The sequence below is a fragment of the Halichoerus grypus genome, chromosome 9 (genome assembly GCF_964656455.1).
Source record: "Halichoerus grypus chromosome 9, mHalGry1.hap1.1, whole genome shotgun sequence".
NCBI classification, from domain to species: domain Eukaryota; kingdom Metazoa; phylum Chordata; class Mammalia; order Carnivora; family Phocidae; genus Halichoerus; species Halichoerus grypus.
In genome coordinates, this window is record NC_135720.1 from 44652608 (window position 1) to 44790603 (window position 137996).

The 137996-nt window shown below is 37.5% G+C and overlaps 1 protein-coding gene and 1 pseudogene across 1 annotated transcript; both read right to left on the reverse strand.

Annotated features, from left to right (window-relative positions):
* Positions 1-54264: 54264 nt before the first annotated feature.
* Positions 54265-110578, reverse strand: RFX6 (regulatory factor X6). The gene is made up of 19 exons (XM_036082273.2): positions 110356-110578; positions 109893-110049; positions 107006-107129; positions 105030-105091; positions 93054-93131; positions 91792-91819; positions 75818-75925; positions 71556-71633; positions 71326-71439; positions 69773-69822; positions 67418-67577; positions 66376-66520; positions 64855-64964; positions 63789-63906; positions 61684-61806; positions 60807-61013; positions 59162-59674; positions 58101-58313; positions 54265-54440 (listed from the first exon to the last, which is right to left on the reverse strand). The coding sequence occupies exons 1-19, from the start codon at positions 110576-110578 to the stop codon at positions 54265-54267; spliced, it is 2787 nt and encodes a 928-aa protein (XP_035938166.1).
* LOC118529467 (U4 spliceosomal RNA) lies at positions 96549-96616 on the reverse strand (annotated as a pseudogene).
* Positions 110579-137996: the final 27418 nt, after the last annotated feature.

Here is a 137996-nt window from a genome sequence, read left to right on the forward strand (position 1 = left end):
TTCTGCAATAGTACAATGATGTTCAAAGGCATTGAAAATATTAATAGATTCAGAAAAGGAGCCAGTTTTAGTTGTCTCCTTTCGTGGTACATCCTCATCAGTCTGACCTCCAAATGAAGTTGCTCCCAAGACTGAGTCTAGGGCTTAGCCTATGGTGCTCTGCTCTTCTCTTTTTCCAAGTATTTCTTTGGTGACCTCATTTAGTCTCATGGCTTCAACCATCATCCATATACTGATGATGTCCTTCATTGTATTTCCAGCCTGTGCCTCTTCTCTGAGCTCCACTTGGATGTCTGTTGAGCTGTTGAGTATCTTAAACTTACTGTGTTCAAATCTAAAACCTCCACGATCCCCTTCTGTTCTGCATCTCCCACTGCCCTCTTGTTTATTGCTCCATTTTCTCTCTACCACCCTATCATCCCTATAACTGGAATAGATCCCAGAAAATTGTGGGTTATTAAAAAAATCTCTCACCACTTTTTAATTTCTTACCTATATATTACTATAGTCCTCTAGCTGACACCCCTCTCCTATTCTCTTCTCTTTCATACTATTTTCAGTTGCCTTTCTTTAAAACCTAAGCACTTTACATATGCTACCTCATTTTAATTCTCATAAAACATTCTGGCATGAACACAGTTATACCAATTTTATAGATAACCTGAAAATCAGAGAGGTTAAGGCATTTATAAGGAGCAGAACCTGACTTTAAGCCCAGCCTTCCTGATTCCTATGTTTATGTTCTTTCTATTAAACCACATCGTGTATGATATTCAGGATATTAAACACCTGTTAACTTAATGAAAACATTAGTCAGACCAGTTGTTTCCTGTCATCAGATACTGATGGAATGAATACTTCATTTTCAGGCATTGGTTTTGTTAGGAACAAACCTGTATCTAGACTTTAATAAGCCTCTTGCTTCGTGTGGGCTGGAAGCAGAGCAAGTCACTGTTCTCTGTGGAAAAAGCAATGGGAACATTGGACAGGGAGCCAAGAAAAAGCAGAGGGAAAGAGCATGACTTGGCTCTGCCAGTCAAAACTTGATCTGTGCCACGCATACTCATTCAAATGAATTTATGGGCTTTTTAAAAAGATCATCATTAGTGCCAACAGTCGAAGCCAAAGAGTCATGCCATGCTGACGGATGGGAGGGACACTACAGAACTAAGTGGTCAGGCAAGTCCTACAGTTTTATCCCAAGAGGCATCATACTTGGATTAATATTTAGGCAAGATGTTTTTCTTTTTGTTTCAGTTGAAAAAAGAAATAGACCCCACAAGTCATCTAATTTGTCCTCTTTAATTTAGGCCTAGATTGGTCTGTGTCCAAATGAATATCTTCTGTGTGCTTAAAGATTTCTAGACCAGAATTACCCTCCATTGCCTTATTCCACCAGAATGGCAGGGATCATTACACTGATTGTATGCTGATCTATGTACATAAATGTGATATCAGCCCAACAAAAGTAAAGATTAGAAAACATTTGCTGAGTGCTTATTATATGCAAAGTAGGTATTATTATTCCCAGTTTGCAGATGAGAAAATTAAGACTCAGATGAGTTAAATAACTGGCTAAAGTCGCAAACATTCTCTCCAGGCTCTCCACCTGCAGCCTAGTGTTCTTGATATTAAAATGAAAATCTAGGACAACAACAACAACCACAACAACAAAAGTAAACACCCTGCATTTTGATAATGACATTTTATTTATATAGAAATCCAATCATTCTACCTATGTGAACACAGGACCTCATACACAGTTGACATTATATCATAATGCCACTTCTGTGGACTCATGGCTGTGATTTTATCTATAGAGAATATATTATTCAGACAAAATAATAGTTGAATATGCTTAATTTGTTTATTTTCTGTGTTTCTATCCATTATGCTTAAAGTCCAGTTTAAGAATTGGAACCACCAGCCACTTTAATAATAGAGACATAGCAGAATGTTATAGGACCAGCCAATTCTCTAAAGAATACATCGATACCATAAGATATCTTCTTAAAACTGGTAGGTGCAAACAAAACTGCCTATCTAATTTGTTTATAATTCCTGCGTAATACATCCAATTTGACTCTAGGATGTACTAGGATTTAAGATTTATTGTGCCAAGATTACAGTGAGATTTCCTAGATATTTATCACCAATGAAAGAAACGCCTGTAATGTTTATCCCAGAAATTCACGCACAGAATTACAGTAACCTGCTGCTCATTACAGGTTAAGAGGCACGTACATGGGAAATTCAACGCCTCAGTGATAGTCAGGGTTTGGACAGGCAGTTTGACAGACATGGCTGTGTTCCTGCCAGAGGCACAGGTCTCTATTTCAAAGCAGGCAAAATGAGAAGACAAAAGTAGAGAAAGAAAAGAGTTAAGTAAGAAGTCAAATGAAAAAATGATTAATGATGTTTTGTGGATAGCAAAACCAATCACATACCAGTTCTATGATTATTCCAAGATATAATATAAATATACTAGTGGGTATCTGACTAATGTGACTATAATTGTCTACATTATTCATTATATAAATCCTTAAGTCTAGAATTTTATTCCATTCCTACACATACATATGTACACACACGTATTAACAATTAAATAAAATTCTAGATTTTAAATATAGAATTCTCACCTCCTGGTCACTCTTTAAACCTTACAAATGAGCTGATGTTTTCCATCTGAGGAACTGAAACTGTTCATGTCAAGGTCACCAATGTTCTCCATGCTGCCAATCCCAATGGACACCCCATCCTCATCTTAATTTGATTTATTAACAGTGTTCAACACAATTGACTAGTCCCTCTTACCTGAAACATTTTCTTCTCTTAACTTCTGTGAAACATATGCTTCTGATTATGGAGATGTCCTATGACAAGGCAATTGAGACTGTGATGCCAGACTGCCTGGGTTTGAATCTTAGCTCATACACTCACTGATTCCTGTGCAAATTAGCTTTCGCTGCCTATAACAATCCTCATATGCAAAATGGAATGATACTAACGTTTACCTGGTAGGGTTGTTATAAGGATTCAATGAGCTAATATTTATAAAGCATTTAGAAAATTGCCTGGCACATAGTAAGCCCTGTAAGAATGTTAGCTATTATTATTATTAGCTGTTCCTGACTACTTCCTCTTGGTCTTCTTTGCTGATTCAACTTAACCTATAAACATTGGCATTCCCTGATGCAGGATCTCTATCTATGTCCTCTTCTAGTCCCGGAGCTTCACATTTCATTTATTTGTTGATGACTCTCAAATATAATCTCTCCTCTGGACTCCAGACTCCCATATATAACTGCCTAACTCAAAGTAGCCTAAACTGTAGACAAATATAACAAGAAGTCCTAAGGCAAAGTTGTTATAAGTAACAAGTTGGATTTAGCAGCTGAAAGATACCAGTACAACCTCAGAGTCTTTACATTTTTTTCACTTTTTCATCTTTAGCACATTAGCTAATTTCCTGGTCACAAGATAGCCATCACATTTATATCCAACAATGTCTGATGCAGGGTTTCTCAACCTTGGTGATATTGACATTTGAGTCTGGATAATTCTTTGCTGTGGGTACTGTCATATGCATTGTAGGATGCTTAGCAGTATTCCTGACCTGTAATCACTAGGTATCAGTAGCATCCAGAAGTTGCCCAATGTCCCCTAGGGTACAAAATTGCTCCCAGTTGGGAATCTAGACTAGTTTAATGAAAGAAGAAACTAATTCCTTTGTGAGTCTCTTTTTATAAGTAAGGGAACCCTTCCCAGAAAACTACCCCGTAGGTCTCATTGTGTGGGTCTCTGTCACTGGCCAGATAGATTGGATTGCTATAACTGGTTTATAGAGATTAGCATTTACTCTGGGGGTAAGAGTAGACACTTGAACAGAATTGGCTGGGCCTTCCAGAGAGAAGAGGGTGTTGGTAGGAATGAACAGTGGCCAGTGTTTGTACTGAGATTAAAAGTCAGTCTATGCCTTTCTTATCTTGGCTCCCACACCTGTCCTCATCGCTCTCTATTCCAGCCACACAGTCTTCTTTCTGTTCCTCAGATACACGTTTCCAGTTCCCATTTCAATCCCTATGCTAGTTGCTCTTCTTGGAATTCTCCTTCTCCAGTGCTTTTTATTGGTGGTACTTTCTTGTCATTTAGGTCTCAGATCAAGTGTCACCTCCTCAGTGATTCCTAAACCTAAATTAGCATCCTTCTGTCCAGTTACTCTCTATTTATTTTCTACATGGTACTTGTTACTTTTTAAAATGTACTTGTTCATTGTTGGCTTCCCACCAACAAAAGGTAAACTGCTACAAGCAGGAAAATCATTCTTTTTGTCTTTCATCATATCCCAGCACTGACTACAGGACCTAGAATATTATAAGCACTCAATAAATATCTATTGTGTGAATAAGTGAATCAATGAATGAGGAACCTGAGAAATGTGTTCTGGAGCATATGGGAGGAATCACCTGAGAAACTCTCAGAAATAGTTGAGGGACAATTTAGTGTGATAATTTTCAGTACTCAGTTTGCAATGGGCCCATTCTATAGACTTTGGAATATAAAAAATATATATATAAACTGACCTCCACTTTGTGCCAAGAAGGAGTAATAAGGACAAGATTTACTATCCTACCTTAAACAACTAGAAACCAGGCAAAACATAGGAAACAATTGTTTTCAGACATTGGACACCAGGCAGCACAGGACAGCAACTCTTAATAGATGGGAAACAAACCAGAGGAGCCCTACCATGCCCAGCTTAATGCCTGGGGAGTCCCCAGGCCACCTTGCAGAGGAAGGGAGCCCAGGCAGACCCCAGTAGTTTCCCACAGTTTTAGAGACGGAGTTGGGAGTTCAGGGATACCAAGGTCAGTAGAGTTTGCAAAACAAAATACTGGAGAGGAGAATGCTGCATAGAGACAGAATTTGGGAAATCTGCAGAGTGCCTCTGCCCACCATCTATACCTGAGGACTGATCAGCACATGCATGTAAGGAGCCTGAAGCCTGGCGGGGGGCGGGGGGTGGGGAAACACCCTAAAAGAGGCAGGTAGAGCAATCCTAGGAGCTGTCATTCGGAATAGTGTATGTTCCAACAACCACAGTGTAAAACCTTGTAGTATATACGGCATCAGATAGACTACTCTGAAGGGTATTGCCGCAGTAGTGCAGAAAACCTGCTTGAGTCTGAAGGCTGCTCTAACTTGGGATGACAAAGCTCAGTGGCAAGCCTTGAAAGGACAAAATGATTTCCAAGTAACTTAAGTGCCTATCAGAATGGAAACTGAGAATGCTTAATGGAATACAAGAATATCTAACATTCAATAAGGTGAAATTCACATCTAGCATCTAATAAAAAATACTAGGCATGCAAAGAAGTAAAAATGTGACTCATAAGAAAAGCCATCAAAAAGAATGAAATCTTGCCATTTGCAATGCCGTGGATGGAAGTAGACAGTATGCTAAATGAAAAAAGTCAGAGAAAGACAAATACCATACGATTTCACTCATGGGTATAATTTAGGAAACAAAACAGATGAACACAGGGGAAGGGAAGGAAAAATAAGATAAAAACAGAGAGGGAGGCAAGCCATAAGAGACTCTTAACTATAGGGGACAAACTGAGGGTTGCTGGAGGGGAGGTGGGTGGGGTATGGGGTAAATGGGATGGGCATCAAGGAGGGCACTTGTGATGAGTACAGGGTGTTATATGTAAGTGATGAATAACTAAATTCTACTCCTGAAACCATTACTACACTATGTGTTAGTTAACTTGAATTTAAATAAAAACTTGGAGAAAAGAAAAAAGAAAGAAAAGCCAGTGAATACAAATAGATTTAGAAATGTCACAGATGGTAGGATTAATAAGTAAGAGCACTACATTTGTTATTACTATAGTCCACATGTCCCAAAAGGAAGAGGAAAGCTAAGGATGTTAAGAGAGACCTAGAAGATATTTTTTAAAGGCAAAACTGGAATTTTTTAATGAACACTATAATGTCTAAGATGAAAAATACAATGAATGGGACTATTAACAGATTAGAAACTGCATAAGATTAGTAAATTTGAAGAGATAATAAAAAAATAATTATTAAGAAGGGAAAAATTCCTGAAAAAACTCTACAGCTTTAGTGATCTTTGGAGCAACTTTCAACAGCCTTACATACATATAATTAGCATGCCCAAAATGGAGGGGGCGGGGTAACAGGAGAAAAAGTTGTGAGCAAATAATGCATGAAAATTTAAAAATTTGATGATGAAAGTAATAAACCCACATATCCCAGAATTACAATGAAATGTAAACACAGGAAACATGAAAAACTGTACCAAAGTACAATACAATCAGATTGCTTCATACCAACCAAAAAAAAGACAGTCAGCGTTTTCTTAAAAAAAGACACATTTGCATTCAGAAAATAAAAATAAGACAGTGCACTTGTGATGAGCACTGGGTGATGTACGGTACTGTTGAATCACTATATTGTACACCTGAAATAATTAATATAAACTGTATGTTAACTATACTGGAATTAAAATAAAAAATAAAAAAGACAGTGGAACAATATTTTTAAAGAAACTTTAAAAAAATTATGATATAATTCACATACCATAAAATTCATCCTTTTAAATTGTGAAATTCAGCGATTTTTAGTATAGACACAATTCCTTGCAACCATCACTACTATCTAATTCCAGAACACTATTATCACCCCAAAAACAGTCAGTCTCTGTTCCTCATTAGCAGTCAGTCCCCCATTCTCCACCCCCAGCCATAGCAACTACTAATCAACTTCCTGTCTGTGGATTTGCCTGTTCTGGGCGCTTCATAGGAATGGGAACATACAATATGTGACTTCTTTCACTTAGCATAATGTTTTCACAGTTCACCCATGTTGTAACATTTATTAGTACTTCATTTCTTTTTATGGCTGAATAATATTATTGTATTGATATACCATATTCCATTTCTCCATTCGTCAGTTGATAGACATTTGGATTGTTTCCACTCTTTGGCCACTATGAATAATTATTCACACTTGGTTCTACTTTTTGTGTGGATATATATTTTCATTTCTTTTAGGTAAATACCTAAGAGTGGAATTGTTAGATCATTATGGTAGTTCTGTTTAATTTTTTAAGGAAGTTCCAAATTGTTTTCCACAACGGCTACATCATTTTATGTTCCCACAAACAAGTATGACGGTTCCTATTTCTCCACATCTTTACCAACATGTGTTACTGTTTATCTTACTGATTATAGCCATCCTTATGCTGTGCAATGGTACTTGTGGTTTTGAGTTTCATTTCCCTAATGGTCAGTGATGTATGTGCATATTTGCCATTGCTAGAAATTCTTGGGAAAATTACCTATTCAAATGCTTTGCACAATTTTTAAATTGTGTTGTCTTTTTATTGTTAAGTTGTAAGAGTTCCTTCTATATTCTGGATACAAGTCCCTTATCAGATATATGATTTTCTCTGAATATTTTCTCCCATTCTGTGCTTTATATACAAAATTTTTGATGTTGTCCTTTGAAGCACTAAAGTTTTAAGTTCAATTTATCTATTATTTTTCTTTTGACACTTCTGCTTTAGGTCATATTTAAAAACCATTACCAGGGTGCCTGGGTGGCTCAGTCAGTGTCCGACTCTTGATTTCAGCTCAGGTCATGATCTCCAGGTTGTGGAATTAGGTCCCACATGGGGCTCTGCACTGGGCGTGGAGCCTGCTTAAGATTCTCTTTCTGTCCCTCCCCACCAGCCTGCCACTAAAAAAAAAAAAAAAGGAGAGAGAGAGAGAAAACAAAAAACGACAACATCACCTAATCCAAGGTAATGATCATTTACACCTATGTTTTCTTCTAAGAGTTTTAAAATTTTAACCACTATGTCTGATCCATTTTTAAATTGTGGTAAAATACACATAACATAAAATCTACTACCTTAACCACTTTAAATCTACAGTTTAGTGGCATTAAGTACAACAACATTGTTGTGTAGCTATCACCATCATCCATCTCCAGAATTATTTTCATCTTGCACAATCAAAACTCAGTACCCATTAAACCATAACTCCTCATTTCCCACTCTCCTAGGCCTTGACAATCACTGTTCTACTTTCTGTCTCTATGGATTTGCTTACTCTAGATACCTCATATAAATGGAATCACATAATATTTGTACTTCTTATGACTGGTTTATTTCACTTAGCATAATGTCCTCAAGGTTCCTCCATGTTGTAGCATGTGCCAGAATTTCCTTCCTTTTTAAGGCAGAATGGTACTGTGTGTGTGTGTGTGTGTGTGTGTGTGTGTACCACATTGCATTTGTCCATTCATCTGCTGATGGACACTTGAATTGCTTTCATCTTTTGGCTATTATAAATATTGATGCTATGAACGTGGGTGTACAAATACATACTTTAGTGTCTGGTTTCAATTCTTTTGCTTGCTCATATGGTAATTCAATTAATTTTTTTGAAGAACACCGTACTGTTTTCCATAGCAGCTGTATCATTCTACATTCCCAACAACAGTGCACAAGAGTTCTAATTTCTCCACAACCCTGTCCACGCTTGTTATTTTATTGTTGTTGTTTTTTGTAATACTCTGCACTACATTACCGAGCACGTTCTCCAGGGGAATATCTTCTTTTTTGATTAGGTACTAATGAAAATTGAAAACATGGCTTATAATTTTACACATCAGATAAGAGGAAAAGTTTTCTAAAAACCTAGCTTCTACCTCAATATGGTTAAGACTCCATTTCTCCTCTACTGCACATTCTTTGGGTATTGGGGTTATAGGACACTATCAGAGAATTTTCTCTGCCAGCAGGTTATTTTGTTTAATATTTCCTCTGTTCCTGGTCTTTTGTGTCACAATACTGTGTGAGTTGCCCCAACAGGCAGAAGGAGTATTCCCAGGACTTCGCTACACTCAAAAATGACTTCAAATCCCATAACTGTATCTCAGTAGACCACAGCTAATTGCATCTTCAATTCAACTTTCTGTTAGCCAGGTTCCAAAAAGGATCACATCTACGCTATAATGCCACCCCCAACATGAAGGTCAGAGTGACCGAGGGAAAGTCAGAGTGGAAAAGGATAGTAGTCTTATCTATTGTTGTTAAATTACCTTTCTTTTGATGATTTTACAAAAAGAGATGACACATATACACATTGCTAGGGCCTTCCAGGATCTTGGAAGGAGACCTGCACAAAAGTGAGGGACCTGAAATTTAAGCTTATGTAGCTTGTTGTAAATCCACCTCTGGTCCCAATTCAAGAAGCTTTGTAATAAAAACTGTCATTCACACATAAAAGCCATTCCACTGCTGAATGTTAGTGCTCTTCTTCAAACTACCACCCGAAATTCTTTTCTCTTACACCCTATTTTGTTAACCATATTTACTGAGCACCTACTATACACTATTGTTCTGTACTCAGCCCTGGACATGCAATGATGTGTAAGATATACATGCTGTTTCCACTCAAAGAGCTTAGAATCAAAGGCAATACCTATCCCTCCCTAGCTAGAACACTTCAGGTTTGCAATCAGCCGTCTGCCTTCTTAGGCCTTGTCCCGCTGTGACTAATTCTTTAGGCTACATTCAGGCTAAGCCTGGCCTGGATCACCACACCACAGCCCAGTTCACAGAACCAACGTGGCTTCCCATCACACTGCACTTTAGGGTCAGATTCCTTATCCTCAGTTACAAGGCTCCTATTGCACTCCCCTGAACAATTCAGTGAGCTCATTTCACTGTGTTCCCTATCCCATTACCCCCCTTCAGCTCATGAGAGCTTCCTTCTGCCATTTGCCCTTTCCATCCAGATATTCCTCTTTTGGATCTTCATTGCCTCACTTGCAGAATTACCTCACTCTGTGCAGAATGCTCCTCACACCGGGTGACTATCTCACTCAAAGCTGCCCATCGCATGACCTAAATCCTACTTGGATCAAGTGAGATAGTTTATCTTCATCACTTACCATACACTTTTGGGGAAAAATTATAAATTCACTTTCTACATAAAATCAAATTACTAATTATCATTTAGTCCTGAACAGGAGCATGATACAATGCAATTAGTAATCATTTTTTAAATATGTGGTTTTAGGTAATACTTTCAATGCTCACTTTCAGCAAGAAATCATTCTTTTCTAAGTGGAATTTTGGAGGAAAAAGACTTAGAATGATAAAAACTGGTCGCATTCATACACAACAGCAATCTTTATTCTATGATTCAGAGCTAGAGTTCATTGAGGTGGTGTTTGGCTGGCTTAGTTAGGCTGTCTCCCCAAATTAGCTTTGCTTTCCAATCCAGATGTAGAAGTGTGAAATGGTCACCAGCCCAATGCAGAAGGACACACAATCTGGCTGCAAAACATGGAGACCTATCTAGCAGAAACATGAAACTCAACACAGACCTGGAGATGGGCTCACACTCCACGCCAGGTGCTTAAGAATCTGGTAAGAAGCACCTTTAAACCTTGAGGGGAAATGGTGAACTTGAAAATGTACTAGCTGAAAGGTGCAAAAGGCTCAGCCCAACCTTCTTTGGGAAGGCAGTGTCTGTCCTTGAGGATTTCATAGAGTAGATCTATTATCACTACCATGGCCTTGCTAATGATAATCGGGGCTCATGCAGACTGAGCCAAAATCAATTACACGCAAATCAAATACTCCAAGTGCATAAACAGTCTCTGTGAATCGATGGAGGCATGTGTGGCCCGGAGGATGAGGGGATAACAGGTGTATGGTCGTTGTTTTCTCAGGGCTGGTCACATGAAAGGAGAAAGCAATGATGCGTGCAGCTGTATTTATATCCTGTATTCAATCATGGAAAATGCAGCATTCAATTTCATTGTCCACCCATTGAAAGTAAGTCTGGAATAATTCTTTTAGGAATCTCACAAGTTATCTGGACACAGAATTTAGCCCTTAATTATTCAGCTCTGTTGGCTTTTAAAATGTAATCCTGGTCAGTAAATAAATACTCTGAAATCTGTGAAGTGGAGGAAGTTAAGACACATATATTTTGTGAGAGTCTCTTAGAAATAGTGGCACCATCCCATCTGAGCAGGCACAATGCCTCTCTTAACAGATGGCTGGGAGAGAAGGCAGCCAAAAGACCATGTATGAACAACAAATGTGCTTGCTAAGGGCGGAAGTCCAAGTGGCGAGTGTCGAAATTGTTTTCCATCCTAAGCTTGCAGTCTGTGGCAAAGGGAGTGGGGAGTCAGTTGACTCTTGTACGTTAAAGTAAAATGACCAAACAGCTCCCATGAGTATAGGGAAGGAGACCAGCAGACTTGGGAGTGGCAGAGTGTTTTGAACATGGCATTATAAATGCTTATCGTCTTTGTACCCTTATGTGGAAGTTCCTCTTGCTCTCTGTTAGCATAATATTTTATCTGGTTTTCATTTATATAAGCTAAAATATAAGTGTCACATGTACACAGAAAGGCAATTTGGCATCTCTAGAGATGAAAAGTATTTCCACTAGAGGGATTGGGTACAAAGTTACGTTGCTCAAAAGAGAGAGATTATTCATAGGAGGGGAGTTGTCTTTGAGGGTTTCTACCTTTCTTAATGCGCTCTAAGCAAACTTCCCACCAAATAAATGTGGGTATGACTAGTTTATTATCTTCTGTCTTCTTCGGGTGCTATAAGGATGTAGTGAAACGTCTTAAGTTTTGCTTGCATATGTCAAGACCTCTGGATTAAAAAAGGTGCAATTTATGTGAATTTTAAGGTTATGTTGTTGAATGATAAGTTTTACATGAATGAGAGTTTTTCAATATAGTCTATGGTTGGAACCAAAATTGTAATAGAAACACCACTTTATTGAAGTCCAGTGTCAATGGGTGAAGGGTGTGTAAGATGTACATGTGTATGTATGAGGATGGGCACTATATGCAAATGACTATCTATGTACATATATGAATAGGAGAAAGTGTTAATTTTGCTGAATTTAGTTATGTTAATTCTTCAAACAACTAGATTGATTGATTGATTTTCAGTATTCACCCGAAATGGTACCAAAACGTGACAAAATACAGAGCAATGAGATAGATAACAGGTCCCATTATAAAATGACACCCTTTATTTTTAGGCTTCTGTTGTGAGACTTTTTAGTTCTTAGAAGTGGTCCTGCTTTTTTACATTATTATATATTCACAATGAGTGAAGGTAAAAGGGAAGGAAGATCCATTTGGTGCCATCTGTGTAAGTCTGGTATAAATAAGCCTAGTACTGCTTCTCTTAGAGTAACCCTCCCAGCTGATGCCTACACCCCATCCTCCTCAAGAGCATTTAGGGAATAATCAGTTTCAACCTATTCTTTATCAGATTAAGTACACTCTCTATTATATTGTTATCCATTCATGTTACATACAGTGTAGAGATAAAGGCATTTATAAAATATCGTGAACTTTCCTGTGTTTTAAATAAATGAGAATCTTTACATAATACAGGACTGTTATCAGCTCAAGAATTCTCCCATCTGCTGACTCTAAATAATGCAGCAGACACTTCTTGATTATCCTAAGATACTGGGGCAGTTTTGTGAAATACTTTCACAGGAATTCTTTCCTGATCTTATTGCCGCATTTCGTACTTCTAGGATTGAAAATCAATCATACTGACAACTCATGTTATTTAAAAATATTTGATATAATTTACCCAATCCAGATATTTTCTCTAACTTCTATCAAAACCTAAATGTTATTTATTATGGTAACATTATTGAGCTGCTCATCTCTGGTTTAAAATAATGTGGCTTTAAACAATGCAGTTTAAAATGACCTCTCAGTCATTGTTGAAATTGCTAACTTCTGTTCAGAATCTAGATTAGAAGTTTACATTTTTAGTTACTTTAAATTTTATAGAACTATAAAATAGAGTTAAAGCTTACGTAGTTCTGGAATAAGAATAGTAGTTTAATAAAAGTAGAATATGTAATTTAAAATGCTGAAAAAATCTGTTTAATACAATGAGACATCAACGACCATAGTTTGAATTATTTAATTATTGAGGCAGTGCTGCCCCCTACTGATAGTATTAGAAAACTTGATTTATTTGTTAGATTATTACGGTCATTACCTAGCACAAAGCCAGTTATATAGGCTCAAGTTCTCAATCCTGCTTGCACATTAGAATCACCTGGGAAGCGTTTTAAACAATCCCCATTCCCAAACCCTAAAAAATACTCTTATTTATTCACGTATGGCCTGGCATCAGTCACTTTTGGGAGCTCCCCTGAGATTCGAATATGCATCATATTAAGAAATGTTAGTTACGGCACTGAGATCAAGTATTCACAGTTGTACCCCTGCCCCGAGAGCGTTTAACACAGCCATGAGTGCTAGACTCTGTCACCTGTTCTGCACTGTCATTTTCAGAGACATAATTTCTGGTCCCCAAATCTCCTGATGAACCATCGGCCAGGTCAGCACACACGCACAGCAGTATCTGCAAACACACAAGCAGAAACACCTCTACATTCACAGTGGCTTATCCTTCAGCTTCTTCTGCACCTCCTCTCACTGCCAACTTCCAACCAGAACACGGCTTTATTACTGCAACTCAGAGGGCTCCAAAACGGATGCCGGTCCTGCTGGGAAGAAGAGGGAACAAAAATAGGAGGATGGTATTGAAATTGAAAACAGGAGGAGGTGTTTTTTATCTTGAGGTGTGTGTGTGTGTGTGTGTGTGTGTGTGTGCATGCCCGCACGCACACATCTGTGTGTGTCCACTTCTGTGTGTGCATTTCTGTGTCTGTGTTTCCTGTTTTCTTCACTGGAAGGTAATTCCAAGAAAAAAGGGATTTTTATGTGTTTTAGGACAAATCTTGGCTTGCAGTTGTCACTTAACAGGCATTGTTTTATAGTCAAAAAAATAAATGAATGCATGACTGAATAGGCTTATGAGTGAGATGGGGTGAGACACAGTCGGATTATAAATAAATGTCCAAGGTTGTGCAAGAAGGAAGAGGGAAACCCAAGCTGAAGGAAAGAAAACACCTATCCAACTGAAAGATTGAAAATACATATTGCTGTTTGAAGAAAATGATAGAATGAAAAGAACAAATCTATAATTAATTTGTGGAACTCTGTGAATTATGTCAAAACCCAACCATTCCAAGACTGGCCTTAGAGGTTATTTAAGAAAGCATGGCATGGGGCGCCTGGGTGGCTCAGTCGGTTAAGCGTCTGCCTTCGGCTCAGGTCATGATCCCGGGGTCCTGGGATCGAGTCCCACATCAGGCTCCTTGCTCAGCAGGGAGCCTGCTTCTCCCTCTCCCTCTGCCTGCCGCTCCCCCTGCTCATTCTCTCTCTTTCTCTCTGTCAAATAAGTAAATAAATAAATCTTAAAAAAAACCTGCATGAATAGGAAGAAAACTAATGGGTCACCCCTGGAGGATTCTAGAGAACCAACACGTTATTTTGATAACTGGTATTAAGAGAGAAATAATCAGTCATTTATCTTGCCTTTCTTATCCAAACTCTATCACTGGGTAACCAAACACTAGCATACTTCTACAGAACTATCCCAATTAATAAATGAATAAGAAGTTATAGAATTAAAATATCATTATTTTTCTACCCACAATGAATGAATGGTTTAAGCACTAAGCTTCGACAGCTGGTAACAGGACAAAAGCGTGATAATCAGATATTAGATGCCTCTAGATGGAAGAACACACCATTACTTATGAAGCAGTCTTGCTAAAAAGAATTGAGCCTAAGTCTGCCAACCTCTGCATTTTTTTTCCAAAAATGCAGTATTTTATTTTTACCACAGTCACACAATATACAGAAGTACAGAGGAACAAAAGCCCCCCTAAACCTATTAAACTATACCACCAAGATGCAATCAACAAAATCCTATCCTAATTGAAGGAAACTCTGTAGGGCAAAAACCTGGTTTCATAAAAAATAAATTACAAAAGAAAAGGAGAGTCAGTGGAGAAATCTATACATTAAAATCTCTTTAAAAACATATCAGCCAAGCACAAGTGTGTGCACCTTATTTGGAACTTAACTCAAACAAACTGTAAAAAAGTAAGGACATTTATAGGCAATTGGGATTTAAACACTTACTGGATACTTATAGTAAGGAGTTATTAATTTTTAGGTTTAATAATGGTATAGTTATGTTAAAAAATCCTCACCTTTTAAAATAAATACTGAAATATTTATGGCTGAAATAATATGTATGAAAGTTATTTGAAAATAGTGCAACTGAGGGAAGCTAGTGGGGGTGTAGACACTTTGGATTGGCCCCAACTGTTGAAGTTGGATGGTGAGTATATGGAAGGGAGTACTATCTTTTAATTTTTGTGCAGGTCTGAAATTATCCATAATAATATTTTAAAAAATTATCTCATGAAAAAAGTGCTTCCTCACGATGATAGGAGAGACTGGGGAGGGATGTTCATCCCAAAACTATTTTAGAAATGGAGAAGAAAGAAAGAAAGAAGGTAGAAAGAAGGAAATATTTTTAATAGATTATACTGTGTCCATGGTGGGCTATTTATTCTTATTGTTTTTCTCTGAAAGTCCATTTAAGTAATGTAATATTGCCATTGACGTCAGCATGCCAAGAGCATTTTCATTTGCACTGAGGGAGGAAGAAGCACTATCCTTGCTGGGGGGTCTGGGAAAGAAAAAGAGGAGTGGAAGTTGCAGAAGTGTTGCTTCACTAGCACGTGGAGAATATTTATTCATTCTTTCCGGGAATATTTTGATACGGTTGCTATTTAGAAGGTGTTCCTACTTGAGACCCTTATATTTTTCTTTCCGGGAAAATGACTCAGGCTGTTGTGCTTTTTCGTCCTATCCTGTGACATGAACTGTCAGCAAGATGCAAGAAGGCTCCGCCCTCCACATCGCATCAAAATGCGGATTTGTACTTCAGAGCAGGTGCCTGGTTCATAGAGGACCACATAAAATGGCTGAGCTGCAAATTAGCAAGCCGGTCATCTACTCGGGTGGATCCAGCAGAGGGAGCAGTGAGCATGGATTTGCAGCCTCCGGAGAGGATGCGGCTGCTTCCGTCGGGTGGATTGTAGTTAGACGCACTGTTCCTGCCGGTTTCCTGCCTCACCTCTATTCTGCAGACCCCGGAGCTCGGGCTTGGTAAGTGAGTTATCCACAAGCAGATTCTGTTCCGTCTTTACCCCACAGTCGTGTAAGATTCTTGTGCTAGGGGGAGCCAGGGGTCATAAATCCAAGATTCTCTCTTTGTGTGTGATTTTAATTCTTCTTCAGAGCTAGAAACTTCAATTCTCTCCCTTTATTTAATTCTCCCATACCCTTTTCCTCTTTTCTATTTCCGTTTCCTCACAGCCTGGCCGACAGTGAAGCAGGTACTTATTTTTGTACTGCCCACTTTAGGTTAAGGACAAAGGCTCTGATGGGAAATAGGCTCTGTTGTGTCCAAGCAGGTGTCCCTTTACAGGCCCCCATGATAAAGATTGGGGGTATAAACCTTTCCCAGAGAAGCCCGAGGACAAGTGGGGCAGCTGCTTCTCCATTTACATTCAGTCAGCAAAGGTAAAGCCATAATGGGTGCTTTCTGTGCAAAGCTGTGGGGTGATTAGCTCCGGTGGACAGGCTGAGACACTTGGCACCTTTTCCACTCCCTGCCTTTGAAAATGAACCAAGCCACAGAAAGAAAGGCTTAAAGGGACCATGCTAGCAGCTGATCCACTTTGGCCTCGCTGTAACACTCTAAGAACACACCAGTCCAGCTCTGTCAAATCCTCATTCTATAAAAAGCAAGGGAGACCGGCACCAGCTTAGCTGCTTCGGTGACAATGCATGTGGTTTAACTCCCGGGCATCAGCTGCCTCCTCCATTGACCATTCTTCCCACAGAACCCAGGGAGAAGAAGACTCGAGACAATGTGCCCCATTAAAATCATTTTGTTGTTGTTTAGGGCAATGTAAATTAGTCCTCATAATGTCTCTAAAGAAAGAGTTTTCCCTCTTGCACCAGAAAATCTGTATTCTAGGTTAGTGCTGCTCAGACTTCAGTCAGTGTACACCGGAATCACTTGGCTATCTTGTTGGACTGTGGTTCTGGAGGAGGACCCAAGATTCGGAAAGGGTCCTACCTGGCTTCTCACTGTGTGGTCCAGAGACCAGTCCCACTGGCATCATCTAGGAGCTTGTTAGAAATGCAAAAGTGAAGACGTGCAACCATTTTCTCCTCTGTATGTTCAAAGATCTCTGACGCTGAGATGCTGCTGCTGATGATAATGATAAATAATAATAATAATTTAAAAGTAGCTCTCATTGGGTGCATATTGCATGCTAGCAACTATATACATATTTACTCTAATGCAAATAACATTGTCTTTATTTTACATACGAAAAACTAGAGAAACTAGAGTTGGGGTGTCTGGGTGGCTCAGTCTGTTGAGCCTTCGACTCTCGGTTTCCCCTCAGGTCACGATCTCAGGGTCGAGGGATGGAGCCCTGAGTTGGGCGCCATGCTCAGCGCAGAGTCTGCTTGAGAGTTTCTCGCCCTCTGCCCTTCCCCCCACTTGCACACACGTGCACACTCTCTCACAAATAAATAAACCTTAAAAACAACAACAACAACAACCAGAGCTCAAGGAGGATAAATAATTTCTCCAAAGTCACATGGCTGATAAGTGCCCCCATCCAAGTCTATCAGTGCCAAAGCTAGAGCTGTCTTTACCACTCCATTCTGCAATAACTGAGATCCTTTACCTACCCCCACCACTGACCCCCGTAAGGTTCCCTGACTGCTTGCCTCCCCAGCCTCACCCATTGCTTGATCTTCCCACTAATGTTTTCTGTTACACTGGCTTTGTCTGCAGCATCTGCCCATGACCTTGTGCACCACAGCTGGTTAAGAGCAGTCATTCATTCTTGGGGCGGTCTTTGTACTTGGTTCAGTTGGGAGAGATCACTGTGTCCCCGTGAGCAGCTGACCAATACTCTAAGCTTAATTTTAGAGGGAACAAGTTTCTTTCCCTAGAGTTTTACTTTTTTTATTTTTTATTTTATAATTTTATTTCCTTCACATTCTGAGTAATTCCCTCTATATGTATTCTCCCTTATATATGCAAATTCTCATGTTGCAATGTCTGATTCAAGACAATTTTCCTATAATCTATTTGCTGAGGAGGTGTTTTGATTTTCTTGTAGAAAAAGAAAATCATTTGACTGAAGACTTACAGATTCTTATGGGCTAGCTGCAACACTTCTCCCTAGTCTCTCCCCAAATGCCTACATGCATTCATCCAATAAATATTTTTTGAGCGCCCAGTCTATGCCAGACTTTGTGCTAGGCCTGAGGATATAGTTTTTTGTGTGTGTGTGTTTTTAAGATTTTATTTATCTATTTGAGAAAGAGAGAGTGAGAGAGCACAAGAGGGGGGAGGGAGAAGCAATGAGAGAGAGAGCACAAGAGGGTCAGAGGGAGAAGCAGACTCTCCGCTGAGCAGGGAGCCCAACATGGGGCTTAATGTGGGGCTCGATCCTGGGACTCCAGGATCATGACCCCAGCCGAAGGCAGACGCTTAACTGACTGAGCCACCCAGGCGCCCCCTGAGGATATAGTTTTAGTAAAATATACATGGTCTTTGCCTCCATGGAGTTTTGTTCAGTTATGATTTCCTGGTAAGTTGGCTTCTATTCTGGTGGGTCTTTCTGTATAACAGTGAAATTAAAATCTCAAGTGTAAAACCTGAAAAAAATGGGACATTTTAAGTTTTGGATGGAGTATAGTATAGTAACAAGAATAGAATCATGGAACACTACATCAAAAACTAATGAGGTAATGTATGGTGACTAACATAACAATAAAAAAATTTTAAAAAAAAGAATAGATTGGGAGTTTACCCACCTGACCTCTCTCTCTTTTCTTCTCTTCCTTTCCTCCTTCTCTCCTCCCTCCTTCCTTTCTCCTTCCTTCTTTCTATTCATCTCATTCTTCTGCCCTTCCCTTACGCCTCCTCTCTTTATCATTAAATATGTGCCCAGCACTGTGGACACAGCAGGAATCAGGTATAAGGGATTCCGGTCTTCACAAAGCTCTGAGCCCAGTGGGGAAGGCAGACATGGCCCTGGGCTGGATAAAGGAGAAGCATAAGATGCTATAGGCACAGGTCGTAAGCAGAGCTGACTTAGTTTGGGTCTCATATGTAGGAAAGGTAGGTCCTGATTAAGCTACCAGAAAGTTGTGACAAGTCATTCAATTTCTCTAAGGCCTTGTTTGTCTGTCTGTTTTTAATTGTAAACAGTGTGTGTGTGTGATGGAGTTGAATTTAAAAGTCCTTTTAACCCTTAAAGTTCTAATATTCTATACAAAAGCTTTACCACAAAATAGATATATTGTTCATTATAGAGAAAAATTGTGTTTTTCATTCATATATAAAAATTCAATTAATGTATAACATTATAAATAGGAATGCTTGTAGTTTAGAACTCTTCAGAGTTGAGAGAAGACACAATGACCCAAGATAATCTCCCCTTCAAATTCAGAAATTTTATTTTTTTTTTATTTGAGAGAGAGATTGAGAGCAGGGGGAAGGGCAGAGGAGGAGGAAGAGAGAATCTCAAACAGACTCCTTGCTGAGCACAGAGCCCAATTCAGAACTCGATCTCACAACCCTGAGATCATGACCTGAGCTGAGACCAAGAGTCAGAGACTCAACAGACTGAGCAGCCCAGGCGCCCCCAGCAATGTTTTGATACCACAATTTTCTAAGTAGTCCCACTTTCCCTTCCTTCTCACTTACATGACTAGAATGTAATCACCTGTGTGATGAGGATAGCAGTCAAATAAAACAGTAGAGTTGCCCTTCTGAAACTTGAATTATAAATAAAAGTTATTCTTAGGGACTCCCTCCCCAGTGCTAACTTAAATCGATTTTTTATATCATAACATGAGTTATGCGTGTCAAGCCACAATACTAGATAGAAATCTTAATAAACAAAATGAAATTTCAAATCATATATAAATAAAATTACAAAACCAACATGATTCATAGTAACATTTAATTTAATGCGACAGATGGTTTTGTTTTGCTGAAACCTAGTGTCTACTTGACAAATGAAATGACGCTGGCGGCTGGGCCGTGGGTTCTTGCCCTGGGCTTGCTGCCACTGCTGAGCGCAATGGGAAGACTCGGTTCCCCACGGCTTTTGGATTTTGATCAACTGTGATACTGTCATTCATACAGCAGGCACATCGTTTGGCCTTCACTTGGCATGAATGAATCATTTAGGCCTCCTTTTATTCTTTTCTCATTAAGACATAAACCATGGAATCATATGCATAAACTCAGCCATAGGCACCAAAATCCAATGACTATTAGATTAGACAATCTTGGTTAGAAAGTGAGTATCCAGATGACTCAATAATTTTCTATTATATTTGAAAGATATTTATAAAATCATATAATTTTATTATATATTATGTATTTAAAATTTCATATAGTATAGTTACATATATGTATACATATACATATAATTAATATGTATGATTTATAATTTATATAATTATGTTTGTAGATGTATTATTTTTATATATAACATGGTATGATTTTATATACGTGAACATAAATAGTATGTATTATAGTATATATGTATAGATTACATGTGTTTAACTTATATGTGTATATAATTATGTCTATATGTGTATACTGTATGTGTTTATAATTATATTATGATTTTAAATATGTAAATATGAATATAGAAGTATATATAAATTTTATATTTATGCATTTATATAAAACAGAGAGCTTATTGATACTTGAACCCATGTCTGAAATTGTCAGTGTAAAAATAAGCAGCAATAGAAAGCACTGGAAGATGTTAGTCAGTGAGTGGTTCATAAAAGCCAACCTGAAGAGTGAGATCAAATTTACAAATTTTATCTTTGGAAAAATTAGAAAAATGAGGACCATGAAGATAGATTTCTGTTGAAATGATTTGCTATACTTTCTGGGCAGGGAAGGCCTTTTATTCTGAAATCATTTGCTTCCTAACTTTTTTGGCAATGACACATCCTTTCAGTTGTAAGATGGGAGCACAGAGTAGTTTCTTTAAAGAAGCATCATCACTGCTTTAAAGAGTTTGAAGCCCACTCTGAATTGTTCCAGTTCAGCCTGACAGCTCGGTCTCACTTCAGTGAAGTTAAAGAACCTGGACAACTGTAGGATTTTCACCAAATCTAACATTGATTCCTAGCGCACTGCTGCCAATCCTAAATTACTTCCTCTCCCTAGGTCTGGGGTTCCTTACCGGTAAAGTGGAACCCCTTGAGCAACCTCGTGGGATTGCGGTAGGATTCAGTGAGAGGGCATGTGGTATTAACGTCTCTACATGGAGCAGCAACTCAAAGAGTTTGGGCGGTCCTCCTCTCCATGTTTTTAAATAAGCACAAAAAAAAAATCTGGTTAAAAATTGGTCACTGAACTTCACCTTGACAAATCCCGGATCTAGAAGATTGTATCTGTGACTGTACTGGAACTCTCACCTTCTGGTCCAAGTTCAAGTACTCTCAGGTTCCCCATCTGAACACCTCAATGCTTCTGCCCCCCTCCCCCTTTCTTCCACCTACATTCCAGATGCTTTCTGAAATGTGATTACTCTTTTCAGTTCTGGTGATTTTCTTAGCTGATCTAAGTCAAGAATTGTGTTAAGAAGGTCGGTTGGTAGTACTAATTTACAGGTGTGAATGGTTACTCCACAGTACTTAGTGCTTGATAGAGTAGATTTTCAACATTATTTTTGTTAAATGAATTACCAATTTAATGAATTGAGCCATTATGAGAGGGAGAGCTGTTTAAAAAAAAAAAGAAGAAGGAAGAATTTTAATCAATGTTGATCTCTATCTTGGGACATTTTGGACATTAAAATTAAATACAGATCTTCAGGGGCACCTGGGTGGCTCAGTCGTTAAGCGTCTGCCTTTGGCTCAGGTCATGATCCCGGGGTCCTGGGATCGAGCCCCACGTCGGGCTCCCTGCTCCGCGGGAGGCCTGCTTCTCCCTCTCCCTCTCCCCCTGCTTGTGTTCCCTCTCTCACTGTGTCTCTCTCTGTCAAATAAATAAATAAAATCTTTAAAAAAAAAAAAATTAAATACAGATCTTCAGACATAGGTGAGTGAAATAATTTGAAGTCGAGGATTCTCTCACGGTCCCTACCAAGAAGTAGGGAATCAGAGAACCTGAGTCTCCCCCGGGTACCTGGGACATTTTTCACACATTTCTGCACAGCCACTTCCTCTTCCTCACTTGTTGGATCACAGAAGTGTTCATACATGGGTTTCTGTACAAGTTCCTCTGTTCTTGCAACAAACCTAGCCCTTGTCTTGATTGCTCTTCTCCACAAATCCCATCATGACCTCCAGGCTCAGAATCCCTTGGTGGCTCTTGATTGTTCTTGTGATGAAGTCTGAGCCCCTCCGTGTGGTACATAAGACCCTTCAACATCTAGTTTTCTGCCCATCTCTCTATCCCCTGTCTTGTTCCACACCCTTCCCACACATAAGGACGTCCCAGTATTCCAGCTATCTGGAATGAATGGCAAGAATTTTGTAATTCTCTGACTGGTTTTCTTTTCCCCCTTGCCAGCAATGTCCTTCACACTTTGTCTAATGAACTCCCAATTAATCTGAAAGACTTAGCTTAGGCACCTCCTCCACCATAGGCAGAGGAAGTGCCTAAACTCTTCCCTCAAAGATGTCCATGCCCTAAACCCTGGTACCTGTGAATATGTTACCTGCCAAGAGGGACTTTGCAGATATAATTTACATTACAGACTGTAAAATAGGGGTATTGACCAGCATTATCCGGGGGGGGGGGGCCCACTGTAATCACAAGGACTCTTAAAAGCAGATAACTTTCTCTGACTGGAGGCAGAAGAGAGATGCAGCAGAGGGGAGTTGCGGAGACTCCAAGCATGAGAGAGACTTGAGCTCCCAATCCTGCTGGCAGGCTACAGGAAATCTTGAGAAGAAATGGAGTACTGTCTGGAAACAAAGACCAGATCCTGGTTGCCAGCCAGCAAAAGAGGGCCATCTTCAGTCTGATAACCACAAAAAACTGAATTTGGCCAACAATTGGATTGAATTTAAAAGCGATTCATCCCCAAAACTTCCAGAAAAGAACACTGCCCTGCTGACACCTTGATTTTGGCCTCTGAGACTCTAAGATGAGAACCAGCTGAGCCCAGGGGGACTTTCAAGCTACAGAACTGGAAGATAATAAATGGATGTTGTTTTAAGATGATAAATTTGAGGTAATCTGTGATGACAGCAATAAAAACATAATAAATCTTCTTCCAGAAAGTCTTTCCCCAAATCTCCTATAGCTACCCCAAGTCTATGTTACATGTCTCACCTAGGTTTCTGTGGTTTCCATGTGTTCCTCTTCAAGAACCTGGCCCACCCTGCTGCATTTTTCTGTTTACTTGGTTGTCTCTTCCACTACATTTTTGAGTGGCCTGAAAGCAGGGGCCATATTTTTCAGATTTACATCATTAGCACATACACAATGGCTGCTCAATGATTGTTTGCCAAGTGAATAAATAAAGTAGATGTTCAATTCGTTCAACAGATATTTGTTGAGCACCTACTATGGGCCAGGAATTATTTAACCAACTGAGCCACCCAGGCGCCCTGGGCCAGGAATTATTTAAATGCCAGAGTTACAAAAACAAACAAGAAAAGAAAAATCAAAGAGTGATTAGAGGAGGCAAACAATAAATGTGAAAATGAAGAAATGAATAATTCCTGACAGTGATCATTTCTAATAAGAATATAAAATAAAATAATGGGATAGAGTTATAGGGTGGGAGACAGGCTACCTTAGCTAGAATGATCAGGGAAGGTCTCTATGAAGGGACCTTGTGCTGAGGTATGAGTGACAAGGAAGCAGCATGTGATGGTCTGAAGGAAGGAGTGTCCCAGGCAGCTAATACTGAGAACACCCTGTGGGAGCAAAGTCTTTCAGGAAGAAAGCACAGAAGATGAGCCAAGAGACTTAGATGGAGTCCAGAGCTTTGCAAACCATAAGGGAAAGGTTTTAGACCATATTCTAATCCAATGGGAAGCCTTTGGAGGAGTTTAATTTACATGATCAAACTTATGATTTTAATATGAAGAGTGTGGGGAAAGGCGGGAGCTAGAAGACCCCTCCATCCAAGTAAGAGCTGGAGGAGGCTTGGGCTAGCATTGTAGCCATGGGGATGGAGAGAAGGGGTCAGACAGGAAGTATGTTTGCTGATGGATTAAATGAGGATATGAAGATTGAGAAGTACGAAAGATGACCTCTAGATTTTTGGCCTAATCAACCAGGGGCGGGGGGTAGGGATGGGGAGACTAACCAGATTTGGGAAGGAATGGAAGAGAATCAAGAATTTTTCACCGGACATGGTTGAGAATGACAATTGGTCATCCTAGGGGAAATCTCAAAGACAAATGGATATATTAGTCCAGAATTCATTGGTCAGAATTCACTTTGAGCTGGAGATATAAACATGGGATTAATAGCATATCCATGGTGTTTAATGCCATCAGATAGGAGGATATCATCTAGGCAGTGTTAGTAGAGGGGGTAGGAGTTAAGGACTGAGGTCTGGGATGTTATAGCATCTAGAATAGAAGAAGGGGAGAAATGTAGACATAAGATGGAGAAATAATAAAGTGAAAGGAAAGGGAGAGTGTGATGTCCCCAAAACCTACAGAAAAAAAGTGCTTCACAAAATAAAGTGATCAGTTGTATTATATACTGTACCATCAAGAAGTCCTAAATATGAAAAATTAAAGAGAATCGGCCACAGAACTTGGGAAGAGATAAAAAAGTATCTTTTGATTTTAATGTAATAATGTTCTGATCCAGGTCTCTTCACTAGCCCCATTCAATTAATTCAGTTCAATTCAAGAAACTTTAGTTTTTTAAAATACTGTGCTAGGCAGTGTGGGGGATGAAAAGGTGACCAAAACAGAACTTTTTTCCTCAAAGAACTTACAGATCAATTGAAGATACAGACTTATCAGAAGCTAACAGTGTGATATAAAACATGGTAATTAAGCAATTAATTCTGAAAGAGAGGAACAGAGAGAATAGGGAAGTCTTTAGGGAGAAAAACATTTCAGCTGAGTCTTAATTAGTAGTAGTATTTCAGCCAGCTGAAAGAAAGGAGAGGGTTTTTGTTGGGGTTTTTTGGTTTTTTTGCTTGTTTGTTTGTTTTGTGTTTTCTAATCGACAAAATAGAGATAATGTAGATAAGGCATAAAAGTTTCTAAGCTAGAGTGATGACATTGGGAACAGGAAGGAGGAAGAACGTGAGAGATGATGCCATCGATGGCCGTTGTTTATATCCACACTTCGATGGGGCATCATCTTCCCCATTTTACAGAGAAGGAAACTAAAGCACAAATTATCCAAGAAAAACAGTCTGAAAATGAACACAGTAACTAGATTGAATTGTCAAAGAATGTCAAAGACTTCAACATCACCACAATACACACCATCAGTGCACACTAAGAATGGAAAGTAGATGCCTCTGATATGATTGCAACTGGGAAACTCTTCCAACTACCTCAAACTGAGGTCCAAGACACTTCTTTGAGTCATAATATTGAAGCTGTTGTTCAACCAGAGCTCTACAGTATCTAATGGATAATATTGAGGACCTCCATAAGGAACAGGTGGAAGACTTTTTTTTTTTTTTTGGAGTTGAGGAGAACAATTTCAAGGCACATCGCGTATCTATGGCATGTGGTATTACAGAAGTAGTTGCACAAAACAATTTAGCCTGAGTGAGGATGGCCCAGGGTGATCTCTTTTAAAACTCAAGTGCATCACTGACCATCCATTCCATAAACATGGATAGACTGAGGCCTTGAATTTCAAATGGCCATGCTGGGAGACGAGGCATTTAATAGAGGAGCTAGAAAATGAAAGTCTGGTCTCTTATGTCCCTGGAGGCACCTCTGCAAACGGTAAATCTCTTTGTTAGAGAACAACATGGTAATATTTGGAAGGAGTTGAGATAGCAGCAAACAGGAAGCCTGGTTCAGCCTCACAAGGGCCTTATAGACCTTATTTTATAGAAGATTAGGGATGAGTGGTTTTAAATCAGGCAAGTCAATGGTCCTTTTAGCAGAGAATTTTTATGCCATTTTTGGACTTCATAAATGATGAGACTTCAAAACAAGCATTTGTTCACATGCCTTTTCCAAATAAGAACAATCAGTTTAGGCTTAACATCTGGGGAAGATGGAGACTTTTTTGTGTGTGTGTGTGAGATCCTATTTAATTTAACTCTCTGTCCGTGATAAATCTGACGCTGCGCTTGAAAATAACCCATAGAAGTGATAGAGGAAGGAGCTGAAATTCTCCTACCTGAATAACATGATTATACAACGCTATCTCCATCACCTCCATGTGCTGTTTTAAAGACTTCCTCTTGTACAGACAGCAACACAGCCAGCTTGAGATGCTAAGTGATATTTAACCCTTGGCATTTTCTTATTGGTATTTGATTTTTGTGATAAGTAGGTCTTTTTTCTCTCAACGAGAACTGATTGACACTTATGTTCCCCCTAATGCAGTAGTAAAAGATTTAATAGAAGTGGAACATGGTTGCTACAGTATATTTTCAGGCACTAAAGTTCAAGCAAAATGGAATAAGGGCCAGGTGGTGGTGTCTACAAACTGTGCCGATATCTCCATCAACAGATGTTTAATGTACTTAGAGTTATTCTCCACATCCTACTGTTGCTAATACATTTCCTCCCATACCTCCTCTCAACACAAAAATTTTGAGAGGAAAGGAAACATTAATAACCCCAAAGTGTTTAATTTTAAGGGATATTTAAATCTTAATACTGGTCATAAGGTGACCTATTTGACCACCGGATGGCTTATTGCAGGCTCCAATAATTTTGTTGCCATCATTAGTAGAAGTTGTTAACCAAGGGAAAGCTTAAAAATGTATAGGTCTTCTCCTTTATTTACCCTTGGGTTGCACACTGCTTTGAAGTTATTTTTTGATGGATCAGAAATGTAGAGGTGTTACAGAGTGATGTTTTAGCCTCGGATGCAGGTGAGGCCAGCCACCTGCTTCACCATGTGTGAGGAGGGTGCTGGCCTGCCAGGGAGAACCCCTGCTTTTTGTCCGGAGTTTTCAGTTCTATGATCAGTCCATCAAGTCAGGTAACCAAGATGGAGTAGACAATTTTAGAGAGTCCCAAGTCAATTATCAGGGCATGCATTTATTCTTTTACTACAGTGGGAAAAAAAGAATGAAGAGGTGACTCCCAGCTGGTGCAGCACCGTCCGTGAATACCTTGGGAGGTTTATTTATGTGATTATCCAGGCTCCAGGTTGCTAGACACAGAGAACAGGGGCCTGCAGGGACGGGGGAGGAGGGGGCTGATGAGCTAAAGGGACAGAAGAGATGCTGTGAGAGAGGAAGGTAAGCAGGCAGGATAGTTTGGGAGCATGTGGGGGTGGCCTTATAAAAGGTTCCTAGAGCAATTTGAAGGGAATGTGGCAAGGGAGGGAGTGGACAAATGTGAGCCAGCCCACAGAGGAGTCCTCTACCCAGGCAGCTGCGTGGACAGATCCTCGTTGTCATGTACCCCATCCTTGTTTCTCCATTTCATCTCCTTTATTTCTTTTCCTCACCTGATCAGATTGTCAAGATTTTCCATTTTTAGTATTTTTATATGGAGGAAGAGGCCTAAACATAATACCTCAGGCTCATGAAAGTCATGGTGCAGCCGTGCTTGAGCATTCCCATTTGACAAATTTTAATCTGTTCTATAATTTAAAGTCTTCTCAAGGTAGGTTAGATATAATTTGGTTCATTGGTAAATGAGCACAAGAAGAGAAAAGGCATCTTAAAACAAAATGATAGCATCTGGGTTTTCTATAACATTTGTTTTAAGTTAGATGTCAACAACAATAGAAAGAATAACTTCCTCTCTAAAATTAGACTGAAAAGGAAGCACCATAGGGTGGTTGAAAGAGCTTTGGAAAGGAAGCCAAGATGCCATCTCTGGTTTGTTACTGATGAGGCCTTAAACAGTTATGAAAGATTGGGAAGGTCACCCCAACCTATGTGGTCATCGGTGCAATTCAATGACCACTGCTGTCCTTTCTAAAGTGGAAAATGTCTCCCGATCTTAATCATTAGGTTTTGTTTCTGCTTGAAGGAATGCCCACTGACATTTCTGCTTATAACCAAGAACAAAGGACAGGTTAAAGTAGAAGCAAAATTGAGTAACATGAATTCTTGTTCTAATGCAGATTAAAATTATAGAAGGGCTCTGTTTTATGTGAGATCCTATTTCTATTTAGTAACTACATTAGCAATTATAATTTAAAATATTTTCAATGTAGTCTAGACATGATTTGTCTAATTAAGGCATGAACTTGAGAAAAGACATCTTAAAATGAAGCAACAGGATTTGGTCTTTCCATAATAATTTAATTCCACAATATGAAAAATATCAACAATTGGCTTGGCAGGAGAGGCTGTTCCCTTGAGAAGCGAGGGATGTGCTGACTCCGAATAATGAATTTTTCTAATGACGAAAGGCGCAGAGCAGAAGTAGAAGACCAAACAGAGTGGAAGACAAAGATATTAAAACAAAGTAGTATTTGAAGAGATTACAATATGATTTAGCTCAAACCATATATAATAGTTCTAAAACCAGTGATGTGGCAATAGCCAAAGTGTGGAAGGAGCCAAGATGTCCATCGATAGATGAATGGATAAAGAAGATGTGATATATATATACAATGGAATATTATGCAGCCATCAAAAGGAATGAGATCTTGCCATTTGCAATGACGTGGTTGGAACTGGAGGGTGTTATGCTGAGCGAAATAAGTCAATCAGAGAAAGACATGTATCATATGACCTCACTGATATGAGGAATTCTTAATCTCAGGAAACAAACTGAGGGTTGCTGGAGTGGGGGGTGGGGTGGGAGGGATGGGGTGGCTGGGTGATAGACACTGGGGAGGGTATGTGCTATGGTGAGCGCTGTGAATTGTGCAAGACTGTTGAATCACAGATCTGTACCTCTGAAACAAATAATGCAATATATGTTAAGAAAAAAAAAAAAGAAGAAGAAGAAGATAGCAGGAGGGGAAGAATGAAGGGGGGGAAACCAGAGGGGGAGACGAACCATGAGAGACGATGGACTCTGAAAAACCAACTGAAGGTTCTAGAGGTGAGGGGGGTGGGGAGATGGGTTAGCCTGGTGATGGGTATTAAAGAGGGCACGTTCTGCATGGAGCACTGGGTGTTATGCACAAACAATGAATCATGGAACATTCCTACATCAAAAACTAATGATGTAATGTATGGTGATTAACATAACAATAAAAAATAAGAAAAATAAAAACAGTGATGTGAAATATAATGGGAAAACACGATTGAAATATAAAAAAAGAATCTTTTCTAACACTTTTAACTCATGTCAATGAGACAGAATTCATAGGTTACATATTCTCTTTTTTCACTTACCTTTTTCTGATTGTAATATCCTTGAAAAATACAGAAAATATAAAGAAAAAACACCCTAAACCCAAATCATAGTAACAGTATTTACATCTGGTGTATTTCTTTTCAGATATAACATTTAAAAATAAAATTTGGGTCATGCTTTATAAATGGTTTTATATACTTCTTTTCCTTATTGGTTTTCATGACTATTTCCCCACAAGATCAAACAGTATTTAAAAACCTGGTTTTAAGTGGGCCTACAGCATTTGTTGTCTGGATGAAATCATTCCCCTATTGTTGTAAAAATGTCACTATTTGGGGCACCTGGCTGGCTCGGTCACGGTCACGGTCTCCGGGTTGTGAGATCGAGCCCCGCATCAGGCTCCATGCTCAGCATGAAGTCTGCTTGAGACTGTCTCTCCCTCTCTCTCTGCCTCCCCCCCCCAGCTCGTGTGCTCCCTCTCTCTCTAAAATAAATTAATAAATCTTTAAAAAATAAAAGTCACTACTCATCACCACATGGTATTGGGCAGTTAGAAGCAACAGACTCAATATTCACATAGCAGCATGAACAGATCTTAATCCTAAGTGGGAAAAAAGTAGGAAACACAGTAAGGTATATAACATAAAACCATTCATATAAGTAAAAACATGTGCATTCAAAACAACAGTGCACAGTGTACAAGATCAGGGCTCAGCACACACACTCATTCTGTAATACAGCCTCAGCCGCACTGACTAACGGTGAACATATTGTACCCACTGTGACTTACGGTTCCACTCCTGGGCAAAGACCTGACAGAGCTGTGGACATATGTTCACCAAAAGATGAACCAGAAGGTTCTCAGCAACACCATCAGCAAGTGCAAAACCAGAACCTACACAAATCCCAACAACAGAATGGAAATGAACAGTGAATAGTCACAAACTGGGATGTTATAGAGCAGTAAGAATAAACAACCTTCACTTGCACACAAAAACATGAATGAATCTTAAAAACACAATGTTGAGCTAAAGAAGCCAGATATGCAGGAGTGCAAATGGTATGGTCCTGTTTATAGAATGTACAAAACAAGCAAAAGTAATCTCTCCTGCTATGTCAGGAGAGAGGCTCCCCTTGGCCGACAGTGACTAGAAGGTGCCCAAGAAATGCTTGTGGGGTGCTGGCCACATCTGCCCCTTGATCCCGGGGCCGATGGCACAGCTGTGTTCAGACTGTGAAAAATCGACAAGCTACACACTGAGGATAAGTGGAACTGTCTATACTTTCATGATATTGCAGTACAGAAGTTTTTTTTTTAAGTTCTACATTAAATACATTAGAGTGGTTGCCTATCGAGGAGGAAACGAAAGAATGAATGAATCAACTTTTTTTTTAATCAACTTTAAATGTATGGTTTTCAAGAACTTATTGCTGAGGAATAACAAAGAATTTCTTAGTTTTATTATGGGTTTTAGAAGAGTAGGTTGTTCACTTTTTGCTTCAGGGCTTTTTAGAAAACAAAGTCTTGTTACTAATAATTTGGGTAATTAAATCTTAACACTTCTCCAAAAGTGAAATTAAAAGTGGTAATTATGATTCAGAAAGCAACTTCCTTTGCCTTAATGTAATGTTTTAAAAATTGCACCTTTTTAGTCATTTTCATTTTTAGAACATAGTATTTATTTCCCTTTACCTTTTCTTTTCTCCACATTTTAACCTCAACACCAACCTTTCCAAATGTTATTGAACATCATCACAGGCACTTCCTGCTGGAATGGGGCATTTTTCCTTCCCGAACAACCTAAACAGATTAGAAATCACAAAATGCTTCTGATTTTAATTCCCTGAAGAGAGTTGCTAGAAGAGTTGTTTCAGGTTATCCTGGTGACATTTATTAAAATCAGAAGGTGCAGAGATAAGACCATCAGAAATGTTTATCTTATTTAACTATTTAGATCCTCCCACACCTGCTTAGCTCAGTGACCCTAACTAGCCTATAACTGCCTATATTAAATGTTTAGTGGGTATGAGGCAAGAACATATCAGCTGAAGCAAAATGCATGTGGTTTTCTTTTACATCAGTTTTTTGTGGATGGTTCTAATTCTGTTTCATGGATAAAATGAAAAGAATTTCACTAATTGAGTCACTTATTATATGAGTGTATTGCTAGGCATGTAGGAAAGCTTTCGCCAGGCACTCTAATTTTTTTTTTCAGTAGTATAACTGTAATTGGAATCAAAATTTAATCCACAAGTAATTTTTTGTCTCCTCCAACTCTTTCAGTTTTGGAAAAAAGATGATAACTTTTATAAAGAAGGTCAACTTAAATTTTGCCCTCTCATGTGACTTTTTTAAAAAGCAACTTTACAAAATTTATCTAGCAATTGAATCATTTCTTAGCATGTGATTGCTTTTTCTTTTAGTTTTAAGCAAAACTGACAATTTAATGTTGGACATGTGACTTACGAACATATAATTTCAGAATGACGTCCTTTTTTAATGAACTGCAAACTCATCCCTGCTACAAACTCCTTCGCTGCATCCTTATTTTTTTCTAATTGCTCATTTTTGCTAAAATTGCACACTGTGTCATGACATTGGGTTGCAGTAGACCTCCTCAGGTCTTGTGTATGTGCATCTATCGCATAGGGAAATAGACACACATGTATATAACTCTTCGTTCTTGAGGACATGCAAGGAGTAGGAACACAGAATCATGTGCTGTGTGGTTTACTGAAGCCCCATGGAAAACCCTACTGCAGTAGCTATGCAAAGTTCTGGTTAAACATTGTCCTAGCGTTTGCACTGCTCCGTCTGTTGTTTTTACGCCAGACTCAGCCCAGGTCGGAGGCAGTATTGACTTTGTAATTAAACCATTTTACCTTCAGAATTTTGTAATCACTGCATTTAAAGCCATCTGTTGTGGTAAGAGGGTAAACTCTTTTTCCTTTCTACCTTGAAAGAAAAAAATCTACAGTCGCCTTTTTTTTTTTTTAACTTTCAGAGTCCTGATTTTAGGGCCTTAATCTGGTAACATATCCTTAGAAAAAAATGGAAGAAATCCTCTCTGAGTGATAGAAAAGGAAGCCTGTCCTAGAATTCACAGTAAATACAGACAAAATACCTGCTCATTTTTTCCAGGGGTCTATTGTTTCCTCCTGCACAGGCAGAGCTACTGTAAATTTATTAGAGGGGCCATGGGGTGATATTAAAGACAGGTTTTGACATATTTCATGGTGTTGGAACTTTTCTTCGCTAACTTGCCATGATATTGTCAGGACGGTAAGAGTGTGCCTTTGCCGTGGGTAGCGTGGTTCTTATTACAGTGAGGAAGGAGGGCTCATGACACAAGCAGAATGTTCAGGGAAGGGGAAAATACTTTTTAAGTAAGTGGCTTATGAAATGTATTGTCTTTGTAGCGATGTAGAAGCTCCAGGCCTGGCCTTTCTCTTCCCCCAAAGAAGAGGCAGAAGCGTGGCCTAGTATGCGCCTCTGTTAAACCTCTTTTTAAAGGGCCTGAAATGAATCCCATCCCTCACACCCACACGTGCGTAGTGTCTGAACTACCATAAATCGCACCTTTTGCATTGAGGAAATGTAGCAAAAAGGGTTTGAAAGTACGACCTTTAGAGTTGGAACAGGGCCCAAGTCATGGCCGTATCACTTTTTAGCTTGTGGTCGTGGGGAAGTCACTCAACCTCCCTAACCTGAGGTCCCGTCATCTATAAAATAGTGAAAATAGAAGTATTTCTGTCACGGGGTTGCTGTGGGGTTTTTATAAGACAATGTGGTAAAATGCCTCGCACAGTGCCGGCCGTGTGGAAAGCACAGAGAAAATCTGTCTGTCTCAATCAATTTCACCTCTAAGTTGCAGTGTAGCTCATCAGTCAAAATACCTGGATTTGTGGTTTAATAGTGGACCGTAAAAGCAATTTCATAGTTCTCTTTGGCTGACATCTATTATGTATGTCCACCTGGGGAGAGAAACAAAACAGGGAAATAACTGCCAACTATCATAATTCATTATTAATTGAATAGTTCTTCCCCGCCCCCAAATAATTTGGAGACTGAGCAAAAAGTCCAATTCAGAGATTCCCCTTAACTGGCCCACGGCAAGCCAGCAATTGTTGACTATCACTTGGGACTGGGGTGCGATGGGGGAAGGAACAGGGCACAGTGTCAATCCCAGGCAGAACGGTATTGTCTCAGATAAGCTTTAACCTCATGATGCCTGGCTTTAACTCAACCCTGTTGCGTACTAGATACGTGACTTTGGGGAACCCACCTAATGTCTCCAGTGTCTAGTTTCCTCATTTGTAAAGTGGAGAGAACAGAAGTACCTATCTCAAAGAGCTAATGCGCAGATTTACTAAGGTAATGCCTATAACCGGTTTAGCACCATGCGTGCCACACGGCAGACACTCAGTAGATTTATTTTGTATTTATTTTTATTACAAGAGCACCATAATAAATATGTGATGACTGCCTACTGAACATCAGTTCCTACTGACGTCATGAAGGTTTAGAAATAGTTAAGAGTATCCAATTTCTCTTATAAATTTACTCATCCTCTGCCAAACTCAAGGATTATTTTTTTCCTTTATAGAGTTATCGTGACCATATTAATAAGAGCTATTATTAAAACCATGCTGGGGCTCCTGGGTGGCTCAGTTGTTAAGCGTCTGCCTTCGGTTCAGGTCATGATCCAGGGTCCTGGGATCGAGCCCCGCATCGGGCTCCCTGCTCAGCGGGAAGGCTGCTTCTCCCTCTCCCACTCCCCCTGCTTGTGTTCCCTCTCTCGCTGTGCCTCTCTGTCAAATAAATAAATAAAATCTTAAAAAAAAAAAAATGCTTATGTCAGACAACCAATAGGTCAATGATCCTTTTTACCCTGGAATGGAAGATGAGTAATTTACCTTTAGCAACACATAAAAATTACTAGGCACATAAAAAGTACTTAAGGAGTGTGCATTCAGTTGAGTGTATCAATAACATAGTTGACCCTTGAAACCATGGATGTGAGAAAATGTTTATAGGATGGTTCTGATTACAAATGATATAAAAAGACAAGCAAAAACTTCATAAAAATGTATCCTATTGATGTTTAGGAAAACAAGATATGCATAATTTTATGATGCTCATAATACAAAACAATTCTGGTACCTATAAAAAGTACTATATAAACTGATAATCCAGTGGTACATTAGGATATGTAACTGTTCTAATTGGTAGAAAACTTTAGAAAATTTATGAAAAAAAATAAAAGTATGTACACTTCAAAAGAAACTAAAGCTAAGATGAGGAAAAGTATTTCTAAGAAATGGGAATTATTTTGGCAACTGCCGGGATTTCTAGCTGTTTGAACATTCCGTGGATTAAAAAAAAACCCTGACATTCCACAATCAGTTCATAAAGCAATAACTTCTAGAACTCTGAACATCAAAGAATTTCTATCTTCCTTAAAACTCAATCTGGTTTACAATCCCCACGAAGTAGGAAATTTCTCCTGGTTGAGAAATAGGTGCTTTCACGAACCAGTCACAGCTTAGCAACAGATCAGTGGTGCCCCCTTGAGCTGCGGACAAACTCCTTCTCTCTGAGCACAGGAGGTAGGGAGAGGTGGGATGGAAAACCTTGAAGTCTTTTGGAGGGAAAACTGTGTGTCCAACACAAATCACAGCTAAAGGATCGATTTGGCACTGCTTGGGGGAGTTACAAGTTTTCCTTCAGGCGTGTATGTGAATATATTAATAACATGCTATCATTAGCCTTTGTCCAGTTCAAATACTTTTCTTATTCTTATCAGCACAGATAAAATGAGGTAAACCAGATGTGAGAGAAAGCTCGGGAACCCATCAGCTGTGCATCAGCCACCCAATTGTTCTTCCGTGGCTGTGCTCTTCCTGCCAGTCAACCAGTCCCAAAGTCCACTGCTTTGATCTCAATCGGACTCTATTTGACAAAGCCAGTTGCAGATGCTCTTCATGGAGACAGCAGATTACAGACAATACCATGTGAAAGAAAAGCTATCTTCTAGCAGTGGATACACTGACAGCTATCTCTTTAATCAGGGATATGCTTGTTTCAAGGAGTCAGAGTAACGAAGCGGCCGTGGAATGGAAGGCATCTATTTAACCCAATTACAAAATCTCTCTGAGAAAGACCAAAGTCAGCAGCAACAACTAAGTAAAAATTGTATATGCCATAAAATCGTGGAAATTCATTTTCAAAAAGTGTCTAGAAAGACTGATGATCCCCCCAGACAGCTAAATATGCCCTACTTTGCCCCAAAACACATCCATTTTCAGCTGTTGCAAGTGAGCAACAGTAATAGAAGCAGATGATGGGGAGTTAACTTGCAGGCATGAGATATAAATCTTAAAAATCCATTTTGACCTTTACTATCCCCATGACTTAAGAGAGAGATCTTGATTTCACTTTGGCCAACAGCTACGGAAGGAAGAGTGTCACTTTAACAATTTAGTTCAAAGTAATCCTTACTACAGAATATAAGGCTTCAAGTTGTCAGAAAGTGCAAAGCCCTTTTCTTTGTAATTTGAAATTATACTATCAGAATTGAGCAAATGACTTTGTGGATGTCAAAAGAATGACCTTTGAGTTTAATCCTCCTGTTGAGGTGGGCACGTTGCACACTGCTCAAGTCCCTCCCCACCTCAGCAACGCTAGAATGTCAGATAAAATGGCATTGTGTTCATGCTAGACTTCAAAATCTTTGTCATTTTTAAGATTTTATTTATTTATTTGGCAGAGAGAGAGAGACAGCAAGAGAGGGAACACAAGCAGGGGGAGTGGGAGAAGGAAAAGCAGGCTTCCCACTGAGCAAGGTGCCCGATGTGGGGCTCCATCCCAGGACCCGGGGATCATGACCTTAGCCAAAGGCAGACGCTTAACCCACCGAGCCACCCAGGCGCCCCCAAAATCTTACTCTTTAATCTTTTAAAGTTAATGAATAAAACTGAAGCCCTTTCTCGGTTTCACTTCCCTTTAAAAACTGAAAGAAGATACACTTATCTTCAAGACACGAAATCTCATGCTCTGAGTGACGTCACTCTAGAGCTGACTTGATGCTGCTCCCCCACTCTTATCATTCCAGCCACTCCTCTTGTCATTCAAATTTGAGAGCTTCTCACATTCTAAGCTTCCTATTTATTTACCTCCACTGAACACATTCTCCAAAAACTTTTACTTGTCCAAATTAAGCAGTTACTGTTTTAATTCTGGTTTCAGCTGGAAAGGTACAAATAGTACGCTATATTTTCGTTTTCGTCTTGCCTTGGGCAATTGCAACAATATCTCTAAAATTTATTTTGTGCATATCTGTCATCAACCAATTATTCCTCTTGACTTGGGACCAATACAATGGGATAATGCAAAGAGTTTCTTTAAGAACAAGGCAAGTATTCAGGGTTTTTCTGTCTACCTATCTGGTTCATCAGGTTCAAACAGGGCTGCTCAGAGGCAGAATTGTCCAGAAAACATACTTTAGCCCCAGGCCACTAGCAAAATATTCAACATTTTTTATGAAAGCCACTGTAACTACACTTTAATTACCAACTCCTACATCTTGATAGTGTATACATTACAATACAAGATGTTTTATATTTTTTCTAATTACAAAGTAATCAACAAAATTTAATAAATATAAGAAATCATGAAACAGAAAGTCTCATATAATTTCCCCCACTCTGGAAAATCACTATCAACGAATTGAGGCCTAATTCCCTCCCCAACGTTTTCTTACTTATGGTTATACCCCCTGCCAAATGTATGCTTTCAAGAAAAGTGTGATATCGTGTATCCTAATTTGCAATCTGCTTCCCCACCCCCTACCACATGGAAAGGTTTTCATGAAGAGCACTAGGTTTTAAAACTCATTTTGGAGGGGAGGGAAAAACATCTCATTTTGTAGAGTCTTTGCTTTCAGAAATATCTAATGTCTCCAAATATCTACCAAAGGTGTTAAGCTCAAATGGACAGCAAGAAGATATTGCTCAGTGAATAGATTATCCTCCTTAAATGATAGCATTTCCAAAGGCTCAAAGAATATGGAGAATTCTAAGCATGACTTCTCATCCTTATTGCAGATGGGCAGACCGCAGCGGTGGTTGCGTGGATCCCCGGGAGAATCCGTACCCTACCAGGGATCCCTGTGAAGTCATGAGGAGTAACTGTTCTCTGGCTCTTTCCCTATTCTTTCTTTTCACCCTTCACCCTTTTCTTCTTTTTTCTATGTACATATAAGATGACATTTCTAATTTGAATTTGTTGCAGGATATTATCATTTCCATGACAGCAAGAGTAAAGGATTTATTGGGAGCCACTCTCATCCCATTTTCATGCTCTTTTTAAAAAGTGAAGAATTTGAACGCATGGAACGTGTCCTCAGAGACGATATGCAAATTCATATAAGAATATCTATCTTGTCTTACGTCTTCTTTCTGTTTCCCTTTTTTTCTTTCCTTTCTTTCTCTCACTGTGGTAACCAGGGCCTAAGGGCAACTGGAACATGTGGCCTTTTATTTGATCAAGGGTAATGATCAACCAGGCCCAGAGGAAGGTAGCCCCGCTTTCCTAGCTCACCTGTGAAATAGAATCTTCTTACGTGATCTCCAATTGTGAGTCCATCTGTGCCACCATTAAGAAGGAAAAATGTACAGAAATAAAGGGACCCGAACACAACAGGAATGAATATTTAGAGTTTATTTGAATATGCATATGTAGGGGCTGCCACTTGATGAATGGAAACGTGTCCTTTATCCCTTTCTGTGAATTAAAAGAGCCACAGATGGGTTGCTTTTGTTTTTTTCTTGCTTATTTTCATTTTCTTCTCTTGTATCATCATTTTTGTCTTGAATTTCATTTGTCTTTTTTTTTCTTTTTTAGATTTTAAGCTGAGGGCACAATTCTCAGGATTATTCCAAGAAACATTGAACCATGCAGTTATATGTTTGCTAATCATAGTTTCCAGAACAAATGGTCTTCATTTGTGAAGAAAGACAAAGTAGGGGAATTCATTCCTGGGCTTTCACAATATATGCTACCCTAATATGTTTCTTCCAGCACTTGAGGGAAATTTATACAGTATCTTGGAGTTCCTATGAATCCTATTTTTCAAATACAAGTCATTCAAAATTATGTTAATACATCAGATTTCCCAAGTTTCTGATGGAACAGCTTATTAAACACCACTGGGCTTCTAGGCCATTCTGATGCTACAAGCACCTTTCTTGCCCGTGTCTGATTCTAGATGCTATTTCTGGGGTGTAAGATTCAGATTTTAATTATTAGTACTGCTCTCTGTGCAGACAAGAACCAGAAAATAAAACGAAGCATACCTGCCAACGGGTGTTGGCTCTGGAAACCTCAGGTTACCACACCTCAGGGCAATAGTGCTTGGTGCTTAACAAGACTTGTTGATTGACATACCAATGACTTCAGAAAAGGCTTCTAGAGCTGCTAGTGGAAGGAAGTGATAGTTGGCTGTGGGATGAGGGCAGTGAATAAAGAACTGTCTTATCAGCTATGAGCTTCAGAAGGGAAAGATAGGGAAACAGAAACAAGAGAGGGTCATCGATAGAAAGTGAGATGATTAGGAATGAGAAGAAGACAAAACAAAGACATCGAGAAAAGTCATATGTCATCCTAACAAGACTGTTTTGATGGCACTATTTTCACATTATGACTATTCTAAATTTTATGTGCATTCATGAAATTAAAAAAACAAAGCATTAAATTTCCAGGTTAAAAGAACAACCACATTACAAGCATAGCAGGACACCTTCACCACACTTCTAACCCTCACTCTGTCCTCCAGGTCGCGCGTGGAGATGGAGGAGTGAGTCCGGAAGCTGGGCTGGGGGTCAGGAATGGTGTAAGGATATCTACTGTGTACTTTATAAAAAGCTGAAAGTTTAATATCCACCTCTAGATGAGCTTAAGTATGTCGATGGCATGTTATTCCTATATCAGAATTTCCTACTCCACCTAGGTACCAGGAGAACAATATATCTCTGCGTGGTCTCTGTACCTGTGTGTGTAATGCATTAGCTTAAAACCTACCCTAATTTAATTCAGGAAGTCAGAGAATCCTATGAGATGTGCCCATTAACTTGGATTTTGCAGAAATCTCCACCTCATCATAAAGCTTTGTGTCTGTGTTGCTTTGATAACTGAGCTTGTCTTTTAGATGAGGAAAACCAGATCATGTGGTCATTTTATTACTGATGTAGCAATTAAGAAAGAAAACAGAATCCAGTAGAGAAATCTTTCTGGCTAGATCCTGCTTTTCCTCACCAATCACCAGGTCCAACCCATTTTTCTTCTGCCAGGATTTTGCAGGAGAGCTTGGAAGAACAAGACTCACAAATGGCTGGGTCCTGTTGCCGGTACTGCCGATGCATGGGAATAGATAAGGAACAGCATGTGAATAGAGAATGTTATGGCACGGTAGTGAGAAGACAAACGATAACCATCAGTGCATCCTAGTGATGCAGCTAAGCCCGGATGAGAACATCTCTTCCAGTACGTCACTCCTTTGTTACCTCCACCTCTCCTATACCTTCAATGCCTTCCACTCTGCCAGTGGCTTCTCTATAATCCACTCAAAAAGAAGAAAACCAAACAGCCCTCTTTTAACTCTATAGGAAAAGTTTTTAAAGAATGTTCCATACTCACAATCTTCCGTTGCTCACTTCCCATTTACAGCTCAGTCCAAACCCATACAAGCTGACTTTTGCTCAGAACCCTCCACTCGAACTGCCCTCAAACAGCCCACCGACTTCCATCTTCCCAAACCCAACAGATATTTTCCAAACCTTTTCTTATGGGGCATCTACACTACATTTGTCCCTGCTGACCATCACGTATTCTTGAAACTCTCCCACTTTCTTGACCTCAGGTCACAGCTTTCCCCTTTCTCTGCTTCCAGCTCTGACCATCAGTCTCCTTCATGAACGTTCTCTGTATCTTCTCTTTAAACACAGGACTTTTTTCAGTCTCATAAACACAGGACTTTTCTCAGGGATCTTCTTTTAGCCCACTATTCTGCCTACCTATGATTCTCCTTGGGCAATAACTTTGTCACTTATAGTTTTAACTAACACGTTATCTTAATGACCAACAAGTGCACATTTCCAGCCTTTGTCGTTCCCCCCGAGTTTTAGAGCAGAAACAGGCCCATCCAGGCATACCTCAAAAGCACCTCAGAATTAATCTGCATAAAATGATTATGTTTCTTGTGACCCTTCACCCATATATCCCTCACGGAAACACCACACTTGCTCATATTTCCTAATTCCTTGTTGGCGTCACCACAAACCAAGTCTCAGATCAGCTCTTCTCTTTCTCATCATCCTGCCCTCCAAATCCATCCCCCACAACCAATTAGTCAAGTCTGTTTTCTCTTGTTTTGAAACCTGTTGAATTCATCACAAGAGTTGAGGCCCAAACCACCTTTTACCTGGAATATTGTAGTATCTTCCTCACTGATTATACAGGTTGTAGAAGCCCAAAGAATTCCACGTACAGCTTTTATATGACACACAGGGCTTTGTCCCATGGATTATTTGTACTCCAACAGAAGCACAGGCCCATAGACCTGCCTCAGGAAGTCCAGCTCAAGCATGAGTTGGTTTCCTCAATATAACTTAGAAAAGTCCTTAATTGTTGCATGCTATTGTTTGCACTGACCTTGGGTGGAAAATTAGATTTTATTCCTTCATGGGGATGTGTGGAAGATTTGTCCGAATCATTCCTTTTATCCAAGGGAATGTGTGATACATCTAGCCTTGAGAGCAGAAGGCAGATGAGTTGCTAGGCTAGTGAGAGGTGTGTTTGCATGGATAAATACTTTCAAGGGAGGGAGCCATGTGTTTATAACCTCATCAATGTTAACCGAACTTGAAAGAATGAATTGTGACATTGACATCGATAGGGGATCAAATCATGACTGCCTGAATTTCACTCAGCATTGTTGCTTGATTTACCCTGCTTCACTCTACTTGCTTGTGTTCTCCTTTGGGAATTGTGTTCATCATCTCTTGCCTAGACCACTAGCATATCCTCAGGGATATGTGAACATGGATATTCACGTGTTAGAAGGTCTTTTTTGACAATGAGACCAACAAGACTATTTTGTGATTGTCTATTCTAAAGGAATCATAAAGCAGTTTCTCTTTACCTTCAGCATGAATGTTAACAAAATTTGTTTAAAAAATGATTAGAGAAGACAATTTCGGTAGTACAAACAAGCTTTATTTAACACTTCATGAAACGAGAGTTTCCATTCAGAGAACTGCAAAATGGGACACAAGGCAGGAAGCTTTTATAGGATAAAGAAAAAAGAACAAAGAAGGAAGCAATAAAAGCCAGAGCTGGCCTGGCGTTTAAGGATTGGCTGACTGGTTATACTACGTTATTGGTCAAGCGTAGCATTTACAGAAACACTTAGTAATCCAAGTTTCTGTTTGCTGATGTGGCACCCTGGGCAGGAGCAGCTCCATCTTGGACCCAGAAATTTATTTCAACAAATACTTTACATAAGGTTGTTGTGAGGCTAAAAGTTCATCTCCACTATCAGGATGGAAATAATTCCCATTTAAGAATATTTAAATAATGTAGTCATCCCCTAAGAATTTTATTTTAAACACTTCCAGTGTGTCATCCCTTTTCCCCACTCCCAAAGTAGGCAGGTAAAAATCATTATGAGGATATAGTCATAGCCTAGGCATGCCAACTCCCAGACTTGCTAATAGCTGACCGAGATGTCACAGGGTCTCTTGGACATCAGACATGCCAAAACCATGGGAAATTTAGTTCATCATCTGGATGATTTCGTGTGTTTAAAACAAAAATCGAGTATATGTGTTTTCATGGTGGGATTCAGTGAAAACAATGCTGAGTTAGAAAATATTCTAAACCATATTATTTCCAGTGAATCAGAAAATTACTGTTTCTTTTCTTAAGTCTAGATGTCTTTTTTCAGTCTAAATATTCATCTGTAGGAAATTGATTAAGTAAATTATAATATATCCATCTGAAGAAATTCTAACAGCTACTAAGAATCTTCTGGCAAGGGAAACTAAAGAACAGAAAAAATGTTCATCATCTAATACTAAGTGTAAACCAAGTATGCACAGAGAGATGCTCTTAGGTTGTATATGCATAGAGGCATGGGCATGTGTGTAAAAATTACGTTTATAGATTTTATTTGTAAGAATAAGATTATATGTGGATTTTCCCTGTTATTTTGCATTTCTGAGCATCTTTTGCTTTTCGAATTAGGAAAAATATTTAAATTTCTGTAAGGAAAAACATTCTCCCCATCTTATCTAACAAACCCATTTATTACTACCTAACTGCCTCCCCCGAGATAGGAACATTTGCTAATGAGACTTAAACTGCCAATAAGATATGGTTTATTCCACTCGCTGCTGCATTGCTGAACTAACATCTCTGGGTAAAATGGTAGTTTTTTAAACCAAATAGGCTCTCCCCATTTAAAGCTCACTTTTCTCCATTGTAATTTAAGAAATAATTATGAAATATTTAAATCGATTAAAAAGTACACAGAATAACATAACACCAATGTATCCATCACCACACTTTAACAAATATATGGCATTTTGCCACATTTGCTTCACATCTTTTTTAAGAAATAAAGTGTATAAGGTAAAATTAAACCTTTACTCAGTCTTCTTATCTTGCCTCCCTCCCCAAGGTAATCCTTATACTGAAGATAATATACAGTGGACCTTTTGAACAACACAGGGGTTAGGGGCACCAGCACCTACCCCCATGCAGTAAAAAATCCACATGTAAAAAAAAAAAATCCACAAGTAAGTTTTGACTCCCCTCAAACTTAACTAGCCTACTATTGAATAGCCTACTGTTGACCAGAAGCCTTACTGAGAACATAGTCATTTAATACTATTTTGTATCTTATATGTATTATATACTATATTCTTACAATAAAGTAAGCTAGAAAAAAGAAAATATTAAGAAAATCATAAGGAAGAAAAAATACATATATAATGCCATGCTGTATTTATAGAAAAAAGTCTGCACGTAAGTGACCTGGGCAGTTCAAACCTGTATTGTTCAAGGGTTAACCATACACACCTCCCAACCATATATTTATACTTCTACCACATATGTATATCCATAAACAAGAAATACTTTGTTTTATGGTTTTTTAATTTACATAAATCTTAGATTTTTACCTATTCTCTCAAACTTGCTTTTTCTACTCAACATGATTATGTAATGATTTAGTCTTGTTAATATGTGTAGATTTAATTCATTAATTTTGCCTAAAGTATAGTATTACATTGCATGAATTTTTTTTTCTTATCCATCTATTGATGGTCATTTAAGTTCATTCTAATTTTTTTTTCTGTTACAAATAATGTTGTTAACACCCTACCATCTGTCTTGTTAAACAAAAGTGCAAGCATTTATTTAGGATGTTTAAGTGGATCTCATGACTTACAAAGGCATTTTCCAGTCAACCAATCAACCAATCAGTGAGTTAATCAATATTTACTGAGAGCCTAGACTACTAAAATAAGTAAATAGATCTTAGTTTTTAGAACCGAATTGCATTTCACCTCTATGATTCAAAATCAAATCTAAAGACAAAAAAAGTAGCACAACTTTCTTCTCCGAGGAATGTTTCAGATTGGTGACTATAGCAGGGCAAGCCCAGTCTCGATCAATGTTCCTACTTTGTGCAGTTCTGGGCCCCTGTTAGATGACAGTGATTGTTGGTTCACCCTGCCTCTGGCTTCATTGTGTTGTTTGGTACACAGCATCATGAGCAATGAACCCAAAGGTGATTATTCATTCCATGTTCAAAAGTGTTCCTTAACAAGCAATTTTAATAAAACATGTGTTTATTGTAGAAATGCGTCAGTAAACCTAACAATCACCTCAGCCATCCCAGAATTTATAGTCACGTTCAAAAGACAGAAAAATAATATGTTAAGTGTCACATTGGAGTATACTAGTCTAGGATCTAAAGGGAGCTTATAGGAGGGACACTAACCTGGACTTCGGGGTTTCCAAGGAAACTTCTCAGACAATGCAACATCTATACTGGGAGGCTGAGTAAGAATCATCCAAATACAGGAGAGGCAGACGAAGAGGAATAGAGTTTATTGTGTTTATTGAATTCCTGTGTATTAACTTGTTTTAAATCTCAACCTTGGCCTCAATTAAGCTTCTATCTGCCATACTTCATTGAGGTCTATCAAGGTCTATTTCCTCAGCCTTTCAATATCACTTTGTCACACATTAGAAAGATGGAGGATTGAGCCAAAATTTTCCATTAAATAAGGTTGCCTTCAATGTTGTTTGTGTCAAGTGCTAATGTCCTGAAGTATTTTAAAGCCATTAAAGCTATTGATTTTTATAAGCATTTTCTCTCTAGTGACCATTTATCATTCATATTCCTACACTTTCTACTCTGACCATAAAACATAAAGGAAATCCCAGGACCTACACAGTGATTACTTTTGACATCTAAAAATCCTATGAACCTTCCATCTGCAGACAAAGTCCCAAAGAGCATATGCATTATATTGATTAATATGGGTTCAAGCAGGAAGAGTGAAAAAGCTAGGCCCATGCTAATGAGTTTGGGCCTTGTTCTGAGACCTAAGAAGAGCCAGAGAATGGTCTTGAGCAGCAGTATTTAAGGAACATCTTTCTGGAAGTGATGGAGGAATGGACTGAGTTGGGGCTAATACCATCATCCTGATAAGAGATGAGAGTTTGCATTGGGATGTTGTCTATGAGTACGAGGAGGATGAGAGCTCAGAAAGATAATTAGAAGGAACAAAACGACCAGAAAAGGGGGAAAGGAGGGAGAAGTGAGGATAACTTTCTAGTTTCTGGCTTCCGGAGCACTGTAATGACAAGAGGGAAAACACTGGAAGAACACAATCTGAGAATGAAGCAAATAGCTACTACTCTGTGCATGCTGAGCCCTAGGTGCCCACACAATATCTTGGAGAAGATGCTCAATAACCAACTGTTGATATTCAGCTTAGTGGCTTGGGAGAGTGTTTTTGGCTAAGCTAAAGTTTTTCCTGATAATAATAATAAAGAGAACAGAAAGTACCTTGTCCCCAACCTTGCGGTTATGAAGGCATTAGAAATGTCCAACACTTGATAATTTTTTATTATGAATGCAAACATTTATATTTTTTTGAAATACTAATTTAATTGATTTTTAAGGGGGAATAAAATTAATCAATGAAAAATATTTTCTTCCTAATAGAAATTTCCACAGAAAAATCACAAATTTTCTTAAAGATTTTAATTTATTTATTTGAGAGAGAGAGTGGGAGAGAGTGAGAGCACAAGTGGGAGGAGGGACAGAGGGACAAGCAGACTCCCTGCTGAGCAGCAGCCTGAGTATGGAGCCCAACAGGGGGCTCAATTAAGGGTCGATTCCAGGACCCTGCGATCATGACCTGAGCCAAAGTCAGATGCTCAACTGACTGAGCCACCCAGGTGCCCCAAAATATCACATATTTTTATAGCTGTTTATTACAGGTCTGTGAAAGCAAAGACAATCAGACTGAAATAAACATTGACAACTCACTCCTAGAATTATTGATTAATCGAGAAAGAATTTACATCATTGAATGAAACCAGTAAAATACATATAAACACAAATTATTTTTCAATATTGCTTGTAATAATGTTTTCATATCTAACAATCAGACCATATTGTATCCTGTGAGTGTCACTTCTATGTAACCATATTGGAATAGTTAATGATTTACTACATTTTGCTTTTTTCCTTTACTTTTACATAATAAATTCTTATTTAATTACACCAGCTTAGGTTATCTTGCTAGACAACTCTAGCAATATAGTAGTCTACATTACACATAAAGGCACACAAGAACAGTTTGCATTGCATTCAATAACATTACTGATTCCATTGGGATTTGAAGAATAATGATAATAACAGTTACCATTTGTTTAGCCTGTGCAATATGACAGAAACTATCTTGCTAAATATATTTTAAGCAGTAGCTCAGTTAACCCTCATAAAAACTTTTTGTGGTAGATAGTATTATTAAGCCCATTTTACAGATGAGAAAAATGAGTCTCAGGGAAGTTAATTGTCACACAACTAGTGTGGTTTCAAACACAGATTTGTCTGACTTTGTAGTAAGCATTTTCAATTGCTTCATATTTTGTCTCTACTTTGAACTCATACTTTATGTTAATCCTATCTTCATATTTTAACAGAAACTTGAAAAACCACTTCAAATAAAGGCAAATTGGTGGTTCTTGGGATGGTGCCTTTCTTAGAACTCAAGATTAGGATACTTCTTAGTCCTTACTGCACCCTATATGAATCTTTAATGCTCTTATCTTTTCAAATGCAGGGAGCCCAGGAAAAACCATACAGGAGTTTCACTAGGGCAAACCACTTAGTATTGAAGCCTGTGACAAAGACAAACTATTCTTTTTGGTTTCCCTAATTCCCTTGTCCATTCTTGGCCATTCTTCCCTTATATTCCCTGGGGAGCATTAGGATGCGAGAGAACTGCTAATATGCCAAGGGGTTATCTTTCATCAAAGGATCAATGAACTCTTGGAGGGTTTTCTTTGCTAGTTTGTTGTCCAAATGCCCCAACCCTCCAGGCAACAGAAAACTCAGCTTCCTGTGAGAATACATCCGGTTCCATCTTCAGGCACATGTTCTAGGTGAAGTTTCTTTGAGGAGCAGAGCATTGAAATGAATATTATAAATTGTAGAAGTACCCAGACAATGAGTGATAAGTGAAAAACAGCATATGTGTGGGAAAAGGGAATGGCAAATAGTACAAAAATATTACCCCCAAAATTCAAAGGCAAGGAATCTTGCCTTTTTGCAATATAAAATATAGAAACAGTTTTATTTTCCACAGGGATCATGTGTAAAGCATTAATAAGCTAAAGCACACAAAGCTAAATGACAAATCTTGATTAACAAACTGCCCACGAAGCTCCTATTTGCCTCGCTGTGTTTAAAGATGCTTGAAGGCTGTAAATCTCTGACCCTCATTCTGACTATTGATTGGTAAGAACACCACCCTTGTTTTTAACTAATAAAAACAATGGTTTCTCTTTACTTTAGAACAAGTATCATATTGAGTAGTTAATTTTTCACTTTTGTAAACATGTTCCTCACCCAATTCTCACTTAAAGACACTATGACATCTATTTTAAGAGGTAAAGTCACCACATCACACTGAGAAATCTTGGTTTTGACCTTCTCTTCACCTTTAGTTCCCTTCAACTTTAGGGTCAAAATTAATCACATAGGCAATACAGAAAAATGCCATTTAAAAGCAATAAAATATTTTTTTCTTACCTGATATTTAAATACATTTTTCAAGGGAGGAAGTCTGGGATTGAATTTGTGGAAAAGGAATAGAGAATTCCATTAAACCTAGTTTTATTGGCTGAAATCATCATTTTTGAAAAGAGAACCAAATTAAGACCTTCATGAAGAAAAGCAACACCTAACACTAATACAATGTTAAATGTCAATTATATCTTAATAAAAAAAGAAAACCATGAGATTAATTTCCTTAATTATGTGTTGTCACAGAACACATAAAAGAGGCTTAAAGGCTATTTTTAGTAGTAGATTATAGGAAAGCAATGGTGTTCGTTGAAAATATTTTAGCATTTCAGAGTTTATAAAAATCTCAGCTTGACATTCTTACCAGCCTCATCTAATACTTTATATATCTTCACAATCATGTTTCTTATGTTTCATCACTAAATCACTATGATCATCATTAAAGTCTGAAAGCCTCAGGATTATCTCTCTAGATTCATTTGGGCCGCTCTTCCAAACTCTCCAGCGTCTGCCACATCTTTTTTTTTTTTTTTTTTTTTAAGATTTTATTTATTTTTTTGAGATAGAGAGAGTGAGTGAGAGAGCAGGAACAGGGGAGGAGAGGGAGAGGAAGAAGCAGGCTCCCCGCTGAGCAGGGAGCCCCATGCAGGGCTTGATCCCAGCACTCCAGGATCATGACCTGAGCCAAAGGCAGACACTTAACTGATTGAGCCACCCAGGTGCCCTCTGCTACAAATTTTTATCTTTTACTTCCAGTCATAGGTTCCTTATAGGCTGCATTCCTGTCCTGCTCAACCCTTCCCCGTCCAGCACCTCCTTTCCCAACCTCACCTGCTTCCCACTTATTCTTCCATTCTCAGTATGTCACTTCTTGCAAGCTCTCCCCACCCCATCCCTGCCCTGAACACATCTCCATGGGCTCAACTCTCATTGTTTCTCTGAGCAGCTTTTACTTCTTTTCACAATGTCAATAAATTATTTCTTGGTTGTAACCAGTTGTGTAAATGCTTAGCTTAATGTCTGCCTTATCTCATAAAATGTAAGATCTATGAAGGGAGGGGCCTTGTTCTTGTTATCAATGGGAGCAGACATCATTTGTTAAAATGTGGGGTGAAACTGAGTATCTCTTGGAACCTTCAGCATACTAACTTCTTAACAAAATTTAACTGAGCCTAAGAACATGATCAAGACATTTCATTAAAATATTCAAGCTACAAATAAATTTTAAGTCTTGACATTAAATGAAATATTTATAAATAATGAGATAAATTTTTTAATAGGAACAGGAATCTAGAAGTATTCTATATTTATATATATGTCCGAAGCTTGCCGTGCTATTGAATGGATAGAGAGAATTAGAACCTTCTAGTTATGATAGAACTTTTGGATATGACAAGTAAAATGGTCAAACTAATGAGTGGTCACTTTTATCCCCATAAACACCTGCAAGAATATGATTGAAATTATAGATAATAGAAGACAATTTTGAGGAAAAAAATCAGAGATCTCTCCAACTGGATTAGATTCTACAAAAAAACCCACAAAAACCTAAATAAATTACTTTGCTTATTCTGGACTATTCTTATAATGAGAAACATTTCTACCATAATACTATGTGCCCAAGATCAATAAAAATTAGCACTATTTATAAGATTTTGATACTAGAAAACTGAAAACTTTTTTACCAGTCAGAACAGAGATAGGACCTTATTTTGTAATGAAATATCTCAAAATTAATGAATAGATTACTCATTGCAACTACCAATCTTTTCCATCGATTGCTAACACCTATAATCAAAGAGTAACTGAAATTTATTTTCTTTTCATTTAATCGGTGTGCTTTTGGAACAGACAAGTTGTGTTCTCTGCCATTTACAAACTTGAGGATTTAATTTAGAATTCAATAATTGAATGAGATAGAACAATAACCTTTTATATAAACTCATCATTTCTTATCTTTCTCAAAGCACAAAATGTTCTGTATGCCATAATCATTACTGTTTACTTTTCTGGAAGGTTTTTGTTTAAATTTCTATAACTCACCTGGGATTATAAATCTGCCTTCAAAATATAGTACAACCAGTTTGCTACTCCAGGTCTTAGAAGAGCTCATAGCTGTTAACGTGAGACTTGTATGACAATTAATTTTGCTCCCTGTTATATAGAAATCTTAGTGCCTGTAATATCCCTTTCCAGGGAGTTCAGATATCACTCTCATTTGTCTCCTGCTTTTTTGAAAAGTTGGAACTCTGGGTTTGGGTTTCAGAAATCATTTATCTCAAAGGGTTTTTCTTTCTTTCTTTTTTTCTTCTTTCTTTCTTTCTCTCTTTTTCTTTTCTTTCTTTATTTTGGGGGGAGGGGGGAGGGTGGATGTGGGTGGGGGAGATGCACTACCTGGGCTCACTTTCAAGAATTGGCAGTCTTCTTTGTCCCATTTTTGTGGACTGCATTTGTATGAGCATAAATTCAGTAGTTGAAAAACATCACCAGTGAGCCTCTAATTTACTGTTTATCAGGTTTTTCTGAAGAAGCGGAAGCACATGCTGCTGTGGACTGGTGGTGTAGGCAGAGCAGGTGCACCTTGAATGGCTACATGGAGACCCTGCCAATAAGGGCTCTGAGGGTAAATTTGAGAGGACAGAGGAGTACTGGGCATTATGCCTCTCTGCTCAGGACGGCACAGTGTCAGCTCTGGTGTTCTAGAGATCGAGCTCTGGGCACCTGTTGTCTTGGTGTCCTGTTAGAGGGACCTACCCATTGCTGCCTGCTGGAACCCTCTCACAACTTGGCTTCTCTCTAGCTCTCCTTCTCTCTCTTTCCCCCTGCTTTTAGTCGTACTCTACTGCCTGTTTGCTTCTCTAGGCTGTGTGTACGAGTTCCATAGTCACAGTTCCTGAAGAAATCATCCAATTAGGTTAGATAGATACCATTTAATATAGAGCACCACTACTGGACAAAGTTTGGGGACATTCGCCCCACAGCCCACTGGCCTACCGCCATTTCTCCCTAGAAGTGTTATTGGCTTTTGAAGTGGGACAGTTCTTCATTGTGCAAACCTGTTCCACACATTACAGGATACTCACAACCCTGGTCGTGACACTAAATGCCAGTGCATCTGCTCTCTTTAGGCAATATGGCAATAAAAAATATTCCCCTTCCCATTTCCAAAATGGGCTCTTGACCTGGGCGACCTTGAGGGTCTCATGGACTTTTCTCTTTCAAAGTGGAAACAAAGAGAAAGATTTTACATCACAACAGTAATTGGAATTTAGCTTAAATAATTAAAAAAATCCTTTCTAAGCTGAAAGTATACTTGGGAACATATAACTAAGGAGAGCTCTAACTTTTCTGAGTGTAGCGCTACCTGGAGAGAGGAAACCAGATCTCTCCTGACCTGTAATTCTATATTAATGATATACCTGGGTTTTCGTTTTTTTTCAAGCTATTATAAAACAGGCTCTTGGTGCCTGAATTATATTAAGAATCCACTGAATTATTTGAAACATTCATTTTTCATTATACCATTTATCTATAGTAACCACTATAACACAAGACTTGAAAGGTAGTATCCCAAGAACTGAATTTATAAACCTCTAGCTTTTTTATTTCTAACCTTAATTTTGGACTTCCCATAAGCATTAGCTTGAACAGGTCACTTCTTTATAACTGATACTCCACAACTTCTAAAAATTACTTGAAGAATCATTTATTTACTTTTAAAAACAGAAACACTAAAAAGTTAGGCAAGATTCTTTAACTATATTAAAATTAACCTGAAGAATAGCAGAAAGTGCCTTGAGCCTCCAAGCTTTAGATTGATGAAAGAAACAATTCTCAAATGATCAATGTAGCTGAAGGGCAGAAAGGTATTAAATGTCTCAAGCTGCTTCTAGGTAAAATTAAAGATGCTGTCACTTTTAATTCATGCAGGACTTGTACCGCCTCTCCAGTGGCATTTGGAAATATGGAAGATGTTTTTAGTTGTCACAAGGCTGGGTGAGGGGAGTGCTTTTGTATTTAGTGTTTGAGGGCTGGAGATACTCAATCTTATGCAATATGCAGAATAGTCCTGCAAAACAGAGAACTGTCCTGCTTGAAAGCCAATAGTGGCCACACTGAGAAAATTATTATATGTCTAATAAAGATAAACTCAAGTACCACTGCTGGGGGAAAAGAGAAAATTAGTCTTCTTGATGTCAAAATTTAGCACCTTGTCATCAGCCAGATGCACATGAAGCCCAGAGACAATATTCACTTGTCTTCTGCACTTCTCCCTGCTCCAGATCGTTTTCCCTCATCTACAAAGGGGCTATCAATCTACGGTCAGCTATTTACACTGAAATGCTCTGCAAATAGGGTTAAGGAAAACTTTAGAGCCACTACTAACATATTCTTTTCAATCCCTTATATCTAGTCAGTTGCCAATCCTTCGTACTAAATGATGCTCATGCCTCTTTGAAATGATGCTTGACCTTCTTTCTCTTGTTCCTTTCACTAGGCTTCCATGTAGTCTCTGAGCTTATCTGCTGGACATCTGGATGAGAGAAACAGCTTCCAAAATAGCTATTCTTGGGCTAGTTCCTCTTCTGTCTGGTCTACCTCCCTTTCCAGCTGCTGCTGGCTGTTCCCTAAACATCACTTCTCCCATATTGCTTTTTACTCAAAAATCTTCAGTGAGCTTCTATTTCCTATCATCTCACCCCTTCATCATTACATCAGAATTTAGTAAAGGTATTGGCAGAGCTTTTTTACAGTCTTTGTATTTTCATTTTCGTCTTTTTCAACTTGTATTTTCCAATGTGTCTCCACAAAACAGATGCTGAATATATATATTTAATTACTATACAGTGGAAATTTGGTTCTTAATTTTCAAGACTTCTGTCCAAACATTTTTTAAAGCTGTTTTGTTTTTTACTTCAGTCCAAGCCCTTATTAATTTCACTCCCCTTTGTACTCTTACAATATTACTACAGCAAATAATAGAACATTTATTGCTATTTCTCATGATTTGTTACTGTTGCAAAATTTTTCTGCTCAATTAATTAGCTCATAAACTACATGCTACTAAGCATGCTACTGAGCAAATGGTAGCAACACTCTGACAAGTCCACAATTCATTGTTTATTACTTGCTGAAAACAAGTCCACAGTTTGTCTTCACCAAATTACATCATGATGTATAATGGGTATTTGGGGCTTACAAATCCTTTAAAAATGTACCTGGAGGTCACAGTATAACCCAATCCATAATACAAATAATCTAAGGTCTGTGGTGAGACTATAGGAAAAGCCTGTGAAGTTAATGGAGGTTTGCCATTACAGGCCATGAGTCTTACAACAGACCTCTCAGCTAAGACATATGATAAAGAAAAAGAAACAGAGCTAGATAGATGGTGTATCAAATTCTATTAACTCATATGGAATGAATTCCTCACTTCTGAATTCAGATGATCCCTGAACACTCATTCATTCTCAGTTTCTAAGCCAAGTACTTGATGAAAGACTGCTTCCAAATCTGTAGAAGTTCCAACAGTCTATCAGCCACAATTTCCTTATATTTAAATGCAGGGATATGATATGCAAATATTCTTGAATTATGATGTTTTGACCGACCAGCTTTAGTCTTTAATTCAATATCCAAAGGAGCTTTGCCTGCAAATCCCAAGCATTCTTCAGAAATATTAACAGCTCTGAGAGCAATCAAGCCTTAAAAATATTCATACTTTATTTCTTTCATTTCTTCTTATCTTTCTTAAATAAAGAGGGAAAGCATTTATAATCTCCATTCAGTTACATAGAATTGGAATACTGCTATGTAACAGAAATCATCACACTAATGCACAGGATTGAAAGTCAAGCAACTTTGGTCTAGGCTGAACTGAATTAAGTCTTAACCCTGTAAACATTTCCATAGGAGGTAGAACATACACATTTGACTTTTGGTCAAACAAGGGATAGTAAACAATGATTCTGAGACCCTAATAAATTAAATTAAAGTTATTTTAAGGCATTAAATATTTTTTCCTTTTATAGACCAAAGATGAAACAGCACACAGATCTTCAATAAATTAGGAAGCAAAATATTAAATCTTCATAGTTGAAATGTTTGCATCTCCAAAGCTCCACTGGTTCCACTTGATAATGTTTGAAACTATAATTGATAATGAGATCACATTTCAAACAATTTGTGTGCAAGGCAAAGTCTGCAAGTATCTCCATTCATTATGGAGTTGTCCATGGTTTTGTATCAGTGACTTGAAAACACAAGGTCCTGTCACTGTATATTCCATTTTCTTTACCCTGATGGCAATCTGAGTGAATAATATTTGAGCAGTAGAGATTGTTGGTTTCATTCCCCACCCAACACTGTTGGTTTAAGTGCCTCCGGCTGCTGTTCCCATGAACACAGTGTTAATGGGTGGTAAAGAGGACACCATTTCTCTACCATTCGCTCCGTGGGAATCCAGGGTCTCTTGAGCTGGATACTGATTGGAAGTTCCATACATACACTGAGATGTGGAGGAAGGAATTGGTGTTTGCAAGCTGGATGCTGTAAGGGAAAATATAATCAGCAATTGAATATTGACTGAAATGTGTTTTTCTTTACAAGTGCCACTCACATTAAGCCTCTGTATTTATTTTTTGCATTTATCACACATATCTGTGCTATTTTCCTAGACATTGTTTTTTCTTCTACACATTTCACAAAGAAAACTCAATTTCAAACTTAAATTAAGAGACAACTTTATCACCCAAATATATCCCAAATCTACCTCCTCGTTCCATCTACACTTCTTCCATTGTTCAAACCACCATCTTCATCACTTTCTTACACCACACACAAAAACAAACTCAAAATTAACGAAAGACCTAAATGTGAGACAGGAATCCATCAAAATCCCAGAGGAGAACACAGACAGCAACCTCTGTGACCTCGGCCACAGCAACTTCTTGTTAGACATGTCTCCAAAGGCGAGGGAAACAAAAGCAAAAATGAACTATTAAGACTTTATCAAGACGAAAAACTTTTCAACAGCAAAGGAAACAGTCCACAAAACTAAAAGACAACAGACAGAATGGCAGAAGATATTTGCAAATGACATATCAGATAAATGGCTAGTATCCAAAATCTATAAAGAACTTATCAAACTCAACACCCAAAGAACAAAAATAATCCAGTCAAGAAATGGGCAGAAGACATGAACAGACATTTCTCCAAAGAAGACACCCAAATGGCCAACAGACACATGAAAAAATGCTCAACATCACTCAGCATCAGGGAAATACAAATCAAAACCACAATGAGATACCACCTCACACCAGTCAGAATGGCTAAAACTAACAACTCAGGAAACAACCGATGTTGGAGAGGATGTGGAGAAAAGGGATCTCCCTTACACTGTTGGTGGGAATGCAAGCTGGTACAGCCACTTTGGAAAACACTATGGAAGTTCCTCTAAAAGTTAAAAATAGAGCTACCCTATGAGCCAGCAATTACACTACTAGATATTTATCCAAAGGATACAAACATAGTGATTCAAAGGGGCACCTGCACCCCAATGTTTATAGCAACAATGTCCACAAGAGCTAAACTATGGAAAGAGCCCAGAGATCCATTAACGAATGGAATAAGAAGATGTGGTACACACACACACACACACACACACACACACACACACACACACACAGGAATATTACTCAGCCATCAAAAAGAATGAAATCTTGCCATTTGTGAAAACGTGGATGGAACTAGAGGGTATTAGGCTAAGCAAAATAAGTCAGTCAGAGAAAGACAAATATTATGATTTCACTCCCATTTGGAATTTAAGAAACAAAACAGATGAACAGAGGGGAAAAGATGAAAAAATAAAATAAGACAAAATCACAGAGGGAGATAAACCATAAGAGACTCTTAACAATAGGAAACAAACTGAGGGTTGCTGGAGGGGAGGTGGGGGAGGATGGGATTACTGGGTGATGGACATTAAGGAGGGCACTTGTAATGAGCACTGGGTGTTATATGCAACTGATGAATCACTAAAATCTACCGCTGAAACTAATAATACACTATATGTTAATCAGTTTATTTTAAATACAAAAACTTAAAAAACTAAAACAAAAAACCACCATCTTCTCCTACCTGGACCAACACAGTGGTCCTCCTCACTGGTCTCATGACCCTCACCTTTGCCGTACCCTCTCATTCTGCAGGGAGCCGCCAGGATAATGTTGCTGAAGTGTACAGTACATTGTCACTCTTCTCAAATGCTACAATGACTTCCCATTATTCTTAGAACAGAATCCAAGCTCCTTGCCCTGGTTCACAGCACCTTCTGTGAACTGGTCTCTGTCCACTGATTTATTTTACTCTACTGTCTTCATTCACTATGCTCAAAACACACTGGCCTTCTTTCTGCCCACTGAATTTTCCTTGTTCCCATTTCAGAAACTATGCACTTATCATTTCTTCTGCCTAGAACTCCACCATCAGACCTCATGTCAATGCTTCCTCATCACTTTCAACTCCAATATCTCTGTCTCAGGATTCCTTTCCCAACTATCTTACCAAAAGCAGTTTCTCCATAACTATTTGTCATTTTACCCTATTTAACAGATTTCAGAGTACCCAACATTATCTTTTTAATGCATTTGTCTATTTATCTATTGCCTTATCTCTCCTTACTAGAATGTAAACTTCTTATAGGCAAGAACTCCATCCCAATCACCACTATAACCTCACGCCTAGAATGAAGTTTGGCACATAGTAGTAGGTTCTCAAGAATTTGACCAACTGGCTCTCTGACACTACTTTTCCTGCATGTATGGTTGCTGACTTCTCATTGCTGTTTTTCTCATTTTTCTAACTACCTACTCTGTCCCTGAAAACCAGTCTTTATAACTAAGGAAACAGACAGTGGGTCCTACCTTCCCTTGCACTCCTTACCCACCTACTCTAGTCCCTCTTTTCACTCAGAAGCCCTCTTTGCTATTTGCTTGTAAGCCAGCTCTGACAACTAGAGCTTAGAATCCCTCCTCCACCCAAGCTATGTTCCAGCAAAGCTTCCACTATCTCTACGAGTAAACAGAACTAATAGTTAACAATAGCAGCAAGGTACATTTTAGTCTCACGGTGAGGAAACTTCCTGAAGTGGAATTTTCTGCTTCATTAGAGTAACCTAGAAGCAATGACCATCTGCAGATAGCATGAGATGAGCTGCTAGACTCTGCTCAAGGAGCATCTGTGATGGTCACGGGAAGGGAAGAAGTGCTTCCTATTGAGTTATTGGAAAAGCACACTGAGAGGAGAGATGGAATTTATCTCATTTTCCCTATGCTCCAGTTGGGTGTCCATGCCCTTGACGTATGCTACCTTGAAATCTATTCCACTGGAAGATTTCAACCATCGCATAAAAGCATTAACACTCTGCCTTGATATTTACATGCATCTATACTTGTCCTGTGATCCCTTATTAGTAATATGGGAAACTAAATCTATCCATATATTTTTGCCCCTTTTTTTCAACTCACTGATGTATGGAGTTCCTACTATGTGGCAGACACTTGGCTGGGTAGCTGCTGATGTATCTAGTACATCACAGGATTTTCCCAGGGAGAGCAACCTGGTTGCAAGAAGATGCTAGGGGACTTCCTGGCAAACACACAGTTTTGCTAATTTTTACTTAAACTGTATGTAGCAGAACAATAAAAACAGCAACATTTTCTACAGAGCTGTCTAATTACATTTTACATATAATTGAGAAAATGACAGTAAAGTCACCACTGTTTTAAACCTGGAGTGGTTTTAGGGTACTGCTGGAGAATACGGGGTCCAAAGACACCTCTTGGCACTGCCCCCGGGGCCAACAGTGAACAAGAGAGTGTGAGAAAAAGACATCATTCCTGCCCTCATAAAACTTAGTCTTTTAGACTGCATCTGACGGGTTATATTTATTTTTTGCAAACATAAAAGATGCCAGCTATTCTTTTTGAAAGAATAACAGATTTAGCATTAGGATGCACAGTGACATATATAATGGGAACTGGGAAGACCGTTACTAATACAAAAATAAGACTTGAGATCCAAAGTGATGAATCACCCGTGGGAACATGAGTGCCCCGTTCACCTCAACAGTCACCCTCCAAAGTAAAACCACGTACTTGAGGTTAATAGCTTCTGAAAATGTTTTTAAGAACTACTAAAATAATTTACCTACTACTGGAGTTCGACACGCAACTGAAGGTGATGTGTCTGCGTAAAACGAGCTGGTCTGCTTTCTACTACCGTCATCTAAAATGTTAAGTGGGTCGTGGATGTCACTGTAAGGAGGCAGTGAGCGAACACTGCTGATGACGGAAACATGTTGATTCACCATCGATCCAAGTCTATGAGACTCTGGGTAGTTTATGTTGCTTCCATAGTATCCTATAACAGAAAATGTCAAGAATGTACCATTCACTTACTACAAAGAATATTCCAGGAAGGAAAAAAGGACAAGGTAATAGGGTACAGCCCTAAAGATCCCATGTTATAAATATGACATTCACATCTCCATTTACTATAGATTTGGATTCGTACTTGTATATGGATATGGTTCACTAGGCTGGTTTTTTGTTTTTAAAAATACAAAGCCGTTATCCTATTGTTAAGTTTCAGATATAAGACTACACCTCTCTCATGTTTTCCTCACTTAATTAACAAGATCTTCCTATAAAGAAAAAAAGCACTAAAAACCTCTCACAAAGACTACACTATTTGTCAAATACCAATTTTATCTACAGATTTATGTTTCTGGAAGAAGTCCTGGCCTACACTTAGGAGAGAGGACACAGCCTGCTTTGGAGGCTGAAGAAGTCCACAGATCTTTCCAATTCCCTAAACTTTAAGTGTTTTATCAGACTAACAGGGGGCACTGTTTGGGTCCTAAACTGTAAGATCTGCTGCTAGTTCTCCAGAAGAAACATTATTCACTAGAAATATTTTCAAAGGACAAAACATTCTTCTTTTGGGCTTATTCAGGGAGATCTCAAACATAGTTTGACATAAAATATTTTTTCATCATTTGTGGCATTTAGAAGGGCAACTTTAAAAAACCACAAGAATTAGGGATATGTTTGTATGTGGAAGAAATGAGCTCCAAGTGTCTAAGATTCCATGAGCTTTAGAAACTTTACATGGGATGACATGCTGCTCAGCAGATCTGGAGCTCAATGTCTGATTTTGCCTTATTACCATCTCAAAAACCGGGAAAAATTCTTTAAAAATTTCGATACCATTAGGTGAACTAGGAGGCAATGCTGCTCCTTGACAGTTGGTCGCCCCTGTGTTGCTCAGGAAATTGAAGCTTCCTGTATTTAAAAACTGCATACTGTGTGAATCTTGGCTGTGTGGGGATGGTCCATAGCTGGAAGGTGGTCGAGAATTATATGGAGACCCAGCACAGCTGCCAGTGAAGAAGTCTCTAGAAAGCTGCTGTTCACTCCAGGCCATGCATCGACCATGCTCGGGGCGATGAGGATAGAGTCCTGATGGGGGGTGAGGCTGTGCCCTAAACACAGTCTGATAGTTAGAGTTGGTCCCATAAAAGTCATGATTGCCTTGAGGATGGGTAGGATAAATGGACTCTGGGAATGATGAGCAGTGTGATGGCACTGACAGGACCGGGCCCACACTTGGAGGTCTCCCCGCCATTGGCCCCTGGTTAATGACGCTTCCTCGGCTTGCCATGGCTGGAGAAATGGGTGGTGTCATCAGATGACCAGTACTCTGGGAAAGCTCCATTTGACCTGGAAACAAATTCACAGAGCATTCACCAGTGGCAAATTAAAATAAATGGGCACACATCTTTAAAAATTATCCAAAAGATGTATTAATATACTTTTTTCCAATTTGGTTCATTCTCACTCTCTAAAAATAACAGAACTGGGGAACACTGAAAACCTAGGTTTAAAAGATACCATCACAATAAGTAAATAAATAAATAAATAACACGATTGCAATATATGTATATTTCACAACAGGGAAGACTTTTGGTGTCAGTAACTGTGGAAAAAAGTCTGGGATGTCTTCATGTTTCCATGGCTATGAAGATAGTTAGAGCTCAAGCTTGGGAAGGTCAAGGGATCTGCTCTTCACATTTCTCCATAATTAAAAACCAAGCTGAATGCTAAATGGTTTGATTTTTAGGGTAAAAGGAAAAGGCAATAAAGTCAAAATGACCACAGCTTCAAAGCAGCTGATTCAAACCATCATGCAAACACCACTGATGAACAATGAGTTATGAATGCCACCAACTCCCTGGATGTCTGATTTTCCATTGGTAGAATTAGGCCCCTGAACTCAAAGGCCCTTTCAGATTTAAAATTCTGTGTGTCCAATGAAGTTATATCTATGAATTTCAGAAAAGACATAAGGCAAAAGCAGACTTAAAATATTATCTAGTAGTGAGTTCTAGCCACTAAACATTCAGATTGATACAAAGGGGACTCTAGACCAGAGAGGAAAATTATTGTAATGGTTATCCTAAAGTGACCAAATCTACTTTTTAATGGAGGAGAAATAAAGTCTCCTCAAGAGCCAAAAATAAACAAGAAGCCCATTTTTTGACTCTCAAAACATCTTCAAGATTTCATATATACCAAATCTAATTTTTTCTTCCACCAAATGAAAACAACTTATTATTTGTATTTCCAACATAACTAAGCGAGCACATCACAGTGTGGTACCTATGTTAATAATGGTATTGACAAAAGTGTGAATGACAAATGCTGAAAGTCACAAAAAATATAAAGCTTTAATAAAAGTTAGTAAAGACCAGCCTTTTTTATCCTTGGAATGGCTGGATGTTACCAGGTTTGAAGAAAACAAAGGAACAGGCTCCTGAGAGACGGCGTGACGCCCAAGTGTTTCACAGCGTACCTGTGAGTGGCATGGTGTCCGTATTCCCAGCAGGGAATGGGTGCAGAGCAGAGGGTAAGCCTCCAGGATGACTGGATGACAGAGGAAGATAGGCTGTTTCCACATGGCTTTCATTCTTCACAGTGTCACTGGAAACAGTGCTCCCTTTATTACGGTTGGCCAGAAAGCATGAACTTGGAGAAGCAGTGAAGGCAGCTTTACTTGCATCTGGAAAGATTTTTTTTAATGGGAAAGCTAACATCATTCCCATATTCCTAATAAATAAGCCCAAGAAAATGAAACTGAAAATGTTTTAGGGTTGTGTCACAAATCTGGAAACTCCAGAGAAATATCTTCCATGGGAAACAAGGCCGGCAGATCTTTGGTCGTGGCAGTGGTGCTGGGGATTTTGTGGTCATGGTTATCTGTACATTTGTGAGTGTCACGTGTGTTCTGGGGGGGCACTAAGGAATCCACACTGGAGTGGACAGTCTTCAAAATGCAAGTCATCACATCCCAAATAGACATGTTCTCTTCCTTCTCCAAATTCCTATAGAACTTATTTCTACACCATTTACAAGGTGGTAATACCACAGGTGTTGTCTTCAATTATGGTTATTTTTTATTACAATCACCTCTCCACCTTCATTTCAATTCTCACAAGAACATTGATTTTATATCCTCCAGAGCTTCCAGCAAAGTCCCTTGACTACTCTATGTGCAAATGGTGGAGAGAAAAAAATAGTGCTCCGATAGTGTTCATATCCTGAGTTAGTTGTGACATGCTTGGGAAAAAACCTCTGAGACTATTACAGACCCACTACACATGTACTTACAAATTCTTAAATTTAGGTTTAAAGAAAGAAATATGCAAAGCAAGATATACATTTTAAATTACCTGAATTCTTCATATACTTGTCCAATAAATTCTGTAACTCCTGCTCTTTGTCGTTATTGAACTGGGTCTCCATGGCGAGGAGAATGTATTCATCAAGAAGCATTCGGATCAAATGGAAAGAACCTTGTTGTGGATGGGAACGGGGAGAGGACAATGTCAGATGAAAGGAGGGAGAGAAGGAGAAGGAAAGAGAGAGAGAGAAGTCGAGTTATCTTTGTGACCATCTCACAACACTTTACAAGGAGCAACTGAAATCAACAAATACTTGTTGGACTTTAAATGACCTGCTAAGACCAACATGCTTAACTTGAGTCTCTAATCTTTCTGTGTACCGCCTGCTCAGCTTACTGTGTGTACTGTCCTGCCAGCTCTTTGGCCACTAATTACATCAAAGGAAAATACGGATGAAAGTGAGACATGCTTTATGCTTTAAGAGGGCACACACTGGAGTGTGATAAGCTTTAACCTGGGGAGAATGAGCTCTACTCTGCTCTATTTCTGTTTGCTTTGTACTAAATAATTAGACAATGGCCACCATGGTCTGAAAAAAGTATCAAGTAAGATGTCTTTCTAGCCTGAAACAAAGTTCTCTTTGGTTTGGACAAAAGCAAAGAGTCATTTTCATTTGGAAGTTGTCCTGGAAAACCTTAAACTTCTTTGAACTATTCCACAGACTTCCCAACAAAAGTCTGGTTTCATCACAAAGTCAGGCTTCAATGTTGTATATGTTAAGAAACCTTACATATAAGTAAGAGATTTCAAATAAAAGGCTCAACATTTTGTTCATCCTCCAATGCAAGTTCACTGATTTTATCTAGTTCCACTGAGAATTAAATAAAAACAACCTAGTTAACCATAACCTATTTATAACGTGAAGATTTCTTGCAAAGCAACTACTAAATGCAGAAGTACTGTCCACGAGCTAGCATTATAGCTGCAAAACTAAGAATCCCAGAAATTTTAAGAAAACGAAGGTATTCAATTTTTGAAAGAGCTAACTTGACTCAGTTTATCATTTCACAAGTCAAATCGATCAGGAAAGATGTTTCAGAAACATATGAGAGCATGTCTTCTCAGCTGCTCTTTGATTCTCGCAGTGCAGCTATGTGGTTCCTGGAAAAGATGCAAAAATTTGCCATACTGCAATGAGTAGTGCCTCTTGAAAATAATGTACTAATTCTTGTTTACTTGCTTAACAAAAAAATTATCCAAGTACTGATGGCATGTAATGATAATAGCTGCTATTCATAAAATGTTCACCAGGTACTAGACTGTGCTTTTATAAATATCATCTCACTAAAGTGCCTACACAACCCAATAAGAGCAATATTCGTCCTCTTTTTTTAAGTGCTTCAAGTTTTTATTTAAACTCTAGTTAGTTAACATACAGCATAATATTGGTTTCCAGAGTAGAATTTAGTGATTCATCACTTACATATAACACCCAGGGCTCAACACAACTAGTGCCCTCCTTAATATCCATCCCCCAGTTAGCCCACCGCCACCCACCTCCCCCCCCACCCCCGCCGGCAACCCTCAGTTGCTCTATAGTTAAGAGTCTCTTATGGTTTGCTTCCCTCTCTCTCTTTTTTTCTTCCTTCCCCTATGTTCATCTGTTTTGGTTCTTAAATTCCACATATGAGTGGAATCATATGGTATTTGTCTTTCTCTGACTGACATTTCACTTAGCATAATACACTCTAGCTCCATCCACATCGTTGCAGATGGCAAAATTTCATTCTCTTTTATGGCTGAGCAATATTCCATTGTATATATACCACATCTTCCCTATCCATGCATCAGTCAATAGACATTTGGGCTCTTTCCATAGTTTGGCGATTGTTGATAATACTGTTATAAATATTCATCCTCTTCACAGTGAGCAGAACAGCTTGGGTTAAAACCAAGCCAGAGGGAAGCAGTGTTAGGATTTAACTGCATGTGGTCTGACTCCAAAACCCAGGTTCATAACTACCATTCTCTACTGGCTCAATAGTCAGATTTGAGAAGTGACAGTCCCCCATGTTTAAAAACTGACAGGAACTATGACTGGAGAGTGAATGATGTATTCAGGGAGGAAGAGCTTTATAAAGCACATGAGATACCAAAACTGGATGCATTGTTCAAGGTGAGGTTATGCATTACTCGAGCACCAAAAAAGCTCCACTTAAGCAGAAAGTCTTGAGCCCTCTTCTTTAATGATCTTCCATTTTGTTTGCTGGTCTACAAGCAAAGGAACAAAGCGAAACTATAAAATCTGTCATCTCATTACTACATGCATCCTACATAAAATCAAGAGGTTGATAAGCTGTCTGACAAATGGACAGATGGCATGACATGCAATTTATTTTATCAGATATAATGATCTGTCCAGGGATTTTAATGTTCATCTGTCTTTGTTATCATTTTTAAGGTTAATAGATCTTTATTCCGTATGGTTTTGTTACCTAACAGAATTGGACAACAAAATAAAATAATTCACAAAATAGTTTATCTCATTTTCCTTTGACAGAACTTTAAAAAGAACAGAAGGTGAAGTGTCAAAGAAGGGTTATATATTTCTGTGAATGATTAACTCTGACTTCTCTGGTCCTGAATGATAATCTGTTTTCCTTCCAGGAGAAAAAAAAGTCCCTACACTACAACTAGTTTCCTTGATATGGAATGGCTAACACCAACTAGTGATGGATCTATTTGCTCTTATTGCCTTGTTTCATGAGGGATGACTTGCATGTTAACAGAAGGAGTTGAAAAAACATAGAAAACACAAAATACTGCGCTCTCAGAAATTAAAAATGGAAATACTCAAAGCCACATTTTCTGTCAGCGTTTATGAAAATTTACTGTTTAGAAAAGGGCCAAATCCTTCCAGTTTTTATCTTTCACTATTGATGTTACTCTGCTGTAACTTCATTGACCGACAGGGAAGGCACAGTGCCTTGTAGTCCTTTGTCAAGAAATGACAAATAGAACTGAATCTATGGCCAGCACTCTCGAATCTGGCCTATTCCTAATTTGGATCTTTGGGCCACCTTAGTTGCAAGTCTTCAAAAGCTTTTCAAAGCATTGCTACACACAATCACCCCTCCTCCACCATTCAAGAAACTACAGCCAGTTTAACATTTACTATTAACAAAAATTCTATTTTGGGAATCTGTCACTGAAAAATACCTTAATAACCCTCTGCTCTACCACGGTATCCAACCATTCAATAAAAGCCTCCACTGTGGCATTCTTCTTAAGAAGATCTTTCAGTTCCTGGAACACTGTGATAGAGTCATCTACCATATTAAAACAAAACAAAACAAAACACAATATTACTCTACTTTGAGCCCAAGAGAAAACCTAAAACTAGAAATCATTAAGAATTTTATAGCATAAAAGGGAAAGACAGATGAAATTAAATATGTTAAAGGAATTATTTCATATCCTAAGAATAAATAACAAAAAATCCTTAACTTTTTACTCTTCAAAATTTTAATAATGATTGTACATATCTTGGTACATATTGAAATATAGACTTATGTATTATATAAGTATGTATATACTGGGGAAGAGTAAGTTGTCATTTATAGTTGATTATTCATTCTGAATCCAAAGCTTTCATTAAATGCAACAGATTCACTGAAAACTGATGAATGAATGCTGATTTCCTGCTTTCTGACCTATCCCTTACCTTTAGCAAAAATTAAATTCTGCACTGTGAAACTGAGCCACTTACATGAATAATCTTTTATCTTGTAAAAGTTAAAGGGACCATTTAAGGCTATCATTTATTAAAGAGTTTAAAGTTTCCTGAATCCCAAAGGGTAATATAATTTTTGCTAGGGAACAGAAAACAAGGCTGAAGTTGGACCACCCCAGGGAGCAGCCCATCATTTGTTCAACAGCCTATCGGAGGCTGCACTTGTCTTTTCAGAGAGAGGTTGGGGAAAGAGTGGGTTGCTATCCCTTGAAAACAGAGCCTGGTTGTCTAGTCATGCATATTGCCTTGGTAAATTCTGTCAGATTGTCCAAACCTGGGCAGGGAATTTCTGCTTGGAAAACAGTATCGTGTTGAGATATCATTTTGATATGCATCATATACCATATGAGGCTAAGAGTGTAAAACTCAGGAAAATGTGTATGCATGTGATGTAAAATTGGAAGAAAACTGGGACGCCTCAGTGGTTCAGCCGGTTAAGCGTCTGCCTTCAGCTCAGGTCATGATCTCAGGATCCTGGGATGGAGTCCCACATCAGGCTCCCTGTTCAGTGGGGAGTCTGCTTACTCCCTCTGCCTGCCGCTCCCCCTGCTTGTGCTCTCTCTCTCTCTCTCTGACAAATAAATAAATAAAATCAAAAAAAATTTAAACAAACAAACAAACAAAAAACCTGGAAGAAAACTCACAACACTCAAAAACATTTCCATTATTCCCAGGTTATTTCTAGGTAATGAGATTATGAATGGCTTTTATTTTCCTCTTGATATTTTCTATATTTTCCAGGTTTTCCACAATCTATAGCTACAATTGTTTTTAAGTAGAGGACAATTTTTTAATTAAAAAAGTTTCTATAAACCAAGGTTTCTCAAACAGATATTTTGTAGTCTAAGGGGACTCCCAGCCCCACCCCCAACAAAGAGTTATCCAGCCCAAAACGTCAAACAGTGCCAAGGTTGGGAGACCCAGCTCTAAACACAGAGAAGACTTACGTTCCGTGTAGATATCAGATTCAGTGTCTGTGCTGCCAGAAATGGTGAGAAGGGCCTGTGATCCAATACTATTCAAGTCAACCTTTTCAATATCAGATACCATGGAATTCACAACATGCTGGTCAAAGAGAGCTGGTCTGGCAATCTGCATGAAGAAAGTAAAAAGACACTAAACCATATTATTGATGGTCTATCTAAAGGAAAGCTTTGGCTACTAGAGAAATAGTTTCTTGAGAGAAGAGTATCATAAATGTTTTTTTTTTTATTTTAAAACTAAAAGCAATAGCTGAGACTCATGATCATTGTTAAAGCTTTGAAACTATTTTTGAAATTAGAAAATGAATTTTTTAATCCATGTTCATACAATAAGGATTTCACAATGTTATATTTCTTATCTGGAACTATCCCAACCAAGTCTTTTAAAATTTAGGGGACTAGAAACTTTCACAAAGCAAACAATCATTTGAGAGGAGGGGAAATATATTTTAACAATATACAAACATACAAACAGTAATTTAAGAATTACTTTTTTTCTCCCTATTTAGGAAAACCAAATTAGTAGGTAGTTTAACGTGTGTTGTTTGTGGATTTTACAACATCAAATATCACATGGGTGCAGTCCCCACATGTTAATTTTTATTAACTGGGTTCATGTAGCAAATAACAGTTTTGCATTTTACATTGCATTCAGAAGTTTTGTGGTTTTTTTACTTTTCATCCTGAAATAATATTAAATTTACAAAAAAGCTGCAAAGATAGTGCAGAATATTTCCATATACTCCCTATTCATCTTCTCCTAATATCCTCATCATACCTAACCATTGTTTATTGCCCAAATCAGGAAATTAACATTGCTATAATACTGATAGTAATTCAAATTTCCATCAATTTTCCCACTAATGTCCTTTTTCTGTTCTAGCATTCACTCTGGGGTCTCAGATTGCATTTAATTGTTGCCTACTTGGTCTCCAATCTCTGCAAATTTCTTACTCTGCTACCAGATAATTCATTTTTTATATTGGTGATTCAAATACCAACGTACCTGAGCAAGGTGTAAGAAAGATGTTTGTCGTTTCAGGGAAGATACAAATCTTCGCACAACAGGTATTTTCTTATCGGTTAGAGCTTCTGGCAAGTTTTCCAAGGATGAAACAACCCACTGTTCCCAATTTTTAGCAAAATTCCTTATATCTGCTAATAAGCTACACACACACACACATACACAAAAAAAACCTATGTATTAAATGCTAAATTGCTCAAAATGCATTACATAAATGTAGTTTAATGGAGGTATACTGTTATTCTATGATTCCAAGAACATGACTTTGAAGTCATATAGATTCAGCCTAGGTCTGCCATTTATCTCCTTGGTCAACATACTCAATCTCCTCAAGCTCTGGCTTCATTTATTAAATAGGAATAAGATTAGTATCTATGTCACAGGATTATTATGAGGACTATATAAAATAATTCATGGAAATTTCTCTGGTCAAACCTGGTGTGCAGAGGGTAATCAATAAATAATACCTTATTATTAACATTAGCTCATGGTTCTGTCATTTTCTATAAAATATTTCTGGGGAAATGTAAGTATGCACTTCATTTCACTTATCTTGGCTTCTTGAGAGACATCACAGAGGGATCATAGTGTCATTTCAAGTATTTACTATTAGTTTCTAGTAACCGATTTTTATAGTCCAAATATAACTGTGGGATACATTATCAAAAAGGTACTATAGGACCCTATTTAGAAAATTGCAAATGTTCATTGTGCATACACACAAACATTTATATATAAACACAAAAATTTAAAAAGTAGTCAACAATCTACACACTATATCTCAACAAAACAGATCTAAATTTACATTTGGGATGGCGCATACGCTGGTGAGCAGTAACATAATAGAGGAAAAAGAATAGAAGTGGAGTTCAACAGCCCTCAATTAAAATCCTGGCTATGCTTCTTACTAATTAACTGACTCTGGGCAAATAAATTAATTCCTTCTGCTGCCGGGTTCCTCATTTGTGAATATGCGATCATAATTGTTACTGGGGAATAGTCTGACAGGTTGTGTTTTTAAAAAATCTAATTGTTCAATGATAAGGAATTGGTTAAATAAAGTATAGGGCGCCTGGGTGGCTCAGTTGGTTAAGCGACTGCCTTCGGCTCAGGTCATGATCCTGGAGTCCCGGGATCGAGTCCCACATTGGGCTCCCTGCTTGGCAGGGAGTCTGCTTCTCCCTCTGACCCTCCCCCCTCTCATGCTCTCTCTCTCTCATTCTCTCTCTCAAATAAATAAATAAAATCTTTAAAAAAAATAAAATAAAGTATAATATTTTTCAGGTGCTGGAAATCTATGCAGCCATTTAAAAAGATAATGTTGATCTGTATTTGTTGATATGAAAGATTTTCACAGTATGTCGCACTAATATATATACTATGGTCCCGTTTTTTTAAAAATGTGTATATTTACAGGTATTCTTAGAAAAAGTCTATGAAATACTAACCTAACACATTAAGAATGTGGAGAAATTATGAGTTTTTAATGCATTTATGCATGTTTTTCATTTTCTACAAAGAACCAGTGGCATACTTAAGAGATAAATACATAAATAGTCACTTTCAGGTGGTTGTAGGAGTTAAGTGAAACAATTCATGTGGTCTCAAAGCCCATGATGTGTTTAATAAAGGCCAGCTATAATTACATCAGTTGCATGGCCAGATATCTGCCACTAACTAAGTGCAGCCATTCTGTGACGTAGAAGTGTTTTGTTTTGTTTTTTAAGATTTTATTTATTTATTTGAAAGCAAGAGAGAACATGAGCAGGACGGAGGGAGAGGCAGACTCTCCGCTGAGCAGGGAGCCCAATGCGGGACTCGATCCCAGGACCCTGAGATCATTACCTGAGCCGAAGACAGATGCTTAACCGACTGAGCCACCCAGGCACCCTTGTGACATAGAGTGTTAAGAGTACTTATTCCTTCATTAAAAGAAGGTGGTAATTCTGTTACCCTACCTTCTGATTTTGCAATTAAGACCAAAGTTAATAATAAAGATAAAATAGTTCTTTAATTTTTATCATTGTGGTTATTTTCCATCAATTATCCCCATTTATATTCTTCTAGCCAGTTTCCACAAGGTCAATGAACCCTAAATATTTATTTTTCACTTGGGCATCTCTCATATTAAAAGGATTTCAGGATGGTTCCATCAATTTTGTTCATTGCGGTTTGACTATAAGGATTGAGGCACATCATCTAGCTATTACAAAGGGACAGGAGCAGGCAAATAATCTTGATAAACAAATGAATTTCTATTTAATGTTTTCCTTTAATATAATGGATAGGGTTAAACCCTACCCTAAGAAATTATCACATTTTATTGACTGAACCTACCTTTCAGGCATTTCTTGCATTGTTGCAGGAATGAGTACATCTGTAAGAACCTTAATCACAGCAAAAGAGAGTTAACATATATCCTTACTTAGTATTTTTGTAGAAAGACACTTATTTGTCAATTACTTTTTAATTCCTAGCTTTCTAGAGAATAATATGTTAATTCATTTCTGGAAGTTATATTTTTATCTCTAAAATTAATGTACATGTAAGGGGTGTGTGTGTGTGTGTGTAAAAGGCGGGGGTGGGGATCCAGAAACATTGCAATACTAGGTTAAGCAAGCAACACTAATACACTGGGTCCAGAGAGTTAATTATCAGAACAGAAAGAATACTGAAAGAAAGGGCTAGACTGAGACCGAAACATTGATGAGATGGGTAGGACCCTGAATAAGAACTGGTAGAAAGAAGAAATTAGGTAGTGCTGACTGATCCCAGCTCAGGAAAAACTAGACTAAGTAAAGGAAGTGGGGACCAAATAGGATATGAACAACGCAGATCCACGGGGCTGGCTGATAAACTGAGTGGTCCAGCCTGACAAAGAGGACCAAGAGGTCTGGAGGAGAAGATATTTCAAAATGTGGGTAGACACTAATCTACAAAGGCCTGTGTATCCTACCAGCAAAATGCACATGTATTCCATGTGTATGAGACAGTAATGTATATACCCAGTACGTTAGTTACCAACGAATTGACCTTGGTAATCATGTGCTGTTTTATAGACTAAAAGCTGACCATTCTTTAGAGATGGAATGAAGATCTTGCAGAAACTCATTCTACTGCTCCTCCCTGGGTCCACTACGAGGAAGGAAACAGTTCATTTAAAGGTACTTAAACTCAGGACTTTTGTGTTGGACTAAAAATAAACAGACCATTTGTAAAAAAATAAATAAATAACATGTTTTAAAGAATATTTCTGGGAGGTACTGAATGACAGTCCAAACAGATTTATCCAGATTGCAATGCAGTTTTCTCCCTCAGCTTGGACCTTACTGCTGCTCTAAGTAGAGGTCAGACTACCAAGGAATTAGTGTCCCCTCTTCCCAGATAAATGTTTGGCTAGAAGGCCAACCAGCTCATCTTTGTTCGTGGTGTCTTCAGGAACCTTCTGTAGACACTTGAGGACTCTTACTTGGTTTGAGAACAGAAATTGACGTTAATACATTAAAGCTAGAGGTTTCCAGTATTTTTAAGTTGTTAATCCGATAAGAGTGGTTAATTCTGCTTTTCCCCCAGAACACCGATAGTGAAAAAGCCATTCTGTTATTCACTCTGAAAACACCTTAAACAGTTAATAAAAATTAACTAAGTTTTCATGTATTATTAGTGAGTATGGGACGTTTAGAATCATTCTTAACTGTAAGAAATTTTGTTTTCATGTAAATGTACATTAAAATACACACCTATTAAATATTGCTTTCTCATCAGAAAAAAATAACATTTTATCTCCAGCCAGAAATAACAAATTTATTGAAAATATAATGGAAAAATGTAGACAGAATGCTCATTAAAACAATACATGGTTCGTGTTTAAGATACCCCAAAGAGCTTACCTTATAAAGAATTGAGTCACAAACACAGAAAATGTCAATGATAACAGGGTTTTCAAGCAGGGGAAGAAGATGATCAGGCATTCCTTGCCAAAAGTGTAATAAGAAATGCTGGATCTAGTTATAAAGCAAAAAGTATGTACATTAAGATTCTTCCTTAACACGAACTCATAAAGAACAGGACGAGAAATTACACATAATATGATCAGCAAAGCATTCTTTGTCACCCTTACCTCTTCAAAGTTTCCATTAATTGCATTGTCCAGGATGCACTGGCAGTGAGTTTTATACATCATTATGAGGGTATCAACCTATTTCAAGGAAGAAAACGCTTAACCAAAGAGTCCTTTCAACCCTGCCTTCATTTGTTTATGCATTCATTTGTTCATTCATTTATTCAGCATGCATTTTTTAAGCTCCTGTTATGTACCAGGCATGGTGCTCAATGTCGAGGAATCAAAACCAAAGGCACAGTTCTTATTTCCAGGAGCTTACTGCCTTGTGAAGGGAGAAAGGCAAGCAAATAGACGATTACAATATAGTGTCATATGAACAATGAAAAAGGTGACTGTGCAGGGAGATGTGGGCCAAAGCAACGTTGAATTTTTCTACCTAATAAGCAGATTACCTTTGATTGCGGAAATAAACGTAAAATGGTAAAATATATCAGCTCTTCATACAGTAGAAATAAGTGGGTGCTTGGGCAGTGTGGCATAGTGGTGTGAAGTCAGCTAAAATCCAGCGCCCGGTTCCCCTGCACTACAGTGCACAGGATGCTTGGTCTCTGAACCCTAAGCTTTTTCTCTTTAAGTAGGGTATGAATAATATATTACCCAGATTGAATAAGATGTGATGCACATAGAGCAGTGCCTGGTACACAGTAAGATCTTACTAAATATTACCTGAAATTAGTAATATCAAATGACTCGAAAATTTACCCAAAGAAGATTTGAACGGTGAGTGTCTGTTATGAAGAGTCTCTGTTTCCATGTTACCACAGACATTTGGATAGCATAGATAAAAAGTTGTAAACATATTCTAAAATGGACTAGAACTAAATAGTATTTTAACAAACCAATAATATTCAAATTCAAATCTCTTTATTTTATCAGCTAGAAATATGGCTACTTGTTGCTGGTTGTGTAGTCTAAGTGAACGAGAAGTTGGGCTTAGACGTTACAGGTGTGTGCTTTGCCCATGAACTACCTGGGTTTGAAAACCAGCTCTGATCTGCCACTTACGAGCTATATGATGTCAAGCAAGCCACGTAACATTTGCGTGTTTTAAATTCCTCATCTGGAAAACGGAAGTGATAATAACAGTAAATTTCTAATAGGGCTGTTATGAGGACTAAACAAATTAACACAAGCAAAGTGGTTAGAATAATCCATAATACATGTTAAGAGATTGACCGTTGGAGCTAATTTTATCCCAACAGTATCTAGGGTGATGATGGTGACGGGAGTGTCCTACTCTAACCCTCTCCTCTCCAGCCTTTATCCCAACAGACTAGTGACAGTGCACATCTTGTAGTTTAGCTCAAGGCTATATCACAGTGACGTGCAAATTACTAATCTCCCTGCAAGGAGGTAGGTATGCTGATTACAGGACACCTCTAGCGGAATATGTCACCACTGATGCAACTGAGACATGCTCCATACTTTAGGCAATGATATCATATTTTTAGATAGGTTGCCAAGACATATTTTTAAAACTAAGGATAAGGACCATATGAAAGATAGAAAGGAATTCATAACTGCTGTCAAAAATTAACCCTTTGATCCCTGAAACCTACTGAAGTACAAATAAGCTTTTATCTTCACAAGTATTTCCATTTATGTGTGTCAAAATTCCTTTATACACAAATCAGCAAGAGTTTTTAATCTTACTATTGGTACTACATTTGCTTATTTAATATTTACATAGTTTCAGGACAATAAATTTTTATTGTGGCATACTCTTATTTCTAAACTTAATTTTGCTCAATTTTCTGAGAATAGACACCACATTTATAGAGCGGGCAGGAGCAGAGGCAAGGTTTAGCTTGAGAAAAGTTAGTGAGGGAGGTGGGGGGTGGCAACTGTCTTGAGTGACACCATGATGAGGCAGAAAGTGGCCCAACCAATCCCCACCTCACTGGGATCAACTTCTCCCTGGAAAGTCCCATCCTTTCTGCTTCAAGAAAGGAGGTGAATAAAGTGCTTGGCTCCAGCCCCACCCCTCTTGCTAGAAACTGACAAGTTACCTGGGGAACTTGGCTTCTGGCTAAGAGGGTGAACAGCAAGGTCCAGCTGTCTTCAAGGGACAAAGAGGAGTGTTAGTCCCTGGTGCTCATGATGAGGACCACTGGGAATGAACTTAGAAACCAGGGGTTTTTTAAGCATCCTGATACCTGGGTGAGAAATGATCTACAGACCAGTTTTTCAAGTTGACAAGTAAGGAATTCCTTGGACACGAGCAGAGAAACTGAAATAAACTATTGGAACATGTCCTCACTTCTCTTTTTTTCTTTGTTGCTCTCCCCATCCCCCTCTCTCTCACCAGGAATATTTACACAGCAAACATCTTCATGATATGTTTGCATGTAAGCCATTCTCTCCACAAAGGGGACCCAACAATACCCTCCCCAAAGAACCATGTTCCCTGGACTGTCACTGATTTCCACAGGTTCCCCCACAGACTGCCACATGTTAACATGTACTGGAGATGTCTCAAATCTGAAGTCATAATATCACATAATATCTATAAGGTTTAAAAGAAAAAGGAGACTTGCTTGGAATCAACATCTGAGAATTATCTTCAATATTTTGCCTATTTTTTTTTTAAGATTTTATTCATTTTTAGAGAGAGAGACAGAGAGAGCATAAGCAGAGGGAGAAACAGAGGGAGAGGAAGAAGCAGACTCCCCGCTGAGCCGGGAGCCTGACGTGGGGCTCCACGTGGAGCTCGATGTGGGGCTCGTCGTGGGGCTCGTCGTGGGGCTCGTCGTGGGGCTCCATCCCAGGACCAGGAGATCATGACCTGAGCCAAAGGCAGATGCTTAACCATCTGAGCCACCCAGGCGCCCCTATTTTGCTTATTCTTAACAGGAAGAGTAAGTCATCAGAATGGGCCCTGGAAGTTACTGTGTATCTCTACTTATCTGTCAATAGATCTTTCTATCAATGTGTTATTTTATTGCCAGTTTCCACAGAAAGCCCACTACTAAAGTAATCAGTTGGACGTTAGTTACTCATATTCCTCTTGAGGTGCTGTCTTTGCACCTCAAGAATATGCACTGACTTAAAAATATATTAAAGATATTTTCCTGGGGCACCTGGGTGGCTCAGTCGTTAAGCGTCTGCCTTTGGCTCAGGTCATGATCCCAGGGTCCTGGGATCAAGCCCCACATCGGGCTCCCTGCTCCACAGGAAGCCTGCTTCTCCCTCTCCCATTCCCCCTGCTTGTGTTCCCTCTCTCCCTGTGTCTCTCTCTGTCAAATAAATAAATAAAATCTTTTAAAAAAAAAAGATATTTTCCTTAAGGGGCACCTGGGTGGCACAGTTGGTTAAATGTCCGACTCTTGGATTCCTCTCAGGTCATGATCTCAGGGTTGTGAGATCAGCCCTGGGGCAGGCCCCACCCCCCGCTCCCCACTCAGTGCATAGTCTGCTTGAGATTTTCTCTCCCTCTCCTTTTGTCCCTTCCCCCTGCTCATGTGCTTTCTCTCTCTCTAAAATAAGTAAATAAATCTTTTTAAAAAAGGTATTTTCCTTAAGTACTAATGAAAAATTAACTTTGGTTTAAGAAGAATGTAGAAATCATTATACCCTGATTTAATACTACTAGCAGGAGCTATCAGTCATTCAGTAGATACTTAGCAAATGACTTTAGAAGTTCAGAAATAGAGGAGGATTTGCTCTTAGATTTTATTATATAAGCATTGAAAAGTCACATTGAAGATTATTTATAAACTGAATCCTATGAAAGTGTTTCTTCTTTAACTTTCAAAAAAATTGCAAATATATAAGGGAACACAGAATTTTCGAATGGAAAGGAAACTTTGTCAACCTCTATACAGTCCTTGCATTCATTTAGGTATCTCCCCCTCAATGCTTGGAAAAAATTCTGTCCCAGAGAAGTGTCTGATGACTATTTACTGAAATTATATGAAGCTAATTAAAAACATAAAGCTTATAATTAAAGAAATTGCATGTGATAGACACATTCTAGTATTTTCTTCCTTGATATTGAGTTTTAAATAAAAAATAATCTTTACTCTTTTGAGGTTTATTTTACAAACTTCTGATTACATACTATCATGGAGATGGTAAATAATTAATTGGAAAGTGTTTAATCAATGTTAGTAAACATTTGTCCCTCCTATAAATCAGTCAATTATGTGTGATTATGCAGATTTCTGACTGCTTCCTGCAAGTGCCATGAGATTCCCAGCAAATTGAGATATGGAAACAACATATCAGAAAATCAATAGAGAAGTATCTTTAATTGATACCTTGTCTTTAGAAATGCATCCTTGGTACACAAGGTGTTGAGCACTGGGGAATTCTGGAAGAAGCGTTCCAGTTTTTGAACTTAGTGAATATTTACGAGTGAAGCCACCCTATATTTGGAAAAATGAAAAGAAATAAGTCATGATCAACTATTTGGCTCCAAAATACAATTCTAATAAAATAGAAACCCACAATTTAAACAATTTTGCCTATTACTTTGGATTTTAGTTTTGAATATTTGTCAGTTTGCACAACTTTTAGAAATTTAATTTTAGTTCACATTCGTTAATGGCATAAATTTTGAAAGATCCACTTTTAAAACTGTTGAAATTATTTTAACTATAAGAGGATCAAGGATTGCCAAATCCATTTATGGATTACTAAATCCTTTATGGATTAAGTAAACAAGATGATGAGAAGTTAACTAATTTATGTAGTCTCAGAAATAATTAGTGGTAGAATTGTGAATGGAGTCTAAGTCTTCTGATTCCCAAATTAGTACCATGGACTTTCTCACCTCAACCTTCCCCCACCCTAAATTTAGTTATGTGTTCTTCTTTTGAATCCCTTTTGGGGGAAAGTACACCTTTGGTAGTCTTCAGAAAATTAGAAAAAATGACAAATGACAAAAATATATAATGTTGCAGGATTGACATACCTACAAAAAATCCACACAGAAAGGGAGAATGCATATTTATGACAGAACCAGAGCCTCAGCAAATCAGTCTCCCCAGGTCATAACTACTCGTTCCTGCTCCTCAAATAAAGTTTTAACAAACTGATCTCTAATCAAATGTTTGGGCAAAGAATGAAATTGTGACTATGGTAAAGGAAGTAAGGTATTCCTGGCAAGGACAAAATTTCATTCCTTCTCATAGTTTTCCTATATTTTCTTCTAGAGTTTTTGTGTTTCTTTGTCTCTGTCATATTGAACATTTAATACTTATATAAGTTGGGTTCCTACCCTGCCTTATCATTCCCAACCTTTGTAGACTTGCAGACTTACATGCTAAATCAGGAAGAAGTTGGGAGGACTTCTCAGTCCTTAAAGCAGATATTTTAGATATTTTGATTTCTTATTGACTGATTTGATATAAACTTTCCAAAGATTTTATATTAAAAGTGCAGTAGAAATATATTTCTTTCAGGTTAGGTTTTAGTTTTCATCCTTGCTACTCTCCGTTTTCAAGTATAGATAGAGAAGGCTTATCCTGATTAAATAATTTTTAAGAAATTAATAAAGAACATATACATGATTAACTATCATGAACTGATATATTAGCACAGTTTATCCCAATCCATTCTATTTAATCAGTCTTAATTATTCAAGATATGCACTCAAATTCTAATTTCAGGAAAGTTTACACTTTTTTCTTATACCTTTTCTCATGGATGGAAAATCATGTTTATTTGTCCCAAGAAAGTAATTTAGTGAAATTGGAAGAGAGAGAGAAACAGAAACAAAAAAATGTCAATACATAGTGTTGTGTTAAATCTAAGTTAGGAATAAGAGAATATTCTCATTTCCATTAGCAAATATAATTAATAATCAAAATCTTACTGCAAAGGGGGGAAAAACAGGTTCAGAAGATTTTTAATAGGTGAGTTTTATCAAGCATTCAGGAGACAGATATTTTCAAACTTAAAAGATTTTTTTCAGATAGTGAAAAAGAAGAACCTTGTCCCAGTTCATTTGAAAACTTTTATGACAAAGGTAGACAAGGACAGAAAAAGAAAGAAAAATCATAGGCCAATCTTGGTTATTATCATACTTGAAACAGTACCAAATGAAACATTAGCAAACCAAACCTAGCAGTCTATAAGAATGATCATAACCAAGTTAGGCTTTAACTCACCACATTGACAGAAGAAAAAAAGGGGAGTGGAGAATACCATATATAATCATCTCAATTGATAACAGAAAAAGCATTTGTTAAAAATCCAACTACCAGGGACGCCTGGGTGGCTCAGTCGGTTAAGCAGCTGCCTTTGGCCCAGGTCATGATCCCAGGGTCCTGGGATCGAGTCCCACATCAGGCTCCTTGCCCAGCAGGGAGCCTGCTTCTCCCTCTCTCTCCTTCTGCTTGTGCTGTCAAATAAATAAAATCTTTAAAAAAAAAAAAAAATCCAACTACCATTCACTTCTCTCTCTCTCTCTCTCTCTGCCTATCAATGCTAGAAAAGAAGAAAATTTCCTTAATCATTTAATAATCAAAATATTAAAAAAATCAAAATAATCTATCAAAAATCCATAGCAAATATCATACTCAATAGTAAAATACTATAAATGTTCTCTTAAAAATCACAAATGAGATAAAGTTGCCTACTCTAGCCTCTTTTGTTCAACAGTTAATAGCCAGAGCAGTAAGGCCAGAAAAAGTAATGAAAGAGTAAGTTTATTAAAAGGGAAGAAAAAAAACTATCATTATTTGCAACGATGCAGTTGATTACATTAAAAACTAAAACAAACTGCACAGAAATTTTTAGAATTAACAACAGGGGTTTTTTTAAGCAACAATGCTGGATACAAGATCAATGAAAAAATCAGTTGAATTTCTAAAACCAAAGAACAAACATTGAAAACATGCAATAAAAGAGACACTGTATAAAGTAACAACAAATATTAGAAGATGCCTAGGAATAAGTCTAACAAAAGAAGAGCAAAATATTTATAAGAAAATGATTAAACTGGGGCACCTGGGTGGCTCAGTCAGTTTAGTGTCTGACTCTTGATTTCAACTTGGGTCATGATCTCAGGCTTGTGAGATCAAGCCCCATATTGGGCTCCACGCTGGGCATGGAGTCTACTTGAGATTCTCTCTCTCCCTCTTCCTCTGTCCCTCCCCCCTGCTCACCCTCTCTCTCTTTTTCTAAAAAAAGAAAAGAAAATGATTAAACTTTATCAAAAGATATTAAATTATGAATAATAAGATTCAATGTTGTAGAAATGTCACAGATTGATCTATTTCTTCAGTGCAATTCCAATCAAATCCCATCAGGGTTTTCTGTGGAAATTAATAAGCTGATTCTAAAATGTGTGTAGAAATGCAAAAGACCAAGAACACACAACACTCGTGATAAAGATGAACCAGCAAAAAGAAAACAGGAAAAATTCATAAATTTGTGGAATTTAAATATACTCTTAAACAACCAATAGATCAAAGGAGAAATCACAAGAGAAAAGAGATAATGCTTAGAGATGAATGGAAGTAGAAATATGACACATCAAAATTACAGGATGCAGTAAAAGTGGTGCTACAGGGGAAATTTATAGCTATAAATGCTTACATTAAAACACAAGAAAGATCTCAAGTCAATAATCTAAAGGAACAACTTAAGGAACTATGAAAAGAACAAATTAAACCCAAAGTGGGCAGAAGAAAGGAAATAATAAAGATCAGAGCAGAGATAAATGAAATAGAGAACACACAAACAATAAAGAAAATCAATGAAACCAAAGGTTAGTTCTTTAAGGTCAAAATTGACAAAGCCATAAGTAGATTGACTTAAAAAAATAATAAAGAAGATTCAAAGGACTAAAGTAAAAAATAAAAAACTACTGATTCCACTGAGAAAGGACTTTAAGAGAGTACATGAACAAACTGTACATCAACAAGTTGGATAACCTAGATGAAATGGATAAATTCCTAGAAACACAAATTCAACCAAGGTGGAATCATAAAGAAAGAGAATATCTGAATCAGTCTATAACCAGTAAGGAAATTGAATCAGTAATCAAAAATCTGACAAAGAAAGGCTCTGATCCTCATGACTTCACTAGTGAATTATACCAAACATATAAAGAAGAAATAACATCAGTCTTTCTTGAAGTTTTCCCAAAAATTGAGGAAGAGGGAACACTTTCTAACTCATTCTATGAGGCCAGCATTATCTTGATACCAAAGTCAGACAAAGACACCACAAGGAGAAAAAAAAAATAAATCTCATGAACATTCATGCATAAATCCTCAGCAAAATACTAAGTGAACTCAGCAACATATTAAAAAGACTATACCCTATGACCAAGTGAGATTTACTCCTTGAATGCAAAGATGGTTTGACACACAAAAATCAGTGTCATATACCACCTTAACAGATTAAAGGGGAAAAAACACATGATTATTTCAATTGATGAATTTGACAAAGTTTGACACACTTTTATAGTAATAATAAACAAACTAGGAATACAAGTAAAGTACTCAATGTAATAAAAGGCATATGAAAAGCCCATAGCAAACATCATATTCAATGGTGAAAGACTGAAAGTATTTCCTTTAAGATCAGAAACAAAGCAATGCCCATTTTCAGCACTTCTATTCAACATAGTGCTTCAAGTCCTAGCCAGAGCAGTTAGGCAAGAAAAAGAAATAAAATGCAACCAAACTGGAAAGAAAGAAGTAAAATTATCTCTGTTTTCAGATGATATGATCTTATATGTAGGAAACCATAGGGATTCAAAAAAAAAAAAACCAACCCTATTACCCTATTAGAAATAATAAATGAATTTAGCAAAGTAACAGGATACAGTTAAAATGAAAAAATCTGAAAAGAATGAAGAAAACAATTTTATTTATAATAGCATAAAAAAGAATAAAATACATGGGAATTCACTTAACCAAGAAGGTGAAAGACTTATATAATGGAAATTATAAAACAATGTTCAAAGAAATTAAAACATAAGTGGAAAGACATCTTATGTTCATGAATTGGAAAATTTATTGTTAAGATGTCAATAGTACCCAAAGCAACCCATTGATTCAATGCAAAATCCCAATGATGGTTTTTGCAGAAATAGAAAAATATATCCTAAAATTCACAGGGAATCCAAGAGACCCCAAATAGTAAAAATAATCCTGAAAAAAAAAGAACTAAGTTGGATGGGTGCCTGGGTGGCTCAGTCGTTAAGCGTCTGCCTTCGGCTCAGGTCATGATCCCAGGGTCCTGGGATCAAGTCCCACATCGGGCTCACTGCTCAGCGGGAAGCCTGCTTCTCCCTCTCCCACTCCCCCTGCTTGTGTTCCTGCTCTCGCTGTCTCTCTCTGTCAAATAAATAAATAAATAAATAAATAAATAAATAAATAAACAAAAGAACTAAGTTGGAGAATTAACACTTCCTGATTTCAAAACTTACTACAAAGCTACAATAATCAGAAGAAACTAGAGCTGACACAAAGACAGACATATAGGTCAGTAGAACAAAATAGAACACCCAGAAATAAACCCTCACAAAAACTGCCAAATCATTTTTGACAAGGGTGCCAACAACATTCAATAAGGAAAGGACAGTCTTTTCAACAAACGGTGCTAGAAAAACTGGATATTCACATGTAAAAGAATGGAGATAGGCCTTTACTTAATACCATGTAAAAAATTAACTCAAAGTGAATCAAATACCTGAAATATCAGACCTAAACTATACAACTCTTAGAAGAAAAGACAGGACAAAATCTTCATAACACTAGATTTGGCAATATTTCTTAGATATGACAAGAAAAACAAAAATAGACAAACTGGACTTCATAAAATTAAAAACTTCATAAAATTAAAAACTTTTGTGCATCAGAGAACATTCAACAGAGTAAAAAAGGCAATCAATGCAATAGGAGAAGGTATTCTCAAATCATATATCTGATATGGGATTAATATGCAGGACATATAAAGAACTTGTAAAACTTAACAACAAAACAAGCAACCTGCTTCAAAAATGGACAAAGGACTTAAATTGACATTTCTTTAAAGAAGATATATATTAATCAACAAGCGCATGAAATGGTATTCAACATTACTAATCATTAGGGAAATGTAAATCAAAGCCACAAGGAGATACCTCTTCACCCTCATTAGGACTACCAGTATTAAAAAAAAAAAAACAGAAAATAAAAAATGTTGATGAGGACAGGTATGATTATATACTGTTGGTAGGAATGTAAAATGGTATAGTTGTTGTGTAAAGCAATATGGTGGTTCCTCAGGAAATTAAATAAGGAATTAGTATATGATGCAGCCATTCTTCTTTTGGGTATACATCCAAAATAACTGAAAGTAGGGTCTCAAAGAGATATTAGTAAGCTATGTTCATAGCAGCATTATTCAATCCAAGTGTCCATTGACAGATGAATAAATAAGCAAAATGTTGTATATACATGCAATGGAATATTACTCAGCCTTCAAAAAGAGGGAGATTCTGACTTATGCTACAACATGAATGAACCTTGAGGACATGATGTCAGTCCCAAAAAGACAAACACTATGTGATTACACATATATGAGGTACCTAGAGTAGTCACAATCATAGAGACAGAAAGTAGAATGGTAGTTTTCAGGGGCTAGGGGGAAGGGGAAGGGAGGAGTTATTGTTTAATGAGCATAGTGTTTCAGTTTTGCAAGATTAAAAGTTCTGGAGATGGATGGTGGTGATGATTACACAACAATATAAATGTATTTAATACCACTGAACTGTGTACTTAAAAATGATTAAGATAGTCAATTTTGTTATGTATATTTTACCACAACAAAAAAAAATTGAAAACATTGCAGATGAAATAGGGACTTAAGTGTTAAGAGTAACTTTCTACTTTTAGAAGAATATATAGAAAATATTTTAGGATCTGGAATATACACAGATTTTTTAAAACAAGATACAAAAAAACACTAATCATAAAATTAAAAATTATCTTCATTGAAAGACACTATAGAATGTTGAGCCATGCCACCAACAGGGTGAAGTTATTTACAACACATAACCTACAGAGTATTAGTAACTAGAATATTAAAGAACTCCTAAGAATCGAATTTTTAAAATAGAAAAATTATGTGATCTGAGCAAATATTTCATAGAAGAGAATTGACCATTAAAAATCAAAAAAAATGCAAGCTTATTTTTTGATGTAGTTATTAAAACAATTTTTAAATGAAAATCACAGGCCATTTTACACCCATTGGATTGGCAAGAACTAAAATATCATTCAAGGCCAAGGATCAGTGAGAATGTGGAACAAAAGGAACGCTTACACACAGTTGGACAGACATAAATTAATACAATAATTTTGGAAAACAACTTAATCTTAACCAGTAAAGTTACACATTAAGCATATCCTAGAACCTAGAATTCCATTTCTGTACCTGTTCATAGAATGTTCATAGCAATATTGTTTTTCAGCCAAAAAAAAAAAAATTCACCAACAATGGAATAAATAAATGCACTGTGATATTTTCATACAGTGGAATATTATACAGCAGTACAAATAAAGGTATTAAAACTACATGTACATCAACATTGATGAATCACAAAATCTAATGCTGAATGAAACCAGAAAGTCACAAAAAAATGAATCCATTCTATGTAGGTCAAATAAATACATTGGCAATAATAAACAATACATAGAACTATCCACCACTTTTAAGTATACAGTTCAGTGGTATTAAGTACATTAATATTGTTGTGTAGCCATGGACCACACTGTTTAGGTATATATTCATAAGTGATCAACTTTAAGGAAATACAAAGGAGTGATTAACACCAAATTGTGGAAACAGTAACTTTTTGTAGGTAGGGAGGGAGAAGTGATTGGGGTGGGAGCACAGAGAGGACTTCTCTCTGTTCAACTATGGGGTAGGTCTTGAGTTTTTATCTTATGGCTATTTTAAAAGTGTGTGTGTGTGTGTGTGTGTGTGTGTGTGTGTGTGTGTGAGATAAACAATACACTTCCCAATAAAAAATATTAGAGTGCTAAGGAAATACATATTAAAGAACAAAGTATATTATATGTCTTTTATTTAAATATCTATTTAAAACTCTCATCTTGATAAAGAGTAGTTTTGTGTCCTAGCAGCTAGCAACATGTGGAACATCAACATGAGGCAAAAGTGCCCAAGGAAGAATTTTAAAAATTAAATATGTTGGATATGTTAACAATGGTGTGCAAAATTGGTATAAATCAAATAATAATATGCTGTCTAGAACATGTAGCACAAAAAGAAAGGAACGATTGATAAGCTGGGAAAAAAAGTAAAACATGATCATTTTAATTACACTAATATGTTTGCTATTTTAATTGCACTAAAATTAGTGCCAGGTCATAGGCCAGCTACAGAGGTCTGGGGTGTGTGTTGAGTGGGGGAGGGTTCCCCTCATCTGATGACTTCAGTACTCTTGGGTAAACTATTAAAAATCTTATGTCCAAAAGAAAACAAGAAGAAACCTACAGAAAAGAAACAATATGATTAGAAGGCAAGAGGGTCTGATTTATGAGGAAAGATTAAAGGCTTTAAGCAGCACAGTTTGACTAAGTGATGACTAAAAGAGAGCATGATAACACTCTGCAAATATTTGCAAAGCATATACCAAGGAGGGAGGATTTGTTATTTATCTTGGTGCAAAGTTGTTAAACTGGCCATGAATGGTCGATGTTAAGGAGAAGGAAATTCAGGCTATCAGGGAAACTTCCTGGTTGAAATGTACGAAGTCAAGGGGCTGACTCCCTAAGAAATAATAGCAACTTCACTACTGGAGCTTAGTTAAAACAAAATTTGGCTCACACTACGAGATTCACAGGGAAAAAAAAGGCTTTCTTTGATCAGGGCAAAGTTTTGAGACTAGGCTTTGTTAGTTTTATTCCTGAGGATTAAAAGAAACATTCTCTAAGACATTTCTGAAATTTGAACCACTGCATTTGTGAATAAAAATTAAAAATAATTTAAAATAATCAAAATTCATACCACTAACTGATAATTACTCTTACAATCCTCTTCCTGTCTTTCTGTTTTGCTTTTCTCGTGTTTTCATTGTTTGCTTTTATATTATGAACGATCTAAAACTTTAAAAAGCTGTAGATAAAAAGTAATAAATAGCCATGTACTAACCAACCTGATTGAGACATTACACATTTGAAATATGAAATCAGCCTCTGTAGCCTTCCCTAATCTTATTCCCTTCATTCCCCACAAGAAATAATGTTCTTCGTTTAGTTTATATCATTCCTATTTAAACCTCTAAAACTTTACTTCATCTGTAAATACTCTTAAGCAATATCGACTATTGCTTTAAAACCGGTACCATACAGTATGTATCCTACATTCAATGAGGTTTTTTTTTTTCACCCAACTATAGAGGTTTTTGAGATGAGTCTAATTTGATTCTTATAGCTATAGTACATTCATTTCCAAAGCCCTGTAGTATCACCTTGTATAAATATACTAAAATTTATTCTCTCACTACATCATAATGGACATTTATTTACGAGCCTTCTGAGATCGCAAACACCACTCCGGTTTGCCTGCCTGTGCAGTGTGAAGGTTTCTGTAGGAATGCAGTCATAAGGTGCGTGCATCTTCACCTTTACTAGTGACACTCCCTCCTGCTGTTCCTGAGCCTTCCTTTGCTCCACACTTGTAGCAACACTTATTTTCAGACTTTTTAACTGCTGTTACTCCAATAATAGTGAAATGATTATTCATTATGGTTTTAATTTGCATTTCCCTGATTAAAATTTCCCTGATTAAGTTGAGCCCTCTTCATATGTTTATGGGCAAGAATGGTATTCAAAATATTTGTTGACCATATGTTAGGAAACCTGGTCAGTCAGAAGGGGCGGCATGAACACCAATACTATTTCTGGTTATTCTTTCTCATCTTGTGTGAATTGCATGTTCATATAGCATGTTATATTTCTATTGGGTTGTCTTTTTATCATGGAGTTGAATATTTTACATGTTCTAAAACAGTGCTGTCTGACAGAACTTTCTGTGATGATGAAAATGTTCTATGTCTGCACCATCCAATACCATATGTGGTTATTATGGACTTGAAATGTGGCTAATGTGACAGAGAAACTGAATATTTTATGTAATTAATAGCTACATGGGGCTAGTAGCTACTATATTGCACAGCATAGTTATACATATTAATCCTGTCACCCATCTATGACATACAAATATCCAATTTTCTTTACATATTTGAAGCCATATATACATATATTTGCTTTGTGTCCTCTTTTCTTCCTAATTAATATTTTTCCATGTCATTAAAAGAGACTCTTAATAAATGAAATCATATTCAGTCCCATAAAAGTCCTATAAATGATGTAACCATTCCTTTATTAGTAGTAATTTAGGTTGCACAATTTTTCACAATAGCCAATTACAATTTTTGCATAATATTTTGTAAGCATTTTCTGTTACTTCTTTATGTGAGATTCATACAAAAGTGAACCTGTGGGAGAAAGAGTATGATCACTTTAAAGACTTCATACAGACCTTCCAACTATTTTCCAGGGAGTTTGTTCAGTGGTCACCAGAAGGATACAAAAGAGCTTATCTCACCAGACCTTCACCACCATCATAATAATTTCCTAATATTTGATAATTATATAATTTTAAATGTTATTTATTTTTTGCTTATTTGGCAATCCATCTTTTCATGCATTTATTGGCCTTATCTTCCTTATGTGTATTTTCTATTCATGTCTTTTATTCTTTCTTGTTGTCTTCGTATTTTACTATAAATTGATAAGATTTCCTTATTAGTAGAAATATTATCCCATTGTCATATTTGCTGACAATATTTTCTCCAGTTTTTCTTTTGACTTCAAATTTTATATATGATGCTTCTGCTACAAAGTAGTTTTCAATTTCTCCCTTCTATATTTTTCCTTTGAAATTTCTTGTTTTCATCTTAGAAAATCATTCCTTATCCAGAAATGAAGTAGATACAAATGTTCCCTTCTAAGTATTGTTTTTATATTCAATAATTTATATGAAATTCATACAAGGCATGAGTTATAAACTTTTTTCCAAAATAGTCCATTTTTCTAACATTATGCGATGAAGAATTTTATTTATTTATTTGGTACTATATCTTCCTCCAAAAAGGACTTAAGACAATTCACTGAAAAAAAATTTTTTTTTCCTTCATTGGTTGTAATGTCTCTTTGGTCATACATTAAATTCTTATGTATACTAGGGTCTTTTTTCGGGGATCTAATCTCTGTTGTAGATTTGTTCCACCTACAGTTGAGTCTGTATCATAGTGTCATAATATTTTGATATTTGCCAGACAGGTCCCTTTTGGCTACTCTTGTTTACATTTCTCTTAACTATTACTTTCTGTATATTGTTCTAGATCGAGTCTACAGCCATTTTAATCATTTCCAAAAATTAATTACCCACGCAAAATTTTACTGGGGTATTTTATGTCAAAATTAATATAGGAAGAATCGGTACATTTGTAATAGCTAGCATAACTATCCAGGTATGCGGTATGTCTTTTCACTTAAAATTTCCATTTAAAATAAAAAGTTTCTGCACAGTGAAGGAAACAATCAACAAAACTAAACGTTAACCTACTGAATGGGAGAAGATATTTGCAAATAACATATCCGATAAAGGGTTAGTATCCAAAATATATAAAGAACTGATACAATTCAATATCCAAAAAACAAATAATCCAATTTAAAAATGGGAGAAGACATGAACGGTCATTTCTCCAAAGAAGACATACAGATGGCCAACAGACACATGAAAAGATGCTCAACATCTCTCATCCTCAGGGAAATGCAAATCAAAACTACAATGAGATACCACCTCAGACCTATCGGAATGGCTAAAAATCAACAACACAAGAAACAACAAGTATTGGCGAGGATCTGGAGGAAAAAAAACCCTTTGCATTGTTGGTAGCAAAGCAAACTGGTGCCGCCACTGGAAAACTGTATGGAGGTTCCTCAAAAAATTACAAATAGAGCTACCTTACTATCCAGGAATTGCAGTACTGAGTATTTACCCAAAAATACAAAAACAGTAATTCAAAGGGATACATGCACCTTTATTTACAATAGCCAAATTATGAAAACAACCAGTGTCCATCAATAGATGAATGGATAAAGAAGATGTGATATATATATTCTTATATATATATATGTATATATATAAGAATATTATTCAGCCATTAAAAAAGAATGAAGTCTTGCCATTTACAACAGCATGGATAGAGCTAGAGAGCATAATGCTGAGTGAAATAAGGCAGTCAGAGAAAGACAAATACCATGTGATCTCACTCTTCTGTGGAATTTAACAAAACAAACGAACAAAGGAACAAAAAGGAGAGAGAGACAAACCAAGAAACAGACTCTTAACTATAGAGAGCAAACTGATGGTTACCAGCCGGGAGGTAGATGGGAGGATGGGGGAACTAGGGGATGGGGATTAAAGAGTACACTTACCATGATAAAAAAAATAGTTTTAAAAAAATAAGTAAAATTTTCTTCTATGCCTGCATTTTTTTTCAAATAGGTAATATGCTTCTCTTATTATGGTTGCTCCTAAATATTTTGCATTTCTGCTGGTTCCTGAAATTTAGTATTATAATGCCCTACGTTTCTGGTTTTTCAGAGACTGTTCTCACCTCTCTAGTTGGGAATCCGTGAGAAAATTAAGTCCTACAGAAAAAGATTTGAATGACCACTTTCAGAATTTTCCAAAGGATAGCACTTAGCCAGTACCATTCTATATGCCTAAAAGAGCTTGTTCCTTACAAACCTACAATCCTTACATACAATGAGTCCCTTGGGCTACATCTCTGTGCGCATCCTGATTGAGAAGAACTGGTACTTTCTTTAAGCTCTTCAAACTCTTTTCTTCCCCCATGATTTTTACTCACTGCAGATGACTTAACTGACTAATAATACCACAGAGAGAAATATAAAACCACTGAACTACCTTAATTTCCTGCCACAAAATCTACAAATCTACTTGCAACTGAACTTAACCCTCTCCTCTTTCCTGTTTTAAGGAGAGAAGTGTTCCTTCTCTCTAGAGCCACTTCCTCCACTCTGAAGCTCTTCCCTGTGTACCCCTTTGGTGACTCTGTGCTCTCAGCTTTCCCCTCTCTTTTATATCTTCAGTCTCTACTCTTTACTGGATCTGTTTTACCAACATTAGAACGATAGTCTAATCATCCTTCAAAACTAAATTTCAAGTCCTCCCCCAACTATCACCCTCAACTTGACTAAATTTTCTACATTCACTGACACTTCCCACTCATTTCACAAACCAATCAAACCCCAGCTCTCCACTGAAAAGTTTCTTCCTAAAGTCATTAATTCTCTCCACTTAACTAATTCCATAGACCTTTTTCAGCCTTTATCTTGATGACCTTTTAGTGCCATTTTATAGCAGTAACCATTCCCTTTTTTTTGAAAGCATTCTTTTCCATTGCTTCTGTGCCACCAAATTCCCTTCCCTCTCTTCTTACCTCTTTGGGTTCTCCTCAATTATCTCACTGATCCTTATCTTTCTTCCCCACTTTTTTTTTTTTTTTAAAGATTTTATTTATTTATTTATTAGAGAGCGAGCGAGAGAGAAACAGCATGAGAGGGGGGAGGGTCAGAGGGAGAAGCAGGCTCCCCGCCGAGCCGGGAGCCCGATGTGGGGCTCGATCCCAGGACTCCGGGATCATGACCTGAGCCGAAGGCAGTCGCTCAACCGACTGAGCCACCCAGGCGCCCTCTTCCCCACTTTTCACAACTCTTTTCTCATAGCTTCTGTTATCATTTAGTTTTTTTCCCTAGACAATTTTATCCATTACCATGGCTTCAATGCCCATCAAAGTAAATGTCTAGCTAAGTCCTCTGTTCCAGTCACATATATCCAGCTGCTCACTTCAAGTCTATACAGGATATTTCACAAGCACATCAAATATGATGAGTCCCAAATTGACCCCATTATCTTTCGATTCTTTCTACCTGCTTCTTTTCCAATGTTTCCTAGCTAAAATTCTCTCCATCCCTAGAGCTATTATCCTAGTCCAGAAATTCTCTCATCCAAACTTATCCATATACCTATAACATGACGCTCCTCTTGCTTGCCTTCCCCATGCCAGTGGTTGACATCTGGGAACCTCAGAGACATTTTTGGTTGTCACAAGGGGGAGGGTGTGGAATCTGGTGAATAGAAACCAGAGACCCTGTGATGTGGCTAAACATCCACAGGACATCCCCCACAACACAGAATTACATTGCCCAAAATGTCAGTAATACCAAGTCTGAGAAACCTTAACCTATACACGGCTACATCTATTTCATCCACTGTTCCTCTCTTCCCCAACTCCACTCCTCCAAACTCCCACTTATGCTCAGTTCTTTCCTTAAATGTCACTTCCTATGAGAAATGTCCTTAACCACTTCAACTAGGTTAACACCCATGACACCCTTCATAATTACATATGATTACTTTTACAGACATATTTTCCTGCTACACTGTAAAAGAGCAAATCCATCCATTCACTATTTGTCCCCTAGTACCTGTTACTCCATATACCTATTGATTAATATCTTGCCCATGAGTTTTAAAAAATAGAACTTTATTCAGAATTTTTAAAAAAGCAAATACAACTCTTGTAAATTAGCAATGTTAACACCTATTTTCCCCACCTCACAGTTATTAATGTTCAAATGAACTGAAGTATATGTAGGTTTACACTGAAAGTCTCGCGTCCTGAGCAAACTGATGGTTGATCACCTCAGGTACAAAATAATTTTTTAAAATTTCAACTTTGTTAAACAAAATTCTATTATTGTTTTTAAAAGTATTTAGAGTAGTTCTGAGCCTTTAGAAAGCCCTTGTGTTCATTTCTGTAATCATCACAATAACGATACTCTAAAATTGTTTCTGGTGTCTTCGGAAATATAGGCTGTGTAGCCTAACAAAAATACTTTATTTTAAATTTATTAACAAAATCTATACCTGAATTTGTAGTGGACTCTTCTAAGGAGGAAACAGTACACTTGAGAAACGTTTTTTCTTTTATTCGGTGAAGTGAGCCCTGCCGTACACGTGTTGTAACAGCTGATGGGTCACCCGTACCACCAGCCTCATCAAAGTGGTGGAAAGAACACCTGAGAGAAATTACTGAAATTCCCTATTGACATAAACTTCAGTCAACTGAAGTGTATTTCTAAGTCAATATTTTTGCACTTTCGCAATTGTTTATCTAATAAAGAGCTATTATTTCATTGATAAAAAGAGCAATCTAGAGGATTTTATTATGTAATTAGCCATTAACTGTATTAAAAGCACTGGTGGGAAGAAATTGGTCATTTCAAAGGGTTGGGGGCTTTATATTATTTCTTAAGATAATATGCTTGCATCATTTCACCAAACTAATGGGGTTACAATTTACCCCAGGTCCAGATTTACCACACAACACATTGTCCTGTGCCCTTAGTTCTGTGGCACCTCTTTTTAATGATTAGATAACTTGAGGATAATGAAGGCCTTATCGTGTGCCTAATTAGCCATGCAGTCCCTAATGGTAGTCTAACTCATTTAGATAAAGGCAGTTTGCTGATCTGTTCCTTGGTTGGGGGTGGAGAGGGGAGTCTAGGGAGAAAGTGTGTGAGTGTGTGTGTGCTAGAGACACGTACCCTTTCTCCCTAGCTCCCACCTCCGCCATCCACCCCAACTCCACATTGCAGAAGAGATCAGCAAACTGACTACACACACACACACACACACACACACACACACACACACACACACACACAGTGGTTAAAACAAAAACAAACCATAGCATAACATTTGGGCTTGCTGATAACTATTAAAGGTTTTGTCTAAATGGGTATATTCCAAATACCAATTCCTTCCATATCCTCAGCTTTAGGCTTTCTGTTTATATTTAATGGAAATTTCTTAGATCAGCAATGGTCTTTTTTTGCCACCTTCTAAGTATCTGATATTAGGTAAGAATAATCGAAAAATTACCCTTCCTAGGCTAATCGGAAATTGTTCAGTAGGTCCATGTAAAGAAACATCAGTTGCCCCAAATCTAACTTAGCTCTGTCTGAAGTTCTCAATCATTCACCAGGCTCCTCATAAATTAACATGGATTTGTATATTTGCCAATGAGGATGGTTAGCACTTATTGTCCAGTTTGTAGTACATATTACGGCAGACACAAAATAGAAATGAAAACAATTCTTACCTCATTCTTCAGCTTGCTTCCAGAAAACCTTAAAAATCAGTACATTTTCCATTAGTTAAAATATAAATACATAGTTACAGCAATCAAGGAAATGCAGAGGACCCACAAAGGTGGTGACTTCATATCATGATTAATGAAATAAACCTGGAGAAATCGATTTGATTTTCAGAGACCCACACATCCTTCTCAACTTACTTAAAAAACAAGCTATTAAGGGCAAGTAAAATGAAGAATATTTAAGGAAGTCACATAGGATCTGAGGCAAGCAAAGCACACTTGACAAGAAATATTCGTTTTTGTTCCAGCCTGTACGTTCACTTTACAGTGAGTAGCCAGTAAGCTACTAGTATGTTCTTTACCATTTCTGAGTTCATCTTCGTATGACTCAGGTGACTAAAATGATTTTTTTATACAAGTTACTTTACTTTTCAAATTAATTTATTCCTTTGCGAGCTCAGAGCGGATTACCGTAAGGCAACCTCAGATGCAGATTTAATTATTCAGAGCTCCAGTATTTAAAAAATAATAATTGTATAGTATCAATGGTTTTGTTGGATGTCACCCCACTTATTCATGACCTCCCCTTGATAGCTAAGGGTAGATTAGAGAAGTGTGTTCTTTACATTCATTTGTGTTTTTCCTTTCATAAAGACTCAACCAGGTCAGTAGCTTTAACTCACTTAAGGTAAGCTGGTATTCAAAGTATGCATCATTAGAGATGATTTATAATAAACTTTTCATCTCTGTAAGGTGCTGATCAAGCACATAGATTTTTATTTTATTTTATTTTTAGTAGGCTCCACCCCCAATGTGGGGCTTGAACTCAGGACCCTGAGACAAAGACTCGCATGCTCTACTGACTGAGCCAGCTAGGCACCCCAAGCACATAGATTTTTAAAACAGCTTATCTCTTGGAAAAAAATACATTTTCTGCCTTTATTTTATTGAATCCAGCCAGAAAACAGACTCCAGTCTTATGAGTAAATACTAATTTAAAAGCAATTCTGCTTCCTTGATTTCTCCTTTTCATCTCTCTGGGATACCTTGTTCACTATTAATTTTTCATTAATGATTGCAAATTATGTAAACTGCCCAGTAATCTAGACCACATCATTGTAAATGTCCATACAAAGTTGAAACTAAGGTCTGATGCTTTAAAGAAAACATTTCAATAAGCAAAATGAGAAAGTCTTTTACTCAATTGCTATTATGCATAGTTAAAGAAATACAGAGAACTTATCTTGAAGAAAATAGAACTCTACCTTGTCAGGCCCTTTCCAGAATAAACGGAGTGGTAATATGCACTGCTCTCTTTGATGCCAATCCCATAATAATGATACCTGGAGCAAGGACAGGAACCAGCTCTGTGTTAATGAAGGAGTTTTTTGAAGGGGAAAAGGAAACGAAAGTATAGTTGAGGGGAAAGTGCAAGCAAGAACTGCAACCCCTTGATCACCTCCTTTTCCTGATTTCTTTTTTCAAGTAGCACCTTAATGTGCTAAATTCCTTTGATGGTCATTAGTCCTACTTATGGTCATATTTCTGGCTCTGAGATTAAAAAAGGAGAGCCTCCTACCACCAATCCCCTACTGCCCCCTAAGATATTAGGTTTCAAAAACCAAAACATTTGTCAATGTAGGCATTTAAATGTAACCACTTAAATTTGTAAATGTCAGCACCGGCTCCAAGTATACAAGCATCTATCTGCAAATTGCTGGTTCAATTTGCATATAGTCAATTGAACAAGAAAATGATAGTTTTCCTTTATGGTATATTTATTGGATGGAGAAAACAGTATGACACTGTATGAAGGAAGATATCAATATCATACATAGGAATATGTATGAAGCATGTGATCTTCCAAAAATCACTTTCCTCATGAAGAATGAGAAGCCCAATTTACTGTCATCTTCACTTCAAACTTTTGTGCAACAATGAGGGAAAAATTATGTCATGAATCAATAGAAATATGAAACATGGAAAGTAACAGTGTTACAAATAATTTGTTATAAATTTGTCTATGGATCTTGAGCCACAGACAAGCATAGCATTTCATCAATTCTCAGGCTGTAGCTCATTCTCCTAAGATGCAGACTTCTGATTTATGACAAACCCAAGTACAAATGCTACAACTATGATACAAAAGCTCATCAAATAGTGGGGATTTAGGAAGAGTGGCCAACGCCCGCTAACTTCTGCCTCCCCTCTCCTTCCCCACCCCTAACACATGCAGCCCCACCTGCTTGGTTACCCATTGTTTCCATTTGCATTCATCTAAAACCAGGCAAGGAATGAAATAAAAGTGAATAAGGGGGTTTCCAGTGAAGTTCAGTGTAACCATATTTAAAATTTCATTACTTAGCATCATCATCTGAGTTTAAAGTGGACAAGACAGTGCAGGATCTGTTTTAAGGCCCCTTTTCTGATCTAGCAATAAAGAAAAAGACTTGGCAGAGCAAGTTCACCCCTAAACATTTTCAAGGTCCAGGACAAGAGTACAAATGAAAGCCCACATACCATATATCTAAATATTTAGTATAAATCAAGCTAACAAACTGCTCAATACAATACCCCTGTTCTATCTTGACAATTTACCTCTGTAATGATCTGGTAGGTGGGTTTGAATTTAGAATTCTTCCACGTGTGAACATGGCAGTGGGAGAAAAGCCACCCTCAACCCTTCTCTTCCCAGGCCCTGCTCTTTTGTTCACTGTGAGGAGCCTCTTGTGAACACACAGCCTCCATGTCCAAGATCAATCCAACCCCCCAACCATCACCACCAAAGAGCTACGACCTCCTGGTCACCTCTCAAATCTATGTATACTGGTGGAACCCAGAACCCTTCTCAGGATGGACAGGGGAAGAGTCCCACATAGGAGGGAGAAGGCAGGCCTGGGGCTACTTGGACAGAGAATTCTGGGGCCCCAGGGACCAGCAATGTGGGCTAGAAGGAGAACATGGTCTTTCATTGGACACATTTACTCAGGCTATGAACTTGTCTCCTGGGGAAGAGAATAGCAGGAGGAGGGCCACTTTAAAGTGTGAGGCCCAGAGATGGGTTCTTTCCCATTAAGTTCTAAGGGCAAAGAAGTCACTTCTAATGACCCTCTTTGAGATGGAGAAGAAAAAGTGTTTAAATATGAAAACAAAAAATAAAATATATTATAATAAATGTTTTCAGAAAGAGCTGTTATATTTGAGAAACAATAAGGAAGGATGATCAAGGTAAATGCAGTTGTTTTATGATTGCTTCAGATTGGGGACAAGTTTTCAATACAAGGACAATGAGTAGTCTGTTAACCTGAACAGAGTAGGTTTATAACTGCTCCTGTTTTATAGTATAGAAAATACTCCTATAGTGGATGTGGAATAAAAAACCCCTAAGGTATATTGGAACAAAGGGGGAAATGAAGGAAAGATGTAAGTGATGGAAACTCCAAAATATGGACGTGACATAAGTCTCCAATGAGAAACTAAAAGAAGGAAGCTTATTTAAGTCACAAAGAAGTTAACAAAAGCAGCTATATTAACAGAAATAGATAAGGGAAACACCTAAAAACCATGAAAAAAATGAGCAGATTCAGATGTTATTGGGCCAAGTGTATTAGAATTAGTTAATGAGTCTAAGAGTCTGAAATAATATTTTCTTTTTTTTTTTAACATTTTATTTATTTATTTGACAGAGAGACAGAGCGCACAAGTAGGCAGAGTGGCAGGCAGAGGGAGAGGGAGAAGCAGGCTCTCACTGAGCAGGGAGCCCGACGCGGGACTTGATCCCAGGACCCTGGGATTGTGACCTAAGCCAAAGGCAGATGCTTAATGGACTGAGCCACCCAGGTGTCCCAGTATTAATATTTTCTTGATTAAATTTTGGAACAAAGATATCAGAGGGAATGTCTTTGTATTAGAAGAAATAAAGCAAGGGATGTTTGAGAACAAGGGGAATGATTACAATGGAAATATATTGTAATTTCATGTTCTCTGGCAAAGTTTTCCATTTATTCTATAGATGCTAGAGTTTAATTATATTTTAGCCACTTGCTGAAGTAATATATGTTAAACATTGCTTTAAAAGTTGATCATTTTCTTTTATTAGAACTTTGATCCTCTTGTTTCTCATCTATAATCCTTTTTTCAAAATGCAGATAATATTATACCATGGTAAGGTGGTTTGTCATGCAGATTGGAGAAGAAATTACATTGTTTGGTGGTGGACAAAAATCACAGGACCAGTCAAAAGGATGAGCAGGAGTTCAACAAACATTAGAAGACATACTGCATCCTGACGACTATGCTAGATGTCAGTACAATGACAAAACAGACATGGAAGATCAGGTCAGGAATGTGCCTCTGAATTACACCGTTGTTCATGGCATCCCGAGCCAGACCACTTGCCAGACACGGAACACTGACCACACTGACCAATACGAAGGCACATTTTACTTCCATTTTTTAAAATCACCTTATGGTCACTTTTTAAAAAAAAACTACAACATCCTTTAGGACTCAGTAATACCGACTAATATGAATTTGTAAATTTTTTTCGTACTTATGACTTTAAGGAAAGGGTATTCTCATGACACAATTCATTTGTTCCTTATTTTTCTAAAATGACTGTATTACTTTGCCCCCTCCTTTCCAATCATTAGGGAAAAACATCTTTAAAAATGGAAGTATGTAATGCTTCCAACTACATTCAGACTCAAGATTTTACATTTTACTGCCCCCCACCGCCCCAACCCCAGCAAAAGAAAATCCTTTTAATTAACAAAAATCATGCCTCGGAAAAACTTCATTGGCTACGATACCGCCACTGTGCAAAGCTAGAAAATCCTTTTAAAATAGTGTATTTTAAAGATTTTATTTATTTATTTTTGCGAGAGAGAGCACGCACACAGGAGCCTGAGAGCATGAGAGTGGGGGAGGAGCAGAGGGAGAAGCAGACTCCCCACTGAGCAGGGAGCTCACCATGGGACTTGATCCCAGGACTCTGGGATCATGACCTGAGCCGAGGGCAGACGCTTAACTGACTGCGCCACCCAGGCGCCCTAAAATAGTGTATTTTATTCACAGGCCAAACGTAAATGACACTATCAACCCAGACACAACTGAGCCCTCTTTGTTTCAACCGGCCATGTTGCCTCCATACTCAAGAAACAAAAGATATATATATCTTTTATATAATTTTGTATCCTAATTCTGTTTGTAATTAGAAATTCTTAAGTGAAAATGTTTTGAATACGTTTGCGCTCAGCAGAAACACTCCTTCTAACTCAGCATGAATCATATTAAGCAAGCATTGATAACTAACAGGAACCTCTAAGATTTATACCACTGATCTGGATTTTTCATATTTGATGATCCATGTATAAACAAAGACTCCTTCTAGAATGTAAACTCCCTATAACAGAAAATCAATAAATATTTGTTGAATAAATAAATAACATGAAAAAAGTTAGAAATAACAATGTGTCATAAAGAAAACTTTATAAACAGGAATTTTTCAATTAAGGCCACACATCTAGTATCATATACTTAAATATGTTAGCATAATTTTAAATTTGGTAAAGATTAAAGAATTCCTTGTCTAACATGATATAAGGAAATATACTAACTCCTTTAACCCTACCATGAGCACTGTATAAACTTACCTATTACTGTCACAATTACTTGCACTCCATAAATAACGTGTTTTCTCACCTCGGCACCCTTACTTGGTTGAATTCTTCATTGGGAACGCCCTTCTTCCTTTCTGTCCTCGTTTCTTACGCCTCAGGGCATAGCTTTAATGCATGAAGCTTGCCTGGTTTCTCAGACAAATCTAATCTCTCTGTCCTTTAAACTCCTCTCTTGGTCATTGATGCTCTATAGCTTTATAGCTCATACCACTGGTGTGTGTATACTTGACTTACCTCTCCCACTAAACTATAAGGTTTAGAGGAAAGGAACGGATCTTTTCCTTCATTGATTTCCTCCATAGAAATTACTGTAGAAAAATCCTCACTTATTGGAGGATGAATCAATGTCTCCTGTTAGAAATTTAGACACTTATAAAACAAAAATTCCCTTAAGGCCAACAGTTTCAATAACTGCCTCGTAGCACTATGCATTCCCAGGTCACCAGTAAAATATTGGGGTCGAACAAGAGTTATATAGCTAAACAATGTATACAAGGGGCATGAAATCAGTGTATTTAAGTAGAAAGACTGTTGCCAGGAATATAAATTTTAATATTTTGTAATGACTATTGTAATGCTTTAGCACTTACATATCTAGTTTCTTCTGGAACCAATAAAATTAATAATCTTTCCCCCTTAACCTTCCTTTTAGTCTACACGATACATGTTATCACTTGAGTGATGATTTAATGTCTTTGAGAACAGAGAAGAGACAATAAATGAGCAGCTCTGTCTTCCTAACAGCTAAAGGTAAACCTCATAAAACTAGGGAGAGTAATTTCATGCAAAGTATACATGGATTTTTCATCTCAAGCCCAACATTTTACAACATTATTTTACCGTTAATATATTCGCCTAAAGTAAATCTTGCTAGGAAATATTTGCCAGAAATATTCTAGTACAACAAAGACATATGGTTGGTGCATGTCAAATAAAAACGTGTCTGCATAAGTGTGAGCTAGCTAGTTATTTTCATTTATATACCACTACCCAATGCTGATTCTGTGGGTTACTCTGAATAAAGATTCCCAAACATTTCACAGTTCTTTCTCTCTATATGATTCTTATCCATTTTTATTTTAAAATGATGTGATAAGTGCTTAAAAATCCTGGGTATAACTAGCCAATTTCTCTCAGAAAATGTCTGCATAATAACAAGGATCTTTGTGATTATCTAACAAATTGTGTTCATTCATTAGTGTCAATTATCCTCAGCCTTACATCAAATGACAGCTATCATTTACATTTTAGCACTAAAGAAGATTAATTCATTAGTTTTTATGTCCACATTTTAAAGTGAACATGTTATAAAATATAAAAGATTTTTAACAGGACAAAGGAAATTATTGCTGCTCTTACTACTAAAATATTTACATTGTGTCTAACACTTTTCTTCACTTGTTGATAAACTTCTACTTGCCCCTATAGTTCTTCCTTCCTAGTTCAGTCCTTATATAGAATTCCTGAAACATATGTTTCCACTGAGCTAGTAGCCCTGATGTTAGTTTACACTGCACAAATGATCACTGATAAGGAAATGATGGGATTAAGCTGTTCAGGGACTTGCAATAACTTTACTATGATAAGAGCAGCTGCCGTATCAGTTTTATTAACCCACTAAATCACTACTAATAAATAAGATAATAGCTTTTGTCCATCATGTCTGAAAACCAAGATTCGACTGATCAAAGTCTACAAGAAATTAAAATGTAACTTCAAATCAAACAGTCTACCCTGTCTATGAAATCTACATGGTGGGTCTCCAACAGTGTTCTCCCTTATTCTTCTGAGCTATTCTGAGCAAGGGTGAGAAGCAGGTGCTTTTTCTTCACCACTCTATCCCCAGGGCCTCGTCAGCACCAGGACAGTCAATAAAATGCTCATTAAATAAATGAATATTAATAGTGAAACTTTTTTGATAGCACGTACCCTATCCCCACTACTTGCACCTTAAAAACTCTTTAGCACCATGCTTTGTACGTTGATAAAAATATGAATGGATTGATTACTGATATAATCCATTCATAACATGAAACAGGCAAAAACTACTTTTCATTAGATACTCTTTTGTGCCTATCTGATTTTGTTTCACTATTACTTTTTCAAAATCCAAATTTGAAAATACTGCACAGAAAAAAAAATCAGGTGTATATTTTGGCATTGGTAATAAATCAAAGAGAAGACAACAAAAACCTCAAAAGCCAAGTCAGTTTTTATCTTGGTATTGAGAATGTGCAGAGTCCGCCGCTGGGGCTTCTTGGCAGAGAGGGGATGGTGACAGTGAAGGAAGGGATAGAGAGTGAAGCAACAGAGCGTAGAGCTTTGTCCCTGTAAACTCACTGGCTTTGTCCCCAAGGCTCACTCAGGTTAGATGTTCTAGAGCCAGGCTTTCTGACACCAGATGTTAACCTTTAAAGACCTTTTTCCGGAACCACTGGCAGCAATGGCTTCTCATGTAGAACATGAGACGGGCCCGTGGAAACAAATTATTCAATTTTTAATTGTTTCTAATTTTGACAGTGTGTGATATCTGGTGATTTGTGATATCTACCTAGTGATTCTGTCCATCTGGATTTTTTGTTTGTTTTTAATGTATCTATTTTATATATTTTCTCTCTTCCTTTTGGTTGAATAAATTTTTGCTTCATTTTATTCAGTTACTTTTTCATCTTTCACTTTAATGAGGGAAAGAAGTAGCACCTGCACAAAGGTGAGGACGAATCCTTTTAATACCCAGTGATGTCAGAACTTAGAGAAACAGAACCTGAAAATAGACACAAAATTCACTCCTATTTTTTAGATCCTACTAATCAATCTCTTCCTCACAAAGATCAGTGCTTCCCAACTATCAGATTTTATACAGGGAGTAAAATTTGAAGAGGTTCCATGAACCCTAAAGGCATCCAAGGACAGTTTTAGAAACAGTGATGCTATCTTGTGCCCAGAATACAGAAGAATCTTTTGAGTTAATCATGATCTAAAATAAATTCTGTCTGAAGGACTCAAATGAAATGACTGGACATACTTTCGATATTCTATGACATCTGGGCAAAAATTGAGAGCTTCTGTTTTTAAATAACCATCATTAAGCAGTTAAAAAGTATTAATATATTTTAATATATGATCCACAGAAGTCAAAATAAATTAATATTAAGTTTATTTATATTTTTGAAATAATTCAATAAATATTTAGTGACAGTATGTTTAAGGCACTAGAATAAACACCACTGCAGTAAAATACGTTTTGCAAAATTAATGGTAAAATTCACAGAAATTATAAGTTTCTCTTTCTCCAAGATATTCTTACTTCTTCATTTATATTTCTGTGTTTCACCAATTGTTCATATTTCCATAGACATAAAAATATTTTTCATAAGATGTAAATTTTTGAAATATTAACTAGCCATTAGAAATGATGATTGTAAAGATAATATACCAACACAGAAAAATGTTTAGGACAAAAATTAAAAGCAAAAAGCAAATGTGTGTTTGTGCCACACATTTGCTTTTATATAAAACATAAATATCTCTAAATAAATATAAAATAGTTTAAAATGCCTTATGATTGAGGCTTCAGAAAACATTAGCTCTTTAGGAGTGCCTGGGTGGCTCAGTCAGTTAAGTTTCTGCCTTCGGCTCAGGTCAGGGTCCAGGATCCTGGGGTCCTGGGATCAAGCCCTGCATCAGGCTCCCTGCTCAGTGGGGAATTTGCTTCTTCCTCTCCCTCTGCCCCCCCACTTGTGCTCTTTCTCTCTCTCTCTCTGCTTCAAATAAATAAATAAAATCTTTAAGAAAAACAGAAAATGTTTGCTCTTTGAAGAATTTATTAATAAGTTTTTAAAACAGATTAGGCAAAAAATGAAATTTATACCTCAAAAAATCAAAAGTTCAATTAAATAATTATTTTGTTGATATGACTGATATCAGAAAAAAAGTAGGATTTACTAGTTGACAAAGCACAAACTTTAGACTCAGATAAACTTTGATTTAAATGCCAACATTGTTATTTTACAGCATGCATGTGGCTTTGGGCAAGTCAATATTTGAACTGCAGTCTCCTCATTTGTAAAACACAGTAATTCTTTTTTTTTTAAAGATTTTATTTATTTATTTATCAGAGAGAGAGAGAGAGAGCACAAGCAGGGAGGAGCGGCAGGCAGAGGGAGAAGCAGGCTCCCTCCTGAGCAGGGAGCCTGATGTGGGACTTGATCCCAGGACCCTGAGATCATGACCTGAGCCGAAGGCAGAGGCTTAACCAACTGAGCCACCCAGGCGTCCCTAAAACACAGTAATTCTAATCTTGCATTGTCTTTGTGAGGATTTGAGAGTGTGTGGTTGTGCATGTGCTTGTGTGTGTGTGTGTGTGTGTGTGTGTGTGCAGTGCTCAATAAATAATAACTTTTAATTGCATTGCTGATGTTTGGATGAACTGAGAGATTAATTTCATATTATTAAGGACAGTCAGGTTGAAAGTATATTCATTTCTCCATCCATTCCTATACTTTAACTCATTTAATTCTCACAACAAACCTGTGAGACAGATACCGTGTACCCTCTTTACTGATGAAAAACCGAACAATTCATCTGGTGTCACACAGCAACTCCATATGGGAGTAATGGGATTAAAGCTTAGAATTGCCCAACTCTAAACTTCATGCTCCTAACTCTAGGCAACTCTTAGAAATAAATAAAGATGGGAAAACTGTCTGGCTAAGAATAAGTACATCAAAACATTGCCAGTTGCAAGATACACAAACTCTACATCTCGCCGTTATCTTTCAACTTACGTAGTTTCCCTATGGAAAATATCTTTTTCCCCAAGATATCGAAATACCATGAATATAACAGGCAAGTTATAAAAAGCAAATGGCATATCAGGAAGGTAGAAAAAAATTCAAATTATTAATGCTTTGCTCTTGGGCACATCTGTTCTTAGATATCAAACAAATTGCCTGAAGTTACCACATGTTGTTACATAAACCTAAACACTGGAGCCTCACAGTGTCACAATGGACAGGGTTAATGATTCATCCCTAATCCTAAAGGCTCCTTCTAGGATTAATTGACTTTCTCTGCAGCCTGCCTGCCTGCCCTCTTGCAGATCCTGTGAAGAGGATTTCTCTGCATTGCTTTGCCTTTTTTCCTACTATCTACGTCAAACACCATCTGATCTTTCCTCCACCTACACAATTCAGTAGGAATCAAATTCAGTAGAAATCAGCCAGTTAAACTGATTCAACTTTGAAAAACAAGTCCTCACTTGGTTAGAAGGGAATTCAGTCGTTTTCAATCTGGCATTTCATTCCTCCTTCTCAGACCACAGGTTATTAACATTAATAGGAATCAATTAAATAAGTTTTAATGGATCATCGATTATGTAGTCGACAACAGAAAGGATATGAAAATGAATGAGACAAAGTCTCTATCCTCAAAATATTATCTTCTGGGGCACCTGGGTGGCTCAGTTGGTTAAGCGTCTGCCTTCAGCTTGGGTCATGATCTCAGGGTCCTGGGGTCGAGCCCCGCATTAAGCTCCCTGCTCCACGGGAAGCCTGCTTCTCCCTCTCCCACTCCCCCTGCTTGTGTTCTCTCTCTTGCTGTGTCTCGCTCTGTCAAATAAATAAATAAAATCTTTTAAAAAAATATTATCTTTTGAGGGGAAAAGTTAAGTTGATTTCATATTAAGATAGGTACCAATGAACTGCTGTGAGGGTATAAAGAAAGAGCCTACAAGAAATCAAGAGGTAAGTAAAAATTCAAAAGAAGAGGGGGTTCATGAGGCATTTTTTTCAATGGATAAGCTTTCAACATACCTGTAGGGGAAAGGGCATTTTCCATGGAGGAAGACAGCATAAACAAACGAATGACATTTGAGGGTGAAGCAGAGGGTACTGGGCCCTAATTTGGTGGGAACACAGGCTACAAGCCGAGAAATGAGAAGCAGATGATAAGGTAGGCAAATGGTTTGCCACTAAATCATAATGAACCTTGAATGTCAAAGTGAGAAATATTCGCCATGAGCTGCTAAAACTTTCTGAGCACGACAGACATATGATTGAATGGAAACTTTAGAAGGTCGATTTGGAAGAGTCATACTGACTGGACTGGAAAGACAGAGTGAAGGCCAGATTATGAAAGTGAGAATGGAGAGAGACCAATTCAAGAGAATTCATAGAGTAAGATTTATTCTTTTTGGCAAGTGACTAAGGCTGAGCTATCCACTAGGGTGGTTCCTAGTCACATGTGGGTACTGACCACTGGAAACGTGACTAATCTGAATTGAGATGTGCGATCAGTATAAAATACACCCTGGAGCTCAAACACTTAGCAGGGGAAAAAAGAATGTAAAATATCTCAATAATTTTCATTTTGATTATTTGGTGAAATGACAACATTTTGGATATATTGGGTTAAATAAAACATTAAAATCAAATAACATCTGTTCCTTTTTACTTTTTTAAGAGTGGCTACTAGAAACGTTTGAATTAAATATGTGGCTGCATTATATTCCATTGGGCAATGCTGAACTAGATGTTAGGGCAAAGAAGACACTGGATAAGCTAGCAAACGAATGGTAGAAGAGGGAAGAGGACTTAGCAGGTTCTGTGACAGAGAAACCAGGGGAGACACTTCACACATTGATTTATCTTCAGAGGGCTCTGTCAGCAGGTTCACGCGCTAGACGGGTGCCAAGGAAGATGACTAATGGTAACAATGAGCCAAGGAGTTTCTGTCCAGGTTAAGACATGGGCTAGGACATAAGCATGTGAACAATGGTAAGGGAAGTGAGCAGAGCTACTCTTTCAAGGAACAGCAACGAGAAGCAAAATAACAGAGCAACTGTGAAGAGTAGAGCAGGTTTGAGAGGATTTTATTTTTATCAACCTGAAATAGACCTGAATAGGTTTGTAGGCAGAAGGAAAGGAAACACTGAAAACGCCGCGGACAGAGGCAATCATGGATGAATCAGAACCTGTGCCTGGGGTCCTACAGAGATTGCCACAAGAGAAAAGAAAAGCTGAAGCTATCAAGAGAGAGAACTTACTTTATGTTTCTATGTACATGAAGAGATGACCAAAGAAGTCATTTGTGCAGGTGACTCGTCTTAAAGGGAAAGGAAGAGGATATTAAGAAATCATCACCTGGGAAAGAAACGCAGAGGAAGAACCTGAATCGTACTTCACCTCCTGGCTTTGGCCTTGCCTTTGGGAGTGCTGTGGGCTCCATCTGACCCCCTACTTAGCCATAGACATGTCCCTTTCGTGACACTGGTGCCTTCGTTAGTGGCTTGAGGATTATGACAATGATTCACTTAAATTATTTTATCGGAAGAAATAACATATTATGATTTTTCAGTATAAGTTGTGTTTTTTAAACATCATTCTAAAATTCACTTTCTTTTTCTTCTTAGTTCTTACAGATGGTAAAAATCTGCTTCGTCAAGAAGAGAATACCTGCTTCCACTCACTGATAAAGACAATCCTTATTTTACATGCGTCAGTCCTCACGTACAGTGTATCATATGTACAGATCTGATATATGCTCATCAGTGGGTCTTACTTTGAATGGCCTCTTGTTCCAAGTCGCCGAGTTGTCAAGAGGGGAAATTTCTGGCGAATTGTCTAAAAGGAAAGTCAATTACTTTAGTTTTTAGGAAGTGTGTGGTTCTATTGCAAGCAACTTGTAACCAATTAATTGGAGAAAGTAAATGTTAAACTTTGAGTAAATATTTAGTCTGGAAGAAGTAACATCATACATGTACCATATTGATAAGCAATAATACATCAGCAGAGGCAGGAAGATACTTTTTTGATGAGATGATCCTACTGCTCTTGTCTCAATTTCTAAAGCGGATCATACCAGTATCTGCTTTCACTTAATGTGACTACGAAAGCAATTATTTATTACATACTTAAAGGAAAAATTTGAGTATCTTTATAATAATTTTATCCAGAGATTTGCCACAACTAAATCTCCATCTCCAACCCTGAGAGAACACAGGAAACTTTCTCTGCCTTACCAGATCTCCACAGCAGTGTTTTAAAGTTTTTCTTTTCTATGTTCTTTTCTCTAAAATTTGCTAAAAATTAGCATTAGTGATTAAAGAACGAAATCTTTTCTACATGAAACAGGAAACTGTATGATCTCCTAAGGGCTCCATGGCAAACTTCTTGTATATGTTCATTTCTTGGGGACTGGTTCTATAGTTTTAATCAGATTCTCAAGGTGCTCCATGACTCCCCAAACAGTTAGGATGATTGCCATAGGTGGACTCATTAAATAGCAACGCTAAAGTGGACATTAGAAATTGCCTTACACAACTTCCTCATTTTAGAGAGTGAGTGAACTGAGTTTTTAAAAAGGTGAAGTGCTTTCAGAAGATCTCACAACAAATTAGTCACTGTCTAGGCCAGAACCTAAAAAATGAGACTACCATGCAGCATATCACACTGACTCCCGTAAGCAGATACGTTTTCAAAATAAATTTATAGATTATTTTATTTTCAAAAACTGAGAAGCCAGACTATACTATTCATTATTTTCTAGACAACGAGTCCCTCTACAGGTTAGAATTTGGATTTCAGTTTACATGCGATGCAATGTTTGAGACTTAAGCTTCCTATAGTTTTTCTTTTTTTTTTTCCATGCAGAACGTGCCCTCTTTAATACCCATCACCAGGCAAACCCATCCCCCCACTCCCCTCCTCCCCTCTAGAACCCTCAGTTTGTTTTTCAGAGTCCATTGTCTCTCATGGTTCATCTCCCCCTCTGATTTCCCCCCTTCATTCTTCCCCTCCTGCTATAGTTTTTCTACGCGATCCTAGGTTCTTAAGACGGCAGAGCATGAGACGAATCTCAAAGAACAAGCCTTTCCCAAGAGACTGATATTGTTTCCTGATTCTCAAAATAAGATCAACATACGTAAATATAGTAATGCCAATTCTATAGATTCCCATCCTAACCATACAGGTTGGGCAGAAAGGAATGTTTTTAAATGAGCAATATTTAATCAATCCTCTCACAACATCTTGGAGTTTGCGGTGTAAACATACCCAGAGTGAAATGGAGAATCAAGGGAACTATTTATGAAAGAAAGTAAAAATCTATTAAAAACCCATATGCTTGGACTAGCTAGACTATTAGCATAGTCACCAATTGCATCAACAAGATACTTGTCACCTCCACTTAATTTTGCTTCTCAATACAGGCCATACCATACTCTTTAACATATTCCTCTTTGAAGGAAAATGTATGTCACTGCTCAAAGGGAGCTTCCTTTAATGTCACATGAACTCTTCTGATAGCCAGGGTTCTAATATTCAAAACATAAAGTAGTTCAAGGTAAAACCTATAGTAGGTAAAATCAAGACAACACATACAGTAGTTCCAAATACACCCGTAAGAATTTCATTTATGCTTGTGAAACAAGTTTCCTAATACTCTGTAAGAAAACTTGCCCAGATGAATGTGTTTCCACACCGTCTACCTGACGTGAGTCGAGTTGTAAAGTAGCGTGGCCAATATGTGTCATTTACCTTGCCAAAGGTGGCTGCGCAGGCTGGCTCCAGTTTCTCTTTCCTGCAGAAATCTAAGTAGTGTGCATAAAGGATGCACCGCGGTAAGCAGACTCCTTCACATACGATGTAATTCTCTTCAAGCCTAAAAAAAAGGCAAAAATTTGGGTCAAACCTTTTCTTTTTTTCTCCTTTCCTTTCCCCTTTCACATTGGTCTAATGACAGCTCTGAATACAAACTCTGTATAAATGGGTTCATGAGCAGACATGAGTAGACTTGCTCTATTCCGGATATTATTAAAAGTCAGATCACAAGAACTAATGTTAGAAGAGCGACAGGCCCAATGCACCCCTGTTAGTGCATTTAAAATACCGTGGTGAACATAATACCTCTCCTGCCTGGTCTATATCCCAAAGAACAAGGTCTTACTTCTGTGGAAATCCTCACTATTCATTACGGTTTGCCCCGTGAGATAAAATGGGAATGGTGAAATTGAAGATGATGTTTTTTTTTAAAGGATATTCTCAACCCTGAAGGGCTGCCCAGTTTTAGGCCAGCAAATGTTTACAATCTCTAACTTTCATTCACAAACTAGTTCTGAACCCTAAATGGTTAGGGAAGCATGATGATGCATTTATTTGCAAAATACCTAAGAGTAAACTCACTTGCTTAAGTCTGAAATGGTACTGATCTATTTCTCCTCCTACGCCTTGTGCTGTGATCAGTACTGTAACTACCTAATCCATACCATACACTTGAAACACAATGTATGTCTTCAGAGACATTTCCAAATATGACATATATAAATTCAACTCTGTTATAAATATAATTATGTAAATTTTGAAAATTTAGACATAATTCTATTTAACTTGAATGTCTACAATCTCAATTAAACACGATTTACATAAATGTGATAATATATAAGTATTACAAATATCTGAACAACAATCAAGAACTCAGATCTTGTAGATTGTATTCCCAGTTTTTCTAACAATTCAGTAGGTGATTTTGACTAAAATTTATGTATACTAAAATTATAATTATTCCTATATAGGAACAATGCAATATAGAGTATGCATTCAGATTAAAATTGAGTGCAACTATCCAAGATCTCTGATTTAACCTATTCCCAAGACACAGGAGATAAAAGCTAAAAGAGATGTTCATCAGATGTAAAGCATCAGATGTCCATTTTTCTATGAAGAAAGAAAAAAAAGAACCAAAACCCAGTAAGATTTGCATCCATAAAACCAAACACCTAGCTGACAGTTGAAAACTGGAATTACTCAGCCAGATTTTTCACTTTAATTTTCAGCTCTAATTTTTAACATCCCTAATAATCTACACAACCTTAAGGGAAAATTCTCAAAATACAGATAACTCACATCATTTTTAAAAAAAATATACATAAGACTCTTTTTTAGGAAAGGCTGTGGAAAATTCAAACAAAAATTACAGCATTTTATAGCTTCAAAAAAATATGAAAATCACTAGAAAACATTCAACTATTTAAAAATTATATTTTAATGGCATGCATAAAATGTCAACTGTTCCCCTGCTGTTTTGATGTTCTTGTAGGCATTGTCATTACCTTCAAAATACTGAATAATTCCAGCCATGAGTACCATATTAATTTGGGGTATGACATTTTTTTCCTTTAATTATAATGCAATCATATTTACAAAATAAAAAAAAAAAAAGTTTGTTTCCACTCACTTGATTTGAACTGAAAAACTGGAAGTGATCATTTAACAGCTCTCCATAATATATCTTTAATCAACACTTCTGCCCCAATTATCCTAATAAAGTAGTTGTATCCTAAATATTCCAGATAATTAACTCAAATATTTACTGCTTCAGTGTATTTTTAACCAGTAAGTGTGACATCAACTTCCATAGTTAAACCATAACCTTAGAATATTTGATTTATATTTCAAATATTTGAAAAGGTTTAAGTATATAATCACAAAAATTTAGTATATGCAAATTGTAACTCAACTGAAAATAAAATTTACTAGGTTTTTCTGGTAATTTTTTTAGATATTATTTTTTCTATTGTATTTTTCTAAGGTTTAGATCATACTTTACATATAAACATCTTATACAACTAATCAGTAAATAGACCTTTTTAATTATTTGCTTGTTATTTGTAATTTGGGAGGAAATTTATACCCCTATTTCTTCATAGTACATAGGAAAGCTTAGAGTTTTTACCTTAGATCCCTCTTCCTTTTAGATAATATTACAAAATGCTCTCTATATGTAGAAAGCCTACTGATAAACTCTTGGTTTTAAAAGGTTTTCCTCAAAATCCAATTCATGATATTTCATTATAATAAATCATATATGACAGGTGCTATAAAAATAGTTGAACACTTATTTAAGATAATAGTAATATTTTAACTGATTTTTCTATGTCTTCTCATTCACACATATTTCACCTAATGACCAATACACAATTGTTAATTTGCCCTCACATGGATAAAGACAGTATTAAGGTACTTCCTCCTTATAAGTTGTTTTAAAGAATCATGTTTTATAAACACAAAACTACCACATAACAAATATATAATAAGGACCAAATTGATTTTATGTTAAGAAAGCAAGTCATAAAAACATTTGTCATTGCTGACATTTGACAAAATTATAGTTTGGGTCAATAATGAACAAAGTGATGGGGTTTTGCATTGCAGATCATTTTTTATCAATACCAGAATATGTCTCCATACCAAATATTCAGTGAAAAAAAATGGATAAATTTCCTATTGGTATTTTAAACTTCCCCCAAAAAGTTTGAGGGAGAAGCAAACTGAGAAAAGCAGATTCTGAAGATACTTTTTTTTTTTTTTTAAATACTGACTTTTAAGACTCAACAGGTGCTGAAATGTACCCCTGTGGGAGTCTTACCATTGCAGGGTGAGCTGAGTCTGCTTCTTTTTATCCTTCATCATCTGCGTGATGGTTTTTTTCTGAGAGAGGTGTAGATCGGCTGCTTTGGTTTTGTTGTCGTGACTCTCTCCATCCTCTTCTTCAGAGGAAAAGTTACCATTGCTTAAATGCATTTCTGATTGCAAGTTGAAAGAATGATAAAGAAAATCAGAATGTGAAATCAATTAAATAGTCTCTAAAAGTACCCTGGCGTCAAACGCGGTGGTCTAAGGGGGGGTGGGGGCGGTGAGAGGAGAACTATGTAAAATCCCTTAGAGTTCATTTCCAGTTGACAAATATTTTCCTGGGGAAAATACAAAGATCTGGACTGAACATTCTACATACATGTTACGTTTGCGATGTGTTTACTTTTATTATTGGATGCCCTTCTTAGAATTCACCCGCTCCCCAGTCACCTCCCCCGCGAGGGCAGAGCACTCACCTGATTTAACTCCCACCGGCAGCTCCGGGTCTTCCCCTCTCTCCGCGCTGCCCAGCGCGCCCCCGGGCTGCGCTTCAGCCTCCAGGTACACCCTTTCCTCGGGGTAAATGAGCAAGCCCTTGCCCAAGAGCTGCACACAGCACTCCCCCTGGGCCTCAGGGGAAACTTGGGGCGAAGGCTGCGCCCGCAGGAAGGCGTCTTCCAGCACCGGGACCTTGGCCATCCTCCTGGCCGCGGGAGACCTGCGCACCCGCCGCTCGGCCGGCGCCCCGCGGAGCCCGGATCCCAGAGCCCGGGGCGGGGCGGGGCGGGGCGGGGCTGGGGACCTGCGGCCGCAGGGGCGGGGGCGGAGGCCGCAGGCTCCCCGGCCCCCGGGCGTCGCGGAGAAGGAAGGCAGTGCACAGGTACAGCTCAGACCTGGGAACGGGGTGGGCCGAGGCGGGACTGCCTTTCTCCACCTGTCTGAGGTCTGGGCAGATGCTCAACTAGGAACTCACTTCCCCACCTGCGCCCGTCTCGCCGGGAGTCCCATTCCCATCTTACCCCTTCTTTCCTCCCTTTCTTACATCTTGCGCTGGACCGGAGGACACTTTTCACACCCAAAGCTCCCAGAAAGATCTGAGAAAACCCCACTCTCTTGTCCGAGGGAAGAGTGGCTGCAGCTGTCCCCATCCCTAGTCTCTTCAGACACAAACGACGCCCTGGCCGGGCAGCCTTGATTCTGCGAAGCGGGGCAGAGGTGGACCCTAGAGCACCGCTCAGTCTTTGCACCCCTGAGCCTGGTTTGTTTTTTCTCGGATTAATCTTAGGGGTTGGTGAAGGCTCTTCTCAGAGACTTGGGGACAGACGCCATCGCATCACCCGCGTGTCCGGACTGCCCCGCTCGCGGATGCACAAGGGCTCAGAATCCCAGGCCTCGCCTCTTTTGAGGATTCATTTGCTCCCTGCAGTATTTTGTGACTTCAAGCATCCCTGACAATTCCTCATCTATTATACCTAGGGGTAGTCCAATGGACGTTTGTTGAGATGAAGAATGAAATCGCCGTATTTCATTTCCAATCCAAAATGACAAGAGAGTCATGCAGGGTGCAAAAAATGATAACTTGTGCTCTTTTGAAGAAGGAGAAATCAGTTTAGAGTTGGGGTGTGTGTTGCCTGACTGCCACATAATCTTTCATTCCTTCCATCTTCTGTTCTTTTGACAAATATGTCCTGTCCTAGCCCCCCCCCCCCAAAAGCAAGGAATATGCTTTGGTTCACCTTGCCTCACCACAACCAACAACCTGCCATCCTCTCGTGGAGCATTAGAAAGAGAAATCACCCCTGAACTTGAATTTAATATTAATCTACATTACATCAAAATTTTACTTAGGAAAAACAAAATGGGACTCACGGTGGTGGATGGCTGAATGGGTGAATTATTGAGAGGGGTAATATAATCTAAGAGCATTACCCTGCTTAAGCAGCCGAGATTATGGACGTGTTTGAACCTTTCCCTGTTTTTAGCACCACTTGTTGGGAAAGGCATCACTTTGCCGTCAAAGATTTTCTTCCTACTTGGTACTTCCAGCAGCAGGTCCAGGCTGGGGCCACCCACCCATCCGTACATCCAAAGGTTGGAGGCTATTACCCACCCCTCCCTCAGGGAGAACTTTGTCTATCAGTCTTCTCCACCCAGTTCCGCAAAAGCCCCAGAACTTTCTCAGTCCATGGAGCTTAGCTCTTCAAGTTTAGAATGTTTCCTCTTTATAGAGATACCCTCAGATTCATCCTATAAAAATTCTAGTGATTAACTATGTGTACACAAAAAGATTCTACTACTTATATCACATAAACAGAAAAAACATATTCAGGAATATTATTGGGAATTCTTTTTGAATTTTTAAAAATGCTGACCACTTGCTATCCAGGCTAATTGTGTGTGTGTGTGTGTGTGTGTGTGTGTGAGTCATACAAACACTAAATGAGTATCTGGCAATTACCCAGTTGAATTATCAATGGAAACACAAACCAAGCTCATTTAATGCCCTTAGTGAAATTTTTGCCTTAATTTTAAGTAAACCATCTGCCTAACAAAATAACATTTAAGTTCTTTGTGCTTCTAGTTAAAAATATAAATTAAATAGAACCATAACAAGTAAAGAAATTGAATCAGTAATCAAAAACTTCCACATAGGGGCCCCTGGGTGGGCCAGTCTGTTAAGCGTCTGCCTTTGGCTTAGGTTGTGATTCCAGGGTCCTGGGATCCAGCCCCTTAAGCCCTGTGTTGGGTTCCCTGCTCAGTGGAGAGTCTGCTTCTCCCTCTGGGCACCGCCCCCCACTTGTGCCCTCTCTTTCTCTCTCTCTCAAATAAATAAATAAAATCTTAAAAAAAAAAACCTTCCACATAAAAATCCTAGGACAAAAGGCTTCACTGGTGAGCTACACTAAATCTTAAAAAATAATTAATGCCAATTCTTCTCAAACTTATAAGAACAAGTGAAAACAGTGCTCAAAAGGGGGAAGGGGAAGTGTCATTATCCTAAATTTTTATTTGTAATTATTATAATTAATTTGAGCTCATGAGACCAATGTTTTAAAGAAGTAATAATGATAGAGAAGTCATAATATCTTAGGGAGGAAAATAGGTAAATATGGAGAATGATCTCTTAAATAGTGATTCTTAACATTTTGTTTTTTAAATTCCCTTTAAGAAATTTATGTAAGCCATAAACTCTCTCCCTGGAGGGGGAAATATATATATATATATATATATATACACACACACACAAAATTCCGCATGCAATTTGACAGATCCCAAGTTAAAAAAAAATCTAAAAAGGTTTATTCAGTTTTAAGAAAAGGGCATAATGATATCTGGAACAGGAGATTCTTGGAAGTTCCCAATGACAGTGTCTTTGTGACTGGAAGCCCCATATTAAAGGGGAAATAAAAGGAATTTGGAGTCACACACATTTGCACTCATTCTCTTTGTGACTCTGGGGACTTAACCTTTGTTTCCTTCTCTCTCAATTTTCTGAGCACCCTTTCCCCAGCTTCCAACTCATTTGGTTATCAGTCACCATCTCCACCACCACCACCTGAGCACAGGGACCGCCCTTGGTTACCAGACCGCCATTGCCCATAGTCAGAGATCCCAAGAGCCTCAGTGTCTGCACACTCCATGGGTTTCCCTTAACCAATGACTGGTGATTAGGGAGAATAAAAGCCTAGTTCTTTGACCTCATGGTAGATAAATCAGAGTTGCAATTTACAACTCAGAGCTCCTTTGTGGAATTGGACTAAAGCATCCTCAGCTGGACAATTCCTGAAATCCCATCCTTGCTTGTTTTTTCCCCCTTCACTGTCCTGCTATCTCTACTCCCTTACCTGGTTCTCCTGGAAATATTTCCTTAAAAATCACTTGTAGATGACTACTTCACTCAAGTTCTACTGACAAAGACATCACATTATAGGGCTTATGTAAGAATTAAATGAAATATTATAAAGACAAAATACAGTACCTGGAACAGTAAGCTCTCTGAAACTTTAGATCTCTTTTAGTGCTCATGGGCAAGGAAAGAAATTTTTCTCTTTCATTGCAAAATGATTCTGAAAAACATCTTTCTCCTTTCCTAGACTATTCCTGGGCTTAGTATGATCTGGAGGGATCATATACTATGAAACTTTCTTCTGTGAAAACACATGTCTCCTCTAATTTTTCTTCTTTTCACCAAGATTACTTTTTAAATATGGAAAATACTTCTTATTCTGCCTTCAGGTAATAAATTTCACATAGTTGCTGATTTCAAATAAAAAGTAAGGACAGTTATGAACTAACAACAGAGCCCAAAAATACATGAAGCAAATACTGATTTTGACAAAGGCACCAAGACCCTTCAATGGAGAAAGGATAAACTTCAACAAATGTTGCTGAAACAATCAGATATCCACATGCAAGAGAAACCCTTTTCCACATGAATTTGAAACTCTCCTTCATGCTACATACAAAAATGACCACAAAACAGATCAATGACTTAAATATAAAAGCTAAAACTGTACAACTCTTAGAAGAAAACCTAGGTATAAATCTTCATTGCCCTGGATTAAGCAAATATTTCTTAAATATGACACCAAAAGCACAGGCAACAAATGAAAAAATAGACACACTGAACTCCATTAAAATGTGCGCATCAAAGGACCCTGTCAAGAAAGTGAAAAGACAGCATACAGATTGGCAGAATAGTTGAAAATCATCTATCTAATAAGAGTGTAGTACCCAGAATATACAAAGAATTCTTATAATTTGATAGTCAAAAGGTAATAGCCCAATTTAAAAATGGGTAAAATATTTGCATAGACATTTCTCCAAAGAAGATACACAAACAACCAATAAGTACATGAAAAGATGCTCAATATCATTTGCATTAGGGAAATGCAAATCAAACCCACAGTTGGATAATACTTCACTCCCACTAGGATTAGAATAGCTATAATTTTTTTAAGAAAGAAAGTAAATGTTGGTGAGGATGTGGAGGAAAAAGGAACCCTCATGCACTACTGGTGGGAATGTAAACTGGTGCAGCCACTGTGGAAAAGAGTTTGACAGTTCCTCAAAATTTAAACAGCATTCCCAGATAACCCAGGAATTCCATTACTAGGTTTATGCTCAAGAGAACTAAAAACATATGTTCACACAAAAGCTTGCATGCAAATGTTTGTAGAAGGGTTATGCATCATAGTCAAGGTAGATACAACCCAAATGCCCATCAGCTGTGGAACAGAGCAATACAATTTGATATATCCATAAAAAGGAATATTATTCAGCCATAAAAAATGAGGCACTGAAACATGCCATAATATGGACGAAGCTTGAAAACATGCTACGTGAATGAAGTCAAATATAAAAGGTCACATATTATATGGTTCTGTTTATGTGAAATGTCCAGAATAAGCAAATCCATAGAGACAGAAAGTAGATCAGTGATTTCCAGGGGTTGGAGGGAGAGGGTGATGGGAAGTGACTGCTTAATGAATATGGAGTTTCTTTTTTGGGTAATGAAAATGTTCTGGAATGAAAGGTGACGGTTGCATAACATTGTGAGGATGCTAAAAACCACTGGCGCGTACCCTTCATAATGGTCAAAATGGTGAATTTTATCTCAATAAAGAAAAAATTTTTTAAATAAGCAAAGTCAGGTTATAAAGAAACTACTTAAGAATCTGTTAGATTCTGGGGCGCCTGGGTGGCTCAGTTGGTTAGGCGACTGCCCTCGGCTCAGGTCATGATCCTGGAGTCCCGGGATCGAGTCCCACATCGGGCTCCCTGCTTAGCGGGGAGTCTGCTTCTCCCTCTGACCCTCCCCCCTCTCGTGTGCTCTTTCTCTCTCTCTCTCTCATTCTCGCTCTCTCAAATAAATAAATAAATAAATAATCTTTAAAAAAAAAAGGATCTGTTAGATTCTTACCAGATAAAAATCACTAATTTGGACAAACTTCACAGGCTTATTCTTAAAATATGAACCATACTTTTGTAATTGTCCTGTAAATTTCAATGAATTATATCTTGATTCCTTCTTCAAGTCTCATTTCTTCCTCCTTCAAACTTGGTTGTGCCATGTTAATTTAATTTTTTCTTTCTTTATCTCTCTTTTGTGTTTATTGCATGTAGGATGAGAAGGAAATAGTAGGAAATGGGGAATGAAGAGGAGAAGGGAGAGAAAGGGTTAAGAAATGATTGAAAAGACTGAAGGAGTCAGTAAAATTAAAAAAAAAAAAAAATGAAAGATGAAATTCATCCAGTTAGTTAGAAGTTAGGAGACGGAGCTGATGGCTCCAGTCTCCGTATGGGCAGAACCATTTTTTCCAGAACTGCAGATCAATGTGAAAGGTAAATTAATTTGGAGAAAATCCAGGAAAGGGCTTTTCTAGGCAGCTACAACCGGATTACATCTGGGCAGTGATCAGGGCCAGGCAAGGGAGTGTCTGGTTGGAAATGCAGTGAGTGGCGGGCACTAAGGTGATTTAAAGGAAGAATCAGTATTTCCTGGTGACTAATGGGTAGGTCTTGCATGGAACAGAAAAGTTATTTCTCAGATTGCAGTCTTTAGGAGCTATCAAGGAAAATAAGAAGGACTTTCCGTGTAAAATAATTGCTCAAATAGTGGCTCTGGGCCCCAGAACTCACTATAGGCATTGCCAAACACAATGTTACCAGACAGAGAACTCATGAAAAACAGCTACCTCTTTTCCCACCATCATTCCAAAAACAGACATGTGTCTTAAGCTCAGAACAGGGACTTCAGCCTGAACTGGGGCCCAGAGCTAATAACAGCACTGAACCATAAGTGTCTCTATTGAGAGCTGCTGAAACCCAGCCCAGTGTCTAGACATTTCATCATTTTCCTCAAGGCTGTGAGAAGATGCTCTTCTTGATTTGTAACTCTCCATACTGTAAATCCTACTGAGTGACTGATGCAAGTATGTTTATTTGTTGTTCTATATGTTGTTTAGGAAAATAGAAATGCATTACACTCATAACTTTCCTCTAGGTTAAAATTGTTTCAAAATAAAATTTTAAAAGTGTGGTAAGCTTTTTTAACTTTAGTAAAAGTTGACCTATACTTGTTTATAAAAAAAAATATTTACATAATTCTAGGGGTGTCTATGTATACATAAAATATGTTAAAGCCAAGGATATATGTGTTTTTATTACAATGCTACTGTTAAAAATGGTAAGAATACATTTAAAATACTTCAATATTCACTTCTCTAATTAAATTAAAGTCACTCTATTTTTTATGGAAAGTTTACTTTGTTCAACCTTTACATCCAGTGTCTCCAGTAACCTTTATCCTTCACATATAAAAAACCACTTAGCTCTCTCTCCATTTCCAATTAAAAGATAGTCTAATGATCTTTTCTAGATTAATATAAAACTAATTATATGTTTGCAATAGTGAAGAAAGAAAATAGGCTAGGTTAGTCTGTATATAAAAGTAAGTAATGTGCTGCTTTATGTGTATCTGAGATCTTCTTATATTGTATTATATATTGCATATATTATAATAAATATAATAAATAGCAAAAACATGACTTACAATTCAAATTAAATATTAAATGTATATGTTAAATAACAACTGATACATAGTAGATATCTACCAAATATTTGTTATAAAAATGAATAGAAAGTAGTGGCAACCCTCTATCTTCTCCTTCATTCAACCAAAAATAATTTATCATGACCTGGGGGTTCAAAAATAAGGAAGACATGACACTTCTCCATTCCATACTCTCGGTGTAGTGGAAAAGGCAGATATATTAGAATACAACATGATGAATATTAAAAGGGTGATAAGCACAAAGTGCTTTAGGAGCACAGAGCCAAGAATGACCAGCTCAGGCAAGGGCAGCCTTGGTCCAAGAAGGACAGGCAGAAGGTTCATAGAGAATATAACATTTGAACTAGTCTTGAAGGGCTGGTATGCAATCACAGGTGGAAGACAGAAGGAACAGAATGTGCACAGGCACAGAGGCAAGAAAGACAAGGCTGGTTGAAGGAATCAATAGCTGGGTGCAGTTGGAGGATAAGGAACATCATGGAACATGAATGATCATGAGTTAAGATCAGATCTTGAAGGCCTTGTTCAAGCTAACAAATACACATGATAACTAATAATAACACATCACTGAGGGGTTTTAGGAAAAAAGTATAAAGAATGAGTGGATTGTGAGGCAGGGAAATTAGGAAGACCATGTGATAAAACAAAGGCCTGGCCTAGGACAATGGCAGTGAAGACAGAAAAAAAGAGGTGATTCAAGAACATAATAAGCATTGATACATGGTGATTGTGACAGATTTTTACAGTATTGGCCCCTTCAGTGATTCATGAATCCTTCATTTATGCCACTGAGTAATCCCATCCTATGTTGATTCTGAGCTTGGCCATTAGCAGACATCAAGCAGAGGCTTGAAAAGCATTTATGCATTGGGGTTTCACTTCTCTCACTGATGCTGAAAACCCTGAGACCATCACCATGTGGCCAAGCCCAGACTAGCTTGCTAGAAACATGTCATACCCATTACTCTAGTTACCAGCCAGAATTAACCAATAACTAGAACCAACTACAAGACATGTGAGTGATGTTAAATGAAGCCATTTTACAATAACCAGCCTCTGGCTAACTTACCAGCTCAGTGCAATGTCATAAGTGAGGCTTAGGAGTAAGCTCAGCCCAAATTTCTGGCCCATAGAATTGTGCACTAAAAAATAATTATGGTTTCAAGCCACTAAACTTGGGGGTGGTTTGTTACATAGCAAAAACTAAGTGATACAGTAATGGATTAGTTGATAGTTTATCTCCTTGGATGCCACAAAAAGTTGGTTGAACTGTAGAACTTAGGAGTAGCAGCAGCGAGTGGGAAAAAGTTTGAAGAGTGAGTGTGGACTGATTTTGTTTGGTTTTCATGGTGTTTTTTTGTTTGCATTTGTTTTTTAGATGAAGAATAGAACTCAAAGGTGAGGGAAGTTTTGAATAATCAAACTTACTTCAAAGGGTTCATATAAAGATCAAATGCAATGATATACACAAAAACACCAAAAGAAAAATAATTGTTACCTTATAGGTCTGTATATATGTGGATTATACGTACTTTATTTTCTATTTGACTTTAGGAATTCACACATTCCTGTGTGAATGTGGCTATACACATACAGAGAGAGAGATATACACACATCCCATTTTGGGGAGAAACAACTTGGGGTGCCCCAGTACACTTTAAAACAGCTCCTTAAAGTTTCTTACTATAGGAAGGATATAATTTTCACAGGCATGATTCTTCTACTTCCAAACACAGAGAATTGTGCATTTGCTTCTTCAAAATGAAGTGTCCACACAGTGTCCACACAGAGACACACGTTATGGGTGTGTGAACCCTAAACCCTCCAAATAAATTAAGCATGTTTAAGGCTAAACAAACTCAACTCTATTTTTGAATTTTTTAGTTATAATACTTACCGCATATTTTCCTAGTGGCCTTGGGGCTGGGGTGCCTATTATTCCAAATAATAAGTTATATAATCAGATATGCTAGTTTATCAACATTTAATTTCAAAACACAATGTGTAGTCTACAAGAGGAAGACAATAAACTGTTTCATGTCATATCAGTGTTCACTTGGGAGAAATGGGCAAGACCAGAATGTTTTTCAGCCTTAATATTCCTATCATAACAGGGCAAATAATTGAAATTAGAAGACTTATATTGTAAGCATAAAGTTTTAGTCATGTTTTACCTACTGTCATGGCTAATATAGAAGAAACTAGGTGATCTAAAATTTAAGGCAGTATGCATGATTTCTCATAAATTTGTTTTTAATAGTTTGTAATCAATAGATGGTTCCAAACTTTTCTTCTCAGTGTACTTCTGTATATCACTCCTTAATTGTGAAATACACTCTAAATGTTTCCTTTATTTAGAATCCCTCTTCCACGAATATTGAAGATTGTAGTTTTTATTTCTTCTCAGTCTTCCCATTTTTTTGTATTTTATAAAAGAGACATGTGAAGATGCTGATTGTAATCATTTTGCTGTATATAATAATTTGATTAATAATTATTAGTAATTTTGCTGAATACATTGCTTTTTAAATACAATATTGAAATCAGTAACCCTTTTCAGAACTCATGTAATTTCTCTAAGCTACACAAGATTAGTTTTGCTTAAACTGTTAATTTTGTAACTATGCCTACTAACTCCAGGCTGTGGTTCTAAGATTGTGTATACAATGCATTTATTCCTCATGCCTCACTCTGTCTGAAGGCTTTTGAGCTCAACGCATCATCTTTACGGAACAATTTATCAATTGGAGTTGCTGAGTAAATGCTACTCTTTCCATAACTGTTTGTTTATTTATTTATTTATTTATTTATTTATTTATTTATTTATTTATTTATATTTGGGTGCCAGTAGAGGATAAATAATGAGAGAATGGCATAATAAATTAGGTCAAGAGAAAAGATAGTTGGTTATATCTAACATAAGGATTAAGATGATACTTCTTGAAGTTGGACCATCTGCACCAGCGTTATCCAAAGTACATGTGAAATATGCAGATACCCACCTCAGACCCGGGGAATCACTGCATAAAATGGATTTCAGCAATTCAGTGTCATGTATTATAAATTTCTCCCATTAAGACAAGGAAAGTTGGCCTTTAGAAGACGTGAGGAAGGATAATGTGTCCCAGCCTAAGTCATAGTCTAAAATCTTAGAGAGATAATAGAGGATGCTTTCAGGCAGATTATGGCTCATTCGGAAAGACAGTGTGGAGGAAAGAGTGAAAGGAGGGAGGAAGGAAGAGTGAAGTGGGCAGGCTGAGGAATGAGAAGATGATCACAATCTCCCAGTAGCCTCAGTGGTGTTTTCCTGGTTTTTCATACCATGGTTGATGTAGAAAATGGCAATGTTCTATACAGCACATTGGGGTAAACAGATGAGTCTGCTCCTAGAAAGGAGGAAGCAGACCAGAGATTCTGAACACTGCAAGAGACAGGGGATCAATGCCATCTCCATGCAGATACCCTGTTGGGAAAATGCTCCAGGGAACATCCATCTCTCTATTGGTGTTCATCACTGCATGCTCTCAGCAAAGCCTGGCACTGGCTTTATCTTCTCTACTTTGAAGAATAGGAAGGTTAATACCAGGATGTTGCAGGACCATTTTCCAGCTCCTTGTAAAGAAGGACATGGGAGAGTTTCCCCATTTCCACAGTCAATTATGGAATACTATTAAGTGGATATAATATTACATGTAGGACATTTTTCTTGATTACTCTATGCTATTTACATTTGAATGAAATAATTTAATTGTTGTATTAGAAAGCATGTACAATTTATATATCTTGTCTTTTCAGTTAGCTATCTATGATGATATGAAGTGAAATTTTAAGAGAATTTTTATTACTTTACATAAAATATGAGACTATAATATAAATAACAAAATATAAAATAAGAAAGTACAAAATATATAGAAAGGCGATAGAACTTGTTTTAATCCTTAGATGAAAATTACTTACATGTTGGCATCTTAAAAAAAAAATCGTGTATTCCAGATTAAAAAAATGAATAAAGATGAGGAGAAGAAATCAACAAGAGATAAAGAAGTAAAAAACCAGCTTTGATATTAACTTTTATAAAACCAAAAATAGCTAAAAACATCAAATGATTAATATTTCAAATAAAAAATGCTTATTGATCATTTTCCTAAATTATGTAGTACTAAAAATGTGAGTTTCCATATATACATGTCAAACTAGGTTGAATTTTAGTTCAACATTATATCTTTCAACGTTAATTGGGTGCATCAAAATAAATCAGAATATATAACTTTGAAAATAATGCATCAACTTAAAAAAAATTAAATGGCACATAGTACTAAAAGTAAACTATAGTAACATTTATACTAACATGGAAAGCAAATAACGATCACACATTTTGGGTTGATCTACTTGTAATTTCTGTTTACTCATGTCTCCAGAAACCTAACTCATTGACAAGTAGGGCCACTTAAAATCAGATGTTGCATCTTAAGTTGCATATTAAGCCTACTCACCAACTGACAGTAATGTGAACTAAGCTTCAGTTTTATGAACTGAATAAATAGCTACTTCATCCTTACAGCATAGATATTATAACTACTAATTTTTAACCTAAATCACATCAAAAAGGTGGTTGATGATCTGTTTCTAACTATGAGTTAATTTTGAAGGGAGACATGAGAGACATAAAAAGTAATTGATCCCTCCAGAGATAGTAGGGCAATTATCAAGGTCATTATATGACTTGCTAGTGGACCACATAAGGAAAATTAGACTAATGGAAAATTCTCCTACAATGTTTCCATTAAATAATCTATGGATTGCCAGCTACTTTCAGAATTCACTTAGAGTTAGAAATAAGAAAATTGAAGACGACTATAAAAAAAAGAAAATTGCAATGGTTGAGACAGGAAGTGATCAAAGGTAAAAAGAAGGGTTTTAGTTGAGTCAGGGTCATGGTAAGGACGATTTCTGTTTTGACCCTGTTCCAGTGTACTGGTAATTACAAACCTATGGAGAGAAAAGGTAATTCCACAGTGCCAACATATGGCATATGTTGGACTTCCAATTGTTTCATCATCCACTTTGATATGAATGAATCAAATATTAAGCTAGAAAAATTGGTACTCATGAAAATTTGTGGAAATATGAATGCATGTCATAGATAATAAAATCCTAGGTTTAACTTTTTTCAAAATTTTTTAAAGATTTTATTTATTTATTTGAGAGAGAGCACAGAGGGAGAGGGAGAGGGAGAAGCAGGCTCCCCGCTGAGCAGGGAGCCTGATGCGGGGCTTGATCCCAGGACCCCAGGACCACGATCTGAGTCGAAGGCAGATGCTTAACCAACTGAGTCACCCAGGCGCCCCTGCGTTTAACTTTAAAGTTAAGATTATAAAGTGATTTTTAAAAAACTCATGACCTTCCAATGTCTTAAGATTCACTGCACCAGAGAATGGAAGGATATGAATAATATCTTTACTACTTCATTCATTGAGCAGTAGGCAGGATGTGCTCTCTGTAGTGTTAACTGTGGAAAACCCTGCAGGAAATGGAGCTCCCTCCCTGTCAGGGATGCACTTTAACTCGTGTAGAGAGAGAAGAATACATCCAGGCTTGCTGAGTAAGCAGGCTTCTTAGTTTCACCCAACAAACCATCTCTGCACAACAGATTAACGACACCCAAAGAAACCTGAACTCACATTCACCTGTGTACAGTCCTGAAGTCCAGCAAGGAAATAAGAAATGCTGATAAGAATATGGAGAATGAGACAAAGGGAAATGGAAAAAAAACAAAAACTAAGTGTTGATATATTTGAATGCAAATTCAAGACCCAAAGGAAATAACCAAGATAAACTGAAAGGAGTAGATTTTGGCACAACTAGAAAAACACATGGTGGAATAATAGCATATTGAATCCTATGAGCCAGAATAGAGGAGCATTCCTCAGGAATGAAAGAATAAATGTAGAGAATTTATCAATATCTATATTATTAATAGCATATAACACTTTGCTCATAATGTTTATTATAGGAATTCATTAACTTATTTGGTTTCAATAATAACATATCATATACCAAACACATTATGGGCAATATGTTAAGTACTTTATACCTTATGTCATTTTATCTTCACTGGTTCTATGAGGTAGGTGCGAATATGGCTTTTTGACAGATGTAGAAACTGAGACTCAAAAATGGAAGTGACTTGCCAAACATCTCATGATTAGTAAGTGAGGAAACAGGAATGAACCCAGCCCTGACTGATGTAAAGGTTCATATCTTAATTATTACAATGCCAAACTTGTTGGACCCCCCCACCAACACAAGCACCAGGCCTGTCTCATACATGCTTGGACCAGTGTTTCTCAGTCCTACCAACACACGTCCCCACCCCAGGCCCCATTTCATAGCAAATGTTTTGTAATATTCTCCTTACTACACCAAAAGAAAGTTACAGTAAACTATATACATATATTTAGTCAATGTAATGTACTGGCTCTAATATAAAGAGTAAACTAAAGAAAGATTATTAATAATAAATAATAGGCATTTCAACAGATACATGCTCAGGCATGACAATGCTAAAACACTTTATTAAGAAATTTGATGTTTGCATCTAAACATAGAATCACCATAACGGAAGAGTAATACACACACAGAGCTTTTTTGGTCACTAAAATACATAAGAGGTATTGCCATTGGTAATGCAATTTCCTGAGATAGTAAGCAACTGTTGTGAGATTTCCATGCAAAATATGGTCATTATATTAGCATAAAACAAAGTAGAATTCAAGACAAGGAATATTATCCGAGATAGAGACATTGCATATTGATAAGAGGGGTAATTCTTTAAGACCTTAATATGTATGCATCTAATAACAAAACTTCAAAATTTGTGAAGTAAAAACTGAGAACTAAAGGAAGAAACAGAAAGTCCACAATTATAGAGATTTTGGCATTCATCTCTTAATAATTAGTAGAACTAAGTAGACAAAAAACTAGTAAGGATATAGAAGATCTGAACAAAACTATCAAGCAACTTGATCTAATTGATATTTACAAATCACTGTACCCAACGATTATATACACATTTCTTTTCAAGAGTATGTGGGACATTTACGAAACATACTAACCTATTAAGAAACAACTATCAGCATACTTCAAAAGGTTGAAACCTTACAGGGCTTATTTTGAATAGAATTAAATTAGAAATTAGCAACAGAAAGATATCTAGAAAATCCCCACATATTTGGAAATAATACATTCCTAAGTAACACATGGGTCAAAGGGGGAAAAAAATCACAAGAGAAAAAAAATATATTTTAACTAAATGATAATAAAAACATAATCTATAAAAATTTGATTTTGAACAAAAATTGGTGAGATTCAGCTATTGCAGTACTTACAGGAAAATTTATAGTTTTAAAATGACTGTACTAATAAAGAAAAAAGGGTTTAAAATCCGTGATCTAAGTTTCTATCTCAAGAAGTTAGCAAAAGAGAAGCAAATTAAAACCAAGTAAGTAGAAGGAAAGGCATAATAAAAACATGAGGAAAAATTATTTCAATAAAAAACAAACATTAAAGAATATTCAGAAAGTTGAATATTTGAGAAGATTAACAAAAGTTATAAACCCCTAGCGAGAATAATTTTTTAAAAGAGTAAGATAAAACACAAATGACTACTCTCAAGTATAAAAGAGATCCTACTATAGATCCTGGATATAGCAAAAGGCAGTATTTATGAACAATGTTTGACCAATAAATTTTAAAATCTAGACAAAATGGACAATTTTTTTCCAAAACACAACTCATTAACGCTGATTCAACAAGCAATGGAAAATCAGAATAGCTCTATTCTATTTTTAAAAACTGAAATCACAATCAAAACTTTTTCCATAAAATTACAGGTCTGAATAGCTTCATTAGGGCTTCCCATCAAATATTTAAAGAAAAAATAATGTCACTCACACAAATTTTCACAAAAATAGAGGAGGAAATACTTTCCAATTCATTTTATAAGTTCAGCAAAACCCCACTACCAAAAGCTGACAAAGACATTACACAAAAATTTTCAGCAAAATTGAATCCAACAAGATATTTTTTTTTTTTTTAAAGATTTTATTTATTTGACAGAGAGAGACACAGCAAGAGGGGGAACACAAGCAGGGGGAGTGGGAGAGGGAGAAGCAGGCTTCCCACGGAGCAGGGAGCCCGATGTGGGGCTCGATCCCAGGACCCTGGGACCATGACCTGAGCCGAAGGCAGACGCTTAACGACTGAGCCACCCAAGCGCCCCGAATCCAACAAGATATTATTTGGATGATCCATTATGAAAAAGAGCTTTTATTCTGGGAATGCAAGCATACTTTGACATTCTAAAATCAACCAATATCTTTCACTACCTTAACAGAATAAAGAAAAACAAACATCTCAATAAACACAGAAAAGGCATTTGACATAATTCAACACCCGTTCAGGTAAAAGCACTCAGCAAACAAGGAGAGTTGGGATTTAATTGGGCTCACAAGGGAGGAAACCATTAGAGAAAAAAAATTAATAAAAAATTAGCTGAGGCACTGCTTTGCCTATTGTCTCACAAAGGGAATTGCATTGGTAAAATTGCTTTGCAATTTAGGTTTGCAAGCAGTCACAAAGGTGGTGAGGATGATGATGATGGTGGTGGTGATGAGGACAATGATGGTGATCGCTTTCTATTTGGAAAACTGTTTGTTCTCAGGATTCAAAGCCTTACCTACTGTCTTTGGCTCAAAAAAATACAGTACAGATGTCTGCACATTCAGAAAATTCAGATGAGCTAAGGTTTAACATACTTTTCTTTCTAAAGCTAATCTATACTTCTGGAGGCCCCATATCTGCTCAGCGGTAAATAATGTAACCTTATTAATTCAAGGTAAACTCATCTACTCCAATAATTAACAAATATTTACTGAGTATTTATATGTGCCGAGCACTTGAGATTCATCAGTGAAAAAAACAGAAAAAGATCTTGTCTTTAAGAAGTTTCTATTCCAGCCAAGAAGATAGACAATTTAATAAAATTATGAATAAACAGGTTGTATAATAAGTTAAAAGGACATAAGTATGGGAAAAAGTCAAAATAGTACCAGATAAGTGGGATCAAGAGTGCTGGGGGTGGTGGGAATGGGGGAGGGGGGTAGGATAATTAATAGCATTAAATAAGGTGAGCAGGGTAGGCCTCATTGAGATGGTGACATTTGAGCAAATACTTAAGGGAGGTGAGGGAGTTAGCCAAGTGGCCATGCGGAGGGACAGTATTCTGGGCAGAGGAAACTGCTAGAGACATTAGCAGGAACATGCTGAGTTGTTTTTCAGGAGAGCAGAAGGCCAGTGTGGCAGGAGATGAATGAGCAAGGGGGACAGAAGCAGAGAGCAAAGTTAGATAAATAATAGGGACTGGATCATGTAATGCCTTGAAGATCACTGTAAGAACTTTGGGTTTTACCCATTACTGAGTTTTGGACAGAGAAGGGGCACGATCTGACTTATATTTCAGTGTTCCCTCTGGCTGCTGTGTTCAGGATGGACTGCAGGGAAATGTTCTGGGTATCTACTGCTGGCTAACAATTTACCCCCAAAAGAGTCTTATAAAACAAGCACCATCTTATTATATCTCTTGATTTTATGAGTCAAAAATTCAGGCAAGTCTCATCTGGGTAATTCTTCCGTTCCATGTGGCATCAACTGAGGTCATTTAGTGGTATTTTGCTGATGGAGGGGCTGTTCCAGAGAGTCCAAGATGGCTTCTTCACTCACGTGTCTAGTGTTTTGGACAGTTGGGCTGAGACCGTCCACTGGAGAACCTACACATAGCCTCGCCGCCATGCAGGACTGGGAGGACTGGAGTTTTACATAGAGCTGCCAGGCTCCCTGACTGTTCCAGAATCAGGAAGTCGAAGCTGCCCATTTCTTAGGAGTCGGGCCTGAAAACTGGCATAGTGTCACTTCTGTGACTTTGTAGGGATCAAGGAAGTTACAGAATTAGCCAAAATTCGAGGATAGGGGCCACAGATTACATATCACATCTCTCTAAGAAAGAAATGTCAAAGAATTTATGGCAATCCCTACAGTCTATCCTCTGACCACAAATTACTTATATTCCTCCACTTGTAAAATACACTCCTTCCTTCCCTAAATCCTTAAGTGTACATTCTCTTATAACACCAGCTTCAGGCTCAGGTCCAGCATCTCATTGTCTAGATCACAACCTGGCCCCATCTTCTGCTTCCCCCAACCTGTGAGAACACTATCTAATAAGGGTGGGGAATCTGCTTTGATATCATCATGTATTTTGTCAAATCAACTTTACAAGGCAAATACTTCTTGCTCCATTGTCTCTGGGCTTCATCTTTGCATTCTTTTCTCTCACAAGCCCAAGCCCATCAGTATCATCAAAAACTGAAAGTCTTGGCTTTAAGACTATAATGTCTTTGCTAATTTTTTTCAAATCTTTTTTTTTTTTTTTGAAGCTTATTCAGAAACATAAATCCTTCCTTTTTGTTTATCACCATGAGAAAATTAATGTCACAGTGCAGAATGGACTGCCTGGGGGGGAAGACCCAGGGCAGAGAGGCAATTTAGGAGGCCATTGCAATCCTCTGCACTTAAGACAACGTGAACCCAAGATCCTGCTTTGGACTGGGTCCATGATTTGTTCTCTTGCCCAGTGATAATGTTGAAAATGATTTCTTCCTTAAGGTATACTGACTCGATCCCAAACCTATTTTATTATTCTGTGGTTTACCATGTCATAAAGCTCTTGAAAAGGTCCCTAACATCAAGTAAGTGCTCAGTGCACGTTAATCATTGTCATTATTAGTAGTAATTTATTTCTTGGAAAACTAGGAATTTTCAGTTCTTTCAGTAATTGTAATATGTCATTCTGCAGAGTTACCAGTAGGTGGGGATGTTGAACAATATTTTTCTGGGTTGTCACTTGTTCCTGACTTAAAAAAAAAAAAAGGCCTGCGAATAAACAGCTGCCCTATTATATTGCAAAATCTATTTTTAATGAAAATTTTTTTCAAAAATTATAAATAAATTTTTAAAGGTTTCAAAATAATTCTAAAAATGATTGGATTCAGCCTAGAAGGCGAACTCTGGAGCTCCTGTAGAGAGAGCCTCTCACTGCCTCAGGTTGTTTCAGCCTCTTGCCTCTTGACTGCTTAGCGGATTCTAAATCAGTATCTCATCTCAGTTTTGGGCTCAGGGCTTCGAGAGTGGATTACAAAATACAAATAATGAATAACTGCCTGTGTCTGACTCACTTACTGAAAATATTAGAGTAGAGCCTGACTTGACTTACTCTCCTTACATTAATAACAGCTATTAAGCAACTACTGGTGCTAGGTGCTAGGTGCTAAATTCGGTGCTTTCCATACTTGGTAATATTGCATCTGCAGAGCGGCCCTAGGAGAGCAGGATTATTAGCTCTATTTTACAGATAAGGGAACCGAGAAATTAAATTACTTGGCTAGGTTCATTCAACTACTAGGTGGTGGAGAGAGAATTTTAACTCACCCTTGTTGACTCATATTTCATTTTTCGTCTGCCTAATAAGACATCAAAATTCATTTACCGATTTTTAAAAGAGAGACTAAGTTTGGCATGTGTGTTGTAGGTCATACTTCTGTTGAAATATCTAATTGATGGCCTGTTTCATCCTTGGTTTCAATTCTGACTGAAGAGCCTAAAGATTAAGTGAAACTAGCAAATATTATCTCTCCATCGAGGAAACTACAGCGCGGGACAGCAAATGTAGCTTCTGTCTCAGGGTGGGGGTTTGTTGGCATCTATGGAAGCTGCTGGTTTAACAACAAAAGAACAGTTTTCCTGATTTACCCAGAGAGTTCTTTCCTTGAACTTGTCATCCTGACCTAAATGAGACACTATTTTTCTCTGAAACTTTAGGGAATAACAATGGAGAGGTATCTGAGAAGACAAGAGACAGAATGTTAGAAAATATTTTAAATTCATGTGTTTAGCAGACTTTATAAAGAACCCCTTAAATCAATAAGAAGACGGACAAAACTCATTTTCAAATGAGCAAAACCCTTAGAGCATGCACTTCATGGAAGATATCTCCATGTGGCCCTATCCCTCTAGGGTGAATAAAGGCTGAGAAGTGAGAACCCTGGGAGCTTCAGAGGGAGAGGAGGGGTCTGATTACTTAGCTCAACCCAGTGTATCCCATTTTATTTAGATCAAAAATCCTTTTATCAAAGGACAACTAATAACATCTTAAGGAAGTTTAGGAAACACTGACTTAGAGATTTTATTCTTTTTCTCTTTTTCTAGTAACTCACATAAAATTCTCTATTCGATTTTCCTAGTTCCCATACTAGGAAGTCATCAGACATCTCCCTTTGCTAGGATTCTCTCATTCACTGAAATGTTAATTCACCAGTGTTTTGTTTTTTTGTGTGTGTGTCCCCTAAAAGATGTTTTTCTGAAGTGGAGTTAAAATTTTTGTTTACTTTATAATCACAAGAAAATGCTTTCATCATTTCTTGTTTACTATAATAAATTATAGTGGTTTAAACTAACCAAGAAAGTGAAATGTGAAAATACACTAAGAGATAGTAACAGAGTTCAAAACTTGAAAAATGTCAGCTTTTATTCTTTTCCTGTTTTCCTGTTACTGTCTTTGAGGCCAAATGAGAAAACTGTTTGATCTTTTCATTTTCCAAGATGGACATATTCTGTTATTGTTAGGTAAACACAAAGACAGAAGCATGAAGACCAAATTAAATGTTTCAGCCACACCTCATTAAAAATTATATTTACTACATACTTAGTAAGAGAGAAGACGGTTTGCATTTTACCTTTTATCCCATTTTATCTGAGTATTTTGGGATAAATATAATAATAATACAACGATACTGAGAAATATTATATAGTTTTCTTGAGCTTTTATCTACCTCAAGTTACAGTCCATATAGCCAAGGAACATGACCTTCTGAATCTGTCCCAGTATCCTTAGTGTATCTGTGGATGGAAAGGAAAGGGAAAAAAACATGAATTTTAGAGCTGGCAGTTTTTCTAGGTAATGACGAAAGCAAATTCTGATGGCTCTACTTTTTAAATATATCCAGAATATGACTACTTCTCACTTTCTCCGCTGTTAGCAGATTCATCAGAACCAGCATCATCTTGCCTAAATTATTGCAACAGCCATCAGCTCACCTCCAATCTATTCTCAGCAGAGATAAAATGATCCTTTAAACATGTAAATCAGAATATATCACTCAACTACTCAAAATCTTCCAGTAAGTTCCCATTTTAGAGTGAAAAGCAAAATCCTTCCAATGATTTTCAAGGCCCTCATGATATGGTCCCCTGTCATTTCTCTAATTCATTTCTTACTACTTTCCCCCTTGTTCTCTTTTTCTCCAAATATGCCGACCTCCTTGCTATTCTCCTTCTTCGGGTTTTTCCATTCACCTCTACCTGGATAACTCTTCCCTCCCACATCCACAGGGTTCCCTCCCTCATTTTTAAATCTTTTTTTTTTTAAGATTTTATTTATTTATTTGACAGAGATAGTGAGAGAGCACAAGCAGGGGGAGCAGTAGAAGGAGAGGGAGAAGCAGGCTTCCCGCTGAGCAGGGAACCTGATGTGGGACTCGATCCCAGGACCCTGGGATCATGACCTGAGCTGATGGCAATCGCTTAACCAACTGAGCCACCCAGGAGCCCCCCTCACCTTTAAATCTTTCCCCAAAGGTCATCTTCTCAGCAAGGCCTTCACTGATTAGCTTGCCTGACCAAAATTCCAACCCTACTCTGGAACTTTCTATGACCCTTCCTGCTTTATTATTCTTTATAACCTTCTTAATACCTTCTAAAATATGATAAAACATACATTTTGTATAATTGTTTCCCTTATCCATTAGAATGTAAACTTCATGAGGGATGTTTTCCTTTTTCCTGTTTTGTTCACTTGTGTTTTCGAAGCACCCAGAACAGTGCCAGAGACATAGTAGACACTCAGTAAGTATTTATTTAATAAGCACAGTTTAATATGCTTCTCTCCCAAGAAAGGAAAGCATCTACAGGCAAATGAAAAGTAACTTTGATCAACTGCCAGCTCACTGTCTGAGGCTAATTTAGATAAAGCATGCCTCAGAATAAAATTGCAAGTACAAATGATCCAAGTTCTTCCTACACTTCCCTAAAGCACTGAGTTGCTACATAATCAGTTTGCCTTTGATAGTACCTCAGGAAATTTGATAATAGTCTGTCAGCACATGATTCAAAGGGGCACATGCACCCCAATGTTTATTGCAGCACTAATAACAACAGCCAAATTATGGAACGAGTCCAAATGTTCATCGACCAATGAATGGATAAAGAAGATGTGGTGTGTATCTACAATGGAATATGACTCAGCCATCAAAAAGAATGAAATCTTGCCATTTGCAACAACACGGATGGAACTAGAGGATACTATGCTAAGGAAATAAGTCAGTCAAAGACAAATATCATATGATTTCATTCCTATGTGGAATTTAAGAAACAAAACAGATGAACATAGGGGAAAGGAAGGAAAAATAAAATAAGATAAAAGCAGAGAGGGAGGCAAATCATAAGAGACCCTATAGTTAAGAGGATAAACTGAAGGTTGCTGGAGGGGAGGTGGGTGGGAGGGATGAGCTAAATGGGTGATGGATATTAAACAGGGCACTTGTTGGGATGAGCACTGGGTGTTATATGTAAGTGATGAGTCACTAAATTCTACTCCTGAAACCAATACTACACTACATGGTAACTAACTTGAATTTAAATAAAATGTCTTAAAAAAAGTCTATCAGCACAACTATATATATAACTCAACCTCATCTCTTATTCTCAACTCTCATTTTCTACTTCACAGACTTAAAGAATTACATACCTTATTTCTACAGTATTTGAGGACAAATTGATGGATTCAAAGAGCTAGATTGAAACAACTAATCAACTGACTCTAACAAAGTAGGATTCTATAAAGCAGTCATAAGTAGAATTATCTTTCTAGGGGCGCCTGAGTGGATCAGTCGGTTAAGCAGCTGACTCTTGATTTCGGCTCAGGTCATGATCTCAGGATCCTGGGATCGAGCCCCGCTTTTGGCTCCCCACTAATGGTGAGTCTGCTCGAGGATTCTCTCTCTCTCTCCCTATGTCCCTCCCACCGTACGCTTTCTCTCTCTCAAATAAATAAATCTTAAAAAAAAAAAATTAGCTTTCTAAATTAATTATCTGTTACACTGTCTTTTTCAATCATAATAGAGAGGTTTCTATCTATTTTTTCCCAAGAGCTCTATTATCCCTTTGTACAAGAAGCTTTGAAAAAAACTCTCAATGATTGCTTGCCAACTTCAGCAGCCAGATCTGCAATAATTCACCAACCTAGTCTAACCAAAGTTGTCTGCCTTTGTTTGAGGGATTAAATCTGTTGATCGTCTGGAATCTCAAGGGAGAAGACCTGAGCTTGTCTCTTCCACAGTGTCCTATTTCCCTCTCCAAATCACCAACCTCTTACTTTTGCTTAGATCGCTGTGAAACCGGTACAGGCAAATTATTTTTGTTGCTGAGCAATCTTGCAGTCTTTTCACTGGTAACCTGTTCATATGCCAGTTTCTGATTTTGTTATCTATTACCTATCATTTACTTCGGCCTGTTCCTTGCTGCTGAATTGAAACTAAGAGCGGCACACAGAGCACATATAAAAAGTTGTTTAACCTTAAAACACAAACATGTGACACTCACAACATGAACTGTGAACTTAACGGAGTAGGTTGAAAACAAATAATAAGTTGGTAGTGAACAGTCTGTTGGTCCTGCAATCAGCCAGGTGCTTACTAGGCTGCCTCATTAAGAGTGGAGAGCAGAGAACGAATAAATAGGGAAGCAGGTGTCACCAATTCCCCAAACAAATCATTCTGACATTACAAACTGGGGAAAACCAATGTGAACTTGGAGTTCCTGCTTTTAGCTTGTGAATGGTCTCCACTGATATGCAGCTTTGAGTTCCTCCGAGTGCTGCAGGTTCTCAAAGCAACATCCACCCAGCTAAGAAGGGCAGTCAGGCTGTAATCACACATTTCTAGGCTGTTCCGACGTACTCATTCATTTGTTCAACAACTCGTTAGTGAGTGTCTACCATGTGGCTAGGCACTGCATAAGATACCGGGCATAATCAAGTAAAAATATGGACATAATCTCTGTCCCTATAGAGCCTTAAAATATAATGGAAGAGATGTACTGTAAACAAATAAATAATCAACAAAGATGCACTGTAAACAAATAAATAATCAGCAACAGATACTAATAAATGCATGTGAAGAAAATGAATACATTCTCTAAGGGAGTGACGTTTAAGCCAAAATCAAATACAAGAAGGTTGAAAATCCTCTAGTGTCAATATCTGCAAAGTAGAAGAATGTCTTTATACTTTTTCAACTTTGAGCCCAACACGGCAAACTGGGTAAGAAGGACCAGGCTTCTCGCCGAGGTAAGCATCCGTTGTGTGCAGAATGTTTCTTCGGGAATGTGGGGATATGGTGGCACAGTTTGTAAATTCCTGAAAAAAAAATTTTTTTATAAATTAAGTAGTACTTATTTATCGTAGAAAAAGGAGAGCCAAGTGGTTGACTTGCACTATGTCTAAACACATCAAAAAACTGATTGAAAATTAAGACATTCATTCAATCAACAAACTGTATCAACAGCACTTGAAATGGTGATATGGCAGATTCGTTTTTCCTTTGAATTTACAATTTAGTTTGATATTAAAAATGGCTTTCGAGTACATGCAGCTTGTTATGCAAAAGACTAAAACCTTTTAGTTTTTTAATAACGCCACTAAAAATAAAATAGAGTTTGCAATATGAGAGAGTCAATTAACACATAAGAGAAGATTGAGGCAATGACTGGATACTGAAGTAGATCTGTCAGGATTTTGATTTCCTTGCCTATTTTACCACAGGTGATGAGATGGGCAAAAGAAGTAGTTTTGTAAGTGGAACAGTAATAGCAGAAGGGAAAAAATAAAATGCTGCCTTACCATTCCATGTGAGACTATACAATGTAGATCTAAATGGTAACCTAAAATATTCAAGTTCTTCCCTTCAGCAAGAGGGGAAACACACACACACACACACACACACACACACACACCTTCAAGTCACAATAAAACATTTTAATAACAGTATCTTTTATATGATTTGTGGAAAAAATACAATGAAAATAGCTCTGAAAACTAAACACCTGGCCTGTTCTGTGGGAACATTATAATCAAACACTAGAGACTGCCTCTCCTGTTTAGCTTCACCAGGAAATAAATACCCTTCACTTCATTTTGTGGTAAGTTGGGGAAGTAAGTCCAGGGTTTTTAGGGTAGTGATCTAGTTGTGTTCTCCTCTGCAATGGGTGAGAAGTGACTTGTGGATCATAACGGCTCACATAATCTTTTGACTGGTGGTATTAAATGGTGATGTGTATCAAGCAAATGATGAAGCTGTTGGTGGAAGACCAGTGAGGATGGTTCGAGTTACAAATGGGTAGCAACAAAGGCTGGATCATTATCTCAGAAAACATTCCTGGGTTTCCTGGGAAGCAAGGCTTAAATCGAATAGACAGTGTTTTTAATTTTCCTGGGGGTAACAGATCAATTTGATGATCTGATAAAAGCACCAAATGCTCTCCCCAGAATAATCCACATATGCATGTTCACTCAAAATTTTTACACAATTTTAAGGGATTCATAGACTTCCATGAACTCCATCCATAGACCTCCAGGGATGCCCTAAGTAGGATAATATCTCTTACGTTTCATATTAAAGGAAGTTAGAGACCTAATGTTAAAACTATATATGAAATGGAAAAAAAAAAACGCTAGGAGAGAAATTTTAATTATAGACAGCCATACAGCAGAGAAGATGATGTAGGATGGAACAGAAGTGTTGCAGTGATAAGTGACAACTCAATATGGAATAGCACAGTGAGGAAATACGAGACAAGGTGGGTAAATACAGGGGAACAGGGGAACTGATAGGGGAAAGATTGTTAAGAGGACCAAATTTGACTGTTATTTTATAACCTTGCTAAGAACCATCTCTGATCTTATTGATCTATTTGAAATCCAACTAAATGAGATAAATTTCTTAGCTATGCAGTCAATGGGGTTCACTGGGGACTTAGGCCTTTGCCACGTAATTTTACCCTTCGCTGAAGTTTTACTGAACTCTATGATTTACAGAACAATGGTATTCATCTAGCACTCCCTGCTGTTTATGCAATATGAATTGATATTTTGATTTTTGCAAGTGAATGATAATAATAATAGACTATAAAAATGCTGATCATATCTAGTATGTACTCTAGCTCAGATTAGCTTACTGAGGCTCATCTGCTATGAGCTTATTGACGACTTGTTAAAAAGATCAAACTGAGCAATACACTTGTAATGCTGCTAAATGCATCACAAAACTGTATTTTTTCAGAAAGACAATAAATTATGAGATGTACAAAGACCTATCAAACCCTATCTCAGCCCTACAAAAAGTGTCCATCTAGTTGAAGAGATAATAGTTAAGCACACAAAAAATGAGGAAACAGTAAGAAAAGTAAGTAAACATGAAAGACATTAGCACACTAGATGCCAGTTGAAAGTGCCTGATCATTGGATTCCTGGCTCAGCCCTGAGCGTTGTGTTCCTAAGGCTGCGATCTCCTGTTACAACTCATTGATAAGGGATTCTTGTGAAAGAGAAGCACACAAGGAACATAAAAAACCACTCAAATTTCATGTTGATCAAATAAAATGTCATTTTGGTATTGTGCTTTGAATACCTGCTTGTTGTAGCTAAATATATTCTTGTTAGTGCAGCCCTGAAAAAAAAAAAATAAATAACTACCAGCAATGGACAATGTGGACTAATGGATCAGAACTCTTAAACTCTGTTTGTCTTCCCCCCAGGCTGTAGATACTGGCATCTACCTGCATAACATTGGGGTGGGCTTCTTTCCTTTCAGGGTGAGCACGCTGAGCTGTTCTGTCAGGCTGGCTCTGTGTGCGGTCACTGCCTGGCTAGTGTGACCCAGAAGTCCCCCCACGAACCTCTGCCATGCTGGACCTCCCTGCAATTCCTCTTGCAGATAACCGAAATCCACTGTTTAAATTGATTCCTTTAATTTTGAAGATGGTTGTTTTTAAGATCTCATTGCAGATGCAAATAGCACTGTGGTGTCATTATTAGTATGAAATGTAATGAAGCATGAAAGAGGGCTGTGGAGTTGGGGTGGACGGGTGGAAAGCTGTGGTAGCAGGAGAGAAAGCTCACATGCTAAAAGCTGACAGGTGTCAAACTTACTGACTAGAAGTTTCTTAGAGTGCTGATGCCATACGTGAGCCTCAGGTCCCAGAGGGCCATTTCCAGCTTGACCCAGTCTTCACAGCAGCCTTTTAGCTTTGGGGGTGGGGCTGGGGGTCAGTCCATCACCAGTGCTACAGACAAATGATGACAGGACAGAGCATCCCTACTCACTGAGTATATGTCCCTACTGTACTTGTCCAAGCAGGGCAATGGTGTCTCTATGAGAATATGTGGGTGGTGCGATCACTTCCATACTATTCCCTTTAAATAATATTAACCAGATAGCGCTTCACATCAAGATAGTAACAAAGAAACACAGAACCTTGAGATCAAAAGGAGGAAAGAACTACTGCCATCAGTAATTCATCTCTCAAACTTTCTTCAAGAGTTTTTATCCTTCAGAAACTGTTGTTTAAAAAAGATCTTTTGGAATAGTAATAGTTATTGCTGTCATGACATGTCAAACATAAACAAGTGTTTGTATTTTTTTTAAAGATTTATTTATTTATTTACTTGACAAGAGAGAGAGAACACAAGTAGGTGGAGAAGCAGGCAGAGGGAGAAGCAGACTCTCCGCTGAGCAGGGAGCCTGATGCGGGGCTCGATCCCAAGACTCTGGGATCATGACCTGAGCCGAAGGCAGACGCTTAACTGACTGAGCCACCCAGGCGCCCCTGCAAGTGTTTTTAAATAGCAGAAAATATGGAATAACTATAGATTCAAAATTATGGCTAAAAGTGCTGTCCCTAGTCCAAAATTACACCTTGAAAATGACAGAAACCACGACAGTGAAGAGAATATGTCCAGTGGAATTCTGAAGTAATAAATAGACTCTGTATCTTCCTTCAAGCCTAACTCAATAATGATTTACCTTCCAGGGAGACAATAACCAACCAGTGGTACTATTACAAGCATCATCACTACTACCAGGCATGCATTTATGGTGTTTGAGAAAGAGCTCTGGGCAATGCCAACTGTAGAAAGCACTCCAAATTTCAGAATTAATAACTTTCAGTTTGGTTTTGGGAAGGGGAAGGTGGGAGCTGCTATGTTCCGAATGTTTTGTGTCTTCCCGAAATTTACATAATGAAATGGAACCCCAAAGGTTGTGGTACTGGGAGGTGGGGATTTGGGGATGTGATTACATCATGAGGGCAGAGCCC

What these genes read in the sequence shown, in the direction of transcription:
- RFX6 (XM_036082273.2), bottom strand. Translation starts at nt 110,578, where the DNA reads ATGGCCAAGGTCCCGGTGCTGGAAGACGCCTTCCTGCGGGCGCAGCCT. An exon ending in TCTGGAAAGGGCCTGACAAG is followed by an intron (nt 91,820 to 93,053) that starts GTAGAGTTCTAT and finishes CTGATTTTTAAG; the next exon opens with GTTTTCTGGAAGCAAGCTGA. An exon ending in GAAGCAAGCTGAAGAATGAG is followed by an intron (nt 75,926 to 91,791) that starts GTAAGAATTGTT and finishes TTCCAAATATAG; the next exon opens with GGTGGCTTCACTCGTAAATA.